General features: G+C 35.9%; 4 protein-coding genes across 4 annotated transcripts; 3 read left to right on the top strand and 1 right to left on the bottom strand.

Moving 5' to 3' along the window:
* Positions 1 to 4,666: 4,666 nt before the first annotated feature.
* On the top strand, positions 4,667 to 36,925 carry LOC137391809 (isoleucine--tRNA ligase, cytoplasmic-like). The gene is made up of 23 exons (XM_068078342.1): positions 4,667 to 4,813; positions 6,117 to 6,273; positions 7,547 to 7,801; positions 8,284 to 8,506; positions 9,732 to 9,819; positions 10,886 to 11,042; positions 11,491 to 11,705; positions 13,551 to 13,649; positions 17,910 to 18,110; positions 20,056 to 20,202; positions 20,610 to 20,744; positions 21,119 to 21,202; positions 22,039 to 22,183; positions 24,294 to 24,420; positions 25,812 to 25,981; positions 29,804 to 30,013; positions 30,365 to 30,448; positions 32,947 to 33,121; positions 34,174 to 34,373; positions 34,647 to 34,814; positions 35,353 to 35,550; positions 36,467 to 36,703; positions 36,786 to 36,925. Exons 1-23 carry the CDS (start codon positions 4,695 to 4,697, stop codon positions 36,864 to 36,866), a joined length of 3,675 nt encoding a protein of 1,224 aa, XP_067934443.1. The 5' UTR covers positions 4,667 to 4,694; the 3' UTR covers positions 36,867 to 36,925.
* Positions 36,926 to 37,039: 114 nt separating this feature from the next.
* Positions 37,040 to 53,418, bottom strand: LOC137391810 (uncharacterized). The gene is made up of 8 exons (XM_068078343.1): positions 53,350 to 53,418; positions 52,647 to 52,874; positions 48,912 to 49,033; positions 45,772 to 45,884; positions 39,290 to 39,437; positions 38,475 to 38,607; positions 37,293 to 37,418; positions 37,040 to 37,165 (listed from the first exon to the last, which is right to left on the bottom strand). The coding sequence occupies exons 2-8, from the start codon at positions 52,821 to 52,823 to the stop codon at positions 37,133 to 37,135; spliced, it is 852 nt and encodes a 283-aa protein (XP_067934444.1). The 5' UTR covers positions 52,824 to 52,874; positions 53,350 to 53,418; the 3' UTR covers positions 37,040 to 37,132.
* A 20,804-nt stretch (positions 53,419 to 74,222) lies between these two features.
* On the top strand, positions 74,223 to 102,071 carry LOC137389953 (myosin-2 heavy chain-like). Its single transcript, XM_068076151.1, has 24 exons — positions 74,223 to 74,400; positions 78,574 to 78,755; positions 79,445 to 79,642; positions 80,725 to 80,958; positions 82,116 to 82,299; positions 82,794 to 82,869; positions 83,761 to 83,967; positions 84,651 to 84,833; positions 85,222 to 85,386; positions 86,216 to 86,331; positions 87,856 to 88,003; positions 88,583 to 88,747; positions 88,883 to 89,068; positions 89,532 to 89,608; positions 90,922 to 91,002; positions 91,511 to 91,602; positions 92,298 to 92,454; positions 95,387 to 95,589; positions 96,340 to 96,424; positions 96,656 to 96,891; positions 97,802 to 97,962; positions 98,595 to 98,811; positions 99,681 to 99,949; positions 101,864 to 102,071. The coding sequence occupies exons 1-24, from the start codon at positions 74,235 to 74,237 to the stop codon at positions 101,922 to 101,924; spliced, it is 3,849 nt and encodes a 1,282-aa protein (XP_067932252.1). The 5' UTR covers positions 74,223 to 74,234; the 3' UTR covers positions 101,925 to 102,071.
* A 939-nt stretch (positions 102,072 to 103,010) lies between these two features.
* Positions 103,011 to 133,156, top strand: LOC137391259 (coiled-coil domain-containing protein 177-like). Its single transcript, XM_068077674.1, has 15 exons — positions 103,011 to 103,138; positions 105,858 to 105,982; positions 107,151 to 107,265; positions 112,971 to 113,120; positions 116,251 to 116,425; positions 119,010 to 119,063; positions 121,636 to 121,807; positions 123,204 to 123,369; positions 124,204 to 124,343; positions 124,686 to 124,865; positions 125,241 to 125,422; positions 126,246 to 126,348; positions 126,577 to 126,686; positions 131,375 to 131,483; positions 132,473 to 133,156. The coding sequence occupies exons 2-15, from the start codon at positions 105,875 to 105,877 to the stop codon at positions 132,635 to 132,637; spliced, it is 1,929 nt and encodes a 642-aa protein (XP_067933775.1). The 5' UTR covers positions 103,011 to 103,138; positions 105,858 to 105,874; the 3' UTR covers positions 132,638 to 133,156.
* The last annotated feature ends 622 nt before the right edge of the window (positions 133,157 to 133,778 follow it).

The following is a 133,778-nucleotide window of genomic DNA, read 5'->3' as shown; positions in this document are numbered from 1 at the left end:
TCCAATGCTACACTTATGCATTCAAGACTTTTATCCTTGTGAGAGTATTGTTTCATTGAGCTCCCTTTTATATATTCTGATTTATTCTTGACACTAAAAGTATTTTAATAGTATTATCATGAAGGAGCACCCTTCCAGAAGTGTTTTCCTCTTTTTCACTACTCAAATATAAAACCGCTCCTTTTTCTATGTAATTTTCAAGTGCCATTTATTTCTATGAACCTCAACCTTGTACAGTACTCTACTGAAACTAGACTACAAATTTTTTTAGCGTTATGTTTTTAGTTTTGTAGGTACAAAACATCTTGCTGCAGCATTTAAACATAGAAGGTGACTGAATCAGTGAACAGGTTCCAACAATAAAAAAATCTAGTTAAAATTTTTTGTTCTGTTCTGATACCATACCGTCGAGACTTCAACTAATGTAATTTCTAATTATCATTTTAATTTGAGAGAGCACTATGTTTCTAAATGAGATTATGACCAAAGAAGGAATTGATGCAACTTTATTTTGATAACTCAAAATAGTACTTTAGGTTTATGGCCTGAGTTGTTATTTTATTTTTATTTTTTTAATACTGTTAAGCCTCTACATGCTAAAATGATTCGTTCCAATGTTTTTTGCGTATGTCGAAAACATGGTACGTTGTAACAGATACACAGATATGAAATCATTACATTTTGCTTGTTTGTTCATTCCAGATCCCATGACTAATGATCATCAGGTTACATAATTACAAATAACGTTAAAATAAATGCATTGTCTACGTGTAGACAATAATTTAAAAATGGGTAAAAAGGCTTTAATTGTCACTCTAGTTTACAGAAATGCAAATATAAGTTTAAGTGTGCCAACATCAAGATTGGTGGATAGAGTAAATGATAGAGATATGTGACATAACTTATTCTAACTTACATAGATATAGGTTAAATTGACTTTTTTTTAAATTTCTGCTAGCTTTGTTGTTTAATTACAAAACTGTTGTGTATCGAGAAATTTGGAGACCATATCTTGAAAGTTACATTGTATATTGAGACATGTCACTCGCTTAAATTTATATTGCTCATAAATTATTCTTAAATAGAGGTGATTTTAAGTGAAAGTGAAGCTGTATATTTCTTAATATATAAAATATTGAAATACTCCATAAATATACATTATTTTCACAAGTTGCTTCTACTTGAGGTACTATAACTTGGAAAAATGTGCATCTAAGAAGGAACTCCTGCCTTAGTGTAATATTTATTCTTCCCATCTTACATTTAAAATCTCAGCTGAGTACAAACGAGTGGATTTCATTTAGACACCCCAGTCATATTAAATATACATTATAATTGAACTATTGCTTACCCACTGGGTTACTTGCGCATAATATTACAATGTTTATGTAAATATTTGTTTCAGTGTTACTTCGACTTATCAGCTCTCTGGCCACGCTTGTTTTAATACACTGATGTAGCACAGGTGGATCACCTCCTGTATCTGTTTAAGCATTTGGTTAGCTGGTTTGTTAGGACCTCCTCATATGTCTTACATGTAGATAAGAGTGTCAATTCTTTAAAGGTTGACTTGCAACAAAATTCACATTACAGTTATTTGGTATCATAAGATTCACCATGTCTTACTCTGTTGTGTTGTAGGTGCAAAATGTATGGGAATGCGATTACAAGCTCTTAAAAGCAAAAAAATGAACATTTAATCGCAGCCACACAAGACCGACGTAGTTTGGATTCGCTTTCCAAAATGGCTCAAATGGGACGTAATTGTTACAGGATGGTTTCTGTTTACACTTTCATGCAACATCATTCGTCAAAATATTTTCACAAATATACTTCACGCATTCAATAAAACTGTCTATTGTTCTTACGCGTCTATTTTATCGTCATTTTTAGCTGTCACTAAAGCACTGATATCTTATAACTTACCGCAAAAAATCGTTAAACTTTTTAACCTTAGCTCGAAGGAGTACATATCATTGTCTGATAATCATGACGAGCCTGTTGGTCACCTGTGATAATCGAAAAGTGCTGCAAAAATTGTTTGCGAAGTATCGGGTCACATGATCAGATTACGACTTGACGATTAGATAATGCCTAAACAAAACTGTAAAGTAGCGAGCATCTATATTTAATATGGGGTCTTCGATAAAACTCGACGTGTTTGTCATTAACTAGTGCTACGATAAGTTTTATATTGAGCTTTTTATTGGCCTTTCAATTCACGTGAGAACATCACGTGACAATACGATAACCAAACTGTAATGAATACGTCAGAGAAATAAGGAGATTCCAATCTATGGCGGCTTTTCGTTTTTGAGCTTTCAAAAGCTTGTAATCACCTTTCCACATATTTGGCACCTACAACACAACAGAGTAAGACATGGTGAATCTTTTGATACCAAATAACTGTAATGTGAATTTTGTTGCAAGTCAACCTTTAACGCTAGTTTTTAAGTTACAATGGATCACTTTGATGTAATTTTCACCTTGTGCAATAAGGAGTATTGGTGATAGGTGTCTATCTTTTTGTACTATAGATAGGTTAATATAATTACAGTATATTCTGTGTAGTCTGTGCAAATAGATTTAATCTCGAAGCTTATATTTACGTGCATTCTTCCGTGAGCCATTCATTAGTTATGTTCAAATTACCAAAGTCTTATTCAGTTTGTGATTTAGTTGCCGGAAGATGTACATCAGATCATTGATTAGTACACACATTAGGTTTAAATCTAATCCAAAAATCTAACATGAAGTTATTACTGTAACAACTCAAGTCTAACCATGTGTATACAACATATGCTCATTGAGATGTATAAATGATATATAAGTGAGGGTCTAGCTCATTCTTATTCCGTCTTTCGGTTCCAAAAACACTAAGTTAATCTCAAAACAGTTAAAAAATATAGAGGTCTAAAGCAGCTAGTAATAATCTTAGAAAATCATGGTTTAAAATTGAATGGCCATGTTGGGACATTGAGCATCTGAGCTGCAAACAACAGGTTTGGGTTTGATTTCCAGAAAGGCCAATAGTGTGGCATAAAGGCTATGTGACATGAAATTGCTTTTTTGTTCTAGCAAATAAAGTTAGAGCCCCATTTGAGGCATGCAAGTTTATTACCTATTTCCTTGGTGGTAGGGCAGGCACCAGTGTCCTCTCTCAGCTCTATTAACGCTGTCTTTTTTCTGAAGCAGAGACCAGCCAAGTTTGCTTTCATGTCCTGATAAAAGTTCTAAATTGATCTCTTCAGCAATGTCAGCCATGACAGTTGCCTGCATATAATGTATTAACAATATTAGTACTAACAAATCAACTATCGTATTCCTAATCAAACTACTGTTTAAAAGCTAGAACCAATAGTGGTGTATGTAACAAATTATTTAATCTCTAAAAGAGAGTATTAAATGTAAGAGGTGTATAACGATTTATGCCTTGTGATGCGTTTGTTTGTCAAGGTATTTCTATTACAGCTGGTTGTACTAAATCTTAACAGCTGTCATTCATTACCTCCTCAAAGAAGCACTTGTATGACAACAGTATTGCTGCCGTACTGTTTGCATCTAGGTCAAAGCCTCACTCGGTGTACGAGTATTATTACCCATAGTAGGATAATTACATATATATTGCTTTTAAAGAACTTGCTAACTTGCGAACTTCACATAAATTCACAATATTGCTACATAATCTAAAACATTGAGTCTGAATCTTTGACAGTATTTAATCATATCAATTGATTATATATCATCTCGCTCAAACATTTTTGCGGTTCAAGCTTTACTGCATTATAAATTGAAGGTTTATTTTAGTTGTTCTGACTAATTGTTTAAAAAGATAATCACAAAAATACTACATAAATTTTCAAGTAAATTTTCAAGCTCAGCCAGTTTGAAAATTCATGAATTTTATAAATTGTTGGTAATTGAGCTTCCTAACAACCATTCTTTATTCAAATAATTACCAAAAATCCTTAAATACATTACAATATTAAATAGATTGTATTAAATCTGTTTTTTAATTTATTGCATGTTGATTCAAACATGAAAGTTTTTTAGTTGTGATTTGATAAATAGAGATAAGAATAGTTACTTTTAATTACATTATGCAGCTAACCAATTGACCCCGACATCTGACCTTTTTTGCCATTTTGCAGGCAAATCACACTTATTCTAGGTAGAACATATTTTTTTATTCAAGGCTACTTGTAACTTATTGGTGTTTATCGATATTCAAAAAGTTTCAAATATTTTATTGACATGAATTCGCTTTTCTAAACATGTTTGAAAGTATGATTGATACATGTTTCTTATTGAAAGAATTCAATGTGGGTTTGTGTTTTATTGATTATTGTAGCAGAATATTTATTTGAAAATCAAACAAAAGCATGTGAAGTGTGATCGATTCTCGGGTCAGTTTCTGATCAACTGATAATCAAAGTTTTCTCCCAAAAAACAGCCAATTCAGTTCTTCTAGTTTACTTGTAACTCAGAGATTTGCTGTCTTGATTTTAAGGTTCGTAATGCGATGTATTTGTATATTTTATATGGAAATCTACTTATCTTGAGTGCCTTTTGTTTGACTAAATAGGAATCCATCTCATAAACCCTAGGGAAGCTTGCAAAATATACCAACAATAAGTTTGTTATATTAGATGTAAATTACTCTTTGGTTTCAGAGGTAGAAACTCTTGCCGACTATGGTAGAATCAGTGCCGGATCACATCAATTTCCCAAAGGCTGAGGAGGAAGTATTAGCCTTCTGGAAAGATATTGGTGCATTCGAAAGGAGTTTGGAGTTAGCGAAAGGTCGCCCAAGGTAATGACTTCATGTTCTAGTACCCAGATTCCTCCCTCGCTACTCATCTATACTATCAGATTAACACAAGCTGTGCTCACACTACTGATTGTTATTTAACGTTTTTGTATTATGTACCAAAACGCTGAATTGGTAAAAAATTGGACGTTAGACCGCTGAGAGATAACTTGATAGATGAGGAATTAGATAAGACAGGCATGACCAGTAGAGTTGCCCCGATTCTAATATCGGTATCGGTGCCGATATGGGTGTTAAGTATCTGAATCGGTATCGGCCGATCTTTTCTTGAAAAATTGGAAACTTCAGATACTTTTTACATGTCAACTATTTAGCAGAAAACCGCATTTTAGCCTGCTACACTAATAACAAATCATCAGCTGCAAGTTCCTTCTTTTAACCTAATGAATTACAAGCCTGTCACACAATCTATTTCATATCTATAGCCTAATAAACATCCACACAGCTGAGGAATATTTTGGCTTTAGTCAGGACGTAATCACAAAGTGCGGTATTTCCCAATTACAGCGATATGATTTATTGCAGCCAATCACGAACAAAAGAACAATCATGGGAAACATGAATGCGCTGTAATGTTTCTATTTACTAGCATTACGAAAGTAATTTGAGCAACCGATGCATAAACCCATAAAGTTATCTATCTGTCTCTTGATCCTGACTATAGGCCACTATATGATGTATCGTTTGTATCGCATAAATTAACCTCAGTGGCTTATCGGTATTTAGCCTGTCCTCGTCATCTGTGGCAAGTGAGCCTTCAATACTACTGGCTACAATATTATCTCACTGAGATAATTGAATCACTAACGGTAATTAAACGAAACATTTATTTGCTCTAAACAGTACAGGCGCAGCAGTTTGTTCAGCAGTAGAAGAAAGACTTAATTATCACAGATAAAGCTGTACCACTAACAGTAATTACCATTATTAATAACAAATTTCAAGAACCATGGACTGTTTTATTACTAGATGCACGGTATGGCAGTATATGAATGTATATACATGTATGTCTTTTTCCATAACTACAAACGAATAATACATGAATATTTATATTTTCTTTGCATTATATTTATATTTGCATAATAAAATTAACAATTATCTATGCAACTCAAAAGATCTGAATCGGTATCTGAATCGGATTATTTTTCAATGAGAATCGGTATATCGAATCGGTATCTGAATCGGCTGGTGAAATTAGAATCGGGGCATCTCTAATGACCAGCGCATGGCTCCCGAGCATCACTTTGTTTACGATGTCCTGTTAAGTTTTCTGTAACACTTTTAGATACTCATTCTATGATGGGCCTCCATTCGCTACCGGCCTGCCACACTACGGTCATATATTAGCTGGGACGATCAAGGATATCGTCACGAGATGGGCGGCTATGGATGGATATTATGTTGAAAGACGCTTTGGATGGGATTGCCATGGCCTTCCAGTGGTAGGTAGTTCCTTATCCAGTTCTCTTTTGAAGAAAGTGTGTGCTATTGTTTCCTACTAAAGTATTTACCAAAGCAGGTCTGTTTTATGTTTGGTGTAGCGACAGAAGTTCAGTTGATTCCATGTTGTTTTGAATGAAACATGTGACTTCATTTGTTTGCTGTTTATACAGTCAAACCTCTAGTTACAGCCATCTCAACATAGTGATATTCTCAAATACAATATGAAGTTTAAGCATATAGTTGGTTTTATACTGAGAAATTCTATTTTGTGAAATTTCAAAAAAATTAACATTCAGAGTTTTTTAAGCATTGCAGCTGCGTAAGTATATGTAAAAGGGCTCGTGGAAATTGAAATTTACAAGAAATATAGAAGTTATACAATTATATAAGCAAAGTCAGTTAGTATTACTTGGTCCAAACTACAGTAAGTTATCTGGCGTTGTATACTTGAAGAGATTCCTCACTAACACAAAACAGGTGTCATCATTGAAAGAGCTGTTTTCACATACACAGATCAACGGCATTTTATATATTGTGAGCGAGTTTGTGTGAAAGTAAATTTACCCTACAGTAAAAATACTTGGCTCACTGCGTTAGTTTACCTGGACACAAGAGTATAAACTGGCATGCTTGTTTATTTTTACACTGCTTCCTGTGAATAACTTTAATACATGTAACCTTAAACAACAAGCTAGTTCAACAATAATATTTGTTCCTACTGTATATCTAGTTTTTGCTATAAGATGGTTATAGGCTAATGGCTCTGTTTTGTTCGTTTGAACTTTTATTGAATTTATGTTGACTCTGCCCCTTTCTTCCATGTCACCCATTGTGATGTTGTTTTCATTAATGCTTCGTGATAGCATGAAGTAGTTTTATTAATACATTGGAATAAGTGTTTGAGCTGTGGAACCAAGTAAACAAATGAGTTAAATGGCGCAGATATTCGGATGGATAAACTGCCTGATTGTATGGACTAAATTTTTTTCTTTAGGTTTTTTGAATAGCATCTAGTTCGTCTGGTGGTTAATTGCATTAAGCCTGGTAATGCGTCTTTTAGACAGCTCCTAAAAAGTTGAATATTAAATTTTGTGTAGCCAGTGATTGTTTAGCGACGATTTGAATGTTTTCCTTCCCATTGAGTTGAAAGGGGTGCTTCGTCTTTTTTGCCCTGTGTATTCACGCGCTTTTCAGTGTATTATTAGAATTGTTCTCGTGTTTCAGCATGTCAGTCCGCCTGTAAAAATTTAACATGGTTTTCTTCCCTTGAAGGAGTATGAAATTGACAAGAAGCTCGGGATTAAGAGCCCTGATCAAGTTACAAAGATGGGAATAAAAGCGTACAATAGCGAATGTCAGAAAATAGTGATGACATATGCCAACGAGTGGGAGCAGATAGTTGGCAGGATGGGTCGGTGGATTGACTTTAAGAATGATTACAAAACGATGTACCCATGGTTCATGGAGTCTGTCTGGTGGGTGTTTAAGCAGCTCTATGAACAGGGCATGATCTACAAAGGCTTCAAGGTAAGAGTCTAGTTTTAAGGTAGTTATATGCCAGTGACATGTGCAAAATCTTCGAAAGAGCTGGTAGTGTTTTATACTTTTTGGTAATTCTGGCAATTAACTTAGAGCAGCACTCTTTATTCATTTTCATCACCGAACCCACTACGACTGACTAGGGTAATCTCGCACCTTGTTTTGAATGAAAAATGATAATGAAAATGGACACAGTATGTTATTAGAAGATCATTCTAATGTTTTCACACAGCAAACTATAACAACCAACTCACTTTGACTGTTTTTCTGCTTTTTCTCTGCTATTATCTGATCAAAACGTGGTTCTTTGTGGGTGAATAAAATGCGCAGATAGTTGCTGAAACAACTGTACCCCAATTAGGGTGTAGTCATGCTTTAGCTGGTCTTGCAAAGTCTAGCTTGCAAATCTTCCTAATTTAAAGCTTTCAGTATGTCATACCTTAGTTGGCAGCGTAAGTTTTCTGTCATAGGTGATGCCGTATTCCACCGGCTGCAGAACGCCTCTCTCCAACTTTGAGTCGGGTCTAAATTACAAGGATGTGCAGGATCCGGCTGTCGTTGTTTCCTTTCCAGTAACTAACAACACTGATGAAGAGGGAACGAGTTTCCTTGCATGGACTACAACACCATGGACACTGCCCAGCAACCTCGCTCTCTGTGTTAATCCAGATGAGGAATATGTGAAAGTTTTGGGTGAGTTGTTCACAGGCGCCAAGCTTTGGCGATATCTGGTGATATTTCAGCAGATGTATGTATGCAGCATATATGGAAATCAGCAGTATCTAGCGATACTGTTGATTTTTTATGCGCAGGTTATGAGAATAGAGTTTGCATGTCACCTTTCTGTTGCTATTGTCGATTTCTCCCAATTGTAGAAAATAATGGTAGTACTGTACAGTGAAACCTCTATTTAAGAATGAGTGACTCTACACTCATTTTATAACTTGAAAAAACGACATTTTCAAGTTATAAAATGTCTTTTGATGGAAATTTCGCTTTGACTTACAAAAGATATTTCTAGAATATAGCCTTTCATATTTTAGCTCATTTATTTCATATCTTGGTCCGTTTGCTTCTTGTGGGTACAATGTACAACACCCCTCACTCAGTTTTATTTGCTTGAGAAAGTCAGTAAACAAGTGTTTTGTTTTCGTTTCTTGTATAAGTTGGAATTATGATATATCACATACATAGTGTATAACACATAAAATTCAAGTTCTGTGTTTTCTCTATGTTGACTTGGATTTTCAGCTCATGCTGACATAAATTACCATCTTGTGCTGATATCTTTCTACTTACATTCTTAGAAACATTTATTCAGAGCTAAACAAACCAAGACAACAATACAACACCCTCCTTTTTTGAATGCCCTCTTAGCACTCTTCACTGCTTTCACTTAGCTTTGTCTAGATGGCCAACTCCAAATGTAAACAAACAAACATACCGTTCGTAGTTTTTATTTGGTGTTTCCCTGGTCTTCCTTTTATCCGTGTGTTCTTTATTTGTTTATTATGTGATATCGTAATTCTAAAATGGATTTGTTACAGGTTTTCACCATAGCATGTATTTATAATTTATACAAATTTTTGTCTGAGTTTTGTGAGGTTTTTATCAGATTAGGGCAAAATCGGTTTCTACTTATGACATTGTCTGCTCACGAAACTTTCCAGAAGGAATTAATTTCGCAAGTAGAGGTTCGACTGTTTAGATGATGGTTAGGTAGAAACCTCGTTTGCAGCGGGTAAGCGTATGCTTATTGAGGCATCACTCGTGACTATAGTCTAAGGCCTTTGTAAGTTGTTAATGTTTGTAGGCTGTGATGAACCACCTAAAGCTAAAGCTTGCCGTGATAACTGCTTCCATATTGCAAATAGCAGATAATCCATTGTTGTTCTTTCTTTTTACGTGTTATGTGCAGACCATAAGAGGGAACAGAAGTTCATACTCATGGAGCAGAGACTCGTTCAACTCTATCAGAGTGATGCCGAATATGATGTCATCAAGCGGTTAGTTTTAAATAGTTGCCTAGTTGAATTCTTGATGATCATGCTTTGGATATAGCGCTTGTTTAATTGCTCTATTAGATATCCGTTGCGTTGCCTTAGCTTTCACTGCCTAATAATTAGGGTACCATTCATCTTCTCAAGAAACTTCTAGATCATCTATGCATTTGCTATGCATTGATATCAATATAATTTTGTCGTGTGTACGTGCGAGGGTGTGTATGTTATGTGAGTCTGCCTAGAGGCTATGTGTTTCCACAATTTTTAGCTGATTTCATCCAAATTTCATACACATTTGTACAGTACCTTCTGTCAGGTTCCTAAAAATATTTGGTATTAAACTCCATTTGGTACCTAAGAACCAGCATCTTAAACACCCACCTGGGGGCTGTCTGATTGATAATAAAAGAAATCCCTGACATGACCAGGTTTACTGCTAGTAATAGATAGAACTCCAATAAAACAAGAAATGAGATCACTGTTTATGCATAACACGGATAGTGAGGTGACCGGATATAAAACTTGTGTGAAGTTGTGTGAAAACATTCAATTAATTGAAAAACTGGACTAGTAACTAATCAGACATAGGCAAACTCTGCTAATATTTCAGTAGCTTGTTCAGCGCTCACATCTCTATTCAGCAACTATTTCTATAGTGAGTCAGCCGCCCTCCTTTCGGCAAGGTGTGCTATTTAAGCAAATCTCAGCCTTTAACATAAAAAGTGGTTTTTGTGCTGCAAATTAATTGATGTTGAGGGCGTCTCATTGTAACCAAAAACTATATGGATGATTGTTGTTTCTGAGTACATTGTAGTAGTGCAAATAATAAGGGCAGTCACTGTTAAGAAGATTTTTGATGTCTTTATGTTGGTGTTTATGTTGTGTACTTTGCTGTTGTACTTTGGATTATGTACTGTTGTATTCTAGAGTGTGAATTATGCTGGTTTGTACACTGAGCTGTTACACTCTAAATCGTGCATAGAGTCGCTACGCTTTAGATTGCAAATCGAGCTGTTGTACAATAGATTATATACTGTACGGTTGTTGCAAAAGCAGTTTTTTTTAACAGGTATAAAGGAGCTGATCTGGCCGGTTTTACCTACAAGCCACTCTTTAACTACTTCGTCCATCGAGCTGAAACTGGTGCATTCAAAGTTCTTGTAGACAAATATGTAACGGATGCTAGTGGCACAGGACTGGTACATCAGGCTCCATATTTTGGTGAGGTGAGCACTCCTTGGATGTATGGTGGCTGGTGTTAGCAGATACTTCATGTGGCGATTAATCAAAAATGGTTGCAGCAAGTGTTTTATGACTGGTGACAGCCGGTGTGTTATGATTGGTGACAGCCGGTGTATTATGCTAGGTGATGGCAGATGTGTTATGCCAGGTGACAGCGGGTGTGTTATGCCTTGTGACAGCGGGTGTGTTATGATAAGAGACGGCAGGTGTGTTATGCCAGGTGACAGCGGGTGTGTTATGCCTTGTGACAGCGGGTGTGTTATGCCTTGTGACAGCGGGTGTGTTATGACAAGAGACAGCAGGTGTGTTATGACTGGTGACAGCGGGTGTGTCATGACTGGTGACAGTAGGTGTGTCATGACTGGTGACAGCAGGTGGCTGCAATTAAAAAGCAACTGCTTTACACATGCTATGTGCTTGCCTATTCTATAGGATGATTATCGAGTTTGCATGGCAAACAAAGTGATTGAGAAGGATGGTGAAATCATCTGCCCCGTTGATGAGTGCGGCTGCTTTACAGCAGAAGTGACCGACTTTGCTAAAATGTATGTCAAGGACGCTGATAAGTTTATCATGAAAAAACTGAAGGCGGAAGGGCGATTAATCGTTCAGAGCACATGCAAGCACAGCTATCCATTCTGTTGGAGGTATGACCATTTATAGCACACGCTACTTCTTTGGATACGTCAGAGCCGCTGGCATGACGTTGAATTATTTTACTGTTTGTGAGGCTTGGTTTATTAAATGTTTTTTAGTCAGAGAGTTCATTGTGGATTCGCTTTATAGGATGAGAAATCAAACAGTTTACATTGTTAGTCAGTATCTTTTAACATCTAACCTATGGAGTCTGTTGGCAATTGCATATCCATGTACTGATAAGGGAGATCACTTGTCTACAGACAATTGATCTCCCTTATCAGTACAGTGATATGCAATTGCCTATCTACGTCTGTCGTCCTATCATCCTATCTATGTTGGTAGATAGGTCTAACATCGTACAACTGGAAATCTCCATTTTGCATTGAGCTATTTTGTTCAGCTATAAATGCAACATGCTTCTGGTTATTCACAAATACATGCATCTGACTTTGTTGAAAACTCACTTTGAATGGCTATTTTGATTTCAATATTTTGTGAATAAAAGTTTGCAATAATAATTAAATAACACAAGATACTCATTTAATCACGACTTATCGTAAAACCTCTAATTGAGGCTAATAGCAGTTCTTTGTTTAACGCGGTCTTGATACTTCGAAGTACATGTGTATAAAAACGGTTTGCGATGGGGCAAAGGTTACGTTTAGCGAGCAAAACCTTTACACATTGCATTTTTGCCACTTACATAAAAGTTTTGCTTTGCCAAAACATTGTTTGGATGCTCATATCGACTAGTTGTGCAGTAGAGAAGAAGAGTTGAGGTCAGACGACATTGTGGAACGTGTTGGACAACCAGAAGATGTTCGCTCCATCGAAATCAATAATCAGAACGCAGCTATCTGAGCAAACGGTGCAAATATTTTTGTTTTAAAATTGCTAATTTTTGTTTCTGCATGTATAAGTATGGTTTATGTCACTTTTTCATGAATATATATCTGTAGCATTAGATAAATTATCATTATATAACTTGCAAATTTGCAGATTCATAGCATATTATTTGATAGCATCATGGCAGTAATCTGATCTTACAATTGATAACTCATAACTCCTGTTCTATAGCCCATAGAAAGTTAGTTTTGGCTGCAAACATATCAATGAGTGCAATGAGCTTTTATCCAAAATTGGTAAATATAGATATAAAATAGAAATATGTCTAAAAATTTAAAATTAAATAAAAAGTGAAAGCTCCAACAGATTGTAAAGAAGGACACAGGCTATAATATCATCGCAGGTTAATTGTAAGCAATAGATATCAATTGGTAGAGGTATTTCTCGGTTTCTCAATGCATATTTGTTAAGAGATCTTTGACAAGTTGGAGGTAAGGTAGCAAATTTATTGCATCCAAAAGGTTTAATATCGCTCCACCAGAAAGAGGGCAAAATATAGATGACATTCGCCACACTCGTAAATGGGCTAAATTTATCTTCCGAAAATTCTGACGAGCCATTTGAAAAATACAACGCCAGCCTTTATTTGAGCGCCACCTCCAATTGACTGTCACTATAATAGAGGAAGGGTTGAAAAATAGAGTGTTATGGCGTTCAATTAGAGGTTTTACGGTATCTATTCTCTTTTTAGAATGGTTAGCAAAGATTTGAAACTTTTGAAATTTTAATAAATCAGATAGCCTTTAAAGGACTTTTCATGCAACACAAGGGACATGGTGAAGCTCATAAAATTGGTCCCTCTGTTCATTCCTTGTTTTTTTATTGTGTGGCAAAATATGCAATCTATTTCGGTTTCCAGCGTAATACTGGCTCAGTCAAGGTGTCTTGTTTGATGTCAAATGATTTGATAGTCAAGTCTTTTGCATTGCCTTTATATTAAAACATAGGTCAGATACGCCTCTCATTTATAAAGCTGTGCCAAGCTGGTTTGTCACTGTGGAGGATATTGTGGAGCAACTGTTGGAAAACAACTCCCAGACTTACTGGTACGTCTGACACATCAGAAATTTGAGAACTATTTTTCATGTGAGCTTTTTATGATTGTGTGAGCCCTTTTTATGATCATGTGAGCTCTTTTTATGATCATGTCAGCTCTTTTTATGATCATGTGAGCTCTTTTTATAATCATGTGAGCTCTTATGGTCATGTGAGCTCTTTTTATGATCATGTCGCTCTTATGGTCATGTGAGCTCTTTTTATGGTCATGCGAGCTCTTTTTATGGTCATGTGAGCTCTTTTTATGGTCATGTGAACTCTTTATGATCATGTGAGCTCTTTTTATGGTCATGTGAGCTCTTTTTATGGTCATGTGAACTTTTTTTATGATCATGTGAGCTCTTTTTATGGTCATGTGGGCTCTTTTTATGATCACGTGGGCTCTTTTTATGATCATGTGAGCTCTTTTTATGATCATGTGAGCTGTTATGAGATACCGGATGGAACCTTTCAGGCCTCTATGTATTACTCACTAATACATATGTACGTACATATGTACATACATACGTACATACATACGTACATATGTATGTATGTACGTTCGTATGTATAAACAATGCATTAGTGAGTAATATAGAGGTCTAAAGATTCTATTAGGTGTCCCATAACAGCTCACATGATCCAAAAAAGGGCTTGCATGAAATATGGTTATGTGTGTATATATCTATATATACATGTATATTTCTCAAATTATGTGTGTGTGTGCGTGCGTGCGTGCGTGTGTGTGTGTGTCTCGCTATAGCTATAGTGCACACTGATTATTTTACCAATGCGCCCACACGTTACGACGCCCATGTTGAGAAATATTTTTCGTATGGTTCAATCTATATTTGGGGTCAAGGCCAATTCTTGTCACGCGGACAATTATATTGTCTCCGTGGGAAGAGCCTCGACATTATGTCTCCGTTCAGTCAGACAAAGACAGTACGATATCTCATTTTTACATTTGTTCCAGTATCGAGAGGTACCAGTATCGTCGTATTGAAAGTTTTGATGGATCACTTCTGGTGGAACAGTAACCTTTTCTTATACACACTTCTATGCAAGAATTGTGATTATCAATTCTGCATATTCAGCTTTTTTATTTTGTTTTCTCAGTTCATATTAATTGTATCATTACCGAATCATCTTTTATTGTAATCGTAGCAAGACGGACTTAATTTAGCTATTACTTGTTAATTATTTTACATGTACATTTAAACCTTTTTATAGTCGTTTTATTTTTTTCAATTTATTTGACCTGCACGAAACATTTTCCTCATGATATGAAGTTTAAAAATTGTTTGACAAAGTTTAAAAACCTTTACAGTTGTCTTTCTTTTCTCTCTTAATTTATTTCAATTACACAAAACACTTTTTTCATTATATGTACGTAGTTTGAAAGTTAGAATGGCAAATGTTGTTATATGTTAAATACAAATCAATTTTCTGTCCAAAGACTTTTATTACCCGGCCAACACCAGGTAGTACAGCTAGTGCATGTATATATGTATATATATCTGTACTGACAGCATGAGTATATATATGATTTTGTATGTACATATATATATATTTCTCAAAGTTTGTGTGTATGTGTGTCAGGCTATAGCTATTAAAATCTTAGAATAAAGAACCCATAAATCAGAAGATTTGATCTTGAAACCTCCCGTTCACCAGACCGACACCTTACTAACTAAACCACACGAGCTTGATATATTCACTAGGCAATATATGTCGCAATATGGAAGCAAATAGGTGACCGCTTTTGATCACGACCTAAAGTCATGGCATAACGTAGGTAGCTCTTTTTAGTAAGCTTACTCAAATTATCCATTGGCAATGTGCCAGGTTAATAGCCAGTGGCAGGCAACTCTCATTACCTCTCATTGTTTATAAGCTGATTTTGAATATCCAGGCAAGGCCGGGTAGCGCAGTTAGTGTATCTATATTTCTCAAAGTTGGTTTGTATGCGCGTCCAGCTATAGCTATTAAAATCTTAGAATAATGAATCTGTATCGAAGAAGATTTGATCTTGGACCCTCCTGTTCATCAGTCCAACGCCTTCCTAATTTGACCACAAGCTTGATAACTTCCTAGGCAGCAAATGGGAGCAAATACAAAACGGCTTTCCATTACTACGCAGGGTGATGGCATAACGTCACAAGAAGCTGGTAGCTCTTATTAGTATGCTTACTCAAATTATCCATTGGCAATCTGCCAGGTTAATAGCAAGTGGCAGGCAACTCTCATTACCTCTCATTGTTTATAAGCTGATTTTAATACCCGGGCAACGCTGGGTAGCACAGCTAGAATATTATATCTCTCAAAGTTTGTGTTTGTATATGTGTGTATGCATGTCCAGCTATAGCTATTAAAATCTTGGAAATGATATTCCGCGTTTTGACGAATTTCAACTCACGAAGATTGCTACCGCAAGTTTAAAATCTGAACGCTTTACCACTACGCCATATAAGGCGTAATGATCTGAGACATTATCATATACCGTATAACAGTATGCGCGCGCTAATTATTTTAGCATTGCGCCCCACGCGCTTGATGCCCCTGTTAAGAAATATTTTTCGTAAGATTCAATTACTATATCTGGGGGCAAGGCCAATTCTTCTCACGTGGAGAATTATATTATCTCCGTGGGAAGAGCCTCGACATTCTCTCTCCGTTCATTCAGATAAAGACAGTACGATATCTCATTTTTACATTTGTACCAATATCGAGAGGTACCATTATCGAGAGGTATTAGTATCGAGAGTTACCAGTATCGAGAGGTACCAGTATCGAGAGGTACCAGTATCGCCGTATTGAAAGTTTTGATGGATAGCTTCTGGTGGAACAGTAACCTTTTTTAAACACGCACTTTTATGCAAGAATTGTTATTATTAATTCAACATATTCAGGATTTTTATTTTGTTGTCTCAGTTCGTATTAATTTTATCATTGCCGAATCATTTTTTATTGTAATCGTAGCAAAACAGACTTAATTTGGCTATTACTTGCTAATTATTTCACATTTATATTTAAACCCTTTTATAGTCGTTTTATTTTTTTCAATTTATTTGACCTGCACAGAACATTCTCCTCATGATATGAAGTTTGAAAGTTAGTTGTTTGACAAAGTTTGAAAACCTTTACAGTTGTTTTTATTTTCTCTGAAATTATTTCAACTACACAAAACACTTCTCTCATGATATGTAGTTTTAAAAATTTAGAATTGCAAATGTTGTTATATGCTAAATACTAATCAATTTTCTGTCCAAAGACTCTTTTATTACTCGGGCAATGCCGGGTAGTACAGCTAGTTTATATATATATAAATATAGACAATATATACATCTGCGTACATATGTATGTGCATATGTACATACGTACATACAAAATCATATATATGTATATATATACATGTATACATACATGTGTATATATATACATGTACATACATATGCATGTACGTATGAACATACATACATATATGTACATACATGTATGTGTGTACATACAGACATGCATATGTATGTACAGGTGTAAGCATATACCTACATGTATTTACATGTATATATATGAATATACATGTATATATACACACGTATTATCTGTGGATATATATATATATATCGATATATACCTGTATATATATTTATGTTCATATACATACATGTATATATATGTATGTATATACCATACTTTTCGGACTATAAACTGCACCCCTATATAAGCCGCATCTGCTTTATTTTCCAAAAACGATAATAAAACAATACATAGGCCGCACCTTTGTATAGGTCGCAGAACTCAGGACGGTGCTTTTTTAACACGGCAGCAACTTTGCAGTTTAAAACGGAACAGTGTCTAACGGCATTGTTTTGTATTAACCGACGCTTTTTAACCTAGTGCCTAACGGATCAGTATCGTTAGGCATTGTTTCATATTTTCTTTCACCGCTAAAGGCGCACTAACCATAGATTCTGGTTAATGCGCCCTAGCGGTCAAAGAAAAAGCCACAGAATAGCCGCACCCTTATATAAGCCGCATGGCTCAAATCGTCAGAAAAAAGTAGCGGCTGATAGTCCGAAAAGTACGGTACATATATAAATATGTATATATACATGTATATGTATATACTTACATGTACATACGCTCGTACGAGCATATGTACATACAAACATATATACCTATACACATACAAACTTACATACGTATACATACCTATACACATACTTAAAATATGCACATATATTCATACAGTATGATTTTGTCAACAGGGTACCAGATTTTGTCAAGGACAAAAGATTTGCTAACTGGCTTAAAGGTGCTCGGGATTGGGCTATAAGCCGCAACAGATATTGGGGCACACCCTTACCGCTCTGGGTGAGCGATGACGGCGAAGAAGTCGTTTGCGTCGGCTCTATCAAGGAACTGGAAGAACTAACTGGAGAAACTTTTACGAATATTCACAGAGAATAGTACGTCTCTAGTCATGTTTCTGCACCTAATTTTACAATGTCACTCATCCTGGTTCAAGTAACTTGCTGTTTATACCTTAAAGGTTGACTTGCAACAAAATTCACATTACAGTTATTTGGTATCAAAAGATTCACCATGTCTTACTCTGTTGTGTTGTAAGTGCCAAATACGTGGAAATGTGATTACAAGCACTTAAAAGCTCAAAAACGAAAAGCCACCATAGATTGGAATCTGTTTATTTCTCTGACGTACCTAGTCATTGCAGTTTGGTTATCGTCTTGTCACGTGATATTCTCACGTGAATTGAAAGGCCAATAAAAAGCTCAATATAAAACTTATCGCAGCACTAGTTTATGACAAACACTTCGGGTTTTACCAATTACCCCGTATCAAATATAGATGCTGGCTACTTTAAAGTTTTGGTTCGGCATTATTCAATCGTCAAGTCGTAATCTGATCACGTGACCTAATACTTCGCAAATAATTTTTGCAGCACTTTTCGATTATCACAGATGACCAACAGGCTCGTCATGATTATCAGACAATGATATGTACTCCTTCGAGCTAAGGTTGAAAAGTTTAATGATTTTTACAGTAAGTTATAAGATATCAGTGCTAAAAGTGACAGCATTGCAATAACGATAAAACAGACGCGTAAGAACAATAGACATGGTTTTATTGAATGCGTGAAGTATATTTGTAAAAATATTCCGACGAATGAGGTTGCATGAAAGTGTAAACAGAAACCATCCTGTAACAACTACGTCCCATTTGAGCCGTTTTGGAAAGCGAATCAAAACTACGGCGGTCTCGTGTGGCTGCGATTAACTGTTCATTTTTTAGCTTTTAAGAGCTTGTAATCACATTCCCACATATTTTGCACCTACAACACAACAGAGTAAGACATGGTGAATCTTATGATACCAAATAACTGTAATGTGAATTTTGTTGCAAGTCAGCCTTTAAGGAGTTGTGTTCTCGTACAAGTGTTTTTATGGCAGTCTAGTCTTAGAGGTAATCTTGACTGCTTGTAAAAACTAGAGGTTTGGTGTAACATTCGTGTAGGTGAAGGTCATTCCATGGACTGTTTCTTTTTATTTGTCAATTTTTTATAATAAGAATTTGAATATATATTGTGTGGTTGGTTGGAGCAAGGCTGTAAGACCGTGCATGCAACTGCATGAACAATGTTGGGTAATATGATCAAACCTCAATATACATTCACTACTTTGTTTGATATTTTCAACGTACAGTACAAAGTATGAGCAAATGTATGTTGAGACATTCTAAGTAATTTCCAATATGTTGTCCAAAGTTTTACAAAACAATGTGGCTGTGTGAGAAAAAGTTAAAAGCTGATGAAAATTAAAGTTTTGAATTATAGATTAAACTAATTAATAATAATTAATTAAGCTAATAATAAATAATAAATTAAGCTAATAATAAATATTAAATTTAGCTAATTTTATTATCAAGCGCAATTGTGATCGTGGTTCTCCTATCACTCTACTGCTTTAGTTCAAGCTATAAGACTTTTAGACAGAGTACCTTTTCATGTATAAATTTAACATCTACATAAATATTAATTACTAATAGTATTCTGTCTTTAAAGTTTATTTGAAAGTGTTTAAAATGTTCAGCGTTTATTTTAATAAGGCAGATATAACTAGAGCGCCCACAATAATCAGAGTTTAAGCGAGCCAATCGTCATTGCATTATACTTATTAGTTGGGATGGTTAAATGTTGAATGTCAGGTCTGATAACTCCCTCTGGTATTTTACTGTCATGAAGATGACACGGATGGTCACTTTTGCAAAGTTTCCTAAGTGTCATGGTGCCAGTTAGCCCTTACAAGTCAATTTGAAATTGAACATCTCTAGTATTGTGGAACTCCTGATGACCTCGGTCATATTTACCTTTTGAAATTAATCAATTGTTTACAGTGTTGATGTTAAGACCATTCCGTCCCGTATGGGCAAAGGAGAGCTACACAGGGTGCCAGAGGTATTCGACTGTTGGTTTGAGTCCGGAAGCATGCCATACGCTCAGCAACACTATCCTTTTGAAAGGAAGAAAGAGTTTGAGGATAGGTAAGCAGTGGCTCTTGCTAATATGTATATGCACAGATATGCTTACACATAAATATATACAATTACAAACATATGTGTAAGAACATTTATATAGCCACATGCAGATATACATATAAATGTAAGAGCTATCACTCCACTATTGATGGCGGAATTAAAAGTTAATGATGACACTAAAGATAAAGTGCTCTAGAATTGGAGCAATCTCATAGGCATATATAAGTACATCTATATGAATAAGAATAATCTTGTCATATTTTATACACTTATACTCGCTACTCCGTTCTTGTACTTGCTATTAATGTAGTTTCATCAAAATAGAAAGTAATTATCTTTTTGCTCTAATATTTCTGTCAACAGTTCATGTTAGTATTCTTGATTGAATTTATTATTTTCTCAAATCTGTCTAGCTTTCCAGCAGACTTCATTGCTGAGGGAATTGATCAGACTAGAGGCTGGTTCTACACCCTCCTCGTTCTTTCAACAGCCCTTTTTGGCAAGCCGCCGTTCAAGAACCTCATCTGTAATGGACTTATCCTTGCAAGGTATTTCTCTCCATTTGTTCTTTCAGCTCCTCATATTCGTATATTCTCTCGTCATTTCCTCTAATGGATTCCATATAACCCTCTACTGAACTGTGATGCCGCTCTGCTTTTCAACTTTCTGCTACCATTAAGATTGACAGCAGCCAGTGTAATTTTTGGTTTAAATTAATAAGAGCTGGATAAAATATTTTGGCCATTCCATAGGTTCAACTAGTAGATGGTTCAACTAGTAGATGGTTCAACTAGTAGATGGTTCAACTAGTAGATGGTTCAACTAGTAGATGGTTCAACTAGTAGAATCATGTGGTGACATCATAGTGTCATGTTGTGTTTTAGTGTTGGTGTTAAATTACTATTCTCATGTTGTGTTGTAGTGATGGTTCTAAAATGAGCAAGAGAAAGCAGAACTACCCTCAACCTACACGCATCTTTGATCAGTATGGTGCTGACGCTGTCAGGTATTCATAACTTCTCCTGTGGAGGTTCCGTTAAGGCACCTAAATATTTTTTACTTGTTGCACTACATGACACACACGTTCTCCTCTTGTCTTTAAGTTGTTTCCTCATCTGACACACACGTTCTCCTCTTGTCTTTAAGTTGTTACACTACATGACACACACGTTCTCCTCTTGTCTTTAAGTTGTTTCCTCATCTGACACACACGTTCTCCTCTTGTCTTTAAGTTGTTTCCTCATCTGACACACACGTTCTCCTCTTGTCTTTAAGTTGTTTCCTCATCTGACACACACGTTCTCCTCTTGTCCTTAAGTTGTTTCCTCATCTGACACACACGTTCTCCTCTTGTCCTTAAGTTGTTTCCTCATCTGACACACACGTTCTCCTCTTGTCCTTAAGTTGTTTCCTCATCTGACACACACGTTCTCCTCTTGTCCTTAAGTTGTTTCCTCATCTGACACACACGTTCTCCTCTTGTCCTTAAGTTGTTTCCTCATCTGACACACACGTTCTCCTCTTGTCTTTAAGTTGTTTCCTCATCTGACACACACGTTCTCCTCTTGTCTTTAAGTTGTTTCCTCATCTGATTCACACGTTCTCCTCTTGTCTTTAAGTTGTTTCCTCATCTGACACACACGTTCTCCTCTTGTCTTTAAGTTGTCTCCTCATCTGACACACACGTTCTCCTCTTGTCCTTAAGTTGTTTCCTCATCTGACACACACGTTCTCCTCTTGTCTTTAAGTTGTTTCCTCATCTGACACACACGTTCTCCTCTTGTCTTTAAGTTGTTTCCTCATCTGACACACTAATTGCCATATTCACGCTTCTTTCTGCAGGTTGTATCTGATCAACTCTCCTGCTGTTCGAGGAGATGCACTAAAGTTCAAGGAGAATGGAGTGAAGGATGTGCTCAAGGACGTTTTTCTGCCCTGGTTCAACGCTTACAGATATCTAGTTCAGAACATCCAGCGTCTTGAGCGGGTAAAATGCTTCTATTTGCCTTTCTAGTCTGCACCTTTTTTATGGTTGCATTACATAAAAATATTTGTGATAGGGTATACTCACTTCTGTGATAGGGTATATGCTTGTTTGTGATGGGGTTTACTCACATCTGTGATAGGGTATATGCTTGTTTGTGATGGGGTATGCTCACATCTGTGATAGGGTATATGCACGTTTGTTGACATGGTATATGCGCATTTGTAATGGGGTATATGCACGTTTGTTGACGGGGTTTATGCACGTTTTTAAAAACCAACAACTTTATCACCTTCTGATTCATGCTGCAACTAGAGGTAAAACATTTTCATTAGTGTAAATTTTGTGAGCTCACATTAAGGCAAAGATTTTTGCTGCTGCTGTGGTAGCTGCGCACTTGGACAGTCAAAAATATAAATATTCTGGTACTTTATCATCTTTAGATGTGGAAACAGTCAAATCACTCAACACAAATTCCTTATCTTGGCTGAAACTTGAGTCCTGTGTGAAAACCCTTATTTTCAGTTTTTCATCTTTTGTTGGGTGTTATCAAATCTTTTCAACCTTCTAATATAAAACAATTTTCAAAAGCTGTCATGAGACACTTAAGCTCATCAATTGTTCTCTATGAGAAACTGTTAATGTCTAAATGCAATTGCTGTTTACCAGGAAGATGGAGTGGTGTTTAGATATATAGTTACTGTTTACCAGGAAGATGGAGTGGTGTGTAGATATAGTTACTGTTTACCAGGAAGATGGAGTGGTGTTTAGATATAGTTACTGTTTACCAGGAAGATGGAGTGGTGTTTAGATATAGTTACTGTTTACCAGCAAGATGGAGTGGTGTTTAGATATATAGTTACTGTTTACCAGGAAGATGGAGTGGTGTGTAGATATAGTTACTGTTTACCAGGAAGATGGAGTGGTGTTTAGATATATTTACTGTTTACCAGGAAGATGGAGTGGTGTTTAGATATATAGTTACTGTTTACCAGGAAGATGGAGTGGTGTTTAGATATAGTTACTGTTTACCAGGAAGATGGAGTGGTGTTTAGATATATAGTTACTGTTTACCAGGAAGATGGAGTGGTGTTTAGATATATAGTTACTGTTTACCAGGAAGATGGAGTGGTGTTTAGATATATAGTTACTGTTTCCCAAGAAGATGGAGTGGTGTTTAGATATATAGTTACTGTTTACCAGGAAGATGGAGTGGTGTTTAGATATAGTTACTGTTTCCCAAGAAGATGGAGTGGTGTTTAGATATATAGTTACTGTTTCCCAAGAAGATGGAGTGGTGTTTAGATATATAGTTACTGTTTACCAGGAAGATGGAGTGGTGTGTAGATATATAGTTACTGTTTACCAGGAAGATGGAGTGGTGTTTAGATATATAGTTACTGTTTACCATGAAGATGGAGTGGTGTTTAGATATAGTTACTGTTTACCAGCAAGATGGAGTGGTGTTTAGATATATAGTTACTGTTTACCAGGAAGATGGAGTGGTGTTTAGATATATAGTTACTGTTTACCAGGAAGATGGAGTGGTGTTTAGATATATAGTTACTGTTTACCAGGAAGATGGAGTGGTGTTTAGATATAGTTACTGTTTCCCAAGAAGATGGAGTGGTGTTTAGATATATAGTTACTGTTTACCAAGAAGATGGAGTGGTGTTTAGATATATAGTTACTGCATACCAGGAAGATGGAGTGGTGTTTAGATATATAGTTACTGTTTACCAGGAAGATGGAGTGGTGTTTAGATATATAGTTACTGTTTACCAAGAAGATGGAGTGGTGTTTAGATATATAGTTACTGTTTACCAGGAAGATGGAGTGGTGTTTAGATATATAGTTACTGTTTACCAGGAAGATGGAGTGGTGTTTAGATATAGTTACTGTTTCCCAAGAAGATGGAGTGGTGTTTAGATATATAGTTACTGTTTACCAGGAAGATGGAGTGGTGTTTAGATATATAGTTACTGTTTACCAGGAAGATGGAGTAGTGTTTAGATGTAGTTACTGTTTACTAGGAAGATGGAGTGGTGTTTAGATATAGTTGCTATTTACCAAAAAGATGGAGTGGTGTTTAGATGTAGTTGCTGTTTACCAGGAAGATGGAGTGGTGTTTAGATACAGCGAGGACACCTGGCAGCTGACCGAAGAGCACAACTATATGGACAGGTGGATCCTCAGTTTTACCCAGTCGCTCATCAAGTTTGTCAGAGTTGAAATGAAAGGTGGGATGTGTAAAGTATACACCTGTATCTGGGATATAGCATGTAAACTACATAATTGTGGTTGTTATGTTGTCGTTGCTATCTATAACTTTAGATGTCAAACGTGCACAGGCTTTCCTGATTGTTATATGTTTTAGAGCATTCTAGTGATATTGGTTGGGTCACTCTGTTCATGCTTGATGCCACAGATTCCCATTGAATACATAATTTTAGTAAAGCGTATTTATTTTTAAATGTTCATAAAGTAAAAGTGAAAAGAAGTAAAATTTTATCTTATGAAAAAATATTAAAAATAAATTTAGTATAATTTTATTATACGCTCTCATTAGAAGTCGACTAGTAAATTTTAGATGTATTTCTCAAGAGTGCCAAGCTGTGTATACAAGTTCACACAAACAGAAACTTGTAATAAAATTATGAAGTTGTCATTTATCCTGTATCTTGATGTAAATCAGTAAATGACGAATTTATTCACAAAAATGCATGAATACAAATATTTGACTAACTTTTTTTGCGCTTTTGTGTTATTTATTTGAGCTCCTTAGCTACACGCAGTGACACCTTTGCCACTAGCTACTACAGTTATAGTTGTGAGGAAATATACTGGTCATACATGCTAAATATTACCTTATTTATTTTTGTATGATGTGCACTCGTGTATAGCGCACACCCTTGATGTTTGAATAACACTTGGCATAAGATGTTTTTTCGCTTTTTATCGACTCAGACCTAAAATAAAAAGTGACATCTGCTGTTTAAAACGTGCGGCTATAACAAAAAATCATATCATATTACCAGTGAAGCACTTTGAAGCCCATCAGCAAAATGGCAAAGGCATGCTTGTGAAAACAAGCGCATTGGAAATAACAACTGCGCAATTGTGTATTAAAAGAAACAATTGATATTACCCGTCTAGAGAGCTGATATGAAAACTAATATTGAATGTCTTCATTCAATCACGGTTGCATTGAGCGGTTTAATCATGATAAGGAATTAATTGTGCGACTTTTCGTATTTATAACACACTCAATCTATTATTGAAAATCAGTATAAAATTTTCTGTGTTATGCTCGAATAAATATGGTAAATTTGGTGTTAATTCTATGTGCAATTGTATTTGTTTTATAGCATGCTGCTTAAAACCAGTTATAGCTCTGTTGGGTTTTCTCTCTGTAGAGTAGTTTGCCAGTTGTGCATGGTTGTATATCATTAATTGGATCATGCCTGTGCACATTTGGACCTGTATTGTAACTTATCGTCTGTACACAGTTGTACCTGTATTGTAGCTTATCGTCTGTACACAGTTGTACCTGTATTGTAGCTTATCGTCTGTACACAGTTGTACCTGTATTGTAGCTTATCGTCTGTACACAGTCGTACCTGTATTGTAGCTTATCGTCTGTACACAGTCGTACCTCGGCTCCTTAAGTTTGTCGATCACCTCACTAACTGGTATGTGCGGATGAACCGACGGAGACTAAAGGGTGATTATGGAACAGCAGACTGCAAGGCTGCCATTGAGACTCTTTTTATTGTCATATACTCTATGGTCAGGGTTATGGTAAGTTATACTCTATGGTCAGGGTTATGGTAAGTTATACTCTATGGTCAGGGTTATGGTAGGTATACTCTATGGTCAGGGTTATGGTAAGTATACTCTATGGTCAGGGTTATGGTAAGTTATACTCTATGGTCAGAGTTATGGTAAGTATACTCTATGGCCAGGGTTATGGTAGGTATACTCTATGGTCAGAGTTATGGTAAGTATACTCTATGGTCAGGGTTATGGTAAATTATACTCTATGGTCAGAGTTATGGTAAGTATACTCTATGGCCAGGGTTATGGTAGGTATACTCTATGGTCAGGGTTATGGTAAGTATACTCTATGGTCAGGGTTATGGTAAGTTATACTCTATGGTCAGAGTTATGGTAAGTATACTCTATGGTCAGGGTTATGGTAGGTATACTCTATGGTCAGGGTTATGGTAAGTATACTCTATGGTCAGGGTTATGGTAGGTTATACTCTGTTCATAGCTTGACATCGTAGCACAGGTATGTTATACTATCATATGAACAACAGATATGTTATACTATCATATGAACAATAGGCATGTGATACTCTCGTATGAACAACACAGGTATGTTATACTATCATATGAACAATAGGCGCGTGATACTCTCGTATGAACAACACAGGTATGTCATACTATCATATGAACAACATAGGTATGTTATACTATCATATGAACAACACAGGTATGTCATACTATCATATGAACAACAGGTATGTTATACTCTTGTATGAACAACACACGTATGTTATACTATCATATGAACAATAGGCATGTGATACTCTCGTATGAACAACACATATATGTCATACTATCATATGAACAATAGGCATGTAATACTCTCGTATGAACAATGCAGGTATGCTATACTATTATATGAACAATAGGCATGTGATACTCTCGTATGAACAACACAGGTATGTCATACTATCATATGAACACTAGGCATGTGATACTTTCGTATGAACAACACAGGTATGTTATACTATCATATGAACAACATAGGTATGTTATACTTTAATATGAACAACACAGGTATGTTATCTTCTCATATAGACAGCACAGGTGTGTTATACTCTCATACAGACAACACAGGTATATTATACTCCTATATGAACAACACAGTTGTTCATCGCAGTATATTGTCGATGACAGTCATTCCGAGAAAGTTTAGGTTATAGGGATTTCACATTAAACAAACCATGAAATACATGTGAATTGCCTATTCCATTTTAAGATCTTCTCAAACTCACCCCTTTGGCCCTTCAAACTGAAAAAACTAAACTGGGCTTATTAATCTACTGATTGTACAATAACTGTGGTATTATTGGTTTGTATCAATAATTTTCTCCTTTTTTCTTATCACTTTCTCTTGGTTTAGGTTCCATGATTACAGTACTTTTACGTTGAGGAGAGCACGCTTCATTGTCAATTTAAATAGATTTGTTCACTTTTTTCCTTCCCTGCAAAGAAAAACGTTATGTCTAAAATAAATTAAAACAAAATTATATTTTTTACCATAATAAAAGTGGTGTCTGTCTGTTTATCTGTTTTTTTGGAAGCCAGAGTCAGGGGTTAGGATAAAAGATTGCTTTCAGCGAGACTCCAAGTTGTGACACTTAGCTTGGTAGGCCGACACTCTAACATCTGCACCAATTGACTGCCTTTGGGTGTTTCTGAATAATTGTGCATATACTTGTTATCTGTACTTTATCAGCACACCTGATGATCTCTCACTGCACACTAGACTGTCAGAGTTCTAGAATATAAAATAGAGATACCCGTTCTTTTTCTTCCAAGTGAGGCAAGAGAGAGAATACGATATTTTCAAGGCTGACTATTGTACTCTTGCTGTTCAAATCAAACTTCAGAACTCGCACCGACTGGATGCCTTACGTTATATGGAATCTTTACATAACACAAAGCAAAAACCTTACTTGAATTTATTTATGTTAGGTAGAATTGGTGTCAAAAAGAAGTTTACATTACAGGGGTGTCTACTATATACAGTCCTACCTCAACATATTAGCTGTATCCGTTCTGGGAATGAGCTCATACTTGTGTCTCAAGGCACTGTTTCTTATATGAAAAAACTAAATACAAATTAATCCGTTACAATACTATGAAAAACCACTTAAAAGAAGATATTACTATGAAAAGACGTGTTTTAACTGTTGTAATTCACTACCTATGCCAACAAAGCAATAAATACCTAATTTAGCTGTTATGATCTGCAATAAAATGTAACAGTACTATGGTATGTACATTGCTGTATTGAGTTTTTACCTTCGAGACAAATGCAGTGGCTAATGGCCGTGTGAGAGAGACTTGACAGCAAAGCGCTTGTTACACTAGACATTTGTGACGCTACGTAACATAACAGAAACTTTGAATTTAACTGAAATGAATTTAACTTACTAAACACACATTTAAAGCTAATTTTTAAGCTTTTACTGAAAGTAGGCTACTTTGATTTCATCGTCTTAATTTTTATTATCTTTTTCCGTTTGGTGCTTTGTACCTTTTATTCGCTATAACTTTTAGCCAACTTTACTAACACTTCTTTTAAACTGGTCCGAGGAAAAAGACCAAGCTATGCTATGCTGTCTCGACAGCAACCTTTCGCATACATGGTCATATAGTAGCCATCGGAACCAGCTCGTATTTCTGTATCTCAAAGATTGCTTGCAACTCAAGGAAGAAACTTGCTTGAAATTCAGCCCGTATCTTGATTTTCTTGTATGTTGGGGTATGACTGTATATGATGCTTTCCCAAAGTATATAGAGTAATATCAGAGTACAGTATATAAAGTGATATCAAAGTACAGTATAAAGAATACTATCAGAATACAGTATATAGAGTGATATCAAATTACAGTATAAAGAATACTATCAGAGTACAGTATATAGAGTGATATCAAAGTACAGTATATAGAGAAATATCAGAGTACAGCATATAGAGAAATATCAGAGTACAGCATATAGAATGATATCAAAGTACAGTATATAGAGAAATATCAGAGTACAGCATATAGAGTGATATCAAAGTACAGTATATAGAGAGATATCAGAGTACAGCATATATAGTAGTATCAAAGTACAGCATGTAGAGCAATATCAGAGTACAGTATATAGAGTAATATCAGAGTACAGTATATAGAGTGATATCAAAGTACAGTATATAGAGAAATATCAGAGTACAGTATATAGCGTAATATCACAGTACAGTATATAGCGTAATATCAAAGTAAAGTATATAGAGTAATATCAGAGTATAGTATATAGAGTAATATCAGAGTACAGTATATAGAGTAATATCAGAGAGTATATAGAGTAATATCAGAGAGTACATAAAGTACTACTGGAAGGTGCAGTATGTAGAACATGGCCAGAGAGTATATAGAATTCCATCGGAAACTATATAGAATACCAAAAGAGACTTCAGAATGTTTTAAGAGTATATGGAGTACTAACTGAGAATATACAAACTACTACTAGACTACTAAAGAATATATAGAAAACCTGCCAGTTGGAGATCTTTTGCAAATTATGTTTGGTATGAAAGTTAATGTTTGTAAGCAAGTAATCACTACACTATTGAGTTGAGTGGCATGCGCTGATGTTACATCAGCTGTTATGATATACTTGTGTACATTATTAATTATATTCGGGTTTATCCAAAACTCCTTACCTCTTGGATCTCGAGGCAAACGTTTCATGCATCACAGCTCTAATCTCCAGAAATGTTTTAAATCATTAAGAAATCTGTGTAGTGAGCTATCTATTAAACCACTCTACTTTCTTGCACAGGCACCATTTACACCATTCTTATCTGAGACCATGTATCAGAACCTGAAGAAGGTTGTGGCTGGAGTGACACTGGAGAGTGTTCACTTCTTGATGCTGCCAAAGGTCAAGGAGGAACTGATAGACACAGAGATAGAAAGGGCTGTCTGCAGACTTCAGTCAGTTATTGAGCTTGCTAGAGTTAGTCGAGACAAGAGAACTCTACCTGTCAAGGTCAGGTTCTATGATGCTTTCCCCCACCCTCCACCTATCTCTTCCTTCTACTCGCCTCGTCCTTATACTCACCTTTCTCTCTCCTTCTCATCAGGCTCTTCTATTTTGTCAACTCTCTATCATTCACAAACCTCTCCTTTCCTCTCTTTTACTCTCCTTCACTCACCTCAACTCTCTTCACCCCTTTACTCATCCAGTCTTTTTACTTCACGATCTTACAAGGGAAACCTTCGGTACTATTCTTTGTCATATTCACCCTCATATATTCTGAAAGAAGGAAGTAATTGAATTCACACTCGTATGTACCTCAGTTGTGCCAGTGTCCACAATAATGTCGTTTGTCTTATTCAGTACCCTCTAAAAGAAGTGGTGGTTGTCAACGATGACGAGCAGTTCCTAAAAGACGTGGACTCACTGAGGTCATATATTTTGGAGGTAGTGTATCTGTTAGTGTATTATTATAATATGAGAAAGCGAGGATAATGTGCCTTGAATAGCAGGTTCTTGAGTCTCCGACATGAGTGGTTTCACGTTAGCTAACGTAGTGATGCAGCTTCTAAACTTCTGTTTGTTACTATGAAACTCACTTCGTATCTATGATTTACTGCACTGATTTTTCGATCTTTTAAAATTACTTTGTCACTGATGCACCTGCCATCTTGAGCTACGACATCTACGCTAGACAGAGAGCTACTCTTGTCATTCATGAAATCTTTCAGTTCAGATTTGGCTGAGCAGCTGATCAGCTGAATTTGTAGTGAAAAATTGATAAAAAAGACTACATTTCTGCATGCTGTTTGGCAGATCTAAAGTCAAGATACATTTCGCACACCGTAGCCATCTCCAAATTGGCAGCATCAAAGATGACCTTGTACTAAGTTTTAGTAGATTTTATCGAAAAGTTTCGGTATTTTTGTATTATTTGCAAATGTTTTTGGTGTTTGAGGTGATCTGACTCTCAGAATGTTTCAAGATTAAAATCGATAAAACTTCAACACAATTCAAATGCTCAGAAGAAAAATACGCACGAAATGACATTGCTATTTCTGTTGCTATTGTTGCTATAGTTGATATCGGCTATTGCATTCAAGTTGCAGCATTACGCGTCTCTATTCTGTCGGTCTCTTTGGAACTATAGATGTCGTAATCGCACTTTCGCTTGAATCTGAGTGCTTTAACCACGATCAAGTTTTGCTGATTTTAATCTTGAAACATCTTGGCAGTCAGTTCACCTCAAACATGAACAACAGTTGCAAATGATAGAAAAATACCAATAATTTCTGATAAAATCTACTAAAATTTTGTGCAAGTTCATCATTGAAGTCCCAAGTCATACTATTCACTTTTATATAATGTTCAAGCTCGACACTGCAGTCAGATGCATCCTCTAACGCCTCTAAGCAATCATAATATACATTGGTGAATTGATCAAGATCGAGATCCACTACTACGTGTGTTGATGATCTGCTTCAGGGCAGTGGTAGTTGATTGGTCAGTGATCCGCTTCAGGGCAGTGGTAGTTGATTGGTCAGTGATCTGCTTCAGGGCAGTGGTAGTTGATTGGTCAGTGATCCGCTTCAGGGCAGTGGTAGTTGATTGGTCAGTGATCTGCTTCAGGGCAGTGGTAGTTGATTGGTCAGTGATCCGCTTCAGGGCAGTGGTAGTTGATTGGTCAGTGATCTGCTTAAGGGCAGTGGTAGTTGATTGGTCAGTGATCTGCTTCAGGGCAGTGGTAGTTGATTGGTCAGTGATCTGCTTCAGGGCAGTGGTAGTTGATTGGTCAGTGATCTGCTTAAGGGCAGTGGTAGTTGATTGGTCAGTGATCTGCTTCAGGGCAGTGGTAGTTGATTGGTCAGTGATCCGCTTCAGGGCAGTGGTAGTTGATTGGTCAGTGATCTGCTTCAGGGCAGTGGTAGTTGATTGGTCAGTGATCCGCTTCAGGGCAGTGGTAGTTGATTGGTCAGTGATCTGCTTAAGGGCAGTGGTAGTTGATTGGTCAGTGATCTGCTTCAGGGCAGTGGTAGTTGATTGGTCAGTGATCCGCTTCAGGGCAGTGGTAGTTGATTGGTCAGTGATCTGCTTCAGGGCAGTGGTAGTTGATTGGTCAGTGATCCGCTTCAGGGCAGTGGTAGTTGATTGGTCAGTGATCCGCTTCAGGGCAGTGGTAGTTGATTGGTCAGTGATCTGCTTCAGGGCAGTGGTAGTTGATTGGTCAGTGATCCGCTTCAGGGCAGTGGTAGTTAATTGGTCAGTGATCTGCTTCAGGGCAGTGGTAGTTGATTGGTCAGTGATCTGGTTAAGGGCAGTGGTAGTTGATTGGTCAGTGATCTGCTTCAGGGCAGTGGTAGTTGATTGGTCAGTGATCTGCTTCAGGGCAGTAGTAGTTGATTGGTCAGTGATCTGCTTCAGGGCAGTGGTAGTTGATTGGTCAGTGATCCGCTTCAGGGCAGTGGTAGTTGATTGGTCAGCGATCTGCTTCAGGGCAGTGGTAGTTGATTGGTCAGTGATCCGCTTCAGGGCAGTGGTAGTTGATTGGTCAGTGATCCGCTTCAGGGTAGTGGTAGTTGATTGGTCAGTGATCTGCTTCTGGTCAGTGGTAGTTGATTGGTCAGTGATAGCTTGCTTGAGTAAACTTAGTTGCCGAGTGGTCTTTGATTTGAGAGATTTTCGTGTCTCCATCAGTTGTATAAGTTTGTCTTCCACACGTGGCAGTAGAAGTAGTGATAAAAAGTGTAACCTTCTCAAGGAAACTCCTTGATCTTGTTCGACAGTGTCTACTAATTGTCACTGTACACAATAAGTGTGTAGAGTAACAGTACTGTTGGCAAATACTCTTTCCATTCTCGCACAGTAATGTTAATTTACCTTGGCTGCAAATATTAATTTGTGCCAAAATAACAAACTTATTCCTCATTTTTGGCCATGCCTGTCAGGAATTGAATGTGAAGACTCTGACCACCACTACTGACAGAGCTGCTTACCAAGTAAAGATGGAGGCAGCTGGGGACTCGAAAGCTCTTGGCATCAGACTGAAGCAAGCCAGCAAAGAGATATGCAAAAAGATTGCTGGAATGAGCAACGCAGAAATCGCTAATATCCAGAAGGAGGGTATGGTTGACACCTACTAGTGTCTAGTAGTGTCTAGTAGTAGAGTATAGTTAGTCATTTCTCTCATTCTTCTGTGTTTTTTTCATCATTGAGGAGTTCTGTTTCCTGTGATTTTCTTCTACGCTAATTCCATTCAAGCACAATGATGCTAATTTACATTGGCATTTGCATCGACATTGAGGTTGTGTTTCTTAAATGCCCTTAACCCTCGAAATTGTCTATTGTTTTATTCACATAAGCCTCGTGAGCTAGTGCTTTAGTATATGTTTAGGGTAAGCCATCTGTAGCACATCCTTTGCATTTCTATAGTTGCCTTTTCTGTATAAATTTAACATATCCTCGATGACACCTGTCGCCATGATTGCTGACAAGTAAGCTGCATTTTTATTATTGCACACAAATGATAAAAATGTTGCTTTTTGCATCCTGTTATGCTTTTTCAATGTATGCATTTTCTTTCACAAAGTCCCTCAAGCACACTGAATTTCAAGAAATAAATGGTAAAGGTGCAATGCGTCTGACAGTTTTCTATTTTCAACTGTTTTTTATCTATAGTATGCAGTAATCTCTAAGGTTTATCTTACGTGGCTTGAGTAATTCAGCGTAAAAAATATTCGTTTAAAATTTACAAATGTATGAAAATAAAGAAAGTAAAATATATAATATCGTAATATCTTTCACATTCTGACCCAGTGAAATCCTTCCACCATCATTACGATAAAAGCCGTCGCAGTTTGCTGTTTCCTTTGCAAAGTGTGCAGGTGCAGTGTGCTCGTGACACCCTTTATCGTGTTTCTTAAATGTCCACGACCTTCAAAATTGTCTGTTGAACCTAGATTGTCTGTGAAATAGAAAAATGCTTACGATTAATGAAAAGTGACTTTATTAGATATGGGTTTATTAGTTTTTATTTCGTGGGTTTTCACTTATCGCCGTAGGGTGCTGGTCTCGATAGTCACGAAATGTGAGAGATTACTGTATTTCATAGCGCACATGCGTACAACACCTCTTATATTATTACCTTGTCTTGCATGCAGTTATTGTACTCCCAGGCTATGCGGAGATTTGTGGGGAGCGGGTTGATATCTCTGAAGTCCGTATCAAACTTGTGGTTGAAAACTCTGGCTCCAACTATGAAGCCAACTCGGACTGGCAGGCACTCATCCTCCTCGACTGCACAGTCGATCAGGAAGCGGAGAGTGAAGGGCTCGCTAGAGAAGTGACCAATCGTATCCAGAAGCTTCGAAAAGAGGTATCAGTTGGAATCTGGTCACTTTAGCATTTGTGTCTTATTTGTCAGCCGGAAGTTTGAGGATAATTTCGTCTTCGTATCTGTTTGACCTTACGTTGATTGGCAGGCTTGTACCTGGTCTTAAATCGACACTCTGCTCCATATCCAAAGGTGCTGCGCAAATTTGACAGTTGCGTGAAATTATTCAGAGTTTTATTCATTCTTGTTACCCACTGGGTAACTTGTGAGCAGCCGCTGACCTTGCAGCTGATCTATAATCCTCGCTGCTTGTAGGCTGGGCTTCAACCAAATGATGAAATTACTATACACTACGAGGCGGGCAAGGAGCTGTGCAAGGTTATAGAGGATAATCAGGAGATGATACAGTTAGCAGTCAAGCAGCCTCTTACCACTAGTGCTCCAACGAATCCTTCACAGGTCATCATATGCAAGGAAGGAGAGGTCAGCAAATCACACATTTTTTGTCTTTATTAACACGCATTATTGTGAGCAGGCATGTTTGGTTCATGGAATAACCATCTGTCACCAGGTCGATAGTAGAAACAAGGTCGATCTGTCGTTGGAGTATAGATAAGTTTATTTACAATTTATGTGTAGTGTCTCAGCAAAATATTAAGTAACCTGATTGATTAACTTTTGAAATAGGATTGATTTCTTCTGCTGAGCCTTGCCTGCTTATATCCACAAACAAAACTTCTAGAATATTCATCATGAGAAATGCGTGATGATTGTAGAGAGCATAATCAAATATACTATGCAGTAGTCACGGCAAACCATGCTACATGTTCACAAACAACACAAAACTTTAGCCATACTCAATAAAATTATCACAAACAAGAAAAGGTGAACAATAAAGCTACAAATACATTTGCTAAACATGTACAGCTAAGCTGAGAATTAGTGACATCGCCTCATCTTTAACTCTTTGTATTCGGACCTTAGAGACTGTTCCTCTACTCAGTTCTCCACTGCTTTGTAGGTGAAAGGTTATAAGTTGAAGCTGACCATTGCTGCCCGAGGAAGCACAGATGCTACAGTGTTCGCTGCACTCCAATCCAGTAAAGATGCGGGGTTCCTGTACTGCAACGTAACCGATGGCAGTCAAACTGGCACAGTTATACTCGAATCCGTTGTCGGATCTGGCAAACTCATCACTTATGGACGCCTCTGTCAGATGGTAGGCTTGATGACGGGTTAGACACGGGCTAAGATAGCTTTGACTTAATAAAATCACTATTAGGTTTTTTAAATGCCTGTCATTGTAAACATCTCTGTGTGCGAAGTTAATTTTGATGATGTTCTGTTTCATGTCTAAACTCTGTGCTACAGAAGGCCTTTATAACGGCTTGCTTTAGTACCTATACAAAACCACGTATCACTGATCACAGAGTTTATAGATACACTCAAAATTTTGCTGCACGAAGTTTAGGATATTAAATTATTATTTTCCCAATAAAAAAACCAGTTAGCTTTCTCATTACTAAGAATTCACAGCATAATATCGAGGTTTCCAATTTTTTTAGTTTTGGTTCGTGATGGATGAAAAAATTGCAAACAGCGACTTAAACGTATTTTGCTAGTAAAATTCTTTAACATCGAGCCTCAGATATTTCTGATAATGATATTTTCATATTAGAGAATGGGGTCTGCGTTTTGGTCAAACTGCGAAAGCATTTTATTTTGCAGCTGGTTTTACTAAAGTAAAAAAAACTGACAGAACCTTTAGCTTTTACAGCAAAGATGTACGCCAACAAAGTCTTTGGCATGAGCTGTATCAGAACAAGTAGAACATTTCGTGTGCAACATGTGCAATTAGGTATTGGTATGAGCTACTTGTCTTTATATGTTGGAAATTACACGGGGTGTAAAGTGAAACATTTGCTCAAATACTTCATCGTGTTTGAAAATTAGCGAGTTTAGGCGTAGACGTTTGACTGGACAGATATCACAATAGCTATCAGTACAGCAGCTGAGCTGATTCTAGCTCGCTGGTTACTTGTTGTTATCAGTAGTGAGTACTTCAAGACTTTGGTGGTGGCTAAATGCTCCCATATTAACACTTCACATCCTATTCATTCGGGTTCACTTTACAGATAACAGAATTATTCAAGGTCTCTCAACCTCTAACGGTCTATAAGGAAAAGGAAGAGCTGACTGCACAACACAATCTAGCCGAGCTAAATCGCGCTACGCTCACCCTAAGACCGTCCTTCACACCGAGTTCACCTTCAGGTCCAGCATGTAAGCATGTATTTGCTGCAGCTGGGAAGACAAAAGTGGTCTTGCTAACAGAAAACCCTTGCGGGAAGAATCAACTGGATAAAGGACAGGTAAGCTTCTCACTGCTGCCAGATAAGCTCACGCCTTGTCTCTGGGTTATTTCAAACTTACAGTAATGATACATGATTGTAGATACTTCACTGCGCTCAGATGTTATTGGATAGTGACCAAGTGAAGCTTTACACAGACTGCAAGATGAATGTGCCACTTTAGGGGAGGGAGGGTAGACCAACCACATTTGCTGTGATGCATGGAACCATGATACAACCTTCATACTCGACCCCAGGAATATTTTACAACAGTACTCTAAGAAAACTTTTTCTATGATTATGTCTCTCCTCACAACAACATTTATTGTAAGGCCTTATGGCATGCCCACATACAAGTAGGTTGACAACCCTTTGACATTTATTGTACGATTTTTTTGCATACAGAAAATAATGAAAACAAACATTCTTCTCACAACTTTCCTCGTTTCATCAATAGACAACTATGGGCATCTTCTGCGGCAGCTGAAAAAGAAACAATCAGAGCAACTCAGTCTCATGTGACAAAATAGTCAGTGAATATGACTTCCAATTAATAGTGAAGTGTTCACGAATGGGCTGAATGCCGCTCACACCAAACAGGAATACTCACCTTATTTTTGTTGCTGTTCTTCAGGGTGTTACGATTACGAATCATATTGTAAGCTATAAGTGAGATGGCTGATATGAGGAGAAAGTAGCTTGTATACATAAGATGAATGTTGATTCGCCCTTCATCCTGTAAAACACTTGTAGTGTTAGAGCACATAGTGATTGATAACATTATATAATGTATTATTAAATGAGTCTATTATTGGCCAGACCAACCTCTGGCTGTTAAGAGCTTTGAGCCATTCCCGGTAGCCCTTATTGCTCATTACAAAAAAATTACTGCACAATTATGATGTACTTTCTTAAGAAACCTCTGATGAATTGTTGAAAATAACCAGGTAAGGACATGATTATATTTTAGTGAAAAAAGTTATATTCTGGTTTCCTGTCAATTAAAGTTTCACTTACTTTCAGGCAGGATTGATAAATATTTCCTGGAGTGTTAAGTACCACTGGGAAAATGAACTTCCAATAAAATCCTGGCGAGAGAAAGTAACATGGGAAAGTTTTAAAAATTGCTCATTTTGATTCCTGTGCACTGCACTAGAATCTTTACTTAAATCTTCAACTGTTATAAAATAAAGTCATTGATATTTCAACTGATATAAAATGCAGTTTTTAATCTTAATTGATGAAATGGTGGTGCTACAAATAAGCCATATGACAGAACTTTGCCATCTGTTTGTTTGAAATTCAATGACACAAGTTTATACAGCTAAATTATTTGGAAAAGAGAGCAACTCAAAAATTTAGCTTAAATCATGAATTCTGTGTATGTAATAAAAAGTGAGTCCGCCATGATGTAAAAGATTAAAGCTATTTTATTCGATAGCAAAAGAAAGAATTTTTATGCGCTAATTTTTCCCAGTTTTTTTGAAAAATTGCAACCCAACTTTTAGGTAGCTGAGAAAGGGAAAATGGTACTACTTCATATCCTCTATCTATATTGCTCTACTGCCATTTTAGTGGGAGAACATCAACCTGGGTGGTCTGGTTATATTAAATACAAACTCATTTGCCCAATGTCAGTTCTATGTTTATGATACCCCAATATTGGTCCAACCAACCCGCAGAGCCTCATTCATCATAGCAAAGTCAGTATAGTAACATTAAAAATAGGCCTGTATGTTAGCTCGTGACAAGATGGCAGAAGTTCAAGTTGCTATGCTCTGTGTAGACTCACCACTGACACAAATATATCGAGATTGTGTTCCCACTTCTGGTCAATGTGAAAGTGGGGGCTGGTGGAATGACAGGAAGTTGCTTGCACCATACTTAAGCGAACGTTTGGTGAAAATTGACATGTTGATGCATCTCTGCAACAACAAAACTCTGTGTGAACCAATGAACCCTGTGACCTGATTGTGCAGTTGAAAGTGTGACAACAAAAACATCCACTACAGTAATAACTTTTTCGCGCCTGGTTTCACACTAAACCAATTACAAATTTACAGTTCTGGTGGTTTTTCGTATTTCTGTGCAGTTAGAAAAGATTTTGCATCTGCTGTTGTAGCTACATAGAAGCAAATATGACAAAAACGACACGAGGACAAATATTGAAGATTGCTGACTTAAGCTATTATTGCACAGGCATTGGCACATAATAGACAAGTTTCTTAAGGATGCGCGTTTGAAAGGTGGAATGACAGTGCACCCTTAATTCCAGGATTACTTTCATGATGAATCTTAAGCTATCTCAAAAAATGTTGAGTAGAAAGTCACTTAGTTTACATACCGGTATGTTAAACTATTATAAACTTACCTTGCCATTCACCTATACTACTGCTCATATGCTAGCGTGCTGACTGGTGATTTATTGTTTGAAGTAGGGTTTGCACCGTAACCACTTGTGCAAAATGTGTAAACTTGCCACAGTTACACGGCCTTAATAATGACTGCAGCAAATATGGCCCAGCAAATGTAGGAGGGTGCGACAAACCAGAAAACACCATACAAAAAAGTAGACTAACGGAAAATGCAGTTTTAGCAAATACAAACCTGATGTACTTGGGAAGTTGGTGCAGGCTAGAGATGTTAACATACGTCGGAACGAGCACATCACGTGAGCTTCGGGTTGAGGTTGATAAATTATGCTGAATGAAGTAGGTTAGCTGCACTTTTGCCAACTCATCTGACAAGTCAGTTCCTGTATGGTACAATTCTAACAGTTCAATGACTGCCATTAAGTGCTAATATCATAAGATATATGCCGTGCAGTGGTTGGTAATCACACAGTTTGCAAGAGTTATATTCTCATGAAACTCGAAGGCAAACAAATCCATAAATAACAAACTTGCTCAATTTAGAATTTTTCATAGCTACAGTTGTTTATGATAGCTCAAGTTTTTAGCCGTTTCCTTAATTCCTTCGTGCTCATACTTCTCTATATTCTTTCTCTATGATTTTAATTGTCGAAACTTCACTAAAAATTTGAATACCAGGCTTAAACTTCTTGCAGTTTGAGCCAATAATCATACATATAATAATCTTTTATACTGGTTTATACATTGTCTACTAAAGTAATAAATATATAATAAAATGGCAAAACACAAACAGTGCTTGATTTGACTTAAAACTAGTGGTTTAGAATTTATTGTAAAATTTTTCCAACAGACTTTAAATAGCGAATTTTTGTATTTACATGTATGTGTTGAAATAATGAAATGGTATTTTTGCGCTTTGTATTAGATATTTTATTAGAATGTTAGTTTCAACAGTGACCAATTTTTCGATAAAAACTTAATGAACAAATATAAAAGCCTCTAGCTATGTTGGCGCATCTATTGTTTGGCCATAAATGAGATGGCGCGAGATGACGAAGGTTGCAGAGAGTCAAACAGTGCCTAGATATGATATAGGTTATGGAAAGTAAAACAGGCCTAGATATGATATAGGTTACAGAGAGTCAAATAGCGCCTGGAGATGACACAGGTTGCAAAGAGTCAGAAAGTGTCTAGATTTGACACAGGTTACAGAGAGTCTAACAGTGCCTAGATATGATACAGGTTATGGAGAGTGAAACAGGCCTAGATATGATATAGGTTACAGAGAGTCAAATAACGCCTGGAGATGACACAGGTTGCAAAGAGTCAGAAAGTGTCTAGATATGACACAGGTTGTAGAGAGACAAACAGTACCTAGAGATGACACAGGTTGCAGAGAGACAAACAGTACCTAGAGATGACACAGGTTGCAGAGAGACAAACAGGCCTAGATATGACACAGGTGGGGGTCCTACCACACAAAGTTGTCGTCAGAATAGTCACTTTTAAAATCACTGTCGTCACTTTTAAAATCACTGTCGTCACTTTTAAAATCACTGTCACCTTTTTCAAGTTGGTAACCAAAACAACCTCTTTCTTCACATTTGTTATTTTAATACAAATATCCATTCTGGTGGCACTGGGTTGCGTTAAAAACCTGAAACTTGCTCAGTTTGAACTTCTGCTAACCAAAAGCATGGCTCAACCAGCGACCTTCACAAACTTATTAGTAATGTTTCGGAGCGTTGCTGATTACTCCGCGAAGAGTGACAGCCATCTCAAGCTTTTAGGGCTACATTTCTTGTACTGAAAATAGACCGAGATTGTCTTTAATAACCACTGTCAGTCACAGACTTGAAAACGGATTTGCTGTCAATGTCGTGGCATTTCATTGCTGTTTACTTTAATTACCTGGCAGTCTATAAATGCTGGGCCAGATGCTTCAAACCAAAACTAGTGAAGTTTCGGTTGAACGCGTTGATTTATGGACAAATAATAAGTTAGTAAAGGTACGGCTACACGTAACAAATTTTTCGTTGGTTCTAACCGAAATCACGAAATGATTGAAACACACAGAATTATTCTGCGCTGCTAGAATCGTGCTAGCGAGCACGATTCCAGCAGCTTTTGCAATTAGTATAGTCCAAGAAACGTATAATGACACACAATAAAAGTATAAGTGCAATTCAACATAGTACACACGATGCAACTGCTTAGATTGCGTTATTGTATGTATTTATTGTTTGGATGCTATAGTTACAAATTGTTTATTTTTTAGTTATAGTTCCTTTTTAGCAGCAAAAGTTTTGGGGTAGAAAATGTTGCCATCTTTAGCGCAATCAAGTCGGTTGCATCGTATTTACTATGGTGAATTTCCGTAATATTTTTCTTGCGTGTCGAATTATGTTCTCGGACTACATGAATTTTAAAATTTGCTAGAGTCGTGCTCGCTTACCAACAATAGCGCAACTTAAACAGTTACATCGTGTGTTCTATGTTGAATTGCTTTCGTATTTTTATTGTGTGTCGCGATACATTTCTTGGACTATACTAATTGCTAAAGCTGCTAGAGTCGTGCTCGCTAATAATTTGTTTAATCTGTTAAAAGCGTTTCGTCGACGAACTCGGTGGGCATGCACAGCTCAAAGAATTCTGTGAATTTCGACCGATTAATTATGCGTTTTTCGTGATTTCGGCCAGAACTCAGTACCAACGAAAAATTCGTTACGTGTAGCCGTACCTTTAGTAATCCTACTTACACAATCATCGTCACCTACATTGATAAATGGTCGTCTCGTCTGTCACTTTTTAAATACCCCTGTCGTCGGGTCGTCAGAATCGTTACAAAACATGGGAGGACCCCCACAGGTTGTAGAGAGTCAAACAGTGCCTAAAGATGACACAGGTTGCAGAGAAACAAACAGGCCTAGATATGACACAGGTTGTAGAGAGACAAACAGGCCTAGATATGACACAGGTTGTAGAGAGTCAAACAGTGCCTAAAGATGACACAGGTTGCAGAGAGACAAACAGGCCTAGATATGACACAGGTTGTAGAGAGACAAACAGGCCTAGATATGACACAGGTTGTAGAGAGTCAAACAGTGTCTAAAGATGACACAGGTTGCAGAGAGACAAGCAGGCCTAGATATGACACAGGTTGCAGAGAGACAAACAGGCCTAGATATGACACAGGTTGCAGAGAGACAAACAGGCCTAGATATGACACAGGTTGTAGAGACAAACAGTACCTAGAGATGACACAGGTTGCAGAGAGACAAACAGTACCTAAAGATGACACAGGTTGCAGAGAGACAAACAGGCCTAGATATGACACAGGTTGCAGAGAGACAAACAGTGCCTAAATATGATACAGGTTGTCGAGAGTCAGAAAGTGTCTGGAGATGATACAGGTCGCAGAGAGTCGAACAGCTTTATTCTATTTGTCATGTAATTCCAAAACTTCCATAAATGGAATGTGACTTTGGATAAAAATTAAGAAGTATGAAAATTAAACTATAACTGTCACGTACAACTTTTATCGTATATTCTAGATAAATCAGCCACGCTGATTCCGGTTTTGTACTCAAAATAAAGATTGGTCCACTAACCTTTAAAGTAATTTAGGCTTTTTTAAAGCGTTTCAATATCCGTTTCGAAAACAACACAATCGGCATTACATGCTCCGCCCATAAATATGTGACGAAACCTAGCTTTTTTCAGGAACAGAAGTTAGGAATGTTTAGTCTGATTTAGAATAATAGAGATGGGTGTCTTAAAACCCATTATTATCTAAATTCAGCCTGTAAAATAATTTTAGTTTTTTATGAAAAGTAAATAAATTATTTAAAATTGCTCGTAGCTTGTTACATGATGTTTAAATGGGCTGAACGCCGAGAAAAATGAGCTCAAAAAGCGCGGTTTTATCACAAGCTAGCGTTGTTATCGCGCTTTTTTAAATAATTATGCTAAATAGCTTATCTACCTAACAGAAAAGACATTATTTTTAAGGCTGAATTTAGATATTAATGCATTTTAAAACACCCATCTCTATTATTCTAAATCGGTCTAAACATCCCTACGTAATTTCTTTCCTAAAAAGCTAGGTTACGTCACGTATTTATGGGCGGATCTTGTTGTGCCGATCGTGTTGTTTTCAAGTCGATATTAAAACGCTGTAAAAAAGCCTTCATTACTCTGAAAGTTAGTGGACTAATCTTTATTTTGAGTACAAAATCGGAATCAGCGTGTCTGATTTACCTAGTAAATACAATGAAAGTTGTTCGTGACAGTTATGGTTTAACACAATCTTAAACTAAGCTCATCGCGAGAACTCATGTGGCAACTTGAAGAAGGTAAATCTTTTCCCCAAAATCCTCCATTACAATGCTCTGAGACAATTGTAATTGAAGAAAATGGTCAAGCAAATTGTTGATCATTTTTATTAGAGATGCCCCGATTCTAACTTCACCAGCCGATTCAGATACCGATCCGATATACCGATTCTTATAGAAAAATAATCCGATTCAGATACCGATTTAGATCTTTTGTGTTGCATAGATAATCATTAATTTTATTATGCAAATATAAATTTAATGCAAAGAAAATATAAATATTGATGCATTTATTTGTTTGTATTCATGGAAAAAGATATACATGTATATTAAATTCACATACTGACATACAGTGCATCTAGTAACAAAACAGTCCATGTTTCTTGTAATCTGCTATTAATAATGGTAATTACTGTTAGCGGTACATCTTTCTCTGTGATAATGAAGTCTGTCTTCTACTGCTGAACGAACTGATGCACCGGTACAAGTTTAGAGCAAATAAACGTTTATCTAAATTACCGTTAGTGATTCAATTATCTCAGTGAGACGTCCTTATCTTCCATCACTAGCGATGTAGCCAGTCGTACTGAAGAAGGATTCACTTGCAACAGATGATGGAGGACAGGCTAAATACCGATAAGCCACTCAGGTTATTTTATGCGATGCAAACGATACATCATATCATCAGGATCAAGAGAGATACGTAAATAACTTTATGCATTGACTGCTCAAATTACTTTCGTAATGCTAGTACATAGAAATGTTACACCGCACGCACGCATTCTTGTTTCCATCATGGGTCTCTTGTTCGTGATTGGCTGCAATAAATCATATCGCTGTAATTGGGAAATACTGCACTTGTTGATTACGTCCTGTCTAAAGCCAAAAGATTCCTCGGCTGTGTTGACGTTTATCAGGCTATAGACATGAAATAGATAGTATGACAGGCTTGGAATTCATTAGGTGAAAGTAAGGAACTTGCAGCTGATGATTTTTGATTAGTGCAGCAGGCTAAAATACGGTTTTCGGCTAAATAGTTGATCTGCAAAAAGTATCTGAAGTTTCCGATTTTTTAAGAAAATATCGGCCGATACCGATTCAGATACTTAACACCCATATCGGCACCGATACCGATTCCGATATTGAAATCGGGGCAACTCTAATTTTTATCTCAACCCCTAGGGTGTCAGTAAAGCTCAAACATGTGATTTGGGTTTCCACTAACGACGTATATGATTATCATTAATTATAATCATTTCCGTTGTTATACGAGATAGAATTGTTAAAATTACCAATTTTATAAAACATTAAGTAGCCTAGTAAACTAGCGAAACAAAAAAACCATTAATTTGTCCCAAATAACTTATAGGTGTGATCATCGAGAATGGTAGTAAAATCGCAAAAGACCCCCATCATGCTTCATGAATTAACATTGCATATATAATACTGTTTAAATGTTTAATTGAACTTTAAAATATTTTTTGATCAGTTTTTTCAAGCAGCATTTTTAACAAATGTTTGCCCTCTGCCTCAAGCTTCCTGAAAAGGTGTGCGAACTATAGCCTAAGGCAACCTTTTCCACTCAAAGAGCCATTTGGACTCATTTTCCGCAGGAAAGAACGCAGTGGGAGCCACAAACCCCCTTTGATATTTTTAATTATAAATAAATAAATACTACATGTAACTTTTTGTTTAGCTTTTAATGCTTCTATACCATGTTTACACCATAAACCAAAATGGTGTGGCATGTATAATGATGAAACTGCTGAGGAAACAAAATTGGATCTTTGGAAACAGCAACAAAATAGCTTTGGCTGTTTTATTGGCGCATAAATTGTTATAAGGTGTACTACTTGTATTAGTGTTGTTGTTTGTCAGTAATGTTGTTGACGATATTGCGGTCCTAAGTGGCTGGCCAGCCTTACTAGATTTATAATTGTTTAACCCATCTGTTGACATAATATTAAAAGGTATTTCCTATCTGGCCCTCTGCGATAATCCGGTAGTACGTTTTCCTGTACTTTTATGTTAAAGTTAAAGCCACGTGACAATCATGTGATAAGGTACTAATAATAATAGGACGTAAATAATGACGCATAACAAGCGACAATGTTTGATTTATCACTATAATTACATTTTTTTAAATTATCTTACAAAATTTAGTGATAAAACTTCTATAGTTTTATGAATTACTTAGCATATGGTGAAAAGGAAAAAAATCCAAAGTCAGAGGAAGCCGTAGCGAGGGGATAAAAGAGGCGCATGCGGCTCAGGAGACGCAGGTTGCCGACCCCTGGCCTATGGACTACTTCCTTTAAAGACAAGGAATCACTTAGCAACCTACAAAGAGTTGAAAAAGAGAGATAATGTAGGTAATACAAACCTTCATGAAAGATGCGTGACCTGGAGAGAGTCACTTGGTAAAGGGAGGAATTCTTGAATGCTGGGTAATGTTCCCCAGATATGATGGTAACCACCTGGAGGCAGGCTGAGGAGCTACAGAACATTGTATCACACATTAGCATAAACACCTTGGCACGCAGATTTCAATATTACACTAGATAAAACACACATACCATATACAGGCAAACTCGGATAACTCGCCCTCGGATAGCTCGAACAAATGGTTAGCTCAAACGGATTTGTGTGGTCCGTTCCCACGCAATGATAAATTGCTTTAGATAACTCGACCTCAACATCATTAACTCAAACAGTTTTTTGCCTAACGGCTACCGAGACGGTTGTTATTGCTTTAGAATATCACTTTATTCCAAGCCATATAGATAAACATCAACTTTTGGTAGTTCTTAGGCGTCATTTATTACTACCATCGGCAAAAAAATTCTGTTAACGACTTTTCTAAAGGTTTGCACAAAATCAAATTTTACCAAACATCCGCTTTGCTATGGCCCTCCGAAAGCAAGGAAAAGCGAGGTAACCTTCGGATAAATTTAAAGTAAAATCGGCAAAATTGATCTTGGTTAAAACGCTCAATCGAAAAAAAAGTCTTTTTTCTGAGCGTTTTAACCGCGATCAAGTTTTGCCAATTTTAACCTGAAAACGTCTTGGCAGTTGCATCACCTAAAACAACAAACAAATTTTATGTGATGAATAAAATATCTATACTTTCTAAAACTTTACACGAGAGGCCCTTTAGCTTGCAACAAGCTATCTATGCTTTTGATTTATATATTGTTTGTATATGTACATGTATCTACTGATAAATACATGCACTGTGACAGTGCTCTGATAACTTGAACGCTCTGATAACTCTAACACTTTCGCTCGGTCCCGTGAAGTTTCAGTTATCTGAGTTTCATTGTATATTGACTTCGATATACAATGGTGAAATGGTCGATCATCACACGCGGGCGATGGCTGATAAGGTGGCAATCGACTAAAGAGTGTTCTCACCTTAAGAGTGGGTTACACCTTCAGCAAGTTCTTCTAGAGTAAACCAGTACTAAATCAGTGAGCACATTTTGTCCCATGACCCCGAGAAGGACAAAATATGACACCGCGTTTAAATTTAATGTTTGAAACGTAGCTTTAGAAACTACCAACCATATTACCAACTACTTATTAACTATAGTTAATAGATCTATGCTACCAACCGCCTTGCTGCCTCATTTTTTGGCATCGACAAAAAGTAACCCAACGAATGAAATCGAGTACTGGAGATGTCGTGTGATAGTGACCACGACTTATGACCTCATTACATGAGCACAAGTACTGGATATTTCCCAGTATTTTTGTTGAATAAATTATTTTTAGCATTTGCACACTTAATTCAAATTTTACTAAAAATTATTATAAAAATTTTTATTTAAATTTATGAATATTTTACGTAATTCTTTTATATAGTTATATCTATGCCTTTTTATTATTTGTAACATCAAGTTTATCAGGTATAATAGGTCAGGTACAGTAAAACCTCAGTTCTCGACCATAATCTGTTCCAAAACCCTGTTCAAAAAGCGATTTGTTCGAACACCGAAATCATTTTTCCCATTACAAATAATGTAAATCGTTTTAATCCATTCCAACACCCTGAATGTTTACCTTTTTAGTACTTTATACATTATTTTATGCATGAAATTGCACATTAAAATGCTGACCAACACATAAAAAGCAATGTGTATCTCAGAAAATGTTAAGCAAAATGGCAAAGACACAAATAACATAAACATAAATGTAACCCAGGCTAATCGTACGTTCGCATTATCGTAATCTTCCATACAAAAGATTACGCTAACATGAACGTGTAAAAATAAAAAAAAGGATAAAGAAAAGAATTATGAATAGGATTTTTTACTCGGCTACAGGATGTTCTTTTCTCTTAAAATATCTATCCAATGACACTTGCTTCTGCCTTCTTTTTATCACTTTTCGGAAGTGGTTCATGATAGTGTCGTTAAAGTCATTGATGACTCTGGTGGCTGCAGCTTTATCGGGGTGGTGGGGGTGCCTTCATATTTTGCTATTATTTCTTTCTTAAATGCAATAGTTGTACGCACCACTTTTCTTTTTTCACTTGTAGCAGCTTTGCTGCTTGCACTGACTTTCTTTGGAGGCATGACTAGGGGCTAAAACACTTCATACACCTATATAAAACGCGAGAGAAAAACGCAGCACGTCCGCATGCGACAACAGTTGGTCACGGAGAGAGCGATCTACACCCGTACGCCGCTCAGAATCCCACCATCACGTACGCACTCACGCGTCGTACCGGCGTTCGAACTCCGATTTTTGTTCGAACTACGAAGCAAGAATTTTTCGAATTTTTTGTTCGGACTCCGATTTGTTCGAACTGCGAGTCATTCGAAAACCGAGGTTCCACTGTATATCATTTACAGGTATAGTTTTTAGACTGTGTTTGTAAGCCGCATATCAAACTTTAAAACATAATTTTAGGTTGACAAGTGTGTCTTTATCCATGAAGATCTACGGTGGTTTTTGTTCACAAACGCAGACCATTTTACTTTTAGTTCTTCCACAAGATTATACTGAATACAGAAGTCTCTTACATTTCGCGGTTAATCAGGACCAGCGCTTCCAGCAACAAGAGATGATCCACAAAATAGAAATTAATAAATTCATTTTTTCATTAATTGTAAGCATTATCTTTTTTAATTACGTTCAATGAACAATTCTGAGAATCGAGGGCATTTAAGAAACACAATAAAGGGTGTCACACGCCCATCTAAACTTCAGAAAACTTAACAGAAAATATTGAATTGAGACGGCTGCCTGCACAATGATGCTCGTGGAGGGATACCACTGGTTCAGAGCATGAGAGAGGTTTACGCATTTTACATATTTTGTTTTCTTCATTTTAATACATTTTGTTAACATAATTTTAGTGAATATTTTTACCTACGAATTACTGAAGCTGCAAAGGATGAACTGCAAAAGAGCGAGAGACCGTATACAAGGTCAGACCAGTGCATTTTGGTGGACAAACTGAGTCTCTTTGCAGCAATGATATGGTTTCTACTTTTCACTTTAAGCATGCGAACTTACAGTTTAGAGAGCGATTGTGTTGTTGTGTACGTGTCATTAGGTAGAGATAACTCCTCCTGGCCAATGCTCACATTTGGGCACCAGTTGTGGGCACTCAAATCAACCATAAATGAACTGAGACCCTGTGCAAAAGACAAAGTGAGATGACAACTCCAATAAGACACAAGTGATGATTTTCCTTTTTCCAGGTTTCTTTTACTAAAACTGCTATGAGATCATACATACTGATGTATGTATGTTATGAGGTCATACATACTGATGTATGACCTCATAACAGTTTTCACTGGCAACTGCATAACGCCACACGCTTAGTACTGAAAGGGTTCTAGCATTCGTACACCAATTGTATCACAAAAGGAGAGAATCAACGCCTGATGAGGAAAAGAATGATACAATCCAACTCCTACTTATAATCACCTCCACATACAAACTTTTCAACATATACTGTAAATGTGAGCAAATATTTGAATGAACACCTCCAGTAATTTTCAAGATTTGACTTGAAGTTTCTCACAACATTGCAGTTTTATAAATAGAAGTGAAGAGGCTAATAAAATAAAATATAACTATAATAAAAGTATATACCGTAAAACCTCTAATTGAATGCCGCCTCTATTTGAACACCACCTCCAACTGACCGCCACCTTGAGAAAAAAAGTGGAAAAATAGAGCGCCACACTCTAATTGAATGCCACCTCTATTTGACTGCCACTTTGACATTATTTGATCTTTACGAGCCTATAATATCAATTGATCAGTAGAAAAGTGTCCACAAAATCGTATTAATAATGAATTGTTTATATCAATAATTAATTCTCTCGTTGTCCAATTCCAAAGCTTTTCATTTTTTTGTGAAAACTTGTAAAATTTACAGATTCATAGCATATTATTTAATAATAACCTTGCGGTTATCTTAACCCGGCTTACAATGGATTGACGTTCATAACTCCTTTTCTGTTGCACATAAAAAACTAGTTTTGGCTGTAAATTGTAGCAAACATCTTAATGAGTGCAACAAGCTTTTATTCAACATTGTTAAATATCGATATAAAATAAGAATATGCCTTCAAATTTAAAATGAAGTGAAAAATTGAAAGCTTTAACTAATTGCAAAGCAAGGCACAGGCTATAATATCATCACAGATTAATTGCAAGCAATAGATAACAACTGGTAGAGATATCTCTCGGCTTCCCAATGCATATTTTATTTAGAGATCTTTGACAAGTTGGAAGTAAATTAGCAGATTTATTACTTCCAAAAGGTTTAATATCGGTCCACCGGAAAGAGAGGGCCAAATATAGGCGACATTCGCTTCGCCCGTAATAGGGCTGAATTTATCTTCCCGAAATTCTGATGAGCCATTTGAAAAATACACCGCCAGCTTCTATTTGAACGCCACCTCTAATTAATCGCCACTAAAGACGGGTTGAAAAATAGAGCGCCATCGCGTCCAATTAGAAGTTTAATAGTATGCAAGATTAGCCTAAAACCTCAACCAGTATAAATTAAAGTAAGTCATGTAGCCCATCTCTATCACCATCTTCATCTTTAAGCCTACATGTAGAATAGGCTACACTTGTGTTTCTCTAAGGTAAAGCAACGATAAATACTTCCTTTTTTATGTATTAGTATTTTGTCAATTTAGTTTTTTACTTTAATTTTTTATTTAGTTTCGCAGAATGAATTTGGTTTTACTTGAAGAGTTGCCATAGATTTTTTTGCTACGGAACAAACTAAGTGCATTTTTATTAGAAGATTTCAACCAACTGGTTTTAAGTTTTTAGGCAGAGGCTTGACTGTGCTGAAATGTATATAGAACATAAATTGAAATTCGGTGTTATTACTAGGGTCAGGAAAAAGTTTTGCATTAAGGGCCATTAAGCCTGGTTCCCATATACGTCGCAAAGCACCGGCGACACACCGCAGGCTATTAGCGATGAAATGGGAACGTATGCGCCGGGTACCGCCGGTAGTTGCCGGCGGCATCGCAATAGTTTAAAGCACTCGAAAATTGGACACACAACAGCCGAAGTGAAGCTTTTGCCATAATTCTAAACACGAGACAGTGTAGTCGGAGCCAAAAGACTCAAAACTAAACAGAATTGAGCAGTCAAAGTTTATTCACTCATGCACAGCCAAGCCTTTGAATGAGCTGAATGTTTGATATTTGCAGGATTCACTCCCATCAGGTTCATTCAATCATGACTGAACATTAAAAATGAAATTGGGAGACAATAGTGCAAGGTGATTCCATAAATAGTATGGAGCAACTCTTTGGAAGCTTAGTCTGCTCTCTGTATGCTTAATGCTGTCTGGGCTGTCATGTAGCCACCCCTCAAGCGTACCTCGTCAATATGGAATTGGATTGAAGCAATGAGGTGAACAAGGAAGAACCTGCATAGCATCGTCATTTGTGACAACTGACAAGTGTACTACAACTGACCTCAAACTGCTAGACAGACATCTCCGCCATGTGTCTTTTTTGATAAGATATGAAGTTATAAAAATCTGAAGTTGAGTGTTTTAGATCTTTTCATATATGTTATTAATAAATAGAGAATGCGTGTTAGTCGTAACTAACAGAATAAAATGCAAAATAATCAAGCCTTCTGAAATCCTGTACTAACTTTTATATTACAAAACTTATCCTATATATGAGAGCCATTCAATTAATAAGGTGAATTCATTTATAAAAAGATTTCTATTATGAATAGGCTAATTTTTTTAAAGTACATACAATCTCTACCAATGGCACACAAATTTTCTTGGAGATTAAGCAGTCATGTGATCCTTTTGTTGAGGTTTACCAAAATGGTCGACCTGGACCTTATGTGCTAGAGTTGAACAGAGATCATTCATCCAAAGTCTGGTAGCCGATGTATGCGGTGAACGGTGAATGTTTATGCAGAAGACAGTTTTAGACAGAAAAATGGCTACAAATCGGCAATAATGTTTAGCAGAGGCAGGACAAGCATAGATAACAAACAGCGATCAGGTAGACCCGCTGATGTGAGAACCTCTAACATGATTGAAGCAGTTGATAAGATTGTTCAGTTTGAGAGCAGGGTAACATTGGAAAATATTGCAAAAAAATTTGATGTCTCAGTTGGTACAGCCCAGAACTTATTTATTAGGACTTGGTTTAATCTAAAGTCAGCTGTCGCTGACTTTCCAACCAGCTGACCCAAGAGGGTTGAGTTGTGTCAACGGAACACCAACTTCATTGGGAATTGTCATTACAACCTCTCTACAGTCCTGATCTTGCACCTTCTGACTTCTACCTGTTTGGGCCTGTTGAGGAGATTTTGAGAGAAACCCACTTTGACAGCGGTGACGAGATTAAGATTGCAACGAGTAACTTTTTAAAATGTCAATCTACGGATTTCTATACTGAAAGCATTCATAAGTGGTACTTCTATGGAATGGCAAAAGTGTGTCACTGCATGGAGATTATGTTGACACTTGAGAAAATTTTAAGCTTCTATTTACATTGAATTAATAATGAACTCTTTTTATAAACAAATTCATCTCATTCATTAAAAGGCACTCGTACTTTGCCAATTGCTTAGAATGACTGCACATGATTTCGTGCGAATGATGACAGCTTCAGCAGTCGTGTCGCACATGAGAAGTTTCATGATCCCATGCAAGTAGAATAGCATGAAGGACATATCTATTGCATCCACAATGATCACTACTTAAAATAGCTTACCAATATTATACTGCTTACTTACCTGAGAGAAAGGTTGAGTTGTCGGCTTGTTAACATTTATATTATAGATGTAGTAGGCTGTAAAGAAGAAAGCACTTGAGAAGAGAACAAGTGCCAGCACAATTACTCCCAGAGGGTTTCGTGACTTGATGCATGCTGTCACTCTTTCATCTTTCATACAAGATCTGCTGCTTGGCATTGTGCTGAACTGTCAGCAAAACTTACGTTTATTATAAGTAATGTAATCTGCCTACAAAAAACATTCACTAGCTTAGACGTTATATCTCATGAGGCAACAGTTGTACAACAAAATCACATATCAAGCATTGAAACTACCACGAATCGTACTGAGCCGAACGTAAGGATTCGAGCATAAAAACGATAGCAATTACGTCGTTAGCTACAGCTTCTGTTTAGCATGGTTTTATTGAGGTCGATTGCAAAAGCAAGAATATTCAATAGGGCACAATAACCAACAAACGTTATAAGAATGTCATAATTGCACATTATGAACATTTTTATGTCTAGATAGTAAGAATTTCATAAAAAAAACAACTATACTAAATGCATATACGGTAACAGATCAACTTATTAATTTTTTACATACAAGAAGCAACTTCATCTACGCGCTCGTGTGAGCATTTACATATATATTAATATAATCTTACATTGATTTAAATCAAACGTAAAAATAAAACAAGTTCAATTTCCACACACACACGTACCTCGCATTAATGTTTATGCATTTTTTATAGTAGCGCTAAGCAGTCAAACCTCAAGAGTTCGAGTCCGGAACCTAGTAGAATTGAGAGCCGTTGCGCGACAGCAGTGAAACACTAGGTACACCCGACTACAGCCATTCAAGACTAGTTCAACCTGCTAATTGCTCATCTCAGGCGTTGGTTGTCAAAATAGTAATAGACTTTACTATTGAAAGTCTCGTTGAATGTTCGCTTTAATTCGCATTCGCGTACTGCATTATCGCCGTTTGATTTTTCGGCACTTGTCGAGAAAATTAAAAGGCCGTTTAGCTCAACGAATACGAAATTGTCTTCCCAATGTTGTGAGAATTTCAGGAGTGTACAGCGGTCCCCTTGGCTGCTTCCAGAGCTGTGACCATAGACCTATTAACTATACGTAGCATAGTTAATAGGTCTATGGCTGTGTAAATTACGAAAAAAATCATAACTATGCATAGATAAGTACTCAGAACTCACTGGTGCCCAGATGTAAAATGCATTGTAGTTGCAGTTATTTTTTCGCTAAGATATCTATGTAGTTGCATTAGCAGTGCAGTTGTAAGAAAGTCGCAGCCATGTAGTACGCAGTATATTTGCATTGTGTACTTTTACTACTGTGCTGTAGGCAGTACATATGCAGCAAAACTACTTTCTAATGTTAACAACTTTTGCAGTACACTGACATCACAGAATCCAGTACGGAGTTGACTCTGCATCAACCACAATGCAATTGCAAGATGTGGATGCTGCTCAAACATCAGTATGACTAAGCAAACCAATGCATCACAAATATTATGTTGTACATGGTTGGAACAAAAATCTATCACGATATCATCTTTTAGTTTAAAATGCTAATGAGAATGCAATACATATTTAATATATAATAGTTTGTGAGAATACAATACAAAAACCAACAATGATAGAAACCTTTGCTACACTAAGTTAATTCATTAACAATGTTTCATAGCTGCTAATTCAATGCATTCTACTGCTTAGAAAAATATAATAAATATTTACCTGAGAGAGTTTAACAATTGAAAAGGCACAACTGAATCTGACTTCAGGCTCAAGACTCTTGCATCATTGCCAATGCCGTTACAACAGAACTACAACCTAACACTGAAAAAGGGTAACTAATGTAAAAGTAAAGAAATCTAATTCTAAATATGGGCGAAAAGATAACTCCGGTTTTGAGGACTTTGATTGTTCTATTAAATTTGCTGTCTCACCATCATAATGCCCATATAGAAAAAGAGTATGTTAAGCATAATCAGGTGCAATCAACATTAGTTTAGTTAACATCATTAAGTAATATATGCAAAAATTTAAAACAACAAATAGGTGTGCATGTGATGGTATGAGTTCAGCGTTGAATGCAGGGTGTTAGATAATAATGCCAAATAATATTTATTTTAAATATCTCCATGGCGATCCAAACTGGTTCTAAAAGTCAAGGACAATTAAACATTTTTAGTTATCTCAGTCCACAAAAGCTGCCAGCCAAGTAAACCCTTGTCGGTCTTTTCTCTTCCGAGACTAGTCCTAGCTCACTGTGCTCTAATTCTAAAAAATCCTGGGTCTGAGGTCCATGTTTAGTACATTTAATTTCTGTAAGCATCTGCAGTAAAGCTGTCGCTAACTGAATCTACTCCTTAATCTAGCTCTTTGTTTCTATTAACAAAAATATTATGTTCTGTTACTAAAATTAAATTGTTACGGCATTTGTCATTTTAGAGAATGCCTTGCAAAAGAAACTTGATTGCAAAAAACAAGCTCTGTTTGTGGCACGTCACCAAACAGGAGGAAGTAAAAAAGTTTCCTCTTTGAAATAATATAACCTTCTTAAGTTGTTCAAGGTTATTTGCTCGCTGCAACTACTACCTATATCCTTCATGTCTTTTGAGATGAATTATTCATTGTTTCATTTATTCATTCTATGCAATTTACCTGTGACTATTGATAGGCAGCATGTAAATTTTCTGCTATTGTTTTATTGTATGTACTACAAGTAATTATAGAGTCAGTGCAAGCACATGCCATAATAACAAGAGTATTGTACAAACTTAATAATTTTGACTCATCTGTCAACTTTATATGACAGAACTTGGTACAGAGGCTGCAAATACTTACTTGCGCCGTCAACCAAATTTCGTTTCACCAAAACGTTCTGAATGTAAATGAACTAATCATTCTTCTTATAGGAGCTTCTGAACAAGTGATTATAAGCATTTGGAATGGTTCTAGCAGCAGTTGCATGCCTGGCCATTCGTGCTCATTTGTAACATCTGCAATGAGATGAACACAAAAATAAATCTGGTTCCCCCAGACATGTAAAACTCAAAGCGATCAGATCCAAATTTTGCAGTTTCATTAAAATTTAAGAATTGCTATTTCAAAAGAATAAATATTTTAACAAAGTTGATTGCTGTATGCACCTCCAGAATGACAGATGCCAAACAGTATATACATGTAGGCTAAATGTTCGGTAGAGTAAAAGCCTCCACGTGTGGTTTCTCTATGTCATATATGGGACATGGCACACACTAATAAAACACAGAGGTAAAACTGTCTTACTATCCAGACTTCTGTTTGAAACTGTCTTAATAACAACACACCTGTTTGAAGCTGTCTTAATATTGAGAGAACTGTTTAAAGCTGTTTTATGACCAAGGCATCACAACTCCTTTATGCAACCAACTGCCATAACAACAAGACACATGAATGAAAAAGTCTTATTAAAAAGACATTTGCTAGAAACTGTCTTACTATCAACACACCTGTTTGAGAATGACTTTGAATTGTTAGAGTTGGATTGAAGAATTGATCAAATGATAGTGACAGAGCAATATTGACAGAGTGATAGTGACAGAGCAATATTGACAGAGTGATAATGGCAGAGCAATATTGACAGAGTGATATTGACGGAGCAATATTGACAAAGTAATATTGACAGAGCAATATTGACAGAGTGATAGTAGTGACATCAGGATCTTTCTTGGAACAGTAGTGCTTAATTGATAAAAAACAATCCTGAAATAGGTCTCAAGTCGATCAGTAAATTGCTGTGTGAAGATCAGCTCAAACTCTTATCAATTGTAATGCCTAAAAATTTGATTTAATCAACCTCAGCAATATTTTTATCATTTAAAGTTAATATGCGTTCAAATTTAAAACTGTTTTGGTGGTTTTTGAAAACAATGTAAACTGTTGTTCACAATTAACTTATTTACTTGACACCAGTGACTCAGTCTTTGAAGATCAGAATTAATTTTTGTGTAAGATTTATTTAGGGCAGAAGAAAAATAAACAAATATGTCTCGTCAGCATACAAAATTAGAGTTAGATACCGCAGAGATTGACAAAGATCATTTATATATAGTAAGAACAGAGTTCTTATACATGTAGGTGAATGCCCGGCATTGCTCGGGCAATAAAAAAGGCTTTTGCACAGAAAATTTATTTTTACTCAACACATACAACATTTCCCATTCTAACTTTGAAATGAACGTGTTTTGTTTATTTATGTGTACAGTTTTATACTGATAGCAATAGTCTTGTTGGCCATGCGAGTTTAAGCATTTTTTCCACATATGGGCAAGAGTTTTTCTTGCTGTATGGCTTCACACATAACACTAGCTGCAGTGTTGATAGTGAAACCATGAAAGATTGGCATGTATTGACAAGATTGGTATGTGCCCAATTAATTCCATAGTATAGCCAGTTGTCCAGTGTATTGGATAAATGCCTGTCTGTAGAACTGGAGGTTGTGAAGAAGTGAGCAGAAGATTTTTCAGTCCAAAAACTTAACCTCTATAACTGGACACATAGACAGACCAACAGACAAACATACAGACAAACATTCAGACTTACATATAAATTGTTAACATGTTGTCAAAGTATAAGCACCATTGAATGTCTTAACTATATACAATACTAGATCATGTAAACCTCTACTAGTCCTTAGCGCTTCTTAATCCATAGTTGTGTAGAATTGGTATTCTAACTCAATATTTACTAATGCATAATAAGGGATGGTGTTGGTGTTCAACTGAAGCGGAGTCCATTTAATATAAGATATCACTTCACAAGTACATATATTATGTAAAAAGCGCATATGTATTTGTAGACAACCCAAGCGAGAGAGTGACATTTGCTTTTATATAAAACTATAACATGCACCAATAAATGTATGCTTGACATGACCAAAACACAAGGTACAAAAAGTAGGCCAAAGAATATAACAATACCGATTTTGTTTGAGGCGCACGAACCTAGACAATAGGCAAGCATATGGAGACATTTTTGACATAAATGGAATGCTACATTAGAGCTGACATTTTAGGCTGACATGGGCCTTTTTATATATATACTACTTTATTGACAATAATTTCATTTCAATAGAAATGTTTTTCAAATTGTGTCATGCTAGAATTGTAAAACAAAAACAAGATAGAAAGAAGTGATGTACATCTTGTAGTCAATGTAAAACTTTAACTCTAAAATGTTAACTAGTATAACATATTTAAGTGTGAATTTTCAGGTACATGATATGAAGTTAAAAAGAACTAATATATATTAAACTAAATTTGACACAAAAATGGTTTGACTTCTGTATGTTAGAATACCTGCTCTGTTGATATGACTTGATCATCATTAGCCTTAGAGATATATTATCTCACACTGTTTACAGTGCGAGTACATTGCTTGACACTGCATACAAAAGTTATAATGATTTGCTTTTACTTGGACATTTGCAAGCTTGGTGTACTTTCTTTGCAATTGGTCTGTCTGCGCAGGTACCAAAGTGCAGCATACATGACTGTGGCAAATCCAAATCAAGCAACAATAGAGTTATTTCAACTAGGAATGTTCTCCGTCTAAATACCCACGTTACTTTGCAAATTTTGCTCTTTTTACAATACAATAAACCATTGACTAAAAGTTAGTAAAAAAAAGTTTTGGATTTGTTTTCTCCTGCTAAGCTATGCGCGTTGTGCAATGTGCTATTGGTAATTATCTTCTCTGATTGTTTATATTTGAATAATCTGCTCTCATTTATGACATATTTACAAGTAGCGAAACTCTATAGAAAATACCCACAAAAATGATTCCAACTACGTATTTGGTACATAAAGTATTTTTAGACAATTCTATTGTCACCTTGGCATTCATTTGAACATCTAAAAACCACTGTACTTGTTATAAACTCTATTTCTGACCAGGAAGTGTGAAATTTACATTTGATATGATTTTTACTTTATTTCATCATTCAATGCCCACAAAAACAAATCAGATTATGTGGAGAAATACATAAAAATAAAATAATCACATGGGAAGTCGATGATTTTTACGACATAAATTATTGTGGTATAAACAATAGAGTGATAGGACGAGCAATATGATTGTCTAGTGTGTTCAGTAGCTTTTGTTTGTGGGGCTATAACAATCAAGTGGGTGGTTGAGTATACGGATAGTCTGTTAGAGTACTTTAAACAGCACACATTCAGAAATACCAAAGGTTTATCGAGTCCAAGAACCTTCAAGGATTAGTAATAATTCTCCTTGTAAGGCATGATCACTGTAACACAAAGTCTTTGTAGCCTTTGTCGTCTTTATAGCTTTCCTATATCTCTATCTGATAAGTACTGAACCCAGCATAACTCTACAATTCATATATAGTACTAGAGATTCCCCTGTCATACAGCCCACGACCAAAGAGATATTGGACAAAAAGAAAGGGTATTGATGGTTGAGAAATGCAATATTAGCAGTCAAATGGCACTGCAGTGCAATAGGATAACTGCAATGGTAGCTGTAATGTACTGGGTGTTATTATGTACAACAAACAGCAATAATGAAAGGAAAAGATTATATGTTTATATCTCTCCCCTGCAATAGGAGAAATGCAATATTAGAAGTAAAATGGCAAGCTGCTGTGTAATCTACACAGGCTGGGGGGGGTTGTATATCATTGGTCATAGCAACCAATATCAAGAAGTTGTGATATTTATCTAGATTTCTGTATTTATATCTAAAAACATGCTAAATTTAAAAATCTAAACAGATTTTAGCTGGTTGTCATAGAAATAGATGTATAGCTATAAAAAAAATGTAGGCCTATAACTTGATTTTGCAGATATTAAAAACGGTTTGGCAGTACAGCGATATTGGGCACAGCCGCAGTATCATCAACAAAATCTTTAGAATAATAATAACAGTAACATATTGCACATCATCGATAACTATATACTTTGATCTTGTAAATTCGGATGATTATTCTTATAACTAAATCTTATGATAATCTTATAAAATCGAATAATTATTCTTACAATTAAATATTGTAATAATCTTATAAGAATCGTTAGAAAAATATCATCGTCATTTCCTTTACTTTCACTGCTTTGGGCATCAGTTGGAATACCAAAGTGCTCATTATGCGTGTCCAAAATTTCAGAGCCTGGTAGAATCGACAAAAAAGAAACGATTAATTTTCAGTACTTCTACGTTAATTACAGAAACCTTTGACAATTGGACAATGCCATAGACTGGTGAAATGTGCACGTTTTTCTTGTGAAATGCTCACGACTTAATGGTTCTACTCTCTGTTGCACGACCTTGTCGGCGTTTCGTTGGCCGGTCTAAATTTCCATTGAAAAAGGCTTGTCAAGTTTTTATTGTGATTTTAGGCCAAATTAATCTGTCTATTTATGTATAATCCGATCAGATGGGTTAGTTTTAGGATATTGCGTCAACTTTTCAAAGACTTGGTAATATATTTAAATATGTTTATATGTGTTTAGTATCATTATTATACTTAAACAACTCTACACAAAAATGATTAAATTTTCTGATGGGATTTCGGTACAAGGGTTTAGTAACGGCCGTTGATGGATAATTTTTCGGGAGTTGTGTGCGCATATGCATTCATGATAAAGCTCCCAAACAATCGCTTCGCTCGTGTTTGGTTGTGGGAAAACTCGAGCAAAGTATTGCTCTGTCATCCTTAGCAAGAAATTAATACTGTTAATTCTACTTTATTGTTGCATGTCTGTCTGTCAGTCTATGTACCGCCATGTGTTTCCACATGTTATAGTCAATTTTATCCAAACTTTACATGCATATGCTCTATGCCTTCCATTGGGCCGCTACAAATATTTAGTTTCCAAGCTCCATCTGGTTCCTGATAACCAGCATCTTAAACACCCACCTGCAGGCTGTCTGATTGAATATGAAAGAAATTCAAGGCACCACCGGGCTTACTTCTGGTTAAAACTAACTTTTTAAAAAAGTGGTAGATTTAGAAATAGGAGTTCTGTGAAGTTGTCGCCAATACTAAGCTGTTCACGAAACGTATAACTGAGTGCCGTTTCAGCGTATCCTAGTGAGAGTTATATAAGGAAGGTACTCACATGTAGTCAGTATTTTGTAAAACTCTCTTACCAATATTTTGAAGCGGTTATTTTCATTTCTGTTACACCGTTACTTTTTGTCAGAATCTCACCTTCACGTTGATGAGAAGTTATATACACACAGATGTAACTGCGGTAAGCTGTTTTACATTTTGTATTTGCTTTCTGTGAAAAACTGGTTGATAAAAGATTTTGATCTTTGAACCTATCTGGCAAAAAACTTGTGCTATTTTTAGCACCTCTCAAAATTGAACCTATTCCGGTACAAGATATTAAGGACATTCTCTGCATATGCGGTTTTTTATAGAGGCTAGCTGGCGTCTTCGAACTTTGAGTGCTTCATGCCACTCTCTATCATGCACCTGATCAAGCAGTAATGAGGGAGTCAATCGCATGGAACGGGAAGATTTGACCGTAAACTGGACATGAAAGGGCCATTGGTCTCGCAATACCGATGTTATACAGTTCAGTCCACTTCATTAGCCTACCATTACCCAGTTTGCCTTTGTTTTTTTCTCAATAATTCTATAATAACTCGCGAGAGATTGATTGTTATCAAAACAAGCCACATATTGATTGAAGTTCAATAACAATTAATCATATTGAATTGTATTAATCACCCCTCACCAACTCGTGTATAACACCGAGTACTGCTTTCTTTTCATGAAAAGACTGAGAAGAATGTGCGCGCGGCTATTCCCTAATCGACACCGACAGCATAGCAACTGTTTGTCAGTACACAGACGGACAGAGGGTAGCAGTATGTCTCTCAGCTGAAATGGCAGGATATGGAAGTTTACCGCCAGTCGGCAGTGCGGCTTACCTTCCGCAAGGAAGGGATTCAGCTGGTGGTTCAAGGCCCTCGAGCGCTGCCAGTAGCGTTAAGAGCACTATACAGCGACACAAAGCAGTTCGGCCACGGATCAGCAGTCAAGGTGAGTCAACTCCAAACATAACTAGATGTTCATCATTCTAGTCCAAGCTGCATTCAGTCCTCCAGCCACTGACAAAAAGTGTTTGTTTTGAAAGCGGATACAAGGCCATTAGCAGACGGTGACTCTTTAAAAGGTTGTTGTACTAGAGGGATTTGACTGAGCTTTCATGAGAAAGTCAAAAGGTTCTGAGCTGGATGAACTTTGTGTTTTTCTTCTTCAGTCGTACCCTCCGAAAGCGGATATCATCGGGAGTCGAAGGAGCAGTTATCTTTATCGTTGATAAGTTATTTATAGATGTAGTTTGTTGAATTGCTTCTTCTGAATGCTGGAGGCGGATTACATTAATTGTGCAAACACAATTGAGAGTCAGAGACCTAATTAGCTTCATTGTATAAGGGAACAAACATTGACAGCCCTTGCAGGTGCCCAGCAATGCAACTCACATGGTAGAGACTACAGCTCTGGTACCTTTCGCTTGTGTCACTTAGCTGTTGGACAGTGTCGTCTTCTCTTCTCTCAAAACTAGGCATAAAGTGAATTGTATTTCAATCAGCATTGCATGGTTTTCTTTCGCGACATCATCATGGTGGATTGTCATCAAGTAGACATAGAGGTATATTTAAATCATTTGTAGGCTGTATAATCTATAGTCTAGGTCTACTTGACACATTTATAGATGTCACCACTAAAAGTTCCAGTATATTCACAGCGTTTGTAGATTGTATTATCTATAGTCTAGAAGTTCTTGATGCATTTATAGATTTAATCATTAGGTGTTTATGCATATTTGCAGCATTTATAGATTGTATCCGCCATAGTTATTGTCATACTGTTTATATATTGTATCAGCAGTACTAAGATCATCTAGATGAGGAATTTATAGATGGTACTACCCATAATTCAAGGTTACTTTCAGTGTTTATGGATTTTATAACCCATAATTCAGGGTTACTTCCAGTGTTTATAGATTTTATAACCCATAATTCAGGGTTACTTCCAGTGTTTATAGGTTGTATGACCCATAATTCAGTGTTACTTCCAGTGTTTATAGGTTGTATGACCCACAATACAGGTATATTCCCATTGTATATTATTATTTATAATTTTTTGTTTGTTTTTAGATTTAAATTTTTGTGATCCTACACATATGTATAATGATTAATAAACATATAATCCATGTATAATGGTTTTATGCAGATATACTGTCGGTATATATGTTTATACATTTATGCTGTATGAATACATGACCGTACATACACAATGCTTCAGATATAGGTTTAAAAACATACGTTACATGTTTAGGTGTTAAAACCCGTGTACTGTATGTTTATTTAATAATGCGCGTATCAATTTATGTGGTATATTTTTATAACAGACTACAATTAATTTGGACTGCATCTGTTAAATTATTGAGCAGCAAATATTTTGTTCGCTCCAAGTGCTAAGCCCTTGCTTGACGACTGCAAGTAAACACAAAGACTTGAATGAAGGTTGTTCAAATTGCCAGCACATCTTTGTAAAAGTTAATTGAAGTGTATAAAGTCTGCCCTCATTTCTTTTTGACACCAACTTCCCTTTTCAATTTTTATTTAATAGTCAAAATTGACTTGGACACGGATGATAGCTTTTTACGGTTTGTCATTGGCAGAGGTAATCTAATCACTGCTCTATGGTGCTGGCTATTTACATAACCTTTGATGAATAGTAAATGCAATTAGAGTGATAATGACTTGAAATGTCAGCATGAAGAGTATTGATTAAGAGTTTTGTTACGGCAGCACCTTTACCCGGTCTCTTAACCTCTAGCCTCTTGCTTTTCTTACGGCAGCAAGACCTCTCTGCCATATGGACATATATTATAAGGTTGGTTTAGTAGAGACAGTTATGATAATCTGTCAGCAGTTTTCTGACTGATGCCAGATGCTGACGGTTTTCTAAAGTCGCTTTATTAATCTTATTGCTTTCGCTCCAATCTTTTACTCTCTACTGTTGTTTTAGATTTCCGAATGGTATAATGCTGTGTAGCATGTGATCTGTTGTATAGGCATGTTACTTGTACTTTAGCATACAATAGTGCATAAATGTATGCAATAATCTGTAGATCCAAGGCTAAGTGTATCGAGGGGGCGTAGACCGAGCACTGTGATGTCACTTCCTCTCCTATCTCCCGAATCAGTGAGTAAATCATTATGCTACAATAAAAGGAGTCACTTCCTTACAAATTCACTTTGGATAAATGATATATTTGCTCATCAAAGTATTTTAGTAACAGGCATTGCACATATTGATTAAAGTGTGTTTGATCCTATAAATATCTCAAACTAATACATGTATTATAGATGAGCTGCCAATTTCTAAATTACTCAATGTAAACAAAGCAGCAAGGCAGCATTGGCTGAGACATATTATTATTGCACTGATAAAGAAAAATTGAAATGGTTTCAAAAATTATGCTTTACAGTAATGCTACCTGATATGATCAGTATTTAAATACCCTCAATGCTGATGAGCTAAATGTGTCATTAGATATTTGTTGTTTCAAATACTCTAATCACATCTCAGATGTGCCTGAACATCCATTAAAAACCTACTTTCCCAACAAAACCACTACACCTGATATCTTAAACTACCTTATACCGGACACAAAAACCTTCCCAATTTATATTATAGAACAGCGTTATGCAAAAATAGCTTTTTCTTTCAATACACATAATTTACACTATTTTTTGTTTTTGTCTCGTGATCTAATTTGCTTTGAACAGCACCGACTGGTGTAAATAAACATACCTTATCTATCTATCTATCTATCTGTCTGTCTGTCTGTCTGTCTGTCTGTCTGTCTGTCTGCCTGTCTGCCTGTCTATCTATCAATCTATCTATCTAACTATCTATCTATCTGTCTGTCTGCTTGTCTGTCTGTCTATCAATCTATCTATCTAACTATCTATCTATCTGTCTGTCTGCTTGTCTGTCTGTCTATCAATCTATCTATCTAACTATCTATCTATCTAACTAACTATCTATCTATCTAACTATCTACCTATCTATTTATCTATCTATCTGTCTCTCTGTCTATCTATCAATCTATCTATCTATCTATCTAACTAACTATCTATCTATCTGTCTGTCTATCTATCAATCTATCTATCTATCTATCTATCTAACTAACTAACTATCTATCTATCTGTCTGTCTGTCTGTCTGTCTGCCTGTCTGCCTGTCTATCTATCAATCTATCTATCTATCTAACTAACTATCTATCTATCTGTCTGTCTGCTTGTCTGTCTGTCTATCAATCTATCTATCTAACTATCTATCTATCTATCTAACTAACTATCTATCTAACTATCTACCTATCTATTTATCTATCTATCTGTCTATCAGTCTATCTATCTATCTATTTATCTAGTTATCTATCTATCTCTGTCTGTCTGTCTGTCTGTCTATCTATCTATCTATCTATCTATCTATCTAACTATCTATCTAACTATCTATCCATCTATCTATCCATCTATCCATCTATCCATCTATCCATCTATCCATCTATCCATCTATCTATCTATTTATCTATCTATCTATCTATCTATCTATCTATCTTGCTGCGTTAGCGCAATATATACACGGCAGCGACAAAGCAAGGAAACAAAGTTAGTGGTAGGCATTAAATACACAAGCTAGAATTTGCAACAAGTTGATCTACTAAACAGTGGTTTACTAGGGATGTTTTCAGGAAGCCAGTTATATTACATGATTTATTAATGCCATGGTATGCTAACGGTGAATGACCTCATCTGTTTTATCTGCCCTTGTAATATTTCTACTGATATTGTAAGTTCATCAACTATACCTTGTAACTAGGCCTACTAGGGCAATAGGCTTGAAGCTAGCCTGGGCTTAAAAATATTCTATCACAGAAAAAGCTACACTTGTCTGTTCATAGCTCAATTATATGTCAGTATTTGGTGAACAACATTTTGTTAATAATTTACTGCTACCCTGCAGTCTGATGCGCCGCAAGAGATCATCATGTGCAATAGCTATGCACACAATTAATATACAAGGCAACAAGTGGCACAGATGGTGGGGTGCCTGACTGACAAGCCAAATGTATGAGTTCAAATTCTGCACAATGCAATTTTTTCTTGACATCCAATGTGGCTAAGACAGACAAACAGACAGACAGATGGACGAACAGACAGATGGACGAACACAGCTCTTATTATAGTAAAAAATAGTACGCTGACAGTCCAGTGTGCCGAGAAAGATCATCATGAGTAATAACTATGTGCACAATTATTCCACATGGCAGAGTAGTGCGGTTGGTAGTGTGTCTGGCTGATAAGTCGAAAACCGCCTTCCTGCATGATGCATTTAGTTCCCGACCTCTAAGAGTGCATTGAACAGACAAATGAACAGACAAACGCACATGCGGACAAACATGGCTCTTATTATAGTAAAGATTGACTATTAAAGATAAATGAAAGTCAAAAATCTTAGAGTAGCCAGAGTTGAGACAAGTCTTATATAATTTTTCATCACAGGGTAGATGTTGACACTTATGTAACACTTGAGTTACCTAACACCATAAACAATGGTGTCTTTATACTTCATGTTCACCTGCATCGAATTTCTCATATCAAAATACTCAGCCCGACCTCTATATATGAATACTTACAAATTGCAGACCTTGTATCACTATTCTTGTAGATCAAAATACAAAAACAAATACAATGAATATGTAAATATATTTGAATACTTTTTCTCAACCTGTTGCTAATTGATACTTTCGTACCTGACGCCGATAGGCCATTGAATTATTCACTGTGTCGAGTGTGAATGGTGTGATATAAATAGCAGGGTCAGATTACACTAGTTTGTTGCACTTGTTCATTTGAATTTGAGTATAGAGGTATTTACGAGAAAGTTGCTAGTAGTATTGTTACAATGGACGCAACGCTCATGTAGTGAACAGCAGTTTATTGACATTGCAATCTGGTTCAGTTCGATTGTTTTCTATTTCAGGATATCTCAGCCAGATATTCCTTGCTCCATTCGGCTAGGAGTCACCGGCCCGTAAGTAGCTGATACAATTAGCTATGTACCCGATAGTACCCTGTTGAGGGTGCATCAATTTTTCATTTTTCTTTAGTCCAAAAAAGTGATCTGTTAACAAGATTGTTATGGCAACAGGCAAATGCAAACCATACCTTACAGAAAATCAAACATGTCTATAGCTGTACTACCCTTTTGCGAATCTGTAGCCATAAAATAGCCAAATTTGCGTAAATGTTAAGGTCAGCCATATAAAACGATCTTCTTTGGAGACAATGCAGGCTTCCAATTTTTGCTAAGTCTGCAGAAGTTAATGGGCAAAACAAAACTGCAATGATTGGTTGATTTTTACACCTTCACAAAACAGGATCAGACATATGTTTTGGTCTTCATGGCAACCAAAGTTTTTTATTTATTACAAGTTACGTATTCCTTTTAGCCCACCAAAAGGAAATTCTTTTGCATCAAGGAAGGATGTGCCAACCTCTCTATATTTGATATCTACTGATGGCCTCTTTTTACTCATTTCAAGTGAATTAAAAGTTTAGCAAAATTTTATATAATTATTTTCAACAGATAAACGCATTATCACTCCAATAATACTGATTGTTGATATATGCATGAACAAGTTCATGATGAGCTATGATCACTAAAGCAACACAAAAAAATGTTCAAATGCCGAAATGAAAAGGCGTAAACAGCTAGTGTTGATTGTGTGCTATGAATTGTTTCATGTAAAAGCATTAAAACTTTTTTCCGTCTCAAACGGACAGGTTAAGCACGAAATAATTTGTAGTACAAGATCTAACATTTTAATTTGGTTGATATGTTTTTGATTTTCCTACTCGTATAATACTTTTACATTTAGCTCTCCTCTCTTTTCATTTTTTTAAAGTATGGAGCTGAAGCTATTCATGTGTTTCTTTTTACGGTTATACAGCCTTAGGTAAAAGGTCAAATCAGGTTGAAGCCTAGTTGTCATCAAACACTATCAGCCCACCCCAACACTCTCTTAGAACTTTGCTAGAATTGCAGCACTTCTAAAGGTTCCAGAATAGTTATAGACTGTGCACCACAATATTTCAGTTCATCAAATGTATGTATTCGCACATACAAAAGCAAAATCCAATGTATATAATCACCTAAAAGTTTACTTTTAGTCAAAATATACATTAGTAGTTATGACCTTGAATTAAATTAAAGTTTTAAATTATTATAATAATTATAATAAATTAAATTAATTTAATTTATGTAATGTTGTAAAATGATGCACATAACGCATATTCATTTGAAATTAGACTAACGTGGGAGAAACCACGCTATTCTCAGTTTATATATAAGTTTTTTAAATAGATTAAGACAGGATTTGAAAAAACAAGAACAGTGAGATCACACTGCAAAAATATTTCTGTTCAACACCACAATATATACTCCATTTATTAATGTTATTGATTAAAATCCATTATATTAGCAATCAATATAGAACAATATTTAGACATAAAGTATAATATTAAGTAAATAAAATGCTGTAAGTTTTTCATTTCCTTATTTGTGATCCAACTTGTCTGGTACGCTGCTACGAGGCTAAATAACAAAGGATAGCAGTAACTACAGCCATGCTCATAAATATTAACACCCCTAGAATAATGAACAGTTCAAATGAAAAGGTTATTAGTAAGCCATGGTAAGTCTAATAGCCATGGTAAGTCATGAGGTAAGTCTAATAATTTTTTATAAAATCAACAATGTAGGCATCAAAGGGAAACTGAGACTTCATTTTTTTAATAGAGTTAATTTCATAACAATTGTAAAAACTTCTTTCAGTCTCATAGTTGGGTTGAATTCTAATAAATTTCATTGATTTTTCCTTTTCTGTTGCTATAGCCACAATTCCATTCAAAATTACCTGTGAGACAAATTTTGATCTTCAAACAAATTTTCAACGTTGTGCAAGACAATGGAAAAAACTTTCAAGCGTTTAACCAACTCTAAGTAGTCATGAACTATTATAAAGGAGAAGCATAATTTGAGCATTTTTTATTGATGAAACAATAAGGGTGTTGATAATATTTATAAAAGTGAGATTATGTAATTATGTAAAAGGCAATAGAAGATAGACAAACGTCTCCAAAGTTATGCCACGATATATTGACTGACAATCATGTACTAATTTTTGCGAAAGGCCGCTCATAGTATATAGAAATTTCAGCTACTGACATGTGTCTCTATGTATAAGACTAACAATTTCAAAAATTCATTCGCCTATTTTTTTTGCTTTATTACTCATTGAAAATATATTTTTAACTTAAAAAAACAGTTTTTCCTGTTTTAAATGAACAGCTGTTAGAATTACCCAATAATAACCCATGATCTCCTATAATCTACTCAAGGTAAATTTATATATTTTGTTTGACGGCCATAAAAATGAAAACAAAATATTTTTGAGCCTGACTGTAGATATTACAGGGTTAAGAAACCTAAAAAGTGCGCATATTTTCCAAACTTTTCAAATAAGTAACAACATGCGCCAACCCCAGTTTGAGAAGTTATCTTTACAAAACACATTTAATATACTTGCTTTCCCAAGTATTCACACTGTATTATAAAAATATATTATGTTACTATATGAATAAAAGCATAAAATTCAAGCAGAGTCCTCAATGATAAAATCAGAGCAAGTTAATATCGGTAAAACAGACTATAACTTTAGATAATAGTAATTTTATTACAAATAATTTTATGCTCGCTGAGAGTAATCTTCAGATAACCTGTTTTTACCAGTTTTGGTTATGTTACACATAACTAATACTATAAAACTACTAAAATCTTGTAGCTGGTTGATTATGGTCATTGAAGGCTTTCAAAAACTTTAAAAAAACTCTTTCTACAACTTGACAATAAAACTTGTGCCTTTAAACAAAAGACTTGTGCCTTTAGATAAAAACATTTTATTTGAAGAATGCTCTCAGCAAGCATAAAACTATTAGTAATAAGGTGTTTTATCAAAAGTAATAGTATATTTCACCAACTTTCTTTTGGCACTATGTAGTATTGCACAGTTCTTACTGACAATATATTGTTATTTAATCTAAAAACAATACACTAACAAGCACATGTATCTTAATAAACACCGTATAAAACTAGACCTTTTAAAAGTATGATACGAGTATCCCAAAGTAGAGCATGGCTTCAGATAGAGAGAATTAGAGTTAGAGAAATACAAGGCATACAATCCTATCTTATCATTGTAACAACTTTAGCATGCAACCTTATCTAACCCAGAGCAGTTTCTATTAATTGTAATGTTAATACCACCTATTCTATTCATACTAGTACCCTGGTAGTCTCGTGTGCTGTGAAAGGGCATACGTATATGAGCGAGTGTGCCATGAGAGATCCTCAGATATAACACTTATATGTACAACTACTCCTCAGTTTGGCAAGGAGGTAGAGTGGTGTACTTGGTAACATGCTTGTCTACAAAGTATAATATCAGAGATTGATTCCCAAGCGAGGTAGATCTTTTTTCCTAACGCTTTTAGAGTGGCTTCGGAGTTCCGACAGACAAAGCTTATTGGCTCACTAATAAGAGCCAATAAGTTTATTGCTTTATTGGCTCTTATTATAGTAAAGACTTGCAGCACTATGAGAGATTGTCATGAGTAATGAGTATGTGCATAATTATGCCGTGAAGTTGCAATTTGGTGGAGTGGTGTAGTGGTTAGAGTGCTGGTCTGCCAAACGCATGCAAGTTCCCATGCAAGGTAATGTTTTCCCTGAAGCTAATAGCATTGCTTTGGACAGACAGACGAACACCGCTCTTATTATAGTAAACATGATCTTAACGGAGGGCTGTTGTTAGTGACTTACTTCAGCCACTCATATCAGGGCTTACTTACTTACTCAACAGGTTTTATTACCTGTATAATGAAAGCACAAAATATTTGACGGTCTTTTTACCCGCTTTCTGAAACGAGTTTTTCTCAAATTGAATCCTTTCTGTACTGTAAGGTATAACTCGGTTGATCACACTATGCTGTGCACCTAAAGCATTGCAAACAGTTTTGTGTTGAAAACAAGGCAACACAAAAGTAAATAAAATCATATCATTGGTCTTCTTGCCGTATTACCCAGAATCCAAATAAACTCAAGACATCTTATTTAAAGAGACATAAATTTAAGATCTTACTCCGGAAAAGTGTCTAAAGGTACAGTGCCTGTAGACACAGTGCCTTTGTCTACAGGCACTGTGTCTACAGGCACTGTTCTTATGGTCAAGTTTTAAAAAAAATTTTTAAAAAAGTTTGTAGAAAGCCTTTAACAATAATAATCAGCCAGCTACAAGGTTTTAGTAGTTTTATAGTATTAGTTATATATATAATAACCAAAACTGGCAAAAACAGTTTATCTGAAGATTTCTCTCAGCGAGCATGAAATGATTAGTAATAAAGTGACTCTTATATAGAGTTATAATCTGTTTTCCGATTTTAACTTGCTCTGATTTTATCATTGAGTACTCTGCTTGAATTTTATGCTTTTATTCATATAATAACATAATATATTTATATAATACAGTGTATATACGTAATATATTGAATGTGCTTTGTGAAAATAACCTGTTGTTGCTTATTTGAAAAGTAGTAACAGCATAAATTTATGCTGTTACTACCAAAAAGGCATCAACGCCGCTGTTGAGCTGTCATGCATTGTAAGAGCTACATCAACTAGGACGTGTCAGCCTATAACATACTATGTTAAACCGTGAAATAACATTATGCTTTCATGAAAACATTGACATATGCTCAAGGCAATGGGTTATGAACGCAGTTTGCTCAGTAAGCAAAAGATTTACTTTGCAGTGTCAGTCATCTCTGTGTTGGTTTAAGGTGTTGAGTAGGAGGGTCAGCGTGAGTCTTTAGCTGTCTAGCTGTAACACTTTTACAAAGAGTGCTAGAGAACACTGTCTTCCTGACACTACCTTCAGGGATTGACATGGTTCTCTAAGTTAGCCTGTGTGCCTTTAGTCGAGAGTTAGTTCACAGGCGGGGGCATGAAGGGTGAGCAATGGACAGCTGTCAGCACCCGCCAGCTGATTTTTAATAGTTTTAAAAAGAGATTAATTTGTGCCTGACCATTTTGTGAAGAATTCTGGTAGTGATTTTGAGAACAGATTTTCTAAGCAATTTTTCGAGTGATTCTGGGGTGATTTTGGAAAGCATTTGTTGAGCAATTTTATACTCTCAAATGTTCTGTTATTTAAAACTCAAGTTTAAACAAAAATAGGAATCAAATCAACTTCGGTCAGAATAAAAATCAAAAATCCACTATCTATTCTAGTAAAACAAATTTTCACAGTAAATTTGACCAATATGAGAGTATTTTTTGCAATAAAACAATATCTTTTTATGAGTGTTATCGCTTGACAACTTTAGTTGTAGACAATTTTAAACCTGCCATAATTTTACAATTATGGCAAGTTCTAAACTTATTTTACAGATATATTAAGCATTGATCTGTTTTTTAGCTGTTTTATATTGAATACTATTAATTGGTACCAAAAGTTAAAAAAAATGTACTTTAATCATAGCTCGTATCAGCAAGTGAAAGGCATATCAGTGCAGTTTTCAATTTTTCTGGATATTTATCACAAAAATTTTGTGTGCAATGGCACTCAGATCCTACTGCAACCATTTTTTATTTAGCAAAACAATATATACTTCATTTATTAATGTTATTGATTAAAATACATTATACTAGGAAACAATCTAGGACAATATTTAGACATGATATATAATATTAAGGTTACTACTACCTTAAAATCACTATTTATAGATTAAAATTTTAAAGTAAAATATATTTTTTGTTAGTTTAAAAAGTGAGCTGAACCATATTTTAATAAGTATGTTGTAGCTACATGTATTTATTACAATTTCTCTGTCTATTAGGCTATGAGGTATAGCCCTGCATTTATGCTATGGAATTATTAACAGGGGAGATGAATCTTGTTAGACGGCGCAGCCTGGCTATTAGTGAATGTCTACATCTTATCACTCTATACATGTTATTCTTTACTAATGCGCGCTAGGATATATTGATCCCTCATATTGATCACTCACTCAGAGATTTCTTGAACATTCCATCGCTATTTTTATAAACGACAAAAGGTTATCATAAAGACAGTTTATTATTTCCAATCAAAAGGTGAGTTGTTTGCGCAGAGCTAACAGAGTTAGCCAATGAGACGCAAGAGATGTAAAAGCTTTTTGAATAAACACTAGTACATGTAAGTTGAATTTTGTGTTGACGTAATGAGAGACAAGCGGCGAGCACATCAGCGTTCAAGTTGGAGTCAAACATTAATCTGCATAATCACCTTATACTTGGCATTAGCTTTGTTTTCTGCTCCTTCCAAGAAGGCTTATTCTAAAGCCTGAAAATATCTAAACATCAATCATTGTTAGTAGCATCTAGTAAAATGAGTGGTGCTTATGGTTTCTTTTAGTAGCCGTTAGGAAAATGGGCGGTGCTTATGGTTTCTTTTAGTAGCCGTTGGGAAAGTGGGCGGTGCTTATGGTTTCTTTTAGTAGCCGTTGGGAAAGTGGGCGGTGCTTATGGTTTCTTTTAGTAGCGGTTGAGAAAGTGGGCAGTGCTTATGGTTTCTTTTAGTAGCCGTTGGGAAAGTGGGCGGTGCTTATGGTTTCTTTTAGTTGCAACTAACAAGAAAGTGGTGCTTATGGTTGCTTTTAGTAGCAACTAGCAAAGTGGACGTGCTTATGGTTTTTGTTAGCAGCAACTGGCAAAGTGGGTGGTGCTTATGGTTTTTGTTAACAGCAACTGGCAAAGTGGGTGGTGCTTATGGTTTCTTTTAGTAGCTGCTGAAAACGTGGGCGGGGCTTATGGTTTTTGGGTTTTTATGGTTATCAACTAGCAAAGTTGATATTGCTCAGGGTTTATGTATGGATAGAAAGTTAAACATGAACTTAGTTGATATACAAATAATCTTTGAGATTAGATTCTATTAAATTCTATTAAGAGAATAAACAACGATATTTCATATTTAGCTTACAGTTTCAAAGGAATGTAAATAATAAAATAATAAACCTACTTTATATATATATAAAATATATAGTTTCAATAAGTACATGTCTCGCAAAAGAATTGCAGTGAGTTCGGACTGAATTTGAGAAGACAAAAAGGAAATCCTCACTGTTCGCTTTTGTGTTTATTTTTACCAAGACACCTCTTCGATAGTAATTAACAAACGTTTTTATAGTGAACTGCAATTGCAAAATATATTACTCTTGTGTGTAAATATGCATATAGGCTACTAAATTGATACAAATTTTATTAGAAAACTTACAAAGCAAACTAATAAAATCCTATTCACCAAGCTGACTGTCACTTAGTAGTCACCTGAAAAAGAATCGTTGACTGTGTTATACTTGCAGCTCGGCTCTGCTCTATGCATAAAATGCATGCTGGGGGTAGTACACAAAAGGTGTGAAGCCCACAAATATATTAGAGTAGGGGGAGGCTTCCGACACAGCTATTCCTACCTCAAGTCTGTGTTTGAGGAACTTCAGGCTGAGCTAGAAAGAGATGGGATAAATCTTGGGAGACTCGCAGCAATACATGAGGCCTGTAAGTGCAAATGTACTCCAACTAAATAAAACGAGTCAAGGTTTTCTTTTTCTTGTTTTGTAGGTAATTTCCAAATAAGTAATTTTTTTCTTGCTGTATTTAGTGAAAAAATATATACTTTGACGTGTTTGGTTTTTTGTTTATAAACAGAAGAAAAAATTTCTGGTTATCACTTCAACAAAATAGTTTGAATTTATAGAATGTTTATGTGGAGCTCATACAATGAAAGCATACCATTTTATTGTAGAGAGCTTATAAATGAGAAAGCCAAAACACTTTTATTGTATGCAAGTAGATTGCAGGTGCAAAGGGCAGGTGGGGCATCAATTACCAAAACGCTTACTTAACAGGTTCCAGCAGATTGCGTTTAATATAATTCTCTTTGTCTGATCTTAAATTTTATCAACATATTATAGTTCAGGCTGGCAAACAAAAGGATTCAACAGATTCTGCTCTTGGTAGCAGTGCTGCCGACTCGCAGGCAGCAGGGGGTAATTGATTAGCTTTTAAATGACTTTTTTTGTTTCTTTCCTGCTGAGTATGTTGTATTTTGCAGCTTGAATTAAGTTTTCTGGCTTTTTATTAATTAACTCTATTAATTGCATTCTTCATGCATAGATAGTTGTAGGTGTATAAAAATATTCGGAATCTTCTCAACCTTTCTGGTTTAAGCATTTATGTCACTTCTTCTACTCTGATCTCATTTTCTGGTCATCATCTGACTCACTTGACTCTCTCAGCTTTTCTTATTTACACTTTCAACCTCTTTTCAAAACTAACAGCTGCTATCTTATTCTTTATGACTACCAAAACCTTTTTTCTATACCCCCGTTTTAATTATTATTTTCTTTTTAATAAATTCTTTGTTTTTTCGCACAGTTGCTGTTTGCTCTTTTCATCAATTTTTCTGCTTGTCTTAATAGCTTTTTCTTGCATCACAACTGCATTGATTTACTAGCTTTGTCATTTTCTGCACAGGATGTTTCAACCAATGCGATTAAAATATAGGAGTTGTCAGCCCAGGTAAACTTGCAGTAATTTTTACACAGTTCTCATTAGAAACATCATTTTCATCAGGAAAAGTAGTTTATATTTTATTAGTATTGTAGATGATACGCATCACACCTGCTTTCCTCGTTTTGTTCATCCTAGCAAACTTATCATCAAGCTTTGTAGATACAAACTCGGACACATTTAAAAATTAGCTTGCACAACATTTTAGTAGATTTTATCAGAAAGTATCGGTAGTTTTTTATCATTTGCAATTTTTTTCAGGTGATCTGATGGCCAGAATGTTTAAAGATTAAAATTGGCAAAACTTGATCGCGGTTAAAACGCTCAAATTATGCGGATGTATGATTATGACTTGTGTAGTTGCTAAGAGACCGACAGAATAGAGACACGCGACGCTTCAACACGAACGCAATAGTCGATATCCACATAGCAACTAGTGGCATCATTTCGCGTGTATTTTTCTGTTGAGCATTTTAACCACAATCATGTTTTGTCGATTTTAATCTTAAAACATCCTGGCAGTCAAATCACCTCAGACATCAGAAGCAATAGAAAATTATAGAAAAATACCGTTACTTTCTGATAACATCTACATAGAATTTTTGCAAGTTCATCTGTAAGTTTAATGGCCCCTTGCAGATATTTAACATAAATACTGCTACATAATTTTTTTTAAAACATATTCTTTAGAAGCACCCAATTTATAAACTAATTTAATGTTAAAAATCCCAATACTTGGATAGTTTTTTCAGGTGAGTATTTTAAAATTTCTATGCTTGCTTAGTTGATTCTCTCAGACACTTGTAACGCGTCAGCATTAATTCGATTCTCTCAGATAAGTGTCTCTCGGACATTTGCTTTAATATTTAAACATTGCGGTGCTTCTTTAAGAAACTGAACTTTAAAAAAAACCTATTTCCAATGTTCTTTTGGCACCTACTTTAAATTCCCCTCTTTTGGTTGGCTTTTCCAGATACCTAGTCTAAAATCTCATTACAGCAAAAACTTATTTGGGAAACCAAATTTATTTCTACATTACCAATTTGTTCTGTGGCGTTGCTTGTCAGGTGTCACCTGACAAGTGACACCTGACAAGTGACACCTAACAAGTGACACCATAAAAAAGATCTGTAGTGAAGAAGATTTTAACTTTCCAGATAAGTTTCTAGTTTAATCAATTATTATTATTATTATTTATTATTATTATTATTCCATTTATTACTATTATTAGTATTTCACAGCTTTAAATTCTTTTTTTATTTTATTCATATCTAGTCGTAGAATTACTTTTGAACATAAAAATAGGATAACCTACTACTGACTAAACATAGAAATTTTAGAATAAGTATAATTCTTTCACAAAATGTCAAAATTTGGTTAGTTATTTAAAAAAATAAATTCTTAAACACAATTTGCAGAGTGTGGCTCAGAGAGTGACTATCAATGCCACCTACCTGCAGAGTCACCCACAATGCCTTCTTCTGCAGTCAGGCCTTTTACAGCTTCTACTAACAGTGACTTACTAACTATAGCTAGTACTATGAGACCTGCAACACCCGCAGTAACACCTCAACCATCAGGTTAATAACTCTGCTTTAATCAGCTTCTTTTCAGCTTATCATATCACTTCTTTCTACCGCTAGCAACTGCCCACCAGCAACCCATAAGCACCAGCAGCACCCTCAATGCCTGCAACACCCGCAGCACCATCAATGCCCACAGCACCAGCAACACCAACGGCTCAAACCAAATCCCCTTTGTCATGTAACAGCTTATCAGATCACGCACACTCTCTCTCTCTCTAGTCAATCATTAGGAAATATATTTATTTTTTATGATTGGCCAATTATAACGCTTCAAATTTAACAACAGCGAATGAATTTAGCTCTTTTACCAGGTGATAAAGTTTGCTTTTCTTTCACATTGCTTTCACATGTTGCCTTTTCATTTGTAAGGTTATAATTGCTTATTTATGCAGCTATAAGAACTGGCTAGTGTTCAACTAACACTGACCAGACTGTACAGCTGCTACTTGTAAGCTTAAATAAAGATTTCATGGAATTCTTTTTGTCAAAATTGTCCGACATGACTGAGGTTGGGTGCATTCAATCTTTATAGTTGGTTTAAATTAATGAAATACATAACAAATTTTGTTTAGAGCCTATTGATTAGTCTTTAATTTCAGTAAATGTTTGGGCTATCACTTTATTTACCAAGCTTGTTTTTGTAAACAATTTATCCTGTGCAAGTGTAATCTGCAGGACAAAATGGGCAACATACACGCAAGCTCAGTTATTAAGAAAAAAGCGGTCTAGGATCAGGAGCGCTGTCTATATATATAAGATTAAGCTTGAAAGTGTTAAAAGAGTGTATTACCTGTTTTTATAGCCTCCACTCCAGCCAATCAGTTTGCTCGGCACCCTAAGCTACCAGGAATAGGCAAAGGCAATGCCTCGAGCGGAGGTTTGAATAAATTGAATCGTCTTCTCTTCCGTTTATAACTCCATCAATTCCTAGATCATTCTATTAACTTCCTCACTGTCATATAATCTGATTGCAATAATTTTTCTTTTTGATGGCGACCAAGTTGAATTTTTTAGAAATGAGTTTCTCTGTTGAAAAATTCTGTCTTTTAATCAATCGAAACAATTGCCTGCTTGGTTCCTTTGTTCCTGTTTGTTGTATTGCTTGCACTAACCAACATAACATAGTTTCTTGTGTTCCAACCTGGCTCTATATGGTTTGCTTTCTTCCTGCGTCATGTCTTTAGCTCAAATACACTCCAAAGTTATTGCCATTAGACAGGCTCATAAAAATAAATACATACCAGGATGACAAAGAACTCTATTGTTTTTAAAATTCTAGAATTTTCGATAATACTTCCAGTTTACATGGTCTGCACTTGTCTCATAATAAGCCATTTTTACAAGGGTAATCCCCCACTGCTACGCTTACAACCAAATATTTCTTTCTGTATTTTTAAATAGATTGCCTATTATCTCAGTGAGACCGTAGTATTACACCAAAAAATTTTGTTTTTTTTAAAAACTTTTTAACACTTGAAAAACAAGTTTGTGTTTTTCGTTATTCAGGAGAGCACAAGCTATTGTTAGGTAATTTTTGTGCTTTCTTCCAACTTCCTGTGATATGATTTGACAGCTGTCAAAGCGGTGAAGACTTACATCAGAACGAAGAGTGGTAACCTCATCGAACGTATAGTGTTCATGACAGAGGAAGACTACAACAAGTTCATAGAGGGAGGAGCAAATGCAGAAGAGATGCTCAGGAAGTACCTGAGCAAAGATGAAGCAGATAATCTAGAGTCATGGGACAAAGAAGAGGTATTAGAACATGGCTGTCTAGTAGACACAAGTATTACTACATGGCTGTCTAGTAGACACAAGTATTACTTCATGGCTGTCTAGTAGACACAAGTATTACTTCATGGCTGTTTAGTAGACACAAGTATTACTTCATGGCTGTCTAGTAGACACAAATATTACTACATGGCTGTTCAGTAGAGGCAAGTATTACTTCATGGCTGTCTAATAGAAACAAGTATTACTACATGGCTGTCTAGTAGACACAAGTATTACTTCATGGCTGTCTAGTAGACACAAGTATTACTTCATGGCTGTCTAGTAGACACAAGTACTACTACACGGCAGCCTAGTAGACACAAGTTGAAAGGTAATTGTAGGGAGGCTCATGAACTGTTTCCGAAATGTTTGAAGCTATTTTACAACATGAGTTTTGAAAAGTGTTTCTATAAGTTTAGTGAACAGGAATAAAATATTTCTGAACAATGCAAGGAGTTGTCTGTTCATTTCTGAATAGTGAATGAAATGAAAGAGGAAGCAAATCTCAATTTGTTGGTAGTATTCAATGCTTGTTCCTGACATATTTGCTACCTATTCGATATATTCTTACATAAGATTTTTAACAAATGTGTTTACTTAATGTGTGTCATACTGCTAGCAATATTTTAACAACTCCACCAACAATACATACCAATCTTGAACACTTATAGGTAAAAGCAATAAAAACCTACATTCGAACCAAGTCAGGGAGGTTGAAAGAACAGCTAGTATATGTCAGCAAGTCTGACTACGATAAGATAAAGTCAGGAGAAATGGATGCTTCAGCTGTCAACCAAATACTTAATAAGTATGTGAAAACTAAAGATGGCGAGAAGCTCGATGGCTGGGGTGAAGCAGAAATGAAACTGGTGAGCGGATTTAAGTGAATAATTGACCCTTGATATTGACAGATGCCACTTTGACACTTCAATCATGCAACTCACTGACACATTGGGTGTGTGACACCATAACACTTTCCCTTAATCTTAAAACTTTGACCTGTCCCATGTTGACAGTTTGATGGTCGATTGTCACTTTAAAACAGGTATTTGCAAGTGGTTGTAAAAATAAAGTTAGCGAGGTTCAATTTTATCATGTAAGTGTGAGCTGTTACTGTTGGGGCTTTAAATGTAACACACATCGTATAACATTCCTCACCACACTAGTGCTGCTAATTTATTTACTAAAGCAATTTGTATTTTTGCTATTAAAAACTAATTTTTATGTACTACTACTTCAGCATGGCTTTTAATGTTGGACACGACAACTTAATACAGTAAGCTCTGACCATGACATCACAAACTAATAAGCAAATCAGAATAAAAGATATGCACTTTCTGGAGTAAAATGAGATAAGGCGTTGACTGTAGCAGTTGGAAAGATAATGGCTAATATTCAGGAGAAATCTATTAATTACTCAAACAAGCACTGAACTTACTATTTACTTCTATTTAATTCATTTACTCTTGTCTAGCAGTCATCTTCTTTGTGATCATTGGCGATGAAAACTATTTAAAACTACTTCAGGTAGCATTTTCTGTGGCCTCAAAAATGTAGTTTCACAGTAAATCAAAAGCTAGGCTTTTCTACTTCTACTTTCTAAAAGTGAAACTGTCAACAGGCCTAGAACAGGTCACGGCGAATTAGAATGATTATCAATGAAGTCTTTATCATCTAGAAGGCTACATAGCTCATTGTCACTAGATCTGTTGTTAGATCAACTTACTCATCTATTAAATGATTTGGTTTCCAATTCTACCTTCTCATTAATATACGAGCGTTGATAAATATTCTAACAAAGCTCACCGCCACACCTTTAACTATCTTAATGTTTCATTGTTCTATTTTGGCTCAATGCCAAGAGCAGTTAATATTGTTTCAAAAATTTGAACTATATTTTTTGGTACTTTTTTGGTAAATCTTGTTATCTAAATAAAGTATTTGTGTTAAGGTTAAAACCATGGTGAGGACAAAAAGTGGACGACTGGTGGAGAAAACAATAATGGTCAGCAAAGAGGAATATGAGGAGCTGCAAAGGATAGCGAGAGAAGGCGGAGACCCTAGTTCTGTGCTTAAAAAGTACATGAGTAAAGATGAGAAGGTGGAGAGCTGGAAGAAGGTTGAGGCTCCTCCAAAACCTATGAAAGTTGTGAAGACAATGGTGCGGACGAAAAGTGGAAGACTGGTGAGCAATTCTGGTCTGTTCTGCCAGTCCTGGTGTCTATTTCAAGGTTCTACATGACCTGCTGTAGCTCCAAACTTTCATCCCTGCTTGCATTAAAAAAGGCGAACTTATATAATATTTAACTCCTTTACTTTCTAACAATTAATTTGCGCGATAATAGGTTTTCTAAAGATATCATGTGTTATATGAAAAGATGAAAAAGAGATTTGGATCAGTAAATCATATCAGGGTTTCCACGATCAAGGTAATCTTTAGTTAAAAGCTAGCTGGTTTTTCTTTTTACTATTGATAAAGTAAACAAAGGCTAAAGTTAATACATCAGTTGATAAATACATTCACAAAGAATTTTTGGTGGACCAGAAACGTTAGTGTCGATATCTTCTGTCTGAAAAATTATTGAATTCATGTTGTCTCCTAAGCGCTACTAGTTGTACTAGTTGGCCTAGTAGTCTCGAACGACTGACTTGCAAACAGGGGGTTGGGTTCAGTTCTCAAACAGAGAACACTGGTAGAGACAGGAATGACGTCTAATCTATAACTGGGCATGTTTCCAGTTAATATTGTTCTCTTACCACTGGACTCATAAATGTCCAGCCAAAATCACAGAGCGGTTGTTTGTACAAGGATGTTTTTAAAACTCACGCAGCCTCGGCCTGCAGTAAGCTAAGCGGACATACATGGTCTTCAAGGGACATACTTGGTCTCTAAAAAGTACAGCTCACAGAGTTTTACTTTTTAAAGTTCTACCCTCCAGTTTTTTCCGTATGGTCATAATTTTTGAGACTGTAGAGATCTTTGATGGTAATTAATAAGTGGTAAGGATAGTCTTCTGTAAGCAAACCAAGTTGAATCTGGGCATAGGCACTAATGTTGGATGCCGTTTAGCTATAACCAAATTAGTCACTCGGAAGGTGTCATAGAGTTGCAGATAGTTACCTAATTCGACACTAAAGAATTTAAAATTTTTTTTACTTCAGTCATGTTTTATTCACTTCTATGAGGCAACACTGATAACTCATAGCAAATATTTAGGAAGTGCTAAAAATATTTCATAACATTTTAAAAAATCAGAAAAAATTTCTGATTAGCTTATCAACTTTTTAAAAAACATTTTTGGCATCGTTTCTTTACCAACTCAAAACTAAATTGCGTTACAGATAGAGAAGACTGTGATGATGACGGAGGAAGAGTACGAACAGTTCCAAGCGAGTGGTGGTGACAAAAATTTCTTGAAAAAGTTCATGGGTTTGAAGGACGGGGAGGAGATAGAACAGTGGGAGAAGGCGAGCACAGTCTATGGCGCGGACTCAGACGACGAACAAGTTAAAAATGCCAAAGTCGGTATGTATTTCATTTATAGATGGTTCAACTATGAAACATTAGAATCTCTGACTACAAACGCCTGTTTTTATTGTTGTTGTATTCATTGCAGAGTTCATAGTTGTTATATATGTAGTGACCATGTGTATACATACCCTATAAACTAAACTTTATTACCCACTTTGCAACGAACAAAGATATACCTAGCTGACCAGCTAGGAGGTGTGTTTCTGAACATGAGCATAAAAAAATGATGACTCATAATGCCACCACCTACATTGATGCCACCTACGTTGATGCCACCTACATTAATGCCACCTACATGAATGCCACCTACATTGACCCACAGAAAAAAGCAATTCCACAATGAAAAAAGGCAGTACTCAAGTCATGAGTAATGATGGTGATATTATGTAGGAATGTATCAACAGCGTTTTTGAGTTTGCAAAACTACTACGTAGTTCTCCCAACAGCTCAGTAGTACAGCAATAACAGTAAGTCTTTATGATCTTCAGGTCAACGAATTGTTGGAGATGACGGAGTTGTATACGAAATCTATGTTGATCCAAAGACCGGCAAGAAATTTAAGAAGTATGTAATACAGAGCTATTATATTTCTAGTATCTATATATATACAGTGTATATATATATTTCTCAAAGTTTCTCCTTAGTAGAACCTTGGAATAAAAACTCCATACCAAAAAAGATTTGATCTCGGACACTCTCATTCACCAGTCCAACGCAAATACCATGAAGCAATCATGATATTTGCGTCATGGCGTACCATCATTAAAAGCCCTAGCTATTATTAGCTTACTGAAATTTTCCATTGGCAATGTGCCAAGCTAATAGCAAGTGGCAGGCAACTCTCATTACTTCTCACTGTTTATAAACGGATTTTTAATACCCCGGCAGCGCCGGGAAGCACAGCTAGTTAGTTACTATAATAAAAGACGTGTTCATCTATCAGTCTGTAGATCTGTCTGTATGTCCAAAACCCCTGGAGTTAGAGATTGGGGTAAAAGATAGAAAATGTGTTCAAACTCATGACATTCAGCTTGGTAACCCGATACTCCTAAGACCTCCACCAACTCGCATTCCAGTATTTATGAATAATTGTGCATATACTTATTCTCTGTGCTTTATCAGCACACCTGATGATCTCTCATAGCACACGAGACTGTCAGAGTTCTAGCAAAGCTATAAAGATACGAGTTACTGACTGCCTATATTTGTTAGAGTTTATTACTGGAAAACAGCGATTGGTCAGCCATTTGGCACACTTCCAAGTTTTAAAATGAACCGTTGCAGATGTATAGCGGAGTTTAATGCTTTCTTTTGACTTCATAATATGACTGCCTCACCAAATGTAGCAGTATTTGATGAAACTGTGCCTCACTCTGACTACCAGCCACCACGAGTTACTTAGGTACGATTTGTAGTCCTTATAAATGTACACACAAACTTTTATTTTCATCACAGAAAACTAGGTCAAGTCGAAGATTTTGAAAACTTGAAAGATGTTTTGGCTGGAGGCAAAGTCAAGTACAAAAAAGGGAAAGGCCCCAAAGGAAAGAAAAAAGGAAAGGGAGGAGACAGTGATGATGACCTTCCAACAACTGAGCAGATAAAGAAGTACAAAGCGATGAAGGAAGGAAAGAGAAACAAAGATTCTGACTCAGAGTTTAGGTAGCCATTTTAGCTTAATGAATATCCACGCCTGGACATATATGTGAATCAACATTATGTTATTATTATTGTTATTATTACTATTATTATTGCTATTATTATCCTTGTTGATTTCCTCAGCTCTTCAGCCGGTGATGCGTTGGTATCTGGCCCTTAACCTGGAATATCCAACACCTTTTCTCAGTATCCTCACTGATCCTAGTAGGGCAGAGAAATGTACTCTATCTACTTCCTTCTTCTCAGTTATTATTATAGTTATTATTATCATTATTATTGTTATTATTTTTATAATTGTTATTATAATTATGATTGTTATTATTATTATAATTATTAGTATGAGAGGTTGTTATCACAACATTTAAGGTTGGTTGTAAGTGAGCCAGGAACATATTCAGAGCCAAAGGGTTATCTATGTCTGCTACTGTAGATCCTTTCTCAAAATCTATGCTGCCCCTAAAATATTATTATAAATCGTTTACTCTTATGTTTTATTGTTTCTAATGTTTTTTATCCTTACTGACAAGTTCATAGTTTAGAAAAAAAGAAAATCATTTTTTAATTTCCTATACTTGGTATGAGTCGTTCGTGTGATATATTCAAATAATTAAACTATTGCCTATATAGTGTACGGAAAGGTGCTCTGTCATAAAACTAAAGCAAGAATTGTCTCTGAATTCATATAGTTATCGAAGCGTAGTAAGCGCAGGAGGTACACGCAAAGTGATGAGGAGACGTAAGAGAAAAGACGGAACATACTCAGCAGAACACTCCTACCACAGCGAGGAAGATGAGGAAGGAAAGGCAAGAAGGAGGCGACGGAGACGAGAAAGGAAGCATGGCGCTGACAGTGCACACAGCTATTATAGGTGATGGAGGACTTCAGTATTATATATGAGTTACTAGTGTATAGTAGGGAGGTTTAGTTTGGTTTGATACAGAGTGATCTGGCATGTAGTGGTGTTGTATAATACAATGTATTATACTGCTGTGTGGTTTAGTTTGGTTCGATATGAAATGATGCATTATAGATGTGGTGTAGTATTGAATAATGCAGTGCATTATACTGTAGCCCGGTTTAGTGTGGTTTGCTGTAAAGTTGGGTATTTTGAATTGATGTAGAAAATTTTCTCCAGACAAAGAAAACTTACACAAACACCTCTAGCGCTGAGTCTATTCTGTCAAGCGGGTCTGTTCGTACATTTCTGTTGTGGGTTGTTTAAAGCAAGCCATGTAACAAACCTGGTCATTTTACAGTGTTGTCAGTGCAGGAGGTACTCGGAGAGTGAGGAGAAGGAAAAGAAATGCAGACGGAACTTACGGTACCGATGAAGAGTACCACAGTGATGAGAGCATAGCCATGAGACGGGCGATAAAGAAAAAGAAAAAAAAGGACAAGCATGGGAGTGACAGTGAATACAGGTACATTTATCAGACCCTCTACCTGAGTGCCTATTCTAGCTTATCAAATCAGAGCATTAGAACTCTGTTGTCAAAAGACAGGAAAAACACAAAAGGAATTAATTAATACTTCGTGAACTACGCAGTATCAGACTGCAAAAAATCGATGACTGTTTCGACTCCCTTTCGCGACCACCTATACCACCATCGAACTGCATCTTACGATTCCACAGTACTGAATATTCAAGCAAAATTAACAATGCGCTGAGTTCGGAAGGGCACAATCTGCACTTACGGCTAATATAGTAAATATGACAGATTCTTGAGTGAGCCCACAGCCCTTACATCGCATTATGACAATCACAGATGTTTAAATGCACCTGATATTCACACGAGCACGCAACCAAATCACAGAAAGCAACTTTGAATCCTTCAATCTGAATATGTTTGTGTAATGCAACAACATAAACACAAGTTTCGCTTAAAATTTTGTCAGAGAAAAGGAAACAAACAAATTCTTGCTAATGAAAAAAATACTTGTTAACAGTTGCCATGATTTGCCATCTATCTACAGGTGTCAGATCTGTCAGATGTTAGCTATGCTATCAAATCAGAAGCATCTTTAAACTAAACCAGAAACAACATTTGTGTTCCTCTAAACCTAACTGTTTCAGAGTGCTAATACTTTCACTTACTTATGTTACTAACAGGCCTACAATATTGGTACTTACTCATCTTTACACTGTTAGCGATGTACTAATATTTACACTTACTTCAGTAATACTTTCACTTACTTTAGTCACCAAGACTGACACTTCAGTTTAAAAATTTAATTATTAAATGCTTATAGCTACTTCAGTGAAGTCAGCGCTGGAGGAACGAGACGGAAAAAGAAAATGAAGAGGATTAGAGATGCTGATGGAAAGGTTATAGGTCATGGTAAAGCAGAGCTTCATTACAGTTCAGGTAAAATTTGAGTTTAGTTTTAGTTCAGATAAAGTACAAAGTTTAGGCAAACTTATAAGCCAAGATAAGTGAGTGCGTGTGTGTTAAGTTTAACAGAATAAATGAAAGCTTAGTTCCTACTTGTTAAGGCATGATGATTCCCACATACAGTAGCACCGCAGCTAGTCGAGGCGCTGGGCCCACAGAAATTGGCAAACTCAAACAGCAGGTCTGAATTTATCTTGGCTTAACAAATGGCTTTTAACATTGACTCTAAAACTAGTAAATACAGAGGTTTTGCATAAGTCTATTGAAAGACTGTTCCATTGTGATGGTACTTTGTGTTCGATTGTTTTTGGACCTGAAGCAGTATAAAATAATGGTAAAGGTAGATTGGTTTCTTAAAATCTGATGTTATAGCGTGAATCCTTCTTGGTTTCGTCCCCACTTAAATAAAATTTTAAATGAGCTATCAAGATAATTTTATACTGATGAAGTTTATCAACAGGCAACACAGACAGCTGAACAAATAAAGACTGAAATAAAGTCAGCGGTGGTTCATTAAATATTATGCGCATCAGGCGTTTTTGTAACATTAGTATTTTTTTTAAAATAAAAACACATGACTCTAGGCAGTAACTAATTTTAGATTAGAACATCTACTAATCAAGCCTGACATAGATCCTATCTGCTTATTTAGCGTATTGATGTGTGTATCCCACATCATATTGGCAAGTGCATCTTAGATCCTTGAAGGCACATCATAGACGAGGTTAGCGACATCTTAGATTGACTCAAGCATGTCATCAATTGAAGTAAATATATTGCATAAAAATTTAGACAATTCATAGACGAATAATGTCTGTTATAGATCAGTGTAGCCGTAGTATAGGTAAGCTATGTATAACTTTTCATTGGCATTGGTATTCATCAATAACATTATGTTTTTCATTACATGAAAAACAAAAATAAAAAGACAGAAAAACAGTAATTATTTAGTGAGTTGAAAAGATGTGTTGTAAAAGCTGATAATATAATAGTACTGTCGAAGAGTTGGGATGGTAATTGAAGGTGGCAGTAAGAAAAAGTTTATAAACTGAAACATATGATGGTGAATGTGATATTTTGTATCATTAAATAGAAAATGACATTTGTCATGTGCACGGAAGGATAAATATAAATATTATGTACATAGTTTACGAAAGCTTTTGAAACCTGTAACACAAATACAGAAACGAGCAAGTTTGGGATAAGGCTATATTCAACGATTTTGTGATGTGACTGGTAGAAGCTGTGATGAGCTGGAATACGTGATCGTCAGTATACAAGTTTTAGTATAGGTTTCTGTAGCGTTTTAAACGATTTCTGGTAAAGTGTTTCAAAGGGCTTGATGAATAAATAAAGTAAAAGTTGCGTATCTCAGCAATTATATTTGTTGCTGTTAAATGTTCTGCTGCAAAGCTTCGCTAAAGCCGTTGAACTGTTTGTTCTCGACAATCGACTCTTTAGATGCATGATAGAGTATTGCATGTTAATGAATTTTAGATGACAGTGACTCAAGTTATGAGAGTTACTATGACGCTGATGGGGTGAAACGCTACAAAAAGAAACCGCCAAAAGTCAAGTATGGGAAGGCTGGAGGAAAAAAGGGAAAGCTAGGAAAGTCCCGAAAAGATTTTGATGGCGGATTCAGGTAAAAATTGGTGTTAGTTTCTTGCCTGGAGTTTCTTAGTAGCTTCTAGTTATTGTCAAATTTGAACCCCAAAAAAATAATGTTCAAATCTCTTCTGCAGTTACTAGTCATCTCAGATTATTGTCAGCTTTTGGACCCAGAATATTAATTTAGAGCCATACTCAAATAATAGATATACTTTGGTATGCTCGATTACAAATATTTGGTAGATCTTTATTTGGTAGATCTTTATTTGCTTATGCTATGACATAAGTGAGTACAAGTCAATTCATTGCGTTTTTTGAAAAACCAGCAATTTTATTTTGTTAATGTTTAGGCAGATAGTCAATGCAACCACAAAGCCTATCCTTGTTGATTTTTATGGAATCATGTCACTTAGCACTCCAAACTTGCAGCTGAACCATTAGTTCCACCTTTACAAGTTCCATTTATGCCTGGCTGATTGGGATAGTCAATCAATACTTTGTAAGCTGCAAGCAAACCAGTTTGAACCAGTTGAAGCTAGATTTGTATGCCTTTTTCTGACTTAAAAAAACTCATATTCAGTTGCCTCAGTACGAAGAGCTCTTTCTATAACAGTGACCAGTCAACGGACACTGAGGATGAACCCGACCTGGAAGCCATGACAGAAGAAGAACGAAAAGAATATCTGGCTAAAAAAGCGATTCGTCGAGCGGAAAGAGAGCGGAAGAGAAGAGAAAAATATGGTGACAAGTATGATGAGATTATGGCGCAGCATGAAAAGTAAGTGGCACAAGTGACCATCATGTTTAAAGCCTTATGCTTGAGCTGATAAGAAAGACAAGCAAATGTAATAAGCCATGCAAATAAATGAAAAAAAGGTAATTCATGCTCACCGACCCTTGTCTCTGCTCCTAGAAACAAAAAGCAATTGCGCAAAGAGCGGGCTTTGGCAGAAGGCCTCGGCTGGGACTCAGATGAATATGATAAGGATCCTGAGGCTTTTAAGGAGAAGTACAAGAGTATGGTGACATATGATAAGGGTGGTGAAAGGTTTAAGAAAGGCAAGGAGGACACCAGAGGTCATGGCCTTGGGCATGACTCGTAAGTTGCACATGATATTCTCTTCAACATTCAGGATGAAGACATTAAACCTTTTGTGAAGCTGAGTTCTTCAAGCGTTATGCAATACCTTGCGTTATGCAATACCTTGAAAGTCAGCTAAAAGTTTGCCGTTCTTTGATACGCATACTTTGATTCATGCCAAAAATAGATTCGACTTCGCCGGTTTAGGTCTGCAAATGTGCATTAAAAACTGGCACACTCCTAATTTTACATTCGTGTTAGCAATATCACGTATAAGTATGGCATATACAGCAATAAATACATAATTTGACCTTTACAGTATTCCCTCTACAAAAAAATCTTTTGTTTTTATAATATTTAAGAAAGTTTGATGAAAGCAAAATTAAAAAAATTATCTTATTCTTAAATTAAAAATTTCAAGACTGCGTGATCTAAATTTGTCCATCATGTTCTCAGCTTATAACAAGCTCTTTTGATGTAGGTGGGGCGACGGCAAGAAAGGCAAGGGAAAAACTGTAAGAGTCAAGGACGGCCACGAAGCCGACAGCGAAGGAGAAGGTATGCATTGCATGATAGTTTCACATTTTTATTTAATCACTGGGTTCAACAGGCGGTCAGTAGTTGACCAGCCCGTGGGTTAATTGCAAGCCTAAATTATGATCTGTGTCTAAATTGGAAACTAATGACAATATGCCAGCTTTAAATATGCTGTCGCTTTGCGCTGCCGCAGTTGGATATCAATCTATACAGCTGGCTAGACCATGCTTCTGCCTATAGACCTAGAAACAAATTTTCTTGTGTCAAAAAAACCTTTGACAAGGAGGGATTATAGGCCAGCTAAGTGGCAGGAGAGTACTGCTTGGATACAAGAAGTTAGGCTGCCGACACTCGTTCAAACGGGTCGCCTAAAGAAAGTGAAGGAATGGCGTTCTGTGCTTAAAAAGGAATACATAAAGTTAGAGAGAGCAACTGTTGCTGAGGCACATGGTCAGACAGGTAGAAGAATGTAGAAGACATTAACCATTTCCTAGAATGCGCTTTCAGTAGAAAGTTATTCTCAGTATTTCTTTACCTGGCATAGTTGCTGGCTTTGCCTGACAGCGCCACTTGAGAGATTTGCTGACCTAGCCAAGTAACTGACTCAACAGTAGATTGTGGAACAAACCTGATATTTTAAGTAGATGCACTAAAAGGGAATACGTTTGGGGTTTAATTTTAAAAACTTTGGAGCAAGGGCTAGGCTGATTTTGTTGATATTCTTTTAAGGTTTGGCACCAGCCAAATCGATTGATTTAACATAAATCATAAGTTTATCTTGACTGAGCCAATGATCCCAGGCTACTAACAAATTGTTTCAGACAAAAATTAACTGAAAATAACCATAACTATCAAAATTTTATGAATGAAAAAAATTATATTATACAAAATTCTTTTTAGAACTTATTATAAACGATTTTTTCTTATAATTTGACTGCTAATAAAATTGAAACAGTTGTTGCTGACTAAATATTTTGTTTCAAGAAATTACTAGTTCGTAATGCTAATTTTGAAAAATGTTTGAGAAGCCTGTGCTTTATGCAAGTGTTTTCACAGTCATTTTTAAATCCATGAAGGAAAACATGCCAACAATGAAAGTTAAATTTAATTTTTTACGGCGACTTGTTTGCGTGATCATAGAACATTTTAAAAAGGATGCCTTTTTTAGAGGGTGATGCAGCTTAAACCTAGTTCCAACAGAACTAACCTACTCATTGTCTTTTTTGGCTCCTCTCGGAAAGTAACATGGCTTGTGAAAGATACGAAAGTACACAAAACCACTAGTGTTGATATTATCTTCTCTTGCTGTATGCCTGACTTGACGTTTCTTACAGATGATGGACCTGGAGGCAGAGGGGGCCGGAGAAAGAAAAAAGGAGGTAAAGATGGCACCTACGCAGGAGACGACAGTGAAAGTGAGTACCACCGTGACCCATTATTTTAGGAGTGGTCTTCCCTCGTGATAGCTTGCACATCGCTATAGAATAGTAATAGTGAAGCCTTGTAATGCAAAAGCAGGTTTGAGAGGTTATATGATACTAAGGCTAACTAAGATTCGTATTTATAAATTTTGAAAAAAATTATTAAATCATGGAGCAGCGGTTGGTTGAACTTTATTACTAAAGTGAAACAGTCTCAGGGTTTGGTGATGATAATAGATTTTGTTTCATTTATGTATATAATATAACTCCAACTATGAAAGGTTTGATGAGTGTACATAAGATTTATGTTGTGCACCTCCAACATACATGTACTTAACAGCTACCCTTGAAAGAGGAACAATACTGATAGTTATATTTGGTTTCTATCATTTTTGCATACAGGTAGCTGTGTAGGTATTTAGAGATGGTTATGTAACTATACTGATGAGGAAACTGCAGGAGTAAATGTAATATCTACATACTTACATCTACATACTTACAGCTGAGTCTTTCATTGGTGCTGATGGGAAGAAGAAAAAGAGAAGCAAAAAGGGCGGAGATGAGATAATAGAAAGTGACTTTGAGTATGAATATGTAAGTACCTGTGGGTGTAGGTTATGAATATGTAAGTACCTGTGGGTGTAGGTTACAACTATGTAAGTACCTGTGGGTGTAGGTTACAACTATGTAAGTACCTGTGGGTGTAGGTTACAACTATGTAAGTACCTGTGGGTGTAGGTTATAAATATGTAAGTACCTGTAGGTATAAGTTATGGATATGTAAGTATCTAAGAATTATGAATCAAGTAATTAGCTGATTGAAATTTTTATATGCTGGTTTAAAACAATTTTTTATAATAATACAAACTGACAAGAGTAAGCGTGAGTTGTATTTATTATAGTCAAGTGTCAGAGATTATTTAAAAAACAAATTAATTGAAGCTGATGATTATTATTATTACAGTTAAAATAAAGTTTTAAATATTCAAAGACAGAAATCAATAAATGATATTTTTATTCTAAAACATTAAAAATCCATAAAATGACGCATTCATACTAAACTAATAATGTTAGATATACATGTAGACTTGGGTTAAATTCAAAAATGCATATGTAAACTTATGACTTGTTGCATGACTTTTGGTTTCATTTATATCTGTGGATTTACACAACACTTTATCATCATAAAGAATTGCTCACCAGCTATAAAAAATGGACTTTCAAGTAAATTTTTGTAATAAGCTCTCTTTATACTTGTGAGTTGCAACGGCTGAATGCGCTGTCTACAGGAGTATGACGAGATGGGCAGAATCAAAAGGAAGAAAAAGAAATATCACGATGGGGAGTCTGGTTCAGAGTATGAGTTTGAGTACGACCAGTTCGGGAATCTCCTCGGCAAAAAGAAAATCAAAGAAGGAAAGGAAAGTCGCAAACACAGAATATTCAGTAAGTATAGAAAATAGTCTCTGTGACACGCAGCAATAGAATATTTAAATGCAAGAGTAATATGTTATCAAACTATGGTCTTGTCTTGAATTTTACTCACAGTGTATCTTCTATATTCATAAATTCAATTTTATAGTTGTGAGCGTCTGTGGGTCTGTATAAACGCTACTCGTTTTCACATTTGTTGGCCGATTTTGTTTAAAAATCTTATGCATTTGCTCTGTGCCTTTCGCTAGGTCGCTAAAAATATTTGGTATCAAAACTTCATCTAGTTCCTGAAAACCAGCCTCTAAAACACCCACCTGCAGGCTATCAGATTTAAAATAAAAAGATTTCTTGGCATACTTGCACTTACTACTAGTAATAAATAAAGATATAGAATAGATAAATCGTTTCACTACTGAGTAAGTACGGTAAGTATGATAAATTTAGGCATTTTTAGGTATGTTCGGTTTTTATGCTGACTCTAAAGAGACACTGACTTGAAATTCAGCTACCATGACTTCTAATCATTTCTGAGCACTGCAATTGTTAAAGCTCATAAAAATCTCAATGTAATTGCAGTGGTTGCAGTGATAATTTCTTATTGATAATAAAAGAAATCCTGGGGATTGCCAAGCTTAATGCTAGTTTATAATAAAGTTTGCTTATTAAAAATAGATAAAACCTAATTACTTTGTTCTGTTCAAGTTGTCTCTGAATAATGATAAAAGCCTAGTTTTGATTACCAAAATCTAGCAGTAGAGCATAAAGCGGTAATGTGATAAATAAAGTGAGATAGGATAGTATTTTATTATGAATACTCACTTGGAAGAAGTCGGTTAGCAAAAGGATATACGCGCACAAATGTTGTAGGATGAAAGAAGGAAGAGGGAGTACTATCGATGATTCATAAACATTTACACTTTAAAGTAGATTTAACTTTAACCAAAAAGCTGATAATTTGTTTTCCTTCTTTGAGATTTTTGGTGTGCTAACTGCTTAGAGAAGCGCAGAATAATCTCGGTGAATTTTTCACTTAGTGAAAATACCACAAACTGCTAAAAACTTGAACTTTCTTTTGTATGTTGACAAACATTTTTGATTGAAAAATGTCCCATCTCAAATTGTGTGTAATTAGTAGCTTTGTTATAAACATGACTACAGCTAATTCTGTTATAAAAAACAGCATTAGCTGTAATCTAACAAATTATTACATTACTTAATTATTTTTCAAAATGCCTGCAGAGTGTTAGCAAAAAAGGCAGGTTGCTGCATGCTGCTTATGCATAACAGGTATATCTGTAGTTTCTACTAAAAGTGCCATCAATTAGTAGACAAGTAGAAGCACTGGTTCACCTTCATAGTGAGAGCAGTCACCAGGCTAATAAAGCCAATCTTCTGACAATAATAAAGTATTATTAACTAAACCTGAGCATTTGAAGTGCGAAAAGTCAATGTATTATGTGCATAAGCTGTATTTAATGTCAGTCATGACTATGGCATGTTAGTCAATAAAGGTTGCTACTTGTTAGGACAGCATCGGCTGCGGTATTACCACAACCATTCAATAGTCATGGACTCATGGCTGTATACATCTGTGGTCTCAGCATTCTAAACTTGAGCCCTTTCTCACTTATTCATGAACACTAAATATAATAATTCTAGCTGAATGTCCGATGTTGCATGGCTTATAGAATAATTACCTAATGAACTTAAAGGTTGACTTGCAACAAAATTCACATTACAGTGATTTGGTATCAAAAGATTCACCATGTCTTACTCTGTTGTGTTGTAAGTGCCAAATATGTGGGAATGTGATTATAAGCCCTTAAAAGCTCAAAAACGAAAAGCCGCTGTAGATTGGAATCTCTTTATTTTGATGACGTAACCACGAAATTTGGTTATCGTCTTGTCACGTATGTTTTCACGTGAATTGAAAGGCCAATACAAAGCTCAATATAAAACTTATCGTAGTACTAGTTTATGACAAACACTTCAGGTCTTACCGAAGACCCCGTATCAAACATAGATGCTCGCTACTTTACAGTTTTGTTTCGGCCTGGTCTAATCGGCAAGTCGTAATCTGATCATGTGACCCAATACTTCGCAAATAATTTCTGCAGCACTTTTCGATTATCACAAGCGACCAACAGGCTCGTCATGATTATCAGACAATGATATGTACTCCTTCAAACTAAGGCTAAAAAATTAAACGAATTTTTACAGTGAGTTATAAGATATCACTGCTAAAAGTGACAGCATTACGATGATGATAAAATAGACGCGTAGGAACAATAGACACAGTTTTATTGAATGCATGAAGTATATTTGTAAAAATATTTCGACGAGTAAGGTTGCAAGAACGTGTAAACAGAAACCATCTTTCACAACTACATAACATTTGAGCCGTTTTGAAAAGGAAATCCAAACTACGGCGGTCTCGTGTGGCTGCGATTTTCTGTTCGTTTTTGAGCTTTTTAGAGCTTGTAATCATCTTTCCACATATTTTGCACCTACAACACAACAGAGTAAGACATGGTGAATCTTTTCGTATCAAATAACGGTAATGTGAATTTTGCTGCAAGTCAACCTTTAAGTAATTTAACTGGAAAGCAAGATCTTTACTAAAGCAATACAAGCATTTTGAGCCAGCTTAGCAATGGTTACTTGAGTAACGGTCAAAGTAATGGTCAACAGTGCTAGTTGTTAAACTCAAGCATGTGTATCTTAACCAATGTAATGACTATTGCTCTATTAATGCTTTGTATTCCGGCTAGCTTAACTGTTAAATTTCCCGCTTCTAGATCTGGAGGTCTTGAGATCAAATCCAGCGCTGTGCTGCTTTTTTTTACTAGATTTTAATTGCTATAACTGGACACATGGGTTAACAAAATGATAAACACTGAGATATATATATAAATAATCTGGAGAGAAAGTTGTTTTTTTGCAGAAGATGATGGCAACTACTTTGAGAAAGGCGCTGATGGAAAGTTGCGGTTGCGACCGGGAAGGAATAAAATAGACATAGACAAATTGACTGCAGACGACCTGCGGGCTCTCGGAATAGATCCAAACATGTCTAAGCAAGACATAGCTCGAGCCCTGAAGGCTAAGTTCGGAGACAGCATTGAAATTACCAAAGGTGGTCAAAGGGTAAATTTAATACGCCATCTTATTAATAGGAGTTGTCTAATCTTGTTTTGTAAAACAAGCACCCTTATGGTGTATTTGAAATCATGAAAAGTGTGTGAATCTGCAGAAACTTTGTTCAGGCTAGATTGCAAGCTTTAATAACTGGTAAATGCAGCTGCTACCAACTCCTTAAGCATCATGGGAGATTTTGGCAAATACATTCAGGTGATCATTTTATGACTGCTTAGTGACTCTTACTATATATTTTTGGTTTTTTGTTACACCAAACAGTTTCTCAAAAAGAATCTTCATTTTGTTTTTATTTTAAAATAAAACTGTTAGCATTAATGCAAATATATCATCCAAAAAGTGTAAAATTTTATGCTGCTACTTGAACATCTTTTCATGCACACTTCCTAATTCTCTGTCATAATCTTTTTAATTGCCAGTCTGCAGAAAAAGGAAAAAAGGTAAAACTAAAGCACATATTATTTATATTATAATTTTAAATTTTGTTTTCTTGTTTTAATTGTATTGTTTACCAGCAATTAATACAGCTAATGACATGCATTCTTTTCTTTAATAGTTTGTCTCAAGGAATCATACACAGTGAGACTAACTACTGGTTAAAATATGAATCCTATCTGCTGCCTCTATTGTTATTATTATTATTACTGTTATTATTATATTTGCATGCTTGAGTTGATCTTGGGCTCAAACTGTCAAACACATCTGTTTAGTAACCTTGGAGAGCGATCTTTTTTCATTTAGGTAGGGTTGAAAAATCTCGCTGACTATGGCAGCGATGCTGACACAGATGATCTTGCTAACGACAGTGACTTGGATACTTCTACATGTGAGTACATTTTTAAGGCCATCTTAAGATCATCATGCTTCTATCAGCATTTTTTTTCTATTACTAGCTTAGTTTTTTCATTTGCATCTGTCTTTGGAATAATCTTCCCTTTAATATTTTCTTAAGATTGTATATTTTAGGACCCTACTTCATTAAAGCTCCATCTTTATGCCCACACTGTTTCTGCAACACCCAATCAGATATGATCTTTGTAATGGTATCTATCTGTAGTGAAACCAGGAAGGAGGCGTGTCCAGATACTTATGAAGAAGGGTGGACCCAAACTGCTTGAGTACATGAAAAAGATAATAGATGACTCGTTACTTGTGGACAGGATGGAACCCGAACGAGATGCTAGCATCGATTATATTCAGGCCTACCGACTCGTAGACCAGCGAAAGATAGATGCTTATGCTAAAGCCTTTGTTGTAGAAGATGAAAACAAGACAGGTGTGCTAAAATATGAGGTTAGTTTTCCATTTTTTACATACTATGCAACGAGTGTGTTAGATAAGGTGTAAGTACGTTACTTTATGATACTATGAGAATGAGGAAATGGAGTGTGGATTTAGTGGCTTAATATATATCGTAGCCTAGTCGCGTAGTTTTTACAATGAGAAAAAATGAATGACATCTAATAAGATTTCCTCTCGAGTCACACTTAAACTCTATGCTAATCAGTTGCCCAATACTGTTTCATAATCAGTAAGGTTAGTGTCCAGGAAGAAACATAGAGTGTGTAGGGAGTTATCTGCTCAATAAAATGCTTCACATATGCTCCTGATCATAGAGCATACAGGAAGTTACAGTGGTGTGCTAAATAAACTGGGAGTCTTTGTTGAAAAACTGAAGTTCTCATTAACAACATGGTTAATCATTGTGAATTTAGTTAATGGCCATCAATTGTATATTATACTAATCCTCGTTTGGTTCTGACTTTAAATATGTAAACTGAACAACTGCAAAATTATGTTTTTGAATGATTATGTAGGCGAATTCTGAACATTTCATTTTTAATTGTTGAAGATAACAATCTGTACAGTTATGATCACACCACATACATTTTTATTTGCTTATTTCAAGTCATATAGTTTGAACAATTTATTGAACAGCATTAGGTGGCCCTGTAAAGAACTATTAGGGTGATATGAAGGTAAACTCCTAGTTAATATTATTTGACATGCTGCCAACAAGTTTCTCAAGTCCTTCTGCAGTGATTCAGCAGTGCCAAGTAGCTATAGGCTTTATGATGATGGCTCTTTAATCTTTTGGCTTTTCTCGGCTTATTCGTCAACACACTCTATGCCAAAAGTTTTGTATCTGGTCAATAAAACGCTTTCCATGTGCACCTGGCCAAGAGCATTTTTTGATTTATAGGACTTTGTTGTGGCACTGGAGGGCATACCAAGCATAAATAGCATCACAAAGAAGCAAGTTCAGTATGTTATGAAAGTGCTCAATCTTGACCATCACTCAGATGTATCCTTCAGAATGTTCGGTGTGAGCGTAGCTCTATGTGAGCGAGTAACAAAGATGGAGTAAGTTAAGTAGCCATCATTGAATGTCAGACAACTCCAACATTTTCTCATGCATTGTGTTTGTGTCTTCATAAATATCTGGTAACAAACATGCAAGACTATCAGTTGTATATGGATTAGCACATGATCATGCAAGTTTCTCTCTATTTATAGACGCACAGTTCTTTAATATTCTTAGCAAGTCGTTTATTATTAAGGTATAGAGTACATTTATAACTTTATGAGTCTGGTCTAAGTTACTTTTGTATCGCTTTTAGGCACATGTTAATAAATAACCAAGTGTTGTAATTGAACCATTTGTAGAGCTTTGGTTAAACAAGTGTTTATATAAATTACGTTGAGTGCTGGAAAATAGTTTCTATATGAAAGGTTGTCTGCTCTTGTTTTAATAGGTAAAAGACAACTCTTAATTTTGCATATTGAAGTTATTTATGCTCAACTGTATGTAATATATTTAAAATCCGTTCATCTCACTGATGCCTAAATTTAATAAAAATATGTTTGCTAAAGGTTCAATAAATATCATATATCAATATAAATGATATATATATATATATATAAATAAATAGATATAATTGGCTACTCTAGTTCTGCGAATGATCTGCATCCGTAGGATTGTGGGATTGTTTTAGCGCGTACTGCAAGGAGTTGTTAGAGATCAGCAATCTAGCAGACATTGAGCGGAAGATGGAACTCTACAGATCCATGTTTCAATGCAACGCATCAGGAGACCGAGATCCTAACTTTATCAAATGTGAATCCCTAATGATTGAGCTTATGGCGGGTGGTCTCAGCTGGCAGCAGCAGGAATACGTTATCAGCCAACTGGAGCCGAATGAGTGGAAGGAGGTAAGTTGTCTTCCCTTTGGTTGACATGTATTAAAAATCGACTACAGGCTATTAACACAACATTTTACAATAACGTCTGCGAGCAGTAACTATGAGACACGATTTATAGAATTTCAGCGACAAGTCTATTTAATGTTTCTGAGTGTCTCTAGATGTGATTTCTAGACAGATTCCTAGGCTAAGAATGAGATAAGTGATGATTCAGTGCAACAGATCAAAAAACTAAAGATCCACAGTGAGTCAGATTGCCAACTTTCTAATTATGGCTTGTCATAATTCCTGTGTTTCTATAAAATGTATAAATTTATACGCAAAATTATTAACAGCTTCAAATAAAAGAGCGGTGAAAAGATATACAAATGATGATTGGCTAAAATTAGAAAGAAAGGTTACAAGAAAAGAGTAATGTAGGCTTGTACCCTGAATTTGATCACAAAATTACACTTGCAAATTAAAAAAGATGAAAAAATCCATAGCTGGTTCAAGTTCTGCCATTTAACCATGGCACTTTGTAACTTTACATCTATAGCCATAAGCTCATAGAAGTTGAAAACTTATATAAATGAAAAATTGATGATTCCATCAAAACTTTCACCCTTTGAAAGGCTTTTTTTAATACCTACTTAGTGTTTAAAAGCTGTTTTTATATCAATGGTTTATCACCTGCAATTGAAGAGACAAACAATGGTGGAATGTCCACACTGTCAGCATTTCTTGCACTAACACAACGATACATTACTTGTTTCCGCTTTTGCAATTCTCATAATGTAATAATTTCTCTCTTTATTTGTTTCAATGCTGCAAACAACCATGTTTATTACAACTTTGCCTCATACGTAACTATCTCTATTCTGCTTCATTGCCCACAGATATCGTTCATTGACTATTTGGTGTACATCCCCCTCTTCCTGTCCATGCATGATGGAATCTGCGACAACCCACTTGACATGTCTCTGAACAAATATGGCCCAGAGCGACGGCTGGTTGAACAGCGAGATATGAACCCTCTTGGATTCTCTCTTAAAAAGCAAACAGCTTTTGCATTGCGTCAGCAGGCTGATGAGCTGTTGTCTGGAAAAAAGCCAGATGTGGAACAGGCAAAGAAAGACAACTCTGAAGTTATTAATCGCTACTCAAAGTGAGCTGAGTTCAAGACACCATTATTGCAAAACTTTTATAAAATATTTAGGTTTAGGTGCCTTAAATTATTTGGGAGCTCTATAATAGCAGGGATTCTTGGAGTCACTTAAATTTTAGATTCTTCTATTTATATGAGGTTCAAGAAGAGCAATCACGAATACCATATAGATGCACGTATCGTAATACCACGCACATTTAAAAAAAACTTAATCATATGAGCTGACAAGTAAAGAAAATCTTTAAACTCAACTTTGGTTGAAAAAAAATAAACATAACAACATTCACATCTATATATGAATGTCAATCATACATAGATGTGAATATATACATGTACGATCTAAGTGTTTGTTGGTCTGTTGGTCTGTTTGTTGTATGTCTAGTTATAGCGACTAAAATCTAAAAATGAAAAAGCCCCTTCACACTGAAATTCAACTAGGGAACATCGGTTTTGCAGACAGACGCACCACGCCTCTACGCCACGTTGCCATTTCATAGAATTATTGTGGACATAGATATTTTACCTGCCAATCTTTAATGGCGATTGGTTAAAATATGCAAGCTTCATGCTTCAGTTAACATTATCCCCATGTAAACAAAATGATGGTAACAATGTTCTATCTAAAACTGTACTTTGCTTGCTATAAGTAATAGATTCAGTGCTATAAGTAATAGACCCAGTGCACTTCTAAATATGTTCAGTTGAGCAGAGCTATATTTTATAGGTAATTAATTAGATAGAGTACAAAAAGCAACAATACTGGTGTTAAAGATGAACTTAAACAAAATATTTTAGCAGATTTTATCAGAAAGTGTCAGTTTGTTTTTTTCATTTGCGATTGTTTTTCATGTTTTAGGTGATCTGACTATCAGGATGTTTCAAAATTAAAAATCAACAAGATTTCATTGCGGTTAAAACAGTCAGATCAAGCGAAAGTGCGATTATGATGTCTATAGTTGCAGAGACAAACGGAATACAGACGAGTAACCTTCAACTTGAACGCAATAGCTGATATCAACTATTGCCATGATAACAACTAACGACATCATTTTGAGCGAATTTCTCTTCTGAGCATTTCAACTGTGATCAAAATTTGTTGATGTCAATTTTGACACATCCTGGCCGTCAGATCACCTCAAACATAAAAAATAATTGGAAATGGTAAAAATATCGATACATTCTGATAAAATCTACTATGATTTGGTGTAAGTTTACCTTTAATAACCTTTCAAGTCATAGTGCTAGAATAAATAGGTATAAATTTCATTATCAAAGGTCAAGACCATTCAAAGCAAATTAGACCATAAGATGAAAAATGATTAATACATTTACGTAAATCTCTTTTAAAGCATCGGTTATGGCTCTAGTTTTACATCGTGGTTTCCTCTAGTACAAGTAGTGTTATTTCCACATTTCCTCATTATATTATGCAACTTACAATAAACTCTGGCAGTTTTCCTTTTATTGTCTGACTAGTTTAATTTAACTTGCGCATTACTGCTTACAATAAATGTAATACTACTAAAATGAATATCCCGACCAACTAGTAGTAGGAATAACAATAATAATAAAAACAATAATAAAGAATAAAACTGGACATTAGTATTAACTCAATGCTTGCTTGGCCTTTGAGGGATTTGCATTGCAAATTGTTATTTACGCTGCAAAATAAGCTTCTAGTTAATATTCTAACGTATTGCTACACAAACCTAATACCTGAATTCTACGCCTTGTAAGTTATATGCAAAACTTAACTGGTCTAGAAATCACTAATATTGAATACATTACAAAAAATACAGAAGCTTTTGAAACAAATTCATGTTAGTAATTGTATGTGTATATGATAAAGGCATCTGACAAAATACAAAACTACATTTTGCTGTCTGTATCTCTTCAAACTGCTATTTACTTCAGGTTACCAAGTATTATTGGCAGCGTTGAGAAAAGACCTGCTGGAGCTACACGTTTTATGTAGGAACTACAGACTACAGAACTATTCTGTCATCTCTAGGCCAGATGTCTATGGAGCCTAACCAAATGCCAAGCATTACGAGTCTATGACAACTTTTGCAATTTTTTCCACTTTGTGTCAGCGCTAGTAACTCAGCTGCAAGTAGTTCCAAAGAAAATATGCACATATCAAAGTTAGAATTATATTTTTTATCAAAAATTTATAGATTATATTCTTCCATTTATAAGTTTTTCTGCTTTATTTAGACTGTTTACACGTTTACCTTCTGTACAATTGCTCAAGCTTTAGCGAACGAGACCTCCCTGCACACCCTTCCATTATACTAATCAGGGAAAGTTTGTGTCATTGGTGCTATTGTAGGTTTTGAGGCTAGAGTATCTCTATCTAATGTTACAGCCTCTCTTTAGCTTGTATTGTATATACATATTTTTATTATATTTCAAAAAATAAATGTGCAAACATGGCAGTACAGGGGCCTAATCAGCTAAAAAGCTTAAACATTTCACTTTAATGCTTTCAATTACACAAAGTCATGCCAAACTAAGATGTATTGTCAAATCAAAATGTACTGCACTCAACTGCACATAGTAATGCCAAACTAGAATGAATTGCACCCAACTACACAATATAATGCTAAACTGATTACACCTTTAGCAATTGCTAATGATAAGTTGGCATTAAAAATTAAAGTATAATAACAGTTTAATGTACACTTGTGATTGGTAGCAGTTTTCGACAAAATAGTTATTAATTAGCAAATGAGCCACATGACGATGTCGAGACATAAACATGATACGTTTTGTTATCCAACTTGTTGTCTTGGGATCCCACTTGTTATCCAACTTCCATAAACAAAACGGCAAGAACTTACAACAGTGGATTCGCTGCTAATACTGCCACAATTCCTAACTATATTCAGAATACCAAAACGAGCGTCTCTCAAAGACAAAGCTTTATTGTGATAAGGAATTGTTATCACAGTAACAATGATTAAAAGTAATTCAAAGAATTTATGACCTATTTAATGCATTTGAACATTAACTTGTTACTTGGCATTGATCTATAATGTCATGTAGGCACTTCGTTATGATTTGACGATAGTAGAAGGGCGTCGTTTTTAAAATAAAGATTACAAATAAGGCCGCAAGGTTTTAGAAAATTGCCTCATCGTTTTGTGGATGGATGTAATTTTTCACTTGTGATTTATCTTTTATAAGGTAAATGTTTTAAAGTATAGTCTCAATGAAACTATGTCGCATTATTTTGAAATTGTTTGACATGCGACCAAATAATCTTGACTGGAATTACTTCGACTAATTCACATTTATCAGGTTTTGCTCTTATATTTAGCTGCCTTGTCTTTGATTAACATATGCGTGAAAATCCTGTTTTTACGATTTTAATTAAAAATAATTTACTCAAAATTTTCAAATCATAGTAGGATGAGTAGAATAAGGTGAGTAAAATTGAAGCCTTGTTCAATTACAATTGTGGCTCCAAACAAGTTAAAATGTTGCAAAATCTGGTGATGATGTGATCATTCAGCATCTCTACGGTTTGAGTAGAAAGTTGAGAGCATTAGGCTTCCCATCTGTTAGTGTAGGCCAGTATCTTATGTTGTAAGTTGACTACCAAGGCAATCCACGATTTTTTCATACAAGTTTTAATGACAATTTGGTTTTATGCAGTTGCAATTAACTCTTATGATTTTGTTCTTAAAGTTATACATTGAAATTTTTAAGGAAATTATGACCTTAATGTATTGAGCATCTAGAATGACAATGGGAGTTACCGCTTGTGTTTATTAATAAAACTTATTTAGCACACAAATAATTTGCATTCTCTAACGCCATTGATAAAACTAATAATTAACAAAACCTTAAACAACTAAAACTGCTGTCAAAGTCAGGTTAAGCTCTAGTTTTGCTACACAAACATAATTGAGCATGTCAAACATAGCACACGTGTAGCAGCAACATTTTGCATGGATGAATTTAAACTCTGGTCAGATATTTTTAAAAATAGATGTTGTATACCTGGTATGTGTGCCAGAGCTTCTCTGAAAATTCTACTTTTGCTGAGTTAAAGGATTAACTTAACGATGATTTCTGAACTTGTCATACCTCAAAGAGCAAAAGTTGATTAAACCCTTAGCATACAGATATTGGAGGAGTGGAGATAGGTTATGCTAGAAACTGTCTATATTTAATATGCTTATGGTTTATGGTTATGCTTATGAGATAGGTTTAATTCGACAGTAAAGTTGAGGTTAGAGTGTGATTTGATGCTCTGCCACAGCTGGTGCTAATATAGAAGGACCATCAGGAGTTGCTATGGTTTATAGCAAGAGTTGGCCAAGGAGTGATAATCGAATCTGCCTTGTACACTCTTGTCATTCAACGCTGCAGAATATAATCTGTTGAAAGGTTGAAGTGCTCTCCCTAGGTAAAACAATAGTTAGGGATTAAATAATTACTGTAAGTACTTTGATGCATTTGCCCTCCTTACTTTATCAGGGAGAACACCATCAAATTCATTTGGTACGCCAAGCTGCTGAGCATCAATCAGGCTGTTCCACTCAGCTTACATATGTTCATAGACTGAAATTATCTTCTCCTGAAAATTGGTGATTGTTTAGGTACACTGAGGATAAACATTGCCAATAAGTTTATCAATTTTTTGTATGCACTTACACATGATACAATCTATCATAAGGCTATCAGTGTAGCATTACAAAAAATAGGACAGTGTAGAGTGAGTGCTTGATAAAGTACACATTAAAACTTACAAATAATTCTCTATGCTAAAAGTAATGCTAGCTTGTTTTATAATGTTTGGTTCCCCACAAAATTCCTTTGGCTCATTATAGACTCAAAAAGACTTTAACGTTGGTTTTTTTTACAAACAAGGCAATACTTCCTTTAAAACATTTGATTTTGGTTTGATGCACCATATTAAAATAGAATTACTTCTACCCAAACATTTATGTTTCAAATGATTTAAAAATACGTAGGTTGGTTAGAAATAGTCCCATCGTTTTCTAAATGCTGTGTAATTTGCAAATGCTGTGTAAACATATAAGTATCGGATGCCTATGAGACCGTATATTTATCACTTATAAACAATATGCATGACTACTGACATCATTTTGCGTGGAAAAGTCTGGGTATATCTTTTTCTTCGGAGCATTTTAACTCCAGTCAAGTATTGTCAATTTTAATTTTTAAACTCTCTGGCCATCAGATCACCTAAAACCTTGAACAAAGTCTTGATTGACAGAAAAATATCTATATTTGCTGATAAAAATCTTTCATAATTTAACGCGGGTGACCCTTCGAGTACAAATCTTTTGTTTTCCTGTTTTCATTTTTAATAGAACTCGCAAACAGTATCGTTGAACTCCTTTAGCCAGTGTTTTTAGGTTTTCAATTGTAATGAATGGAATGCTAAAACATTCTACCTATATGTATTTCTCAAAGTTTGTTGTCGTTGTATATGTCCAGCTATAGCTATTAAACTCTCGGAATAAAGAATCCATAAAGCAGAAGATTTGATCTCGGAACCTCCTGTTCGCCAGTCCGACTACCTCACTAAACCGCACTAGCTTGATATATGTCGTTATATGGGTGTCAATAGGCTACTGCTTTTGGTCATGACGCAAAATCATGGCGTCACAGAGAGGGGTAGCTCTTATTAGTAAGCTTACTAAAGTTATCCATTGGCAATGTGCCAGCTAATAGCAAGTGGCAGGCAATTCTTATTACCTCTCATTGTTTATAAGCTGATTTTTAGTATCCGATAGATAGCGCGACTACTTCCTTCTAAATTCTAAATTTCAGTGTTATTTTTTGCACTCTTTGAATGACCTTAACAGTTTGAATATCTCTTTGTATTGATTTGAGCAAGTGCTCATCCAAATGCATGTTTTGCTCACAGGACTAGAGGTAAGGACAATGGATGACCTGAACTTGTACAACTTTGAGGATGATGATTATGCTGAGAGCAAGTATGTTCTCACGAGCCCGCGGTCATTACAGTCATGTGATATGCTGGGGGTTAAGGTAAGTATTGTGATATGCTGGGGGTTAAGGTAAGTGATGTGATATAGTGGGGGTTAAGGTAAGTAATGTGAAATGCTGGGGGTTAAGGTAAATAATGGGATATGCTGGGGGTTAAAGAAAGTAATGTGATATAGTGGGGGTTAAAGTAAGTAATGCGATATGCTGGGGGTTAAAGTAAGTCATGTGAAATGCTGGGGGTTAAGGTAAATAATGGGATATGCTGGGGGTTAAAGTAAGTAATGTGGTATAGTGGTGGTTAAGGTAAGTAATGCGATATACTTGCTGTTATGTGGTATAGCAGCGCTGTCGTAGATTGTATGAAATGCTGAAGGTTAAAGGTGAACTTACAGAAAATCTTTATAGATATTATCAGAAAGTATCAGTATTTTTCTATCATTTGTGACTGTTTTTGATGTTTGAAGTGATATGATTGCCAGGATGCTCAAAGATTAACTTCATAAAACTTGATTGCCGTTAAAATGCTCACATCAAATGAAAGTGCGATTATGACGTCTATGATTCCATAGAGAACGACATAATAGAGGCTTATTATAGTGCTTCAATTTGTAAGCAATAGCTGATATCAATTATTACAACGATCACAACTAATTACATCATTTTGTACGATGAAATTGCAAATGATAGAAAAATACGGATACTTTCCTATAAAATATATAATCAAAATCATGTAAATTTATCTTTAAGACAAGTTGTTTGGTGGGCTTAGTATATACTGTAGTACACCATATGATACATGTTCATCATGTGAAAGTAAGTCACGTAATGTAGTGGGTGTTTTAGTAGGATTTTCGGCAATGAATATCTTCCAAGGGCTGCCAGTCATTCGTGCTATAGCTTGTACACATATATGCTACATTTAATATCAATGTTGATGCATTTCTCCATTTGAGTTGCTTGGCTACTGAAAAGCCACTTTTACTCTGATCATTGTTCAAGTACCGTCTATAGATAAATTTTGTTCACAGACTTCTTGGTTTTCCAGTTTGGAGTTTCTGTAAAATTCGTAATTTGTAATAGAAACAGTCAAATTTAATTGTGCAGCAGTGCTGTCTAATAAATTTTTTTTATTATTAGTGTAGTTTCTTTAATTTCCATTATATTTTATAACTGTCTGTTCAGATACCTGTAATGTGAATATCTGTTTCAGCCCGCTGACCTTCTCTACAAACCGTTAGCAGATTTTCAGGATGAGCTTCTACCCTCTGGTCTGCCGCTCAGAGCCATCTACGATCGCTATGATGAACATGAGAAGACTCGACAAAGTTAGTCAAAAATATATCTTTAGCACACCTTTACATCTGTCTCTCCTTCGGCTCAGTCACTTGGCTGGCTATCCCACTAGGATATGAAAATAGCCTCACCGTTAGCATCGCGCGTGATTTGGTTGAAGGACAAAATTTAGTTTAAAATAATGATTCAGTTGTTTCAAACAGTTGATGCCAGGTGTCTGTTGTCCTTTAATTATATTTTCGTCTCCCTGCTCGCTTGTCATAAACATAACATTTTTACGTTAGAGGTGACCCACTGTTAGAAACCAACTTATGTTATGCCACACTGGACTGAGTGTTAGTGTGCATGTCTAAAATGGTTTAATAAATCGGCTCCCCTAACTGAGACTTCCTGCTACGGCGTCTTGCCTCGCGGTCGAGGTTTCTCCAATTGCATGTATAGGTAGGTGCTTTCTGAAATTTCTAATGTCTTAGACGTATGACATTTTTTTTATAAAGTTGCTTTTATTTTCCAAGTTATTTATTATATTATTTTGCTATTGTTTATTATAGTAAAATAGCTTACTTGTTCGTTTAATTATATCCTTAACCCTTTCACTGCCATTCATGTACAAATTTAGCTATCGGCCTAGTGCCAGCCATATTACCGAAAATTGCCGATATTGCTTCATGATATGTAGGCCTATAGGATATTTTTTCAATTTTAAACTCTAGAACATTTTTCGTAACATATTTTATTTTACCAACATTTTAACTAACACTGCTATGCAAAAAATTCAATGTATCTATACATTGTGCGATGATAAAGCTATGTGAAGCGATCACTACGAAGCTAAGACAATCCTCCACAATGTTCCTTACTCTTACAAAACTATTACTTTCACCACTATCAGAGTCACTGCTGATACTTTAATTATCTGTATAATCACGAAAATCTAAATCTGAATTGACTATAACGTCATCAACATCAGTAATTACCTGGTTTCTGACTCGCGCCCGGTACTTAATGAACTCACACAAAAATTGTTCATTTTTAGGTTAGTAGTTCTCAAACAAAAGTTTAAAATTGCTTCATTATTTCAGGCTAATTTTATAAAGATATCTTTGGACAACGTTGTCAATATCATAAAAGTCCTAAAGACCGTGGGTTATGTTGTCAACGAATAATAAAATGAAGTTACTACGCAATTGCTGGGAAAGTCGCAATTATGCGTCTACGGCACTCGACCATAAGAAATGCATTTATGCGTCTACGGCATCGAAAGGATTAATTGTTTGCTCATCTTAAGAAATGAGGAGATAACTCATAGATTTCTCTCTTTGACAAAAAACCATAATAGTTAGTATGCTGTAGAAACAGATACTAAAGCTCTTAATAGATCATTAAACCATAACTGCCACATACAACTTTTATCGTTTTTTTTGGTGAATCAGACACGCTGATTCCGATTTTGTACTCAAAATAAAGATTGGTCCACTAACTTTCAAAGTCATGAAGGCTTTTTTACAGCGTTTCAATATTGGTCTCAAAACAACACAATTAGCACAACAAGCTCCACCCATAAATATGCGACGTATGCTAGCTTTTTAGTAACGGAAGTTAGGGATGTTTAGTCCGATTTAGAATGATAGAGATGGGTGTTTTAAAACCCATTATTATCTAAATTCAGCCTTCAAAATCATCTCAGTCTTTAATGACAGGTAGATAAACAATTTAATATTTCTTGTCGGTTGTTACAGGATGTTTAAGAGACTGAACGCCGAGAAAAATGAGCTCACAAAAGTGCGATGTTATCACAAACTAGCGTTGTTATCGCGCTTTTCTTCGTTGTCTTTTTATAAAAATACAGCAGTAATGGTTCACGGTGTTACAGTCTATATGCACTATTTATGACCATCTCGATATATCGTCAATTTAACATACATCTCTAAATTAGTTTCTAAAATACAGCATTAGAAGTTTCCTGAGAAATTTGTAGTGTCAGTAGTGAAAATAAAAAACCTGGAGAAAATTGAAAATAAACTGAAAAAAAACAAGAAAGATAAGGTTGTTAATTTACCTACATTAGCTTATCTTAGAGCGAGTTAACACCATCACCTCGACCTTTGAACCTCCACATCATCAAGTTTTGCATTTGTTTCGCATTTTTCTGGTAAAGTAACAATAAAAAGCATTATTTTAATTCTGCTTTAATAATAACACGCAATTCTTTATACATTTACAAATATATTATATATTAAATATAAATTTACATGTCATTCAAGGACTAAGTGAGACTAGCTGTTTTCAAGCTGTAGCCGAAAATGCCAGTTACAAAAAGACTCATGCTTTAAATGACCTAAAAATTAATAGTACTACGATAATAAAAGACTGCTTAACAACATGTTAATATGGTGTTAACAGGTAGGTGTTAACAGAACAGATTATTTTACCTGAACATGGTCCAGTAAGCAACTTTAACATTTGAAGAATATTTTGGAGCAAATATATTTTGAGATTGGATGGTAACTTTGTTTGACCGTGTAGCGACGCTCAGTCTTACAAGTGATGCTAATCTGAACTCTAAGTGATCATCGAAGCAGACATTACTCTCGCGATCTGTGGGTTCATAGTCAGTAAATAAACTGGAATCCACTGTAATACCAAATCATTTATCTGTATGCTCTACATCGATGATGAGAAAGTACATAGTGACATCATTATCATCATACATCACTTAACTCTGAAACAACATCTATTGTCACAATATTTACAAATACCAGGGCGAAGACTGATTCAGTCAGTACCTGGGTTGGCTTCAGTTTTGGGAAAACAATTCTGATGTCCGTAACAAGCGAAGAAGGATTTTGGCACAGCTAAACTGGTGCAAAACTTTGTTCAAATTGCGTGCGCTGAAGGCATGATGAGAAGGATATACTAATGCAAAACTAGTATAATAGTTGTCTTTACTTATTTGTTATTCAATGTTTTTATTGAAATAATGCGTCAGCTAAGGAAAGCAATTCTATTTAATAAGCCAGCCCTTTTTCAATGTTGTACCTTTATAGTGAGGGCAGCGCTTCCCTAAACGTCGTCATAGCCAAACCCCTTACGACGAGTGAGAGACATCACGCACTCACTTGTTCTATCGGAAACAAAAGAGAATAAAAAAATAATTCGGAAACAAAAGAGAATTAAAAAATAAGGAAAAACAAATATATTTGGAATATATAAAAACAATATGCTATTCGAAGGTCATTCATTATACGAAGAGTTTAATGTTTTCACACATCAGCAACATACACATAATCAACTCACGGTATGACCTTTTACTGCTCGCCTGCCTCTTCTCTGCTATTATCTGATAGAAACGTGTTTCCTTGTGGGTCAGTGAAATGTGTAGATCATTTTCAAGATTGATTGTGTTACTATAGTTATTTTAATACATGTATATATAAGATATGAAAATCGGGGCTCATATAGGCAAGTTGTTGGGATGACAAATACACTCTCTTCTTCATGAATGATTTTACCATGAACAACAGCCCGGGCCCCCATAGGGCCCCCATAGGGCTGCAAGCACCCCAATCTGAAAGTTGTGGTTTAAAGGTTACATCTACGCTTGAATACGTCAACCGTAGCGCTTGTCAGTATTTGTGGAGACGGAGTTGCCCTTTGCTTCTGTAAAAATTGAAAGGAGTAAAATACAGTCAAACATGGATAACTCAAACTTCACAGGCCCGAACAAAAGTGTTCGAGTTATCAGAGCGTTCAAGTTATCAGAGCCCTGTCACAAGTCCATGTATTTATTTATTTATTAGCAGATATATGTACATATACAAACTATAGTATAAATCAAAAGCATATATGGCTTGTTTCAAATTAAATGCTTCTAATGTAAAGTTTAAAAAATATTTATCAAAAAGTATAGAGATTTTTCTATCACTTAAGATTGGTATGTTGTTTGAGGTCATGTTCTTGCCGGAACGTTTTTTATATTAAAGTCGGCAAAACTTGATCGCTGTTGAAATGCTCAGAAGAAAAGACATCTTTTTCCTCTGAGTGTTTTAACCAAGATGAATTTTGCCGATTTTTCTTGAAGTTTATGCGAAAGTTACCTCACTTTTCCTTGCTTCCGAAGGGCCATCGCTAAGCGGATGTTTGGTAAAAATCAAATTTCACCAAACCTTTAGAAAAGTCGTTGACAAAAATATTTTGCCGATAATGGTAATAACGAAGCCTATGAACTACGAAATGTTGAGGTTTACCTCTATGGCTTGGAATAAAGTGATTTTCTAAAGCGATAACAACCGTTTCGGTAGCCGTTGGCAAAAAACTGTTTGAGTTATAAAAGTTGAGGTCGAGTTATCTAAAGCAATTTATCATTACGTAGAAAAAAATGTTCAAGTTAACCATGTGTTCGAGCTATCCGAGGGCGAGTTATCCATGTTTGACTGTATGTCTGTTTTACATGATCCTCAGTCTAGAAATTCTGTAAGTAAGGCTCAATATTCTCACCAGCTGTACAAATTAACTGTAAAAATTAACTGTACAAACTAACAGCCAATCAATGTGATTCTCATTTCTGCTCATAAACCCGACTGTATATTCGTTAAATTTCTTTTAATATTGTATTCTGAAATAAGTTGTACTATTTCTGGGCTAGTTCTGGCTAGACCGGTGGTCTAGGGGTCTAGAGTGCTGATCGGCAAACAGCAGGTTGGGGTTCAATTCTCTAAAAGAGGCATCTGTTGGTGTCAGAGATAGCATCCCACAATCACTATGTTTCCATGATGCGCAGTGCTTCGCTGCAGCCCCCTCCGAAATCGAGAGGATTGTACGTTTCCATGCTGAGCAGTGGTTTTCAGCAAATTAGTCAGAGAAGAGAAATTGTATAAATCGAATCGCCGGATGGATACACGGAATCGATCATGGATATCGAACGTCAGAAACGGTATTTTTATGCTTCTGTCATTATAATACTTTTATTTACAATACACATTCACAAGGTTTTACAAACCTTGACACAATTTTTACAAAGTAATATATTTTTAATAGGTATTTTTAAGTACTATATTATTTAAATGTTACTATAGGACTTGCCATTTATTTTTCGAAGTGTTGGCATCGATAACAAAGTCCAGGAATGTAATCACCTCATCATCCTCGTAGGTGCAGACCATAATTAAATTTAAGTGAAAGAAAATCGGAAGAATAGAAAAAACAAGATAAGCGGGATAACTGTAGTACTAGTTTATGGCCCTCGATGAATCTGCCTACACAGCAAGAGAGCTATGCGCAGCCACTGCGCAACTGCCGTTTCCTTGTTGCGAATTTGCACTGGCTTTGCACTGATCAGTGCGCAGTGATTTCAGTGCGAAGACGCTGTTTCCATGATTCGGAGAGGGCGCAACTTCGAAGCACTGCGCATCATGGAAACATAGTGATTAAGTTGCTCTCTGTAACTTGGCATGTTTCCAGTCTTGGAGGCTCTCCAGTCCAGGCTATCATCAGTCTCTTGCCACTGGACCAAGACATGTTCAGCCATGATCAAAGAGTCATTGTGTGTATAACAATACTCTTAAAAACACACCGGCCCTGACTCTGCTTGCATTAAAATAAGCAGATGTCATATTTGATCTTTGAGGGGTTGCTCGCACGCAGGCTGGACCATCCCTCAGGATGTGTATGGTAATAACCTGGTGAGGGCCACAGGCTCAATTTGTCAGCGGCAGACATCATTTAACTTCTATTTTAGAGCGATTAAGAGAATGTAGGGACTACCGTGACAAACTGATACGAGACAGTATGTATAAGAAGTTGTCTCCCCTTCCTTCATCTAGCCAGTTTGAGGATGCAGGCTACAAAAGTGATGAGTCAGAGACACACAAGTCTTCTGCATTCAGCGGTAAGTGTAATTCTTCTGCTAACTATTCTATCTTCTGCTCTCATAGCCTGTGCTCCTCTTCTTGTCCCATCTGTCATCACCTTTTTCATTGTTCCTGTCATCATCATTCTTGTCACATGCCTTAGAGAGTAGATAAAGGACATGTGAAATAATGCTATTACAGCTTATGGTAAAATCTGTAAACAACGCATGAGCTGGAGTAGGCGAGACCAGGCTTAGGTTAGTTTCGTTCAATATCTATAATAAAAAACATATCAATCTATATACAGTAGGCGGTAACTTTGGTATTATTTTCATATATCAGGGTATAATTTTATTTACACATTTTTTCATCAGTGGAAATACTTTTTATCTTTTTATGTAGTGGTAGATGAATGGAAAAAATAACAAAGGCAACAGTAATAATAGTTTGATATGATATTTTAAGATATATATGGAAATGCAACTCTCTGGTCTATGGTTGCCTCTCCAGGACTCTAAACCACATGATGTTGAGCAGCACAAACTAATATGTAGGCAATGACCCCTTGCTCTTTGTGATCTCTTGCATCCAATGACATATTGCTGCGAGTAATATTTCGATATGATTCACAGTCCGGCAAATGACACCCTAGAGCTGGCAGTGTCTCGCAGTTAGTGGCACTTTGCATTTAGTGCCATCCTGCCATTAATGACACCTTCTAGCAAGTAAACCTTATAGTATGTGACCCCTGCAGCAAGTGATATCATCTGACATGTGCTCTATGCAGTCATCTTAGGTGGCCTACAGGTTGTCCTGGCAAGCTTGTTGCAATAAATACTCTATGGAGCGCTGAATAGAAATGCTTTCACCTTACCTACGAGATTGGGCCAAAGCTTGATCTATTGTTATAGGCTGTTACCCCGGTGTGTTTATCTTGTTTGTCTTTCCTATTATTGTTTTGTAAATGCTTGTAAACATACAAACAGTAACCTCAGCTTATGTTTGACTTAGTTTATTTGTCATGTTTTATCTGGCTGTGTTCCAGCATCTTAAGCCTGCAGTATTTGTTTGTCTGCACTCTTGTACCTAAGTTGATTATTGTGGCCTGATGAATGACTAACACGCTACTGCGATGCATTTTTTATTTTAGTACCCTAATAAAAAACTGTTATAACATCTAGTGCTGGTGAATTTACTATATCAACTGGCTTCAAAGGGGGCTGAATTTTATGCATTTCTGGGTATCCTTAGGGAAGAGACAACATATTTTAAGCTGGAGTCGTGTATTCATGCAATAGTGTGTCACTTGCACCCTAATGACATGTATCTTATATATTTTAAAACATTGACTATGATTTTTAAATATGAGGGACTCATACACTTACCAACGTGTAAGCAACATTTTTTTTATTAAAAAGTTGGCAGCTTTTTTAGCCAGATATCTATATGCGCGTACAGTGTCAGTTACAAACATGTTGTCAGTATTGTAACTTCCTAAACACTGTTACAGTAAGCTTAAAACAAGGTCAACAAAGCTCAAAACTGATCAAGGTTTCACTTTATGTTATAAAATATTTTTAAACGTGCGACCGGAAAAACTGTAAAAAATTGCTGAATCTAGTTTATATAGAGTCTAAAAGTCACTGTATAGTCTTTGACAACTTAGAGCATAGGAAGCTATTGCCAACCTATCGTCAACAGCGCTCCAAAGTTCCATAACTTGTATACAGGCCAAGGGAGGCAAATCCAAACTAGTTTTACTATATCAAATAAAAAAGCTTCCGTTTCCGGAAATTGTATCAGTCTATATATAACTAAATACGTTACGAGAGTGTTTGTAATATTTAATGGTTTCATCACCCGTCATCACTATTTGTCAGATTCTTACTCAAATTCATGGTGTTTATCTTATTCGTTTCATAGGTATAACTCGGAAAACTCCAAAGATAAACATTCACATAAATTTGTGTGTGATTACAAAGATGGTTGAGAGGAATGCGTTAAAGGATATACACTGAATAATGTAAGCTCTGCAATAGTTTGTTTTTGATGATATCACTATAAGGAGGGTCGTAACAACACTGGTTATCCCATTTCTAGGGTCGCCTTTACTCAATAAACAATATGATACATATTACAAACATTATTTTATATTCCGTGACACCAACATGCCACATCCACCTTTGCATGTTTCAGTTTATGAACTTTCTGTTACTACAGTCTTTAATTCACTAACCCGACTCTTCTGCAATACTATTAGATTATCAATCTTTAAAACACGTCTGTTCAACTCATTGAATAATTCCTGATTTCTGTCTTTTCATTGTTTTCGTTTCGACATGTAATGAAAAACATTGTGTTGATGATTACTAATGATAAGGAAATGTTACACATACGATATTGGCCTTACTGGCAGAGCGTCTTGGGATTCAGTCAGTGATGAATAGCTTGACATACCTACTAGTCCAGCAGGTCATTCTGTGTTACGTACTGCCAAGGTTAACGTTGTTAGTACAATATTGCAAAGGTTAACATTGTTAGTACAATATTGCTAAGGTTAACATTGTTAGCACAATATTGCTTGATCGAGTGCTTGATTTTGGTGCTGTCGGATTCCCAAGGAATACGCATGAAAAATTCTCCTTTGTTAGGTGTGGATGCTCCATGAGCAGTCACTGAGGGCAATGCAGATGCATAAAGCGTGGAGTTATCTTCTTCTTAGAATTATATGTAATCAGTGCAGTAATTACTCGTTCGGTTAGAGTGACCCAAGGTGAATCTTACATTGTATATAAACATCTCTAACATTACCTGAACACGTCTGTTATATAGGAAGCTGTTGGTTATGGTAGCCTACAGTGTTTAACCTTTTGAAAGAGCACAGGCTACAGTTTTAATGAGTCTTGCGCTAGCTTGCTCACTCTACGAGGCTTGGTACCATCGTGTAACCCCGCCATAGTATGTAATTCATCTAAATTTGCGAAGACTAATTGATTAAAATACGAATGCTATTCACCTTTTCCATATGCATAATCTCCTATGTGTAGGGGATCTCAGGTCACCACTTGTCTCAGTTTTTCACTAAGAACGCTGAATAGTTACCCTTCTCTTGTAGGAAAGCGATGTTCTTTGTTAGCTTTGTATATACTCACAGGGTTTGCTCTACAGGTAAAGATCACCTAGGACGCTCCAGTATGCAAAGACTGAGAACTGCTGAATTAATGGGAAATAGCCTTCGCTCTGCGGCTGCTCCTCCATCTAGGCCTCATTCAGCATGCGCTATACCTATGTCTTCCCAATCTGACAAAATCTCTACCAGGGCCCGTTCTGTCACTCCAACCAGGTAAACCACGTTCTTATCACCCAGGCTCTGGGATGCTGTGCACAGATAGTTTATAACCCAAAGATAGGTTCACAGTGCTGACTCCAAGCTGACAGGAAGTGTGAACATTGGTGTAATAGTCACTCATGTTTCATGCATTGGAAAAGGAAACCTGTAGCTTGGACAATCTTATTCACGTCATTGTACCGCAGTGAATATTGTCTCTGTTTGGGGCTCTACCTTATATTTCCCAACTCGAAATTAATTTAAGCGTTCCAAACTTTTTTCGTTATTTCTCCAAAATGCTACTAATAGCTAAACGATGATAATTTTCCTGTATGCCACAGTCTACCAACAGGCACCTGTTTGCGCAAACAATTTGAAGGCAGTATACTTTACGTGAAGGCGAGCATATGACAAATTGACGTTCCTATAGATGCTGCATTCATACTTACAAAGTTCTCTTGGTGTATTGAATAATGCGACCTATACAGATTATGCTCTTCCAGGAAGCCCTACCCAACATCTGTGCAGTGCAGATGTAAGTTCTGGTCGTGAACAAATTATATTGATCATGATAACCTAAACCCACTTGAACGCTGCGCTAAATCTGTTTTTATGGACCAAGTCTTGATGAATGCAGTTGTTCCAAAACTTCACTGTGTATCCGTAGGTCTATATAAGAACTGCATGTGCCATAGTTAGTAATGTGATTTAAACACAATGGTGTTCACATTGTATTCGGTGTAAAGCTCATAAAGGAGATATCTAAAAAGCAAAAACCTTTTTTTAAATCCCACTATGTAACTGTAAGTCGATAGATAGATAAATAGATATATATACGTAGGTAGACAAATAGATAGATAGATGGATAGATAGATAGGTAGATAGATATATAGATAGATATATAAATAGGTAGATAGATATATAGATAGATAGATATATAGACAGATATATAGATAGACATATAGATAGATATATAGATTGATAGATATATAGATAGATATATAAATAGGTAGATAGACATATAGATAGATATATAGATAGATCGATAGACAGATATATAGATAGATATATAGACAGATATATAGATAGATAGATATATAAGTATATAGATAGATATATAGATAGATAAACAGATATATAGATAGATAGATAAACAGATATATAGATAGATAGATAGACAGATATATAGATATATAGATATGAGCTTTACCACTGGTCAATGTAGTTGAAAGCAAATTAGACAATGAGCCAAAAATAAAGAATAATAAAGTAAAATTATAAGTACAGTGCGCTGTCGGGTCACCACGCCCCTGTTATACGATTTTTTTGCCTTATGACGTGGAACACGATTATCTTTTATCCTTGCCATTCGACGATAAAAAATTTTTCGATTCATTTTCTCAATACGATCTCAACAAAATTTCTTTCGAAATTTGCCAGTCGGTGTGCTGATTACGTCGATTACCTTCTCACACCGCTTGAAACAGATACGATGCGCGCTCTCTCTCAGTTCAGCGTTATTCGTTATAAGTTATAGTGAAAATGAAACCGGAAAGAGATAGGTGATAAAAATGCAGCTGATGACAAAGCTGAAGTTTACTAAAATACATACTAAAATACATACTAAAATACATACTAAAATACATACTAAAATACATACTAAAATACATACTAAAATACATACTAAAATACATACTAAAATACATATTAAAATACATACTAAAATACATACTAAAATACATACTAAAATACATACTAAAACACATACTAAAACATAGCTTTAAATATGTGTTTAGTAAGCTAAATTCATCTAAGCTAAACTCGACATTTATGTTATTCGTCTGTTCTCAAAAGTAAGAACTCCCTACGATATGTACTGTACATAATAATGTTATATTTTATTGCAAATCATAACCACTAAATACACTAAAGTTACTGTAGGTAACTATAGTTTTTAAGGTTAACATATTAATTTGTTCCTAATTTTTAATATGTACAATGCATAACGTATATAAAGTTTTGATGTTTTTACCAGGTGTTTGCATTAGATAATTACTATGGGTTTCTATATACCTCGCAACACTGGAATGAATTCAAAAGGTACACTGTATGAGCGTTGGAACTATTTGTGAACTGCATTTGTCACTATTTAATTATTTCACAATGTAACTGCGTGTGTCATAGTTAGGAATTTAAAAGATGTTCACATTGTATTCCGCTTAAAGCTCAAAAAGGAAATGTTTAAAAAGCAGTAATTATCATCATCGAATCGACAACAATCGCAGGTGATTGACATGTGGTCAGTTCTCATATCTTCACTCATTGTTTCTTCAGTACACGGATTTTAAGAATGAATTTATTATCTCCCTGCATGTCAATCACAGCACAACGGCTTGTCCGATACCCGCTGGCCTCATATAGTCCATTGTGTTTGCTCGCAACTGTTATTCATGAGGATTGATTCAAAAATAAATATCTCCAATGAATCTTTTGTATTGACATTAAGTGCTGATAACTATCAAAGGTTTAGAGGCAGCAGTTTGAGAGCAGTACTCGGCGCTGCCATGTATATGAACTCACTCATGTCTGAATATTTTAGGAGGTCTCATCGAAGCAGCAGTGGCGGACGGAGGGCCTGGGAAACTCCCCCAAGGTTTGTTCAGTGGACTTTAATTATTATCTGCTAGTCACCTGTAGACCTGCTCTCTTGATACGGAGGGCGCTTAGCAAATTCTAGATCTCTGCAAACAGGATTAGCGGAAGTTCTTTCATTGTAAAGGGTGGCTCACAAGCTAGTTTCTGGCGTTCAATTGACAGCAAGTACACTTTTTGCATTTTGAAAAATTGTGAAAAATTATAAATGTATCATCACGAAAACTTTTCTCATTCATAATAAACATAATTAAAGACCTTGAAGTAATTTCATTGGCTAATTTACACTCAAAATTGCATATTCATTGGCCGATCAATCTGCCAAAATGTTGTAAATTGGCAATAGACAGTCAATATTTGTATAACTAAAGAGGCGTGAGCTCATAGCATTGTCAAGAATGCATCAGCATGTATGTCTTGAAAGTAAGAAAGAAGAATGAAAGAATTGACACGATATCCCTTGCCTATCATAGGTCGATGCTACCACCTCTATAAAGCTCACTTTCTAAGCTAAGGCCTCAAGAGGTTTTTCTGTCGTAGGAGTCTTATTCTGGGAGATAAATAAATTATCTTTGGATTGGTTATATTGCCTTCGAGTGAGTCATCTTGTCCTTTTTACTAATGATAAAGCGTAGTTGAAATGTGCCAAAGAGAGAATCCCTACTCTTGTTATTGTTTTATACAGAGGCCATAAGTTGGTCTAGAAGAGGCTACTGCTTAGATACGCACTATTAAAGATGAACTTCCTCAACATTTTAGTAAATTTTATCAAAAAGCTTTGGAAGTTTTCTATCTTTTACGATTGTTTTTAATGTTTGAGTTGATCTGATTGTCTGGATGGTTCAAGATTAAAGTCGACAAAACTTCCTCACGTTAAGAATTCTCAGAAAAAAATACGTGCGAAAAGACGTCATTAGTTGTTATTTTTGTGATAGTTGATATCAGTTATCTCTATTCTGTCGGTTGTCTGTTTGATTATAGACATCATAATCGCACTTGCACTTGATCTGAGTATTTTAATCGCGATCAGGTTTGATCGATTTTAATCTTCAAACATTCAGTCAGACTACCTCAAACATCAAAAACAATCGCAAATGATAGAAAAATACCGGCACTTTATGATAAAATCTACTAAAGTTTTGTGAAAGTGCATCTTTAAAAGGCTTGTCAGTTTTTCTGCCCTCTTACGCCTAGATTTAGAAAATAAACAAGAGAGGATTTTAGGCATCCTCTTCTCCTTAATTGTACTTCTTCAACTTCTCTGTTCAGAATCCTTATTTGTGAATGCATAGCGTCTGCTTATAGGTTTTAAGCAGATAGCTTTGATACAATTTTTCACTTTGACACAGTTACTTATTTTGACACAGTTACTCACTTTGACACAGTTACTCACTTTGACGCTGTTACTTACTTTGAGACAGTTACTCACTTTGACAGTTACTCACTTTGACACAGTTACCTACTTTGACACGGTAATTCATTTTGACACGGTTATTCACTTTGCTACAGTTACTCACTTTGACACAGTTACTCACATTGACACAGTTACTTACTGTAACAGAGTTATTCACTTTGACACAGTTATTCACTTTGACACAGTTACTTACTTTGAGACAGTTACTCACTTTGACAGGTACTCACTTTGACACAGTTACTTACTTTGACATGATAATTCATTTTGACACAGTTATTCACTTTGCTACAGTTACTCACTTTGACACAGTTACTCACTTCGACACAGTTACTCACTTTGACACAGTTACTCACTTTGACACAGTTACTCACTTTGACACAGTTACCCACTTTGACACAGTTACTCACTTTGACACAGTTACTCACTTTGACACAGTTACTTATTGTGACACAGTTACTTACTGTGACACAGTTATTCACTTTGACACAGTTACTCACTTTGACACAGTTACTTACTGTGACACAGTTATTCACTTTGACAATTACTTACTTTGACACAGTAATTCATTTTGACACAGTTATTCACTTTGCTACAGTTACTCACTTTGGCACAGTTACTCACTTTGACACAGTTACTCACTTTGACACAGTTACTCACTTTGACACAGTTACTCACTTTGACACAGTTACTTACTGTGACACAGTTATTCACTTTGACACAGTTATTTACTTTGACACAGTTACTCATTTTGGCACAGCTACTCACTTGGACACAGTTACTCACTTTGACACAGTTACTTACTGTGACACAGTTGTTCACTTTGACACAGTTACTCACTTTGACACAGTTACTCACTTTGACACAGTTACTCATTTTGAAGGGTCAGAGTGTTTGGATTAAACACTCTGATTGTGTTGATTCAGCTTGCATTCAAAATAAACTTGTTTTTTTAAACGTTATTAGTCACAACAATAACAAGATCTTTGTTTTTCGTAAAACACTAGTTCTTCAGACATCAATCCTCGCAGGTCACTCATGACATTTCACTGAGCTCAAAATACTTGTTGCATCAGCCATTCAGCACATCATAGAAGTCTAGTGAATTATATTTCCTACGAAGACTATTGTACTGCTCGTTCATTGATTGTTTTGTGTGCAGGAGAGCTGAGCAAAGTTATGATGACCTAGCAGACGACTTGAGCAAGAGTTTATGCCTCTCTGATCTTTCAAAATGGCGGTCATCAGACATGCGCGCGTCTTCCGAAAGGAGAAGAACTCAGTCAGGCAAAGCTCTGAGGAGCAGCGGTTTGTCAGGGCGCATAACTCCGAAGGTAACTTCTGTGTAGCTGATTTGCTCAGGAAAGCTTTTCATTCTTGATCGGGTAGTCGATATTCAGTGGTAGTCGATATTCAGTAATAGTAAATTTTTTGTCGATCATGGAGATCAATTTATTTTTCAACTGAGTTATCAGTATAAGCTATTGGTAACCCTTGTTAGTAGCCATACTGATAGTTCCAATCCTTCACATATGGAGTCGATTCATTCAGAGATTGGCTTTGTATGTTAAATCCGTTGTATTTTGGAACGAATGTTTCCCTAAGAATACACTGTAATTCTTCCAATCTGTTCCAAAGTTGACAAACCTCTAATACCTCATTAACGAATCCTTCAGGTAATTGAACATAATATTATAACTATGTTATGCCTAAACATCAAATTATACGGTAAAATTGAGGACAGCTATTCATTTTCAGTTAATGAAAGTGTGACTGTCAACTCGTACTGCAACTCATATAAGAATGCATAATAATTCATTCAATTTGTTTCAGAGTAAAAACATCTTCGATAATTCTTTAAAGAATACTAGGAGTACATGTATATATCTCTAGTATCAAAACATGCAAAGTTTAAATTATGCAAAAGTTAAACTAAATGTATAAAACAAAATTATATTTGAAGAATTAAATTAGTAGTCAGTAAAAACCAGGGTTTTTCTGTTCTACCTCATAGAAAGATGCGATGTAAATGAAAGTGTAAGCTCGGTGATACAGAGGTTGAAAGGTGGACACGGTGATAAGAATATGCAAGATGGTTCACTCTATCTTAAACTAGGTCAAGTTTAAATTAACTCACTTCGGATATTTCTTTTATTTTGATATTTTTTACATTTAAAGAAATTTTGATCATCTTTTAAAGGTAGGCTATTAGATATTAATTTACAAAGCTGTTGTTTTGATTAGCTTCAAGCTGCTCCATGTACAGAGTTGAAGATTTGCTAAAGTTTTCTATACAATATTTTGGAAAATTCATTTCTGAAGGTTTGACTGTAGTCATATGTAAAGATTTGACTGTAGTCATATGTAAAGGTTTGACCGTAGTCATATGTTAAGGTCTGACTGTAGTCAAATGTTAAGGTTTGACTGTAGTCATATGTTAAGGTTTGACTGTAGTCATATGTTAAGGTCCGACTGTAGTCAAATGTTAAGGTTTGACTGTAGTCATATGTTAAGGTTTGACTGTAGTCCAATGTAAAAGTTTGACTGTAGTCCAATGTAAAGGTTTGACTTAAGTCATATGTAAAGGTTTGACTTAAGTCATATGTAAAGGTCTGACTGTAGTCATATGTAAAGGTTTGACTGTAGTCATATATTAAAGCATGTAAATAGAAGTTTGACTGTAGTTGGCTTTGAATACATGCAGTTCCTCTATTGACATATCGCGGGCAGGATGAGAGGATCTTAGAGGCTTTGTACAGAAAGAACCAAGGGGAGGAAGAACAAGAAGTAAACAGATCATTGGCACAGATGGAGTGGGAGGAGCAAAAGCTTCGCCTACAAAGAGACAAGGACATTGCCGAACATCGGAGGAGGCAACTTTTGGCTGAGAGGATCGGTAAGTGCGAATAAGAGTAACACAGGCTACAGTTTATTAATTTGTCTTACCGTATGCGAAGCTCTGTTTGGGTCAGCTAAACACTTAGTTACAGTGGTGTGCTAAATAACCTGGGAGTCTCTGTTTGAAAACTAAAATTCATTTACAACATTGTCACTCATTGTGAATTTGTATTTAGTAGTGAATTTAGACTCATGTCACTATAAACTAGTAATAACCAACTAGTAGCTATTTCTTTTGGTCATGTTTGTACAAGTCTTGCCACTGAGTGATGAGCTAATATCTCTCTAGTTGTGTACTATGCCTCTAGGTCTTCCTCTTGAATCATAGCTGTTTTTGCAATGCTCAAGCAAAACATGTTCAGTATATGTTGGCATCAAATATAGGTGTACCGACAGTAAGAAAGAATGTATTTGCGCTTACTTCTTCTGTTACAAAATGTATAGTTTTTTGTATGAACTTGTTCCTCATACATCTGATATAGATACGATATATATATATATAGTATCTATATCAGATGTATGACATATATACTATATATATATATACTATATATATATACATAAGTAAAAGCGTAAGATCCGAGCAGAGTGCTCAATGATAAAATCAGAGCAAGTTAAAATCAATAAAACAGACTATAACTTTAGATAAAACACTTTTTTACTATTAGTTTCTTGCTTGGTAAGAGCAATCTTCAGATAAAATGTTAGCACCAGTTTTGGTTACTTATATACAGCTAGAACTATTAAAATTACTATATATATATATTATACATATGATGAGTAGTTACAATCATGTGACTGACAAGTCAAAAGAATCAACCCTCACTTGTAGCTGAATCAGAGAGACAACAGGCAGAGTTGCGGGAGAGGACAGCAAGAGATGAGGAAGAGTTGCGAATGAGCATGCTCAGTAGGTCTCAAAAGAAGGATGCTAAGTGGAAAAGATCAGCTGACCAGCAGCAGTATAGTAAGGTATGACTGCAAGTTAATACACTGATACTAGGACTCATACTACCAACAAAAATGCAAGTGGTTCTACTGGCTTATACAACTTTGAGGACCCTTCTAGTGACTTGTATGACTCTAGTGACTCGTATGTCTGTGGTGACTTGTATGACTCTAGTGACTTGTATGACTTCAGTGACTTGTATGTCTTTAGTGACTTGTATGACTTTATTAACTTGTATATCTTAGGTGACTTGTATGACTCTGATGACTCAAGTCACTATGGTGACTCATATCATTTTAGTTTCTTATACTGCTCTGGTGACTTGTATCACTTTGAGGACTCGGCCATATGCCAATCATTTACAGGATCTAGACAATGTCGCAAGAAAGCGTCGTCTGCGGGAGCGAAAGGTCGAGCAAGAACGATTACTCAAAGAATTTGAGGAGCAGCGAGAGCGACAGTTAAGTAGAGAAAGAGGAAAGTCTGAGAGGCAAGAGAGCCGTGCCCTCCTTAAGAAGGATACCCAGTATTATCAGGCTAAATCGGTAGGCTTGTTTTAGGCCTCATTGGAATTGTCCTCTGTTTTTGTAATTACTATAAATTGGCTTAGCATAGTTATGCAACATTATGCGAATAAAATTGCTGTTTATGCTAAAAATAGAGGTTACGTGTTCATGATTTACAATGTACTTCAACATATTAGTTTGCTTGGTGATAGCAAAGATTAGATAAGACATTTGCAAAAATAACTTTATATGGCAGAAGCTGTGTCAATTTTATGGATGGAACCTGCAAAGCTGAGTCATTTGAAGAAGATCATTCTTTATTCATTACAAAACCTGATTGCTTATTGCATAAAAAACTGACTGAACTATTTTACCTCCCTCAATGCTGATCGTGTTGCGAACGGAAATTTCTAGAAAAAGCAAAGACATAATGAGGCAGAGTTGCAGAGGCACAGGAAAAGGTTGAATGAGTTGCATCGTGTCTGTAATAGATACAGTCAAGACCTTAAAGATTCTATTAGCAGCAAGGAGGTGCGATCAACTCTCAACCAATCACGTATAAGCAGAGTGAGAGAACATGTCTTACACGAGAATGCGTGAGTATTTCAAGTGGTGCTTTTTGGCAAGCATTTTTACATACAGAGAAAGGGGAATGCTGGCCAGTGAATTGAAGAGGAGAGGTAAATTATGAATTGTTCAGACTCTCCATGTTGATAACCGATGTTCTAATGTAATTTTTTACCTTGTTCTAGAACTCAAGTCATTTTTGCACCTTATTTTCTCAATTTTGAATTTTTTTGTGAAAAGTTTTAAAAAATCTGTGATGAAATTTGAAAAATTTGTCTGGCAGCTGAGGTTCACAAAACTGAGTGATTGCTGAATATACATGTATCACGATATATTGATTGGAGAAAGAAGTGTGACTACTAATGGAATATTTTGTTTCTTGAAATTGTTTGGTTTTTCCACGCTTTCTTTATAACTGTGATATACTAAGATGGTATGAGCCATATGATTACATAATCAGCAAGTTGCATAACTAAATGAATCAAGTTTTTCATCTCTGAGAATTTATAGTTCTATGCTAGCCGTTATATTTTGAGTCGGAGAACGACAATTTGTATGTCTTTTTCATTGAGCTTGAATTGGCCTTCCCATAATAAATTTGTAGTCCAGATAAAAGCAAGATTGTGCTGCTTAGGGTGACAGGATATGTAAATCAGACCATTGACCTGTAAAGTTGCCTTGATACCTTGAAAGTAGGTTGATGAGAAATGGGTTGGTCTGAGGCCCTAAAAAGCAGATAAAGTCATCACGTTTGTCAATAATCCATAAACTGGATTTGTAGGTCATCATGATAAAATGAGCTGATAGCTATGACTTCAAGCATTTATTTAGTTATAATAATATCTCTTATAGGAAGGAGAGACAGCGTAGGGCGGAGAGAGTGCGGAGGAACAATCTAGAAAAAGAGGAGGAAATGGATCAGTGGCAGAGATCTCTCGCAGCTCGTCGCCGTCTGGTAACATAGTTCCTATCAGTTATTGCCGTGAATGTACTTGGGCTATCTTTTTTCTACTTTATCCTACTGGTCGAGAGCATGAGCTGCCTAAGGCAGTAGCCATAGAGGAATTGAAACATCAAATCACACTCCTTACAAAAAGCTTTCACCACAACAACCTGTTAGATCCTAAGCATCTCGGAAGACTGATTGAGCATATTGTTAGCATTTATTTTTATTACTTTTTAGCTGGAGTCGAAGGCCAAGCTGACTGCCTCTCAGGTTATAGAGATGAAAGCATTGAAAGCTCAAGTGGACAGAGAAGATCGGGAGGTGAATCAAGAGAGATGCTACAGCAGGTAACCTATTCTGTAGAATGGCATTAACTCTTATTTTTCTCCCATCCTGTTCAGATTTGGTTCACTCATCAGTTGAGCAAATGTGCTACTCTGGTATGGCGACATTGATAAGTGTTCATGTTTATTTGCTGTTCTTGATATAGTGAGAGAGGACTTTTAATAGCGCCTGTGGTTATCTCCTTCTCGTTGATCCAACGTGTTTCATTCATAGTTGTCTATATGCAAGTATATTTTATGTGCACTAGTATCCTGGCAGTCTAGTGTCAGTCTAGCAGTCATCTGGCTATCTAAAAGATAGCCAGATGTGAATATATGTACAACTAGCGGAATTCCCAGCGTTGCACTGGCATTAAAAATCAGCTTATAAACAGTGAGAGATAATGTAGTTGCCTGCTACTTGCCATTAGCCTGGCACACTGCCAATGGCTAATTTGAGTAAGCTCACTAATAAGAGCCATGATAGCAAGCATAAAATACGTTGCGCCGTAATGGAAAGCGGTAGCGTATTTTCACCCACATAGCGACTTATATAAATATGAATATATCAATTTTGTGTAGCTTAATTGGTAAGGCGTTTGCATGGCGAACGAAAGGTTCCGAGGTGAAATCTTCTGCGATACAGATTCTACGTTCCAATATTTTAACAAGTATACCCGGACAAACCGAAGGACACACAAACTTTGAGACTTATTTATATAGATTATTGTGGAATGCTAGTCGGCAGTTGATTGGTGCAGTTGCTAGAGTGTCGGTCTACCAAGCTGAAAGTTCGATTTCTATATGATGCAATCGTTTTTGCCCCAACCTTCAAACGTATGGACATATAAAAACGGCTCTGATTATAGTAAACATTTGCCGTAGCTCTTTCATCTACTAGCCCCGCTATTCATTATCTTTTCTATTTGCTAGTTTTTTAGTTTACTAACTTTTGCTTCCCTGCCCCTTTCATCTGCTAACCTGATATCTGTGAGTCTTTTACATTTCAAAGGCGTCTTTTGCTTGAAGCTATTCTTTTGATTAGCCTGTGAAACCTTCTATGTGAGCTGTTTCATTAGTAGGCCTTTTCATCTTTCAGTCCTCTCATCTAATATCCCTTTTATTTGCTATTCCTTTCGTCTGATAGCCCTCTCATCTAATATCCCTTTTATTTGCTAGTCTTTTCGTCTGATAGCCCTCTCATCTAATATCCCTTTTATTTGCTAGTCGTTGTCAGATAGCCCTCTCATCTAATATCCCTTTTATTTGCTAGTCCGTTGTCTGATAGCCCTCTCATCTAATATCCCTTTTATTTGCTAGTCCTTTATCTACTAGGCCTTCCATTTACTGTGAGGTTTTCAATTTGTGTACCTTTGTCTGCTAGCCTGTCGTCTATTAGCTAGTTTGCTTGCGGGTCCCTCTGTCTGCTTATTATTTTGCCTGCTAGTTGTTTCATCTGCCAGTCTTCCTTTTGAGTGAGATGTAGCAAGCCCACCAGATAGTTCACGGAATGGTACAAAACACACCTACATGTATGTGACTCATAAATATATCCTCATATTATGAGAGGCTGAAATGCAAAGTTGGTGAGGGAACTACATGTCAACTTGATCTTACAGTGTATTTATAAATTTCTCGTTGAACAAAAAAAAATTGAAGCATTCTAATTAGTAGTAAAGCTGTCGGTTGCTTTTATTTTTTGGAAAAGCCAAGCAGGAGTAATCCTCTCTTCACTCGCTGTAGGAGTGAATTCGAGTAAACAGCAGAGACAAAAATAATAAGTGCACCAGAAGCATAATGCAAGCATAACACCAGTGTAACACCAGTGTAACACCAGTATAAAGGCCTGGCTACAGACAACTACACAGCTACTAAACGATGCGTCGTGTTACAAATAGATTGACCAATGAGAATTGACCTCACTCGTGTGATGGCCATGGCGTCCTTGTTTGAGGTTCAAGTTCCAGTATTTAGGTATTGTTAAGATATCTGTATTATAGATCATCAACCGCTTATGATATCAATAGTGTTTCTGCGGCTATTACTATTGCCCCATTTTGAACATTACAGATAAAAATAGCTGCGTACAAAATTTTTCATGTTCATGACAATGATTAAACTATGGAGAAAAATATTTTATATTTAATTAGCAAATTTATTACCTGAAATGTTTTGTAGTAAACAGTTCCGATTTATACTAGCCACTTTCACATATAAGTTGCAAGTAAAAATATCCTTGTGTGAAGCCTTGTTGTCATCGTTGTTAGAAAGACAATTATGAATGCATCGGAAAGGAACATTAACTATTTCAGCCAATCACAGATCCTCCGGTTTTATCTCTACTGACCTAAACCAACACATTTCAAAACGAAGCATCAACAACGCCTTGCCGACGTATTACCAATTCATTGGCTACTCAAGGTCGTAATTTTCCAGTGTGTGTAGCTAGGCTGTCACATCGATGTTACAATATTGTAGTAGCAGTCTAGCCTCAGTGCAACACTGAGATAGCCTGGTAACAACCAAGATAATTAATCTCCAGATAAAATAGGCTGCTTTTTCTGCTTATTTTTGTTCGGATTGATCACACTTGGTTGTTAAGAATTGGCTACTTGCCAACCATTACACAGCTTGTCTAAAATGCAAAGACTGGTTCTACGATTATTTGTGTCTCACATTTCACAAGAAGTATTGACAGCATGCTAAATTTGACTTTGCTAGAGAAATTTGTGTATCACTCTCACATTTTCTTAGTAGCTCTTCTGTATTGCGCTACGGTGTGTTGATTGTAAAGTTATTTTTGTTAAAATATTCTTTTAACAAAATGGTCCAAAGTTTCTTAGAAAGAGCATTAATCGTGATTTACCAGCTACTCACATAGGTGGTAGGGGGATTGGAATACAAAAATAGCCTTGATTAAGCAACGTGGTGCTACTCATCAACATTCACGGGAATACATTGTCAAGATTATATCATGAAGGCTACATCCTTGTCCAGCAACTCTCAGCTGTTTTCTTATTAGGTAATAACGGGATAAGTTGACGCAAACCAAACCACTAAATTTATTAAGGTATCTTTATTTTCATTAGGGTCGTTTAATTTAAGGCAATCTGACAGTAATCTGGCACCAAATAGGATAATCCTGTATGAGGCTGCATTTAATAATTTTATTAGGGTATCACATGTTTGTATATATTTGTCGTGTTTAGAAAGAAATGTGTACTGTTTATAGAGGCCTACTGCCTGTGACTTCGGATCATGCGCATCTTCATTACCTATCAGGGTTCATATTTGTGACTTAACCAGATTTTCCTTAGTTACTTTTTCAATGTCAATACTTGGTAACTTTAAAACGGATGTTAAGAGCCACTTACTAAATCTAAATTAGCCAAGATCAGCCTACCTTTCTAATTTTAATGAAATGTTTAATGCTATCTTCTCTAGGCTCAGTGCCTCAACTAGCTGCAGTGCTTCTGCGTATGTGAGCCTCATCATATCTTACTTGTGTGAAAATTTGAGCTTTCATTTTTTCAAATATTTTTAACTAATCGATGAAATAAAACCCACACATACGTACTTGATAAGGTCTTCCTCTTTCAAATGGCGGTGTCGTTTCCTGACAGTTGACAGTGACCTTCTCTGTCACATGGCAGCCTCTTTCTATGACTTGCAACAGAGTCTTTATCTATTATTCGACATGCTCCTCTGTCATCCGGCCCTTCACCGTCACAAGACGGTGCTTCTTTGTCGATTGGCCGCAATTTTCTCTGTCGATTGGTAGCAATCTTCTCTGTCGATTAGCAGTAATCTTCTCTGTCGATTGGCAACAATCTTCTCTATCGATTGGCAGCAATCTTCTCTGTCGATTGGCAGTAATCTTCTCTGTCGATTAGCAGTAATCTTCTCTGTCGATTGGCAACAATCTTCTCTGTCGATTGGCAGCAATCTTCTCTGTCGATTGGCAACAATCTTCTCTGTCGATTGACAGCATCCTAAGTTGTTATATTAATATTTGGGTCTATCTTTGTCATATGACAAGGTCCTTCTTTATCTCATTACAGTTTCCTTCACTGTGACGTGGGTGGTCCCTCCTTTATTGTGACGATGGGCTTCTTGCTTCATGCAGTAGTTCACTTATGCATATTTGTCCATTTTATAGCAAATAACGAGAGCTTTTTTGTCTCTTGCCATAATCTCATTCGTCAAATAGGAGAACTCGGAAAAGCTCCCTAAAGGCTGGTTCACACACTATATCGCCGTATTTCGGCATTGATGCCACAATACTTCGGCAATCGTCGATGATAGCAATGTTCACACTATCACACTCATCCGCGTTTGCATCAGCAAATGCTGCACAATGCAGTGTTCTCATTTTCCTTGTTAATTTTTCGCAAAGAAACCTCTTTGATTTGCGCGCGGTTGAATCAAATACTAGTCCCACAGCGACTATCATAAACAGAAATAAATAAATTGCGCTATCAGCGATCGCGAATTACCTTCGCCAAAATGGTTCCCAACGTACCGGCGGTTGTCGATGCTCGGCGAAACGTCGGGAAAGTTTGACAGCTGCGAACTTTCCCGACGTATCCGTAATCGACGATGAACGCCGAAAGCAAAACGTCGACGCACGGCCATATAGTGTGAACCAGCCTTTACTCATTGGTTCAAATCAGCGTAGCATTTATTATAATTGGTGATGGGCATGATTTAAGGCTGCAAAAAGAGGCAGAGATGAATCGCAGAGACCAAAAGGATGCCATCATGTACAAGGATACAAAGATGAAGATAGTTGAGAATCGTAAAGGACAGGTGGTGAACAAGGTATGATCTTCTCAACATAGTAAATTGTTGAATCAGAAGTCATCTTGTGACGTTTTAGTACAAGCACTGTTGTTTTCCAGGTTTTTGATGACACTGACATTAAGTCCAGAGTCATTTTTTAAACCTTTGGTATTGTCTGCGTTTGCTGGCTAATTCTGTTTGCGCTGAATAGGTTTGCGCTCAGTAACCTATGTACCACATGTTTGATTTTTGCTTGCGGTTTTACTAGGATACAGTCCGCAGCATGGTGAGGTTTGTGAGGTGTGAATTTACCTGCTCCTATCCGTTATTATTATGCTATACATTGTCGGCCAAAATAGTTAAGACACACAATCGGCAATGCATGGCGTTTCATATTTGTACTTGGATAATGTTCAAGTTTTTGCGGAGAGATTCCCAAAATTTTATGTATTCTGATTCCATATTCTGTTAATTACCTAATGAGTTTGATTTTATCGTATTATGATGAAGTTAGACACCATGCAAGGGAGCATATGTATAAGTATTACCAATTGTCATATTTTTAATAAAAGTTACTCTGATTGGAACTCCCAAATGCTCATTTTTTAGAGGTTTGAACAACTCTATGTAATATGGTGGCCCTGAAATCGGTCATCGATTGTAAGAAAATCAGTTTCAGTGTTTGATGGGCTAGTCCTTCAGCAAGCGACTTCGGCTCTCTCTTGAAATCTTAGTTACAATGAAAGTTGATCACTAATTAGGAGATTAAAAAATATTTTTGAAACTTGATTAGTTGGATTCATTATTTTTTCATTACCACTGTTTTTATTGCTATCATTTTTATTGCCATTTTTTCAAGCATTCCATAGACATATAAATATTCATGGTACCTCGATGGGAGACAACATATGTGATCTGAATTAGCCTATTAGACAATTGCGTCCCAACTATTTTGTCCGTCACTATAGATCTGATTTACTTGTAAGTTACTTGCTCGCTGTAAAGTTAGCTCCTGTCTCCATCTACAGATTCGTTCTATGGCTGCCAACTCTCAGCTGATGAGAGAGGAAATGCGTAAGAGGTATGGCAAGGACTCCTTCGCTAAGAAAGCTTTTGAGACGGAGCTCCAGAATAAGGTCGGCCAAGGCAGATTTTCAGCCACCAAAAATAAATCCACCGTTCTGCTAGCCTAGGACCAAAGGCTATTCCTGTAGTCAGCTCATCTGTGATAATATTTATTTGCTATTTGCATTGTTGTTACTATGAAGATTTTAGAACTTTGAATAATCCAGGTAGTGCCTCTAACACCATGGACCATGCTGTTTGAGTTATGTAGCTCAGGTAGTAGTAGCCTTAGGTCACTGGTTAAGTCATGTAGCTCAGGTAAGCCTTAGGTCCTATGATGACACTAGTCTACTCAGGATAACTTTTACAAGTCCGTAGTTTTAAATTTTTGTAAAGGGTTTTGGAACTGATATATGTTTGTATTTCTTGCGGTCCGTTTTCAGATGTTGTATTTTTTGCAATTACCAGTTGCCATGGTATTTTGTTATTTTAACTATGCATTTGGTAATTTTATTGCCTACGCTGTGCCTGCTTTACTTGTGTGTGGCAGAGTGCTTGGTGTGCAAGTGCCTATACTGTACTAGACTTCCTAGATATTGGACTGCTAGAAGCTAGTGATGAAGAGAATTACTTTTACAATATATTAACGTGCAAAATATAATGTTGTAGACATTTTAAATTGCATGTTCTTTTTTGAGAGCTAGCTAGAATTAACATCTTAAAACCAAAGCTGTAGAACTGATGGTTGTAGGGTATTGCCTCTTCTTGTGTACTACATCCTCTCTAGTTCAATATATTTTTATGAAGACTTAGTTACCGAGTAGGAGTGGATGAGGATGTTGGTTTCCAATTGTATAGTTGTTCGCACCTTCTCACCCGAGGAGTGGCAGCAGGCAGCACTACACATTGCTATTCAAATTTAATCAGCACAGCCACAGCAGTGTACTGGTAAGGCAACACACATTCTTTTGCACACGCACATAAACATTTGTCGCAAGCCTTCTAAGGGGAAAGAGGAGCTGTTACAAGTTTATATAACATATATTATTGTTTTAGGTTTTAATAACTTGAAGAATACATAATATTTGAGTTTATTATTTCATCTCATAGTGTAAGTTATAACGGTTAAAAAGTATTTTAAATCAGCATCTAGCCTAGATTCTTAAAACCTGCTTCTGTTGCCAAAATTCAGTTGCTGTGTGATTGTCCATTGTTAAAGGTTTTAGCCTTAGATTCAAGAGTCGTAACTTCCGCTTACAGAAATGTTAC

The sequence above is a fragment of the Watersipora subatra genome, chromosome 3 (assembly GCF_963576615.1).
Source record: "Watersipora subatra chromosome 3, tzWatSuba1.1, whole genome shotgun sequence".
In the NCBI taxonomy this organism is placed as follows: Eukaryota; Metazoa; Bryozoa; class Gymnolaemata; order Cheilostomatida; family Watersiporidae; genus Watersipora; species Watersipora subatra.
Note: the sequence above shows the minus strand (reverse complement) of the source record. Positions and strands in the feature narration are given on the sequence as shown.

Bases quoted from the DNA above. Each gene is read 5' to 3' on its own strand.
- LOC137391809 (XM_068078342.1), top strand. From the start codon at position 4,695: ATGGTAGAATCAGTGCCGGATCACATCAATTTCCCAAAGGCTGAGGAG. The intron at 20,203-20,609 runs GTAAGCAGTGGC...AAATCTGTCTAG, and splicing joins AAGAAAGAGTTTGAGGATAG to CTTTCCAGCAGACTTCATTG. The intron at 34,374-34,646 runs GTATCAGTTGGA...CGCTGCTTGTAG, and splicing joins TCCAGAAGCTTCGAAAAGAG to GCTGGGCTTCAACCAAATGA.
- LOC137391810 (XM_068078343.1), bottom strand. From the start codon at position 52,823: ATGCCAAGCAGCAGATCTTGTATGAAAGATGAAAGAGTGACAGCATGC. The intron at 49,034-52,646 runs GTAAGTAAGCAG...TCTTTTGCACAG, and splicing joins CAACTCAACCTTTCTCTCAG to GGTCTCAGTTCATTTATGGT. The intron at 37,419-38,474 runs GTGAGTCTACAC...AGTGTTTTACAG, and splicing joins TCGATATATTTGTGTCAGTG to GATGAAGGGCGAATCAACAT.
- LOC137389953 (XM_068076151.1), top strand. From the start codon at position 74,235: ATGCTGGGGGTAGTACACAAAAGGTGTGAAGCCCACAAATATATTAGA. The intron at 88,004-88,582 runs GTAAAAATTGGT...TTTCTATAACAG, and splicing joins GATTTTGATGGCGGATTCAG to TGACCAGTCAACGGACACTG. The intron at 98,812-99,680 runs GTAAGTTGTCTT...CATTGCCCACAG, and splicing joins AGCCGAATGAGTGGAAGGAG to ATATCGTTCATTGACTATTT.
- LOC137391259 (XM_068077674.1), top strand. From the start codon at position 105,875: ATGGATGACCTGAACTTGTACAACTTTGAGGATGATGATTATGCTGAG. The intron at 121,808-123,203 runs GTAACTTCTGTG...TATCGCGGGCAG, and splicing joins CAGGGCGCATAACTCCGAAG to GATGAGAGGATCTTAGAGGC. The intron at 124,866-125,240 runs GTAGGCTTGTTT...GGAAATTTCTAG, and splicing joins AGTATTATCAGGCTAAATCG to AAAAAGCAAAGACATAATGA.